This window comes from Amblyomma maculatum, chromosome 1, assembly GCF_055883805.1.
Source record: "Amblyomma maculatum isolate TAMU_Amacu chromosome 1, ASM5588380v1, whole genome shotgun sequence".
Classification (NCBI taxonomy): domain Eukaryota; kingdom Metazoa; phylum Arthropoda; class Arachnida; order Ixodida; family Ixodidae; genus Amblyomma; species Amblyomma maculatum.
In genome coordinates, this window is record NC_139344.1 from 110,550,800 (window position 1) to 110,694,978 (window position 144,179).

General features: G+C 45.2%; 4 protein-coding genes across 12 annotated transcripts in view; 2 read left to right on the top strand and 2 right to left on the bottom strand.

The window, feature by feature from the left end:
- Positions 1-1,745, top strand: part of LOC146203495 (cytochrome P450 4c3-like) — a 13,706-nt gene extending 11,961 nt beyond the window's left edge. For all 4 annotated transcript variants that reach the window (XM_084588791.1, XM_084588793.1, XM_084588794.1 and 1 more), the window contains 4 exons: positions 363-536; positions 606-672; positions 783-962; positions 1,419-1,745. In XM_084588791.1, coding sequence (XP_084444917.1) covers positions 363-536; positions 606-672; positions 783-962; positions 1,419-1,576 — 579 coding nt within the window. In that variant the 3' untranslated portion in view covers positions 1,577-1,745. The remainder of the gene's footprint in view (positions 1-362; positions 537-605; positions 673-782; positions 963-1,418) is intronic.
- A 15,011-nt stretch (positions 1,746-16,756) lies between these two features.
- LOC146203496 (cytochrome P450 4c3-like) lies at positions 16,757-40,997 on the top strand. The gene is made up of 8 exons (XM_084603049.1): positions 16,757-16,830; positions 28,876-29,069; positions 31,213-31,282; positions 36,545-36,671; positions 39,410-39,583; positions 39,656-39,722; positions 39,828-40,007; positions 40,409-40,997. The coding sequence occupies exons 1-8, from the start codon at positions 16,757-16,759 to the stop codon at positions 40,564-40,566; spliced, it is 1,044 nt and encodes a 347-aa protein (XP_084459175.1). The 3' UTR covers positions 40,567-40,997.
- On the bottom strand, positions 37,039-85,393 carry LOC146203497 (cytochrome P450 4C1-like). 4 transcript variants are annotated; one of them, XR_014703887.1, is made up of 13 exons: positions 85,126-85,393; positions 81,517-81,629; positions 75,893-75,978; positions 73,962-74,152; positions 73,818-73,887; positions 73,317-73,443; positions 72,988-73,182; positions 72,234-72,407; positions 71,797-71,863; positions 69,608-69,787; positions 64,614-64,675; positions 62,767-62,860; positions 37,039-37,129 (listed from the first exon to the last, which is right to left on the bottom strand). XR_014703887.1 is itself a non-coding variant. In XM_084588800.1 (12 exons), exons 1-12 carry the CDS (start codon positions 85,349-85,351, stop codon positions 62,849-62,851), a joined length of 1,503 nt encoding a protein of 500 aa, XP_084444926.1. In that variant the 5' UTR covers positions 85,352-85,393; the 3' UTR covers positions 62,731-62,848. The 4 variants fall into 4 exon arrangements, 2 of the variants coding, with proteins under 2 accessions (XP_084444926.1, XP_084444925.1); XR_014703886.1 differs by having other exon boundaries at positions 62,767-64,675; XM_084588800.1 differs by lacking the exon at positions 37,039-37,129 and having other exon boundaries at positions 62,731-62,860.
- Positions 85,394-101,305: 15,912 nt separating this feature from the next.
- LOC146203498 (cytochrome P450 4c3-like) overlaps positions 101,306-144,179 on the bottom strand; it is a 156,938-nt gene continuing 114,064 nt past the window's right edge. For all 3 annotated transcript variants that reach the window (XM_084588797.1, XM_084588798.1, XM_084588796.1), the window contains exons 2-11: positions 113,101-113,213; positions 112,932-113,017; positions 111,674-111,864; positions 110,969-111,038; positions 109,136-109,262; positions 107,557-107,742; positions 106,172-106,345; positions 105,327-105,393; positions 104,112-104,291; positions 101,306-103,487 (exon numbers count right to left, since the gene is read on the bottom strand). In XM_084588797.1, coding sequence (XP_084444923.1) covers positions 103,330-103,487; positions 104,112-104,291; positions 105,327-105,393; positions 106,172-106,345; positions 107,557-107,742; positions 109,136-109,262; positions 110,969-111,038; positions 111,674-111,864; positions 112,932-113,017; positions 113,101-113,213 — 1,352 coding nt within the window. In that variant the 3' untranslated portion in view covers positions 101,306-103,329. The remainder of the gene's footprint in view (positions 103,488-104,111; positions 104,292-105,326; positions 105,394-106,171; positions 106,346-107,556; positions 107,743-109,135; positions 109,263-110,968; positions 111,039-111,673; positions 111,865-112,931; positions 113,018-113,100; positions 113,214-144,179) is intronic.

Below are 144,179 nucleotides of genomic sequence, written 5' to 3' on the forward strand. Positions count from 1 at the left end.
CGTTCTTTGCCTGCCTCCAAAACTCAATTTTGTGCCTCTTTCAAAGCTGATGAAACGCGCCGCTGCTCTTTTGCGATAAATTATCGCATTCCATCGCGCAACAGCTAGATGGCATTGAGAAAAAGTAGCACAAACTGCCGCCAGCACACTATAGACCGAACTCACTACATCGAGCCGTTAACGCGCCCGTCGCAAGTGGATGGAAGAGGCAGGCGAGGTACCTCCTGGGTTATGTTATCAAAAACTGGCTTCCAGAAATATAGGGGCCGTCATTTCTTCTTAATTTGTTAATACCTAAAACATTCGCGCAGCCTCTGTTCTTTGCTTTTGCGTAAAGAGACGTTTTTCCCTCTGTAACGCAGGGTCACGACACAACAGCCATGGGGATCAGCTGGGCTCTGTTCTTGATCGGTCACCACCCAAGTGAGCAAAAGCGGATACACGATGAGCTGGATGCAATATTCGGAGATGACAAACAACGACCAGTGACGTCCGAAGATTTGAGGGAAATGAAGTACCTCGAATGCTGCCTGAAGGTTTGCATAAATATTCTTCATGATATACGCTCACAAAAAATGTTTTAATTATTTTATCCCTATTTTCAGGAAGCTCAAAGGCTATACCCGTCAGTTAGTTTTATAACCAGAGCATGCGAAGAGCCTTTTGAAATCGGTATGACGTTTTAAGCTTTTTACTTCCTTCGTTTATTTCTGCATGCTTCAACGTAAAATAAAAAGAAAGCTCGAAACCTCTAATAAATGGTGACGTCTACCTTTCATAAGGAGGCACGACTTTTCCAAAGGGCACCATTGTGAGACTATCTACATATTGTCTCCACCGAGATGAAGACGTGTTTCCGAAACCGGAAGAGTTCCACCCTGAAAGGTTTTTCCCTGAGAACGTGAAGGGTAGACATCCATACGCCTACGTTCCCTTCTCCGCTGGTCCTCGAAACTGTATTGGTGAGATTGAACCTATGTTTTAAACGCACCAATTTCTAACATAATTTCTTTTCAACATCGCGGTTCCCATCATCACATGCATTTATTGTTACTGACCTCGAATTTTTCTGAAATGTACATTCGCAAATTTGTCAAAGCACTTTAGTACTTTTTTTTTTCAACAAATATTCATCACTAACCATGCGTACTTGCTCAAAGCACTAACAGAGACTAGGAATCTATGAGGAGACGACCAAGATGAAACGTCCAACTTCGGTGTTTGCTACACTTGCACTCTTCTTAACATACAAAGGAACTGTTTTGCGCCTGCAGCCATAACTTCAGTCCTCGCGAAACGTTACTTCGTTGCTGTGTACAACTTAGAGCCACGCACATTGCTCCAATACCTGGAATGGCTTTCGGTGCGTGATCGAGTTATGTCAAAAACTTACTTTGTTCTTTCTATTCTCGCCACAGGTCAGAAGTTCGCCTTATCAGAAGAGAAGATTGTAGTCGCAAACATACTTCGCCGTTTCACGGTCAAGTCACTCGATCAGCGGGACCAAGTTTACCTGGTGTCAGAGCTGGTGCTCAGACCAAAGAACGGCTTGAGGGCACAATTTACAGCGAGATGAGTACACTCGCGTGTCTTCAAACCTACAATATCTCATTTTACATGTTTGCTCGGAGGAGCCAATAATCAATGATTCAAGGGCTGCATCACCACACTGTAGTGTCAGTGTAAATATTGCATTTAGAAGAACTCATAGCGGTATTTTTTGCACGGAGTGTTTTTAACAAAAATCACTTGCTCAGGGAGAACAATAAAGACTCGCTGAGCAAACATATCTTGCGGTCAGTCTCAGAAATAGTTCAGATGTTCATCTACGAATGCACTTCAGGTACAGATAACTCAAGTACACACAACCTACAACAATAGTGAACAGGCCGATTATTAGCCTCGGCATGCTGTAATGGACGGCACACAGATGAGCTAATTCTAGGTAGCACTGATCCACCAAAACCTTTTCGCATGTGCTGAAGAATTTTGTGCTGGGTAGTTCAGGTCACCTACGTACTATTATACTTATTGTTCGAATGCACATGTTATCGTTCTCTATCTACATGTTTCACAAGTTATTGTTCTGCTATCTATATGTTTCATAAGTTTTTGTTCTACTATCTATATGTTTTTCGCTGCTACTAGACACTTTACATTTCAAACTGACAGAGTTGTCTTGGGCATCGCAGTATGTTATCAAGCATACTCAGCGTTAGCTGTTGATCTTTTTTTCTTTCTGACTGCTCGGCCTGTGCAACGAACACACACAACTTGGAGTAGAGAAGCGAGCGAGAAAGGACGGCAGATAGGTTAACTAGAATGACTTTCAAGTTGATTACACCAGAATATATAGGGGAAGAAAAGAAGGGCTGAAGACGGAAACAGTAACAGAGAAACAAGAATTAAAGTCAGGCTGCAAAGTTGCAATACGCCACAGAAGCACGACATCCTCCTGAATCGAAAGTGCACCAGCATGCCTCGAGGCCCGCCGATCTCCGCAGCCACCGTACTACACAACGCCTATCCTTTGTTGACAGGCGAAAGGAATCCGCAGTTGACGGTCGACGGTAAAGCTAAGCTAATCGAGGCCATGTAGGAAGAGCTGGACGAAAACTAGAAATTATTGTGGCTTCTGGCAACGATCGGATTTTACATGCGCTCCCGCAGTCGCTGCGATTAAGTTGGCCCTAAGATTTGACCTATAGGCCACACCTTGATAGACTGTTATGACAGTGATCGTCCGCAAAAGTATGCTACTATTTAGCACCAAGGTTACACGTTTTGGACGGTGGTTCCTTTTTCATTTAGGGAAATAGAATGGCAAGCCGAAGTGTACCGAGGCGGTAGCTCATGGGTCAGAGAGCTCTACTGCTGAGTCCCAGGATGCGGGCTGGCCGTTGCTGCGTTATTTCAACGTAGACAAATAGCAAGCATGTTACAAAAAACAAAACCTATATTACTGAAAAACTGGGGGTGTTAAATTTCATGTGCAGTGCCATACCCCTTCCCCCCCCTCCCCATACCATACCATACCCCATACCATACCACACCATACCATACCATACCATACCATACCATACCATACCATACCATACCATACCATACCATACCATACCATACCATACCATACCACACAATTTTGTTTATTCAATTTTACTATTCGCACATTCTTGGTGAGCGCATGGTATGAACACCATTTATTTGAGCTGCGCGTGAGCTCGAGCTTCCCGCTCGGGTATAAGATCGCTGGTAGTGGCTTGTGCGCTTGCGTGGGATATTTTAAGATGGGTAGAAAGAGTTCGCAGTCAACAACAGGGGAATGAGGGCTGACGCTCGCGCCATTCTAGTATGGATGCGGCGACGATCTATATGGCAAACCGAGGCAATCATCGGTCCACCCGAATGCGCAGTATTTCGTCAATAGTGTTACTAGGTTGGTAATGCACCAACCAGCATGCGTTGACAATTTTTTCCGCAATAAACTGTCGCTGTACTCACCTAGCGACCCCTTAAAAAATTCGGAGGTACAGTTATTCAGGTACAGTACAGGTACAGTCCCGTGCTTTAAAACAACTCCCCAACTTATAATAGGGTTCACTTGGTCTTTACTTCTTTTAAAATATATACCGCTCCAGGAACCCTAAAACCATATTTTCTTTTGAAGTTACTTCTTCGATGCTACTTTAGAGCTATTTAGAAGTTACTTAAATAGTTTAGTTGTTTGAGCATCGTTGAAAACGTTCGGCCAATGTCTCTTTCAGCCTGTACGAACCGGTATATATTCTTCAGTTCAATTTAGAACAACTTGCCTCTTGTAGGTATCATGCTAGGCTCCAGCTGTATCACAATGAATGACTGTTTTAAGTCAAATATGCTGCTAATTGAGGCATCGTCGAGTTTTTTTTCCGTCCGTTAAATTCTCTTCGGCAATTTTTGATCGCAGGGGGTTCACGGGGTGTGGGGGACTTGTGTCAGTATACAGTAACGTTCATCATGCCGTAAAAGTGTTGCCCGCCCCAGATTTCATCTTGTACCAGGAACAATGCAGATCAACTTTTGTTCTTCGAGTCTGCACTGATTCTTTTTTTTTCGCATTCATCGGCACTAATTACAACACAATAACCCATAAATGCCGCTCAATTGGCTCGTAAAGATGGAGAGCACGTGTTAAGGCTTAAGAGATTACAAGGTGCGGCTACTCTTCTCCACGCTCTGACATTGCAGGTCACAACACCTTATGCCTGTCATTTTTTAACTGAACGATTGCATCGACTTAATTGCTTCCAGTGCCATCAAAGCGCGCTCTTCAGAAGCATGATTCGCTGCCGATCTTGGTGTTATCCGCCTCGGAGAAGAAATAAAAGACAAATAAACCTATGGAATGCTTGTCGGGCGCTGTTGTAAACCGGCAAGTATAGAAACACGACGTCAGGTCTTCGAAACAGTGCATTATACTGGGTGTTCCGGGGAAGGTGATCTCCAATTTTTTTGAAATAAGGTTTTTGAGTAAAAGGGAAGCTATTTGCGGCGTTGTAGTTGCGGGGCTGGTCTACGTTAAAAAAAAAACTGGCGAATCATGTTAACTAGTAAAGTTTTTAATTATATTCTGATACTGAACTTTTTAACTATTGCTGATAGGCGCAAGCTTGCAATTTGTGATTCGTAGCTACTATATCCGTTTTTAGAATTTCGAAAATGCGAATCTGCTTATCGCTACGCGGCAAGATATTCTGGGTCTTCGCAGCGCGTGAAATCGAAGCCTCGAAGCCGGTGCGGTCTTACAGCTCGCACCATTAAAGGTGGCAGTCACGTGGCGTACTGTGTCCCGCCGAGCTCTGTCCGGCCTTTTCCTGCTGCCTTGCTTCCTAAGCGAAGCTGAGACACTGGCTGACGCATTGGGAAACGAGTTTCTTGGCCTGAGTGAACGACTTGGACTGGTTACAGTGATGAACTGTTTGCATCTTGCAATTTTCGTTTATCTGTGACGTTAGTGACATTTAGGCGTATAGTAATGACGTTTAAGCGGACTAAATTTAAATTAATCTTGAGCCTTTCAAAGCGGTGTCCGACATATTCGACAGTGCAACCATGAGGAATAAAAATCTATGAATAAAAATATATTTCGTAGACAGCAGAAAATTTCTGCATGAGGAAGAAGAAAAGAAACCACAGAAGTAAAAGCGCGATGAGAAGAAATACGATTAATGAAGCGCCTAGGCTCTGCTTTGTTCGCATTTCTTTGCATCACCCTTGCACAATACAAGAACATTACATCACGTGCTCGAAAAGCTGTCCTTCCATGGAGTGATGTTAAGCGGTTCGTTCTTTTCCTTTGTGCACCCGTGGTGCGCCGTCAGAGACGGTGACGTGGTTCAGCGGAGGTTCCTTGCGCCAGAGGCACCCTGTCGGAGACAGTATGAAGTGAATACTTGCAGACAAGAGTTGACGAGAATATTAACTGAATATTTATATACACAGTATTTACAACATTTACAACAGAGATGCAAGGTGGAACTGGCTAACTGGGAAATATTCCCACCTCGGCATAGCCGACGATGCAGAACATCTAAACCTAGCCCAGAACCTCGGACTGGGCCCTCGGGCTCGGTATTAGCCCCCTGAGGTCCAGCCCTAATTTACACAACGTCCAATCACAACAAACATCAACCTGATTGGTTCGCTGTGACGTACAGCTTACCCTTCAACTTTAAGAGGACTAAACCCTCTCTCTCTCTGAAAAAAAAAAAAAAAAAAAAAAAACAGAAAAAAAAAACGCCAAACTCCTAGGGTCACGTCCTCCCTACATTCCGCGGTACACGTGGCCGTTCACCTAGCCGGTGCAACGTTCAAGTCAATGGGTACCGTAGCTAAAAAAAAATAGAAGAGTGGTCCGTGGTTCTATCACAGCTGGGCTGTCCTTACGAGTGAACCGCTTTTATTAGTGCTCGCCACCACATTCAATCGGGCGATCGCATGAATGAGCGTCTCACCTGCAACCGCGAAGTCGAGACAGCGCGCTCAACCCGGTGTACAAAAAAAGGGGGGGAAAAGAAAAGAGCGGTCAGCGGTCCTGCCACGGCTCGCCTGTAGTCACGAGTGCAGTGCGTTTGTTAGGCGCTCTCCACCGCATTCCATTGGGTGCCCGCTTGAATGTGTGTATCGCATGCAACTGCGGGGTTAGGACGGCGCGTGCAAGCTGGTGATCACCACGTCACTGACTGTCACTCAGCTTGCAACGCTCGTCGTCCTAAATGGCTTTGCGTGCTTCGCCAGGTGCCTCGCGGCGCCCTCCTGCCTGCAAACCACCTGCGGACACTCCTGCTACGCGAACAGGGCTGGGCTGGTAGCCGCATACCTTCCCCGACTTCCCGCGCTAATCTGTTGTGCCCGGCGGTCCCTTACACATGGCAATGCACAAAAAAAAAAAAGAACGATATTTCATCTCGTGGATAGAGCGCTCAATCATATCCTACGGAAAGCTTGTCAAGGCCGCAGTAATTCTATGCTTCAGGTTATCAAGGGAGGAGGGTTGCGTCTTATAAACCTTATTCTTCACTTATCCCCAGAAAAAAAAAAAAGAAGTCTAAGGGAGATAAGTCTGGTGAGCTCGGTAGCCAAGCACTCAGTTCACTACGCCCAATTCGCTGCCTGGGAAAGTTCGTGTCCCAAACGTCCGCAGCACTAGAGAATGAGTGTGAGCGCCCCGTCATACTGAAACCACACCAACTTCAACACATTAAGCGGAAGTTCTGAGGCGAAGTTCACGAAGATACCATTTAGGATGCGCTGTGTGTGGTTCCTGCCGGTGAGGTTCCCGTCAATAAAGTAGAGGACTACAATGCGTCCTTAAAATATCCCGCACCATACATTTGCGGACCACCGAACCTGATGTCTTTGTCCCCGTACCCAATGTGGGTTGGAGGCCGACCAATAATGTGCGTTGTTCAGATTTACCGTAGAATCTCTAAAGAAGTGCGCTTCATCGGCCCACATCACGTTGTCTAAAAATTCAGGGCTCTCCTCGCATTTGATTAGGCACCAGTTAAGAGGGTGCGTCGACCTCTGTCAAGCCTTTTTCTGGTTTTTTGTCGGCGCACCTAACATCTTCACGGTGTTGAATAAAATTGAATTGAATTGAGATCGAGCCAGCGCTGAAAATCCCCCCCACTGCTTGGTGCAGGCATACTGTGTACGGATACATGTTGTACTATTTAAGAACACCCCAGACAGACGAAAAACGGCATCCCAATCCATCGGCGATTTCTCTCACGCTGGCCGGTGGGTTGACGTTCACATAGACCTAGACGCCAGTCTCAAACTCTTCGTTCAAAACTGAGCTACATCTCTGACGTTGAGGTTGCCCCGGCCCTGTCCTCGCAAAACGACTGAAGACTTGCGAAAGTGCAGCGAGAGGGCACACGGTAACCAGGATGCGCATCTTCGTACAACCATGTCGCATCCTTCTGCGCGCGCACGTACTCGGTAACAGTGTCAACCATTTCAGTGGCCGAAAATAGTCTCCAACAGTGGCGGTTATGTCAGCGCTCAACTGAAGAGACGACAGCCTGCTTATAAGGTGACCACTCCAATACATTTTCTAAGCTGTCTCCGCTGCTTTCATTCTTGTTTCATTTCTGAATACTTTGCGCCGTTTTATGGCGTGTTGCATCATGTGCTGTCGGCGTTTCTATAAGTTATCACTCTCTCCATGCACCAGCAAGTCATATGCTTGCCGACGGTGCCATCGGAACACCTTATCACTTTTCATCGACGCAGTGCCAGCAGACGCGCACATTGCCACGGTGTTCCAGCCTGGGCGGGACAGTGCAGACCACGTGACAAAGTGATGGGATTTAATTGACGGCGCTTTTCGCCCTGCCCCCGGCGCACAGCTTTCGAATGGGGCCAGAAATGGCCCGAAATATTTGGGCCACACCGGCGAGGGTAATCGCGTTCTCGAAATTATAAAAGCTGATATGGTTATTACTAACGGCCGGCTAAAAATCACTAATTGCAAGCGGGCGCCTATCGGCAATAAATAGTTAACTGTCAAAATTTCATTGAAAACTTTACTAGTTAACATGGTTCGCCTGTTTTTTGACGCCCGCCAACACTGATATTACTATGCCGCAAAAAGCTCACTTTACCTCGAAAAACCCTATTTTTAAGAATTAGTGATCACCTTCCATGAAAGACCTGATATATTGCGACAAATGAAATACGATTCTAGTGGGTAAATGTTTTTTCGATGAAGCTACTTGAGTCATTATAGTCTTTCAAAAGTGCAGTAAATGAATATTGCACTCACTCAATGCTCTTAGATCGTGTATTACGGGGAAGTACATCTGAATGTTGACATGGCAAGAACATCGTCTCAGTTCGGTGTGATATATTTTATCTGCAGTACCGATGCTTCATCGTAACTAAATTTTATCTGCTTGAAAGCGTACACGTGATTTTCTGTGCACAGACACCACAATTCGCAAGCGTCCCATGGCGAAAAATAAAGAAAACTCAAGCCAACACTTTCAGCTTGAATGCTACGCGTAGCGACGTGTTTTCTGCAATGCTGGGACAGCCCGGCTCTTAGCCAAGTTGGAAAGCAGGTTCCGTTTATAAGCCAGTCTCTATAAACTGCTGTTATTCAGAACAATAAAACTTAGATGAAAACACTATGCGTGAAAGAAAAAAAGAACGCTTACAATGCGCCGACCAGCACATCCGCGCCCCGGCGACTCGCCTGCTCTGTCCTACTCTGCGCTTGCTCATTTTAAAACCACATATTGCTGGTGTCCGATTTTAGGCGCGCCCTCTGTGCTGTGCAGGTTGTATGTGATAATAGAAGGTGTGCGCATTAAAATCTTAAATGTAATTCGTTTTATTTTTTGTACCGAGTATTTTCGAAGATTTAGATCCAACGGACCTAAAACATAACGCGAAGAAATCACTGGCCAGGCGGCCGAAGGTTACTTTTATTTTATTGGTTGAATGTTCACCTTTTTTCATTCTTCTGTTACGTTCGTGGTCCTACAACATCGCGCACGTAAAAGGTGCCAGTTTTTTCCAACCCAAAGTCTACACTCTCCTGCAGCAGCTCTCCAAGTACTTCATCCTCGCCTGCCTTTTCCGTTCTGCAGGCTTATACGACCTTGCACCATTAACATGACAGCGCTAAAGGCATCGTTATCCAAAAAATCTGCCGTCGGCTTTGGTGTTGGCTTCGGCGTTGTCGGCGTCATGAGCGAAAGCGGAAAAGCCCGAGCATGCGTCTGACAGGTGGTAGTTGGCAAGCAGCAATGCCGAGCAGGGATTGATTGGCGTGTATTCGCACGTCAAGAGACAGCGCGAGATGGACGAGTTGGAAGAGACCGCCAACTCGGGTAGCTCCTTTGGGAAAAGAATCAAACCCTAGTTTATTTTATTATATTTTATTTTGTTTTATGCGCCAATTCGGAGATTAATGATTAACCATGCAGAGAAGCCGCCGATGTAAATTTTACACTTCTCACGTCCAACCCATAAAAGGACACTGATACAGCTCTATCGTACCTATCGCGCTTTTTATGTTAGCATAACATATGCATTTCCCGTTTCGCTTTTTATGTTAGCATAACGGCATTCCGGCACTTCTTTGCCGCTTGCCTGGCCGCAAAAGACGCATTTATTGGTAAAGTATTTCCATTCGAAGTTGAAGAGTCTGTTTTTCCAGCCGCTGGGATTCAAACTCAGTTTTCTCCTATTACGTAATAGAGGGAAATGACGCAAGCCAAGACATAAACGTGGACTACATGATTTCTGGACTCCATGGCGCGTTGCGGGCAGGTATCCTAGCAGCAGCCGAAATAAAATCTATCGCTTGCCGGAGCCGTCGCTTCTTTTTCACCAGCCATGCATTCTACTCCCGAGCTCTACGACTCAAGTCCTCGCGGCAGACGCTGGCCTGCACTTCAGCAACCGCGTGCCGCATAGAACATTCGATGCTTATTAGAGCTGAAGCGGCTCGACTAGAAAGAGATCAAGAATGTTCGAGTTACGATAAGGTGGCAGTGCAGACAGAAAGCGAAGCTGCGGTGTGTCGTGATAATGCTTAGCCACTGTCACTGCTAGCTGCCTGATGAGTAAAGACTGCTTCATACGGGCGTTTTTAAATAGCATCAAGGAGTGAACGATGCATTGTGACGGAAAGAGCACAGGACCTCTTTTGCAAGCGTTCTTTCTCTTCTTTTGCTAATATCCAACTGAGTTGCCCTTCGTTCAACGCTTCCTTGTATGTTTGCGCCTTAGGTGGTTTACTCGAAAGTGGTTGCTGTCTCTGATCCTCCGGCCGCATGAGGAGCGGACGCACGTTTTATGGCACAAACTGCTGCGCCAGATACATTTGTACCTACGAGCTGAGACGTCGACAGCGAGCGAAGACTGAGAAATTAAAACATTCTCAGATACGTCTCTAGGATATCTGATGCTTATTAAAAACACAGGAAAACGGTGACGCCACCCCAAACTCAACCAAAAGACTCAGCACCGTTAAAGAAACATCGTTTAACGGCAATGCCAATTTGAACGCAAGGGATGGGAGTCTAAGATCCGCGCTCTAAAAAGTCTAAGGGGTTTGGCAACACTGAAACTGCTTATTCGAGTTAGACGGTTCGTTACCCTTAGACTTGTTTAGCTAGCCATTAGTAACCATAACCATCAATTTTCGTTTTTTTTTTTTACAGTTTTAGAATTAGATTAGACTCAGCTTCGTAAGCCGACCGATTCTGCCGATTTTGCACGCGATATTCGCAAATCATGCACCTGTGCCGCACACAAAGCGATGCCCATGCACCTGTTCCCGTCACTTCTTGCTGCAACTGTCACGCAATTTTCACTGCCATCTCTCGCTTGGAAATAAAGTGATTTATAACCGATGATTCCAACCTTCTGGTGTTGTTAAAAGCTTATACACATAGAAAGAACGGTGTATGCGCTTGGTTCGAAACGTGTCTTGAGTGCTGCATGAGGCTTTCCGCATACACCGACATAATAGAAGATCTATCTCCAAGGTATGGGCTAGCTTATATCTTTTTTTTTTTTGTCTTTGCTGGGGAATTATGTCCCCTTCCGGGAACAGCTTGAGAACAAATTATAAATTAAAACAAGAACAAGAATGATCCGTACGACATGCCTTGTCCGTAAACATCCCGGCGTTGAATAAATGTCCACACCCAGTTTTTAGATATACGGACACGTTGCTGAGAGGTGCGTAAACTGAATTTCATGGGACAACCAAAAGGTAGGTATTTCGTGCCACTTTATATCATTCCAAGTCAAAATCTTTACAGAAACCACGCTGCCGAGCGCTGGCAGCGAACTCTTTCAAGTTACTCTTTTTTGACTAAAGCGAATGGCTTCGTTGCGGCAAGTGTAAGAGTTTGTATCCCGAAACTTCACCTAAGAATGTCACACCCTAACCAAAAATCCTGCGCCTTGCGTCTGGGTGTGCGTCACACTAAGAGGCAGGTAAGTATTGCCACCGAAGTCCACACCGACGCCAGCAACGTCGGTCTTGGCGCTGTACTCGTTCAACACCAAGCTGGCGTGGAAAGGGTCATTGCGTTCGCCAGCCGCACGCTCTCCCGCGCTGAAACAAATTATTCCACTACGGAAAAGGAATGCCTCGCGGTTGTGTGGGCAACTATGAAATTTAGGCCTTACCTCTATGGCCGTGCGTTTAAAGTCGTTACTGACCACCATTCTTTGTGCTGGCTGGCCAATCTCCGTGACCCATGGGGGCACCTAGCACGATGGAGCCTTCGCCTCCAAGAATTTGATTACTCCATTTTGTACAAATCTGGTTAGAAGCACGAAGATGCTGACGCGCTCTCCCGGGCACCCGTCGGATTTGTCGATAACGTCACGGATGACAGAGGTTTTCTTGGACTAGTGGATGCCTCAGACATAATGACCCGACAGCGAGCTGACCCAGACCTTCGACCTGTCATTGACCACCTGGAGGGTCGCGCTGCTGACGTCCCCCGCCAGTTTGGAAGGCACCTGTCTGCATTCTGTCTTCGGAATGGCGTTTTATTCAAGAAAAACTCCAGCACTGTTGATCGAGCGCACCTCCTTGTCGTGCCGGCCGACCTTCGCGACGATATCCTTTTTGCTTGCCACGATGAGCCCACCTCCGGCCACTTGGGCTTTGCACGCACACTCGCTCGAGTTTGTCAAGCCTATTATTGGCCTAAACTTTCTGACGCCGTCCATCGCTACGTCAGAGGCTGCCGCGAGTGTCAACGTCGAAAGGTGCCTCCTCTCAAGCCCGCGGGTTTGCTCCAACCTATTATTCCACCTCGGACGCCGTTTGACCAAGTCGGCATCGACCTACTGGGCCCATTTCCGCTGTCATCGATGGGTAACAAATGGATTATAGTCGCGACCGACTATCTCACACTTTATGCGGAAACCAAGGCAGTGCAGCGGGGCACATCAATTGAGATCGCTCAATTCTTTATGCAGCAAATCGTGTTGCGTCATGGCGCGCCGTCCCTAGTCGTAACCGATCGAGGCACCGCGTTTACGGCAACTCTCCTGCACGACGTGCTCAAGCTTAGTCATACCAGCCACCGAAAAACTACTGCATATCACCCGCAGACGAATGGGCTCACGGAGAGGCTCAACAAAACCATCGCCGACATGATCGCCATGTACAGACTCGCAGCACAAAAACTGGGATGAAATTCTCCCCTACATCACTTATGCCTACAACACGGCTACCCAAGAGACGACGCGTTTTACACCATTTCGCCTAGTCTACGGACGTGACGTTCAGACGATGTTGGATGCCATGCTTCCGAGCTGCCCAGATGATCATCCACTCACGCCAGACGCCGAGCAGTTTGCTCAGCGCGCTGAGGAAGCACGTCAACTTGCCCGCATTCACATTCAACAACAGCAGGGCACGGATGCACGCCGCTACAACCTCCGTCATCGACACGTCGCATACCATCCTGGAGAGAAAGTTTGGGTGTGGACCCCGGTGCGTCGGTCCGGCTTGTGTGATAAACTGATTTCCCGTTACTTCGGACCTTACGAAGTTCTGCGCCGAGTCACGGAAGTGACATACGAAGTTCTTCCAGTGGGTACTGTGCAGCCCTCGCGTCGGCAACCACGCTCCGATGTCGTGCACGTTGTCCGCATGAAGCCCTATTTCACGCGGTAGTGCGCTATGCGCTTGTTTCGTTGTCGCGTAGGACACCTTATCCCGCCTCCGTTATCTATGCTATCCATGTGCTGATCTTTCTTTTCGCTTACATTGGCCATCGCTCGCGCTCCGTCCCTTATTTCTTTTTTTAAGAAGGGGAGTAATGCCACCTGGTGTCCCCATGTTCTAGCTGCGCCTGGAAGAAGAGGACACTGAAGTTGACTCTCGTGCTGTGCGCCGAAAGTTTTGCCTGCTGGTACAGCTTCGTCCCGTCGTTTTAGTCAAGTCTAGCCCTGTTGTCCGTGACAGTATATTCTTTGTGTAAGACATTTTTCTAATCGCATGAGCACTAGGGCCGGCATTTGTGCTATTGTTACCAGAAATGAATGTCCTGTAAAACATGAAGCCCCGTCACTTTGAAAGAGACACAACGGTATACCCCCTCCTATTACAGAACATGAAAGAGTGCGCAGTATTTGCGCACTGTATTCTATTATTATCATTCATTACCACTTAATGACCCCTTCAGGGTATTAGAAAAAGGCAGGGTGGAGTGAATGAGAAATGTATACACAAGAAGGGGAAATATAAAAGGAACAATGTAGTCAAAAACGCAAATCATCATTATCATCATCATCAGCCTGACTATACCCACTGCAGGGCGAAAGCCTCTCCCATATTTCTCCGCTTAACCCGGTTCTGTGCTAGCTGCATCCACTTGACCCCTGCGAACGTTTTACCTCATCCGCCCACCTAACTTTCTGCTGCCCTATGCTACGCTTTCCTTCCCTTGGAATCCATTTTGTTACCCTAAGCGACCATCGGTTATGCTCTCTTCGCACTACATGTCTTCCCCATGCCCTTTTCTTCTTCTTAATTTCCACTAGAATGTCGGTAACTTCAGTTATTTCTCTGACTCACTCTGCACGCTTACTATCTCTTAATGTTACCCCTACCATTTTTCGTTCCATAGCCTGCTGGGATGTACTCAACTTAAGTAGAACTCTATTGGTTAGCCTCCACGTTTCAGCCCCATAGGTGAGTACAGGTAAGATGCAACTGTTATATACTTTCCTCTTTAGCGATACCGGTAAGCTGCTAGTCATAATCTGTGAGTGCTTGCCAAATGCGCTCCATCCCAATCTTATTCTTCTCGTTATTTCCTTTTCATGGTCCGGATCTGCGGTTACTACCGGTCTTAAGTCATATTCGCCTACTACTTCCAGTACTTCGCTACCTAATGTAAACTGCTGTTGCTTTCCGAGGCTGTTGAACATTACCTTAGTCTTCTGCATATTGATTTTCAAGCTATACCTTTCTATTTTTTCCTGTCTAGGTCACCAATCATTATTTGCAGTTCATCCCCCGAGTTGCTTAGCAAGGCAATGTCATCAGCAAATCGCAGATTACTGAGGTATTCTCCATCTACCCTTATCCCTAACTGCTCCCATTCCAAGTCTCTGAATACTTCCTCTAAGCAAGCTGTGAATAGTACTGGGGAGATTGTGTCTCCTTGCCTAACACCTTTCTTTATGGGAATTTTGTTGCTTTCTTTATGCAGAACTATGGTTGCTGTGCATCGACTATATAATAAAACGCAAATAGGGGCAGAGAAACATAGTCTTCAGAAGGGTTTCTCAAGATTGGCTGCTATTTAACATCAAGCATATTAAAAGCACATTATTGAGCATTCGAGCAGCATAGTAAATACAAATTGTGTGAACAACAAAAGTTCATTACAAATGAACGAAATTAGCATAAACATGAAACGATGCAAACAACGTGTCAGTCACGAAAGCGACCCAGTAGCTTTGCGTAAATCTACCGAAGTGCTGATCACGGACAGGGTCACGGCATTTATGGCGGAAGTGACACAAGCCGTGCACCTTCAGCTGCGGGGAGAATAACAAGTGCCGCACAATTACCACCCACAGACGCGCGGGCCTACGAAGCGTCCCAGCGTGTCAATATCGCATGCATGCTTTCCTATAGATCAACGTCGAGCATAAGACGTGTGACAACAGCCTAATCTGCGTGGTGTTATCACCTATATATAACACCACCGCCCTGGATACAACTACGTCAAATCCATTCCGGCATATGTACGACAGGGACAACTCTTGACGCTATGCTACCGCAAGCCACAGCAATGACAACGTTGAAGTTGCCACCTACTTTCAATGCGCAGATGCCCGACGACTCTATACGGCTGCGCATCTAATATCAGCAACACACCGACTCCGAACGCGACAACGTATGATGGCTACGCGACACGGAATACAAACCCCGAGATCGAGTCTGGAATTGGATGCCGATTCGCTGACCTGGACTGATGGACCGAGTGAGAAGCTTTGGTGCCGCTATTTCGGCCCGTACAAAATAATTCGCCATCTGGGTGCAGTTAACTGAGGTTTGCAATGGGAGTAGTAGACCTTACGCTCTATAGCATGCTACGCCTCTTCCAATAATTCACATCGAATTTTATTCTTTAATATTTTGTAGGATGGTTTTTTTTAGGTACTGAGGCTCTATCCAGAAGCACAGCAGGAACAGTCAGCGTACAGGGAGGTACAGCGCCCATACCGATGGCGATACCACTAAAGACAGCGCGCAGAATCTTCTTCGTCTTTTAATGTACGTCTTCTTTACAAGGGCCCCCGGGGAGAAGAAGAGCCACCCTGGCGACCTATGGCATAGGCAAGATGGCAGGGTCGTAGTAGTCGCCTTAGTATGACGTAGTCGCCTTAAGGCGCTGGACGTGGACAGCCTCCCGGCCGCGTCGGCGGTGATCAGGTGAGAGTGTCAGGGGTTCAACCCGGAGAGATGCGCTCCAGGGCATCATAGGGGCCATGATACTTGAAAATAAATTTAGAGGATAGTCCGGGAGTACCTGATGAAATCCAGAGCTGTACAAGACTGCCAGAAGAGAATTGCGGTGTCCTATGATGGTTGTCGTGACGGGATTTATGGTGGGACTGGGTTTCAATCGTGAGAGACCGGGAAATTTGGCGACGCTTCTCTGCGTTTTGAGCAGCTTCAGAAGCAGCAGTATACACAGATGCGTGAGGTTGGTATGAAAAAATTGTATCTAGTGGAGCAGAAGGGTGATGGCCGTAAAGAAGATAGAACGGAAAGTAGCCGGTAGTTGACTGAGTAGCAGTATTGCATGCGTACATCACATATGGAAGGTGGAGATCCCAGTCACAGTGGCTGGAGGAGACGTACTTAGAAAGCATGTCGCCAAGAGTACGGATAAAGCGTTTAGTGAATCCGTTAGTCTGCGAATGATAGGCGGTAGTGGTTCGATGACTTATATGGCACTTGTTCGATAGAGCTTTAACAACTCCGCTAAAATGGCATGTCCTCTGTCACTGAATAGTTCGCGAGGTGCGCCATGGCGAAGGACGAATCGCTGCAAAATGAATGAAGCTACGTCGGACATTGTGGAAGATGGAAGGGCAGCGGTTTCAGGATATCTCGTCAGGTGGTCAACCGCAACAATGGCCCAACGGTTTGCAGCGGCATTGTACAGGAGCGAGCCATATAAATCAATACCGACGCGATCAAATGGGCGTGGTGGGCAAGGTAACGGCTGCAGCTCACCAGCAGAACGATAAGGAGGAGACTTGTGACGTTGACAGGTGAGGCATAAGAACGAACATATTTGAGGACGAAGTTGTACATGTCCCCCCAGTAGTATCGTAAGCGTAGCCGATGGTATGTCCTGAACACTCCCGCATGGCTGCATTGTGGGTCAGCATGGAAGCACTCGCAGACTTGCCAGCATAGGTGGCGGGGAATGACTAGCAACCATTTGCGGCCATCAGCACTGCAGTTGCGGTGATAAAGAAGGTTGTCGAGAATTGCAAATTTTGATGCTTGTCGGCGGTTTTAAAGCGGTCGGCCACTTCCATCGGGACCTGCCAGTATCCGAACGTAAATCTAGGGAGAAAAAGAATTCAGCGCCTTGCGAACAATCCAGAGCGTCGTCTATGCGCGGGATAGACGTCTTTCTTCGTAATCTTAGTAAGTCGGCGGTATAATCTACAAAGAAGTGAATGGCACCATAGTTCTTTTTACCGAGCACAACAGGCGGAGCCAGAGGGCTGTTTGAGGGCTGAATGACGCCGTTTTGAAGCATCTGGCCTACTTGCTCTTCAATAATATGGAGTTCTGTTCCTGAGACACGGTAGGGCCGCTTTCTCAGTGGTGCGTGGTCTTCAGTGTCGATCCGATGAGTAACAGTTGAACTTTGGCCCAGGGAAGTTGGATGGGAGGCGAAGCAGGAGCTGAACTGTTGAAGGAGGGCAAAAAGTTGCGCTCGCTGAAGCGGAGGAATACTGGCGTCGATGGAGTGGCGGAACAGGTCTGTGGAAGAGGAGGCTGGTACAGAAAGTAGAGGGCTGAGCGCAGTCATGGCGAGGCGCAGTGCGTCGTCAGTCTCTTCACGGAGAAGAGATGGGATGGGTTGTATAGCTCCCGGGACATTCATCGTGGTGCAAAGGAGTGAGGTAGTTAAATGGGTTATAGACCCCGAGCGCAGAGGAGCCAGCGGAAATAGTGAGTACTGCATAGGGCAACGGAAGGAACGTTCGGTGCAGAAATGTATGTTCTGGCGTGAAGATGACAGTTTGGTTGCACACAGAGTCACAAGTGATATTTACAAGGACAGAGGAAGAGGGAGGAATGTCGACGTCTTCAGCTACGACAGCTTTAGCGCATAGACTAGACGTAGCGTTGTCTGACACGGGCTCGGGCAGCGCAGAAAATCTGACTTTAGCGCGAGCAGAATCAATTATAGCGGCATGAGGCGGCAGGCGCTCCAAGCCTGAAATTACGGCGTGTGAGTAACTTGGCAGCACGATGAACTCAACTGTGTAAAGGCAGTTATGGATCACTACTCGAGCGGTGCAAGCTTCTAAAGGCTTGATTTGCTCAGCGCTGGCCGTTCGCAACGAAAGTCCTGCAATTGGCCTCTTCACTTTCTTTTCACTTTCTTTAAAGAGGTACAAAGTATTGCGTCCAATACCGAAATCGCAGCACCAGTGTCAATTAGAGCCATGACAGCAACAACCTCGACGAAAACTTCAATAATGTTGGCTGGCGATAGATGAGGACTTGGGAAGTCCGACGGGGTCGCAGTTCTCGCCTCAAGAACTGCGGCCTCTAATTTTCCTCACGTGAGGCGTTATGTCGACGTCGCATTGGAGAGATAGGGCGGCGTCGCGGCGACGATGAACGGCGGTCGGACATGGCTGAGCTATATGGGGAGAAATGACGGGTTGCTGGAGACTCAGTAGCCGCGAATACTGAGGCGTCGAAGACCAGTACCTAGAATCTTGAGTAGGTGGTGCTGACACCGGGAGACGGATTCGGCAATAACGGGAGATATGTCCAGCCAGCCCACAAGTGTTACAGATTGCCAGTTATTTGTCGTGTGTCAGGGATTGCGTGGTCTTGGAGCCGGTCGAAAATAGGCAGCTGGCACCTATTTTCAACAAAGATTAACGTTCTTTATATTGCCTCAGTGAATGTCTCTCTTTTTTTTTCTGACATGCTTATTGAATTGGAGAGCAACCCTTGTCAAAAGCGTAGAGCCCAGGGGCTCTGTTTCTGAGCCGTGCAGTGGTGCTAATTTAGCATTAGGGGAGGCACTTCCCATGAAGAGGGTAGGTTAAAACATTTTCTTATCATGAATAGATATGGAACATTGGAAATTGATTGCAAGCGGCACGAAGTGGCTCAGATACAGACTCCCTGGGCTATACAATTATGACAAAGACTGTGCGTACAGAACGCAAGCACATGAGAGGTTAAAGAGTAGCACTGGAAACCTGGCATGTCAACAAACCTGGTCAGTGCTTGTCACTAGCATTGCTCTGGCGACAAACGAATGAATGAAAACCAATGCGCGTCGGTCTCATTTATCTAAGCGATAAATGTTTTTCACATGTTTTTCACAAAAGCTAGGGAAATCATATTCACGGGTTACGCATATCCCAACCCAACACACAGGAAGAAAATCAGCAGTGTGAACGAGTAAATATGGTGGATGTTGTAGCGTTTAGCCGCATGTTTTAAGATTGCCCTACGACAGTTTCAAAGTTGCATGAACTAAAATCTATATACGCTGAATGGAAATTTATTTAACGTAATACACATCTCGGTAGTTCGTCAATACACTTGACGTCGAATATATTAGGCAGTAACGCGGACGTCGCCAGCCAAAGCACGAGGAGAGACGCTGGTGTGGGCCGGGTGTGTTTCTCTTCCCTATGAAATTTTTATACCACACGAATACTACCTGCCTGGAGAGTTACGTGCTTATGTTCTCACCAGAGAGACGAGGAGTGCACCATAGCACATATTCGATTGTGGGTGTGTTAACAGCCATATGTTAAAAGTTGGGCTCGCGTGTTTCGTAATGCACGCGCTGCCCTAACGAAACCGAGACACCCGCCTTACTCCTTTACTGATTCCCAAGCGGCAAGCACCGTCCTACTGTCAGAAAAACACGGCTGCAATTTTGAATGCCCATGATTGCCCACTGCTGACATTTTACAACACATGAGATGAATTTCTAGCTCATCCATTGCGACCTAAATTGTGCACGACCACGAGCTCTGAACCTAACAATCACCACACAATGGCCACAGAATCAAAGCAATATAGTTTAACATACGCCAAACGAAAAATTAGCGCGTAAGATGCATAAATCCTACCTAAGAGAGCATGAGAATGACCCTGAATCTTCATGAATGATTGTGAAGCCCGATATGAAATTGCTATAACGAGGAGCCATGCATGTTTTCTAACACACGAAACTATTTCACCGCCTTTATCACTGCGTGCATCAGTCTGACACCATCTTTGTAGTCACACAAGCAATTAAAGTCCTCCATAGCCCAACATAGCCGTCACCGTCCAATAGATTACCCATAGTCTCATGCAGATTTATGGGATTTGCTGAATTATTAAAGGCATAAATGTAAATTAGCCGCCATGGTTTCTTGTAGAAAACCTCAGCGTATCGACCAACCCTCGATGCCGTTACTATTTGTATGTAGAGAACAAGGGAGGATCTTTCGTTGCAACAGTAGAAAAAAACAATGAACCCGCATTTAATGCGCCAGAATGTCATTAAAATCTGCCAGAAAAGTCTGTAGTGCCCTCTTAGTCTCCCCCTCTCTCTCAACATTCGTCTCTTAGATGGGCATAACATCCAAACATCCACTGTGCCGACGTAGGCGGAGTTGCATCTGCATAAGGCCAAAACTAAGGCCTCGAAACCTGAGCGTTGCAAATACCATTCGCAACGCTCAAGAACTAGACTAGCACTTCGGAGGCCGTAATGGCTACTGCACAGTTGCATTCTGCGTACAGTTGCATGTGCAAGTCGGTAGACGACGAAGCCGCTTTTGAACCTCCGCCAGGACTCCTGGTCTGCCAACGCTGGCACTTCCCCTTGTGCCTCGGCGCTTGACGACGAAGACGATTCTCGTTGCTTTACTGGACATCCCCATTGCTCCGTCCAGAGGCACACGACGCACGCTCCTTCTGGAGTGGCACGCCAGTGGCAGAGAAAGTATACCCTACTGTAACCGGGCACTGCCTCGGAAGCTGCTGCACAAGGATGGCCGCACATGATCAAGTGTTCGCAGAGGCACCTGCAGGGTCATCAGGGCCAGCAGGTTGCTCCACGTCAGCAGCTGACCTCGACAATTCGCCGAAGGCATGCAACGATGTGTCTTCCAATTTTTACTCGAGTCGTCCGAGGAATAGGCGACGAGAACTCGATTGTTCTAGCTTTAAAAGGGTGCACCTAGAGAACGCGCCGTGGTATTTTTTTGATTTGGTAAGTTGTATGGGACACAGCTACTGATTCGTACATTAGAAACTATATGATCATGAAAAATAGGAACGGGATAATTAGCCGAAATTAAAGACATATTTATCACAGTGCAAGGGACGGTATCAGCGCAAGGGAAGAAAAGCGCAGCCTGCCGCATGTCCGCCGATACAGGTTATAAATAAAATGGAAATGACGAAAGGTAATGTGTAAAAACAGTCTTACTTCTCGGTGAACACCTGGAATATTTCGTGCAGGAAAAGACAAAGGTAGAACTGAAAAAAAGAAAAAAAAAGAAAAACGTGCTGTACCGGCCAGCTGGAAACTCAATTATCATTCCGCGCCTGCCAGCCCAGACTTGAGAGGAAGGGCAGAAGAAAATTCCGCACTAAAGGACAGAAAAAGCCCGATTCTGGAGGCTCTTGACGCTACAGTCGACGAAAGGATAGAAAAAATGTGGTGCAGATGTCCAATACAACTCTTTTAATTAGCGTCGGAACTTCTCAGCTGACTTTTATGCTTAAAAGAGATGTGATCAAGTTTACTTGAAACTAGCGAATAGCGTCGTCATTGCTGAACCCAAACAGGGATTTCCTTGTCAGATCGGCGTGTGCGCGTGCGCGGCATACACGGTCACTCGGGATTGCAGAGAAGGCAAACCGAGGAATGACAAACCATCGTTGTGATAGTGCCGTGTACCAAGGGGGCTTGCGTCTATGAAGGTACCTGACAGCTGTTAGTTGATAGGTGACATGGCCGGGCACTGGTTGTTTGACGGATTTTGTGACATCATGAGTCCAGGTGGCATGATAGGTAAAATGAGCTGCCAGCTCGGGCAGCTCCTTCTTTGTGGAAGGATAAAGTGAGAACCGAACGATGTGGAAAATCGGGTACCGTCGCTCTATTTGCTAAGCTGTTTCGTGATGGGGCGACCAAGTGGTGTCATGAGGACAATTTAAAGTCGCACCGCTCTAATTGAGCCAATGACTGACCAATGACTGACCAATGAGTGACCGTTACCTGAGATATGACCGTGACCTCAGTTATGACCTTGACTTGACTTTGATTTAACTTTGATCTTGACTGAGCCCATGAGCCACACCAGTATTTCTCCGCCCATTGTCATTGGTGTAACCGGGTTAGGACTCCTAACCTTTCATGAATATACGCTTTACTGTTATCGCCGGATGCGCCTCATGAGTTTTAGAGCGCAACGTTTCTTATTTCAGCAGTGTCACCGTCACTGTCGGCGTCGTCGTAACCGGTGGGCAGCTATATTGTAGCCCAGAAGACCACTCTATCACAGTTGGCAATTGCCAACACGAGGCATAAGATTCTGCCTGCCTGCCTGCCTGCCTGCCTGCCTGCCTGCCTGCCTGCCTGCCTGCCTGCCTGCCTGCCTGCCTGCCTGCCTGCCTGCCTGCCTGCCTGCCTGCCTGCCTGCCTGCCTGCCTGCCTGCCTGCCTGCCTGCCTGCCTGCCTGCCTGCCTGCCTGCCTGCCTGCCTGCCTGCCTGCCTGCCTGCCTGCCTGCCTGCCTGCCTGCCTGCCTGCCTGCCTGCCTGCCTGCCTGCCTGCCTGCCTGCCTGCCTGCCTGCCTGCCTGCCTGCCTGCCTGCCTGCCTGCCTGCCTGCCTGCCTGCCTGCCTGCCTGCCTGCCTGCCTGCCTGCCTGCCTGCCTGCCTGCCTGCCTGCCTGCCTGCCTGCCTGCCTGCCTGCCTGCCTGCCTGCCTGCCTGCCTGCCTGCCTGCCTGCCTGCCTGCCTGCCTGCCTGCCTGCCTGCCTGCCTGCCTGCCTGCCTGCCTGCCTGCCTGCCTGCCTGCCTGCCTGCCTGCCTGCCTGCCTGCCTGCCTGCCTGCCTGCCTGCCTGCCTGCCTGCCTGCCTGCCTGCCTGCCTGCCTGCCTGCCTGCCTGCCTGCCTGCCTGCCTGCCTGCCTGCCTGCCTGCCTGCCTGCCTGCCTGCCTGCCTGCCTGCCTGCCTGCCTGCCTGCCTGCCTGCCTGCCTGCCTGCCTGCCTGCCTGCCTGCCTGCCTGCCTGCCTGCCTGCCTGCCTGCCTGCCTGCCTGCCTGCCTGCCTGCCTGCCTGCCTGCCTGCCTGCCTGCCTGCCTGCCTGCCTGCCTGCCTGCCTGCCTGCCTGCCTGCCTGCCTGCCTGCCTGCCTGCCTGCCTGCCTGCCTGCCTGCCTGCCTGCCTGCCTGCCTGCCTGCCTGCCTGCCTGCCTGCCTGCCTGCCTGCCTGCCTGCCTGCCTGCCTGCCTGCCTGCCTGCCTGCCTGCCTGCCTGCCTGCCTGCCTGCCTGCCTGCCTGCCTGCCTGCCTGCCTGCCTGCCTGCCTGCCTGCCTGCCTGCCTGCCTGCCTGCCTGCCTGCCTGCCTGCCTGCCTGCCTGCCTGCCTGCCTGCCTGCCTGCCTGCCTGCCTGCCTGCCTGCCTGCCTGCCTGCCTGCCTGCCTGCCTGCCTGCCTGCCTGCCTGCCTGCCTGCCTGCCTGCCTGCCTGCCTGCCTGCCTGCCTGCCTGCCTGCCTGCCTGCCTGCCTGCCTGCCTGCCTGCCTGCCTGCCTGCCTGCCTGCCTGCCTGCCTGCCTGCCTGCCTGCCTGCCTGCCTGCCTGCCTGCCTGCCTGCCTGCCTGCCTGCCTGCCTGCCTGCCTGCCTGCCTGCCTGCCTGCCTGCCTGCCTGCCTGCCTGCCTGCCTGCCTGCCTGCCTGCCTGCCTGCCTGCCTGCCTGCCTGCCTGCCTGCCTGCCTGCCTGCCTGCCTGCCTGCCTGCCTGCCTGCCTGCCTGCCTGCCTGCCTGCCTGCCTGCCTGCCTGCCTGCCTGCCTGCCTGCCTGCCTGCCTGCCTGCCTGCCTGCCTGCCTGCCTGCCTGCCTGCCTGCCTGCCTGCCTGCCTGCCTGCCTGCCTGCCTGCCTGCCTGCCTGCCTGCCTGCCTGCCTGCCTGCCTGCCTGCCTGCCTGCCTGCCTGCCTGCCTGCCTGCCTGCCTGCCTGCCTGCCTGCCTGCCTGCCTGCCTGCCTGCCTGCCTGCCTGCCTGCCTGCCTGCCTGCCTGCCTGCCTGCCTGCCTGCCTGCCTGCCTGCCTGCCTGCCTGCCTGCCTGCCTGCCTGCCTGCCTGCCTGCCTGCCTGCCTGCCTGCCTGCCTGCCTGCCTGCCTGCCTGCCTGCCTGCCTGCCTGCCTGCCTGCCTGCCTGCCTGCCTGCCTGCCTGCCTGCCTGCCTGCCTGCCTGCCTGCCTGCCTGCCTGCCTGCCTGCCTGCCTGCCTGCCTGCCTGCCTGCCTGCCTGCCTGCCTGCCTGCCTGCCTGCCTGCCTGCCTGCCTGCCTGCCTGCCTGCCTGCCTGCCTGCCTGCCTGCCTGCCTGCCTGCCTGCCTGCCTGCCTGCCTGCCTGCCTGCCTGCCTGCCTGCCTGCCTGCCTGCCTGCCTGCCTGCCTGCCTGCCTGCCTGCCTGCCTGCCTGCCTGCCTGCCTGCCTGCCTGCCTGCCTGCCTGCCTGCCTGCCTGCCTGCCTGCCTGCCTGCCTGCCTGCCTGCCTGCCTGCCTGCCTGCCTGCCTGCCTGCCTGCCTGCCTGCCTGCCTGCCTGCCTGCCTGCCTGCCTGCCTGCCTGCCTGCCTGCCTGCCTGCCTGCCTGCCTGCCTGCCTGCCTGCCTGCCTGCCTGCCTGCCTGCCTGCCTGCCTGCCTGCCTGCCTGCCTGCCTGCCTGCCTGCCTGCCTGCCTGCCTGCCTGCCTGCCTGCCTGCCTGCCTGCCTGCCTGCCTGCCTGCCTGCCTGCCTGCCTGCCTGCCTGCCTGCCTGCCTGCCTGCCTGCCTGCCTGCCTGCCTGCCTGCCTGCCTGCCTGCCTGCCTGCCTGCCTGCCTGCCTGCCTGCCTGCCTGCCTGCCTGCCTGCCTGCCTGCCTGCCTGCCTGCCTGCCTGCCTGCCTGCCTGCCTGCCTGCCTGCCTGCCTGCCTGCCTGCCTGCCTGCCTGCCTGCCTGCCTGCCTGCCTGCCTGCCTGCCTGCCTGCCTGCCTGCCTGCCTGCCTGCCTGCCTGCCTGCCTGCCTGCCTGCCTGCCTGCCTGCCTGCCTGCCTGCCTGCCTGCCTGCCTGCCTGCCTGCCTGCCTGCCTGCCTGCCTGCCTGCCTGCCTGCCTGCCTGCCTGCCTGCCTGCCTGCCTGCCTGCCTGCCTGCCTGCCTGCCTGCCTGCCTGCCTGCCTGCCTGCCTGCCTGCCTGCCTGCCTGCCTGCCTGCCTGCCTGCCTGCCTGCCTGCCTGCCTGCCTGCCTGCCTGCCTGCCTGCCTGCCTGCCTGCCTGCCTGCCTGCCTGCCTGCCTGCCTGCCTGCCTGCCTGCTAATCGAATCTTATAGCGTCCATACCTTTGTCGATGTAGGCGCAATCACTCTGCCTGACGCCCTGGGTTTATAGAGACACCACTGGTCTGGTGAATGCATCTGCGGTACAAGTTAACGAAAAGCCACTGGAAGATTGATGGCTAAAAAGCAGGAAAGTGGCATGAAGCTAGAAGGGTAGATATAAAATTTTAGTAACTGAAATAGTTTACTTATTTATAATGACCTTAGCTAGCAACATTAGCTAATAGGCTATAAAAGAAAAAAAAATCCGAGATCACTGCTTAATCTGCACTGGAGAAATGCATAAACCTGAACGTTATTGTGGTGTCCGCGAGATGTGTCAGCGGGATTCCGCGAGTGACAGATACCGCGCCTTTCCTTTCCTGTAAACGAATTATAGAACGCCGGGGAACTTTGAGGCGTTCTGGTTGTGTTCAAGAAGGGGCACGATGTACCGTGTGGAGCAGCAACACTCAGGATTCCGCATTTCTGCACTGCAGATTCAGCAGTGCTCTCAGAAGCATTATTATTCGGACGTCGACATAACACTTTTACTCTTTCACGTGCATCAAGACACGTGACCTGAAGTTGAGAATCGAAATCTGAAGTTGGCTTGCGGCCATATTGGGTCTCCTTTGCAACCTAATTAGCTATAATTACTTAGCTAATTAACCTACATTACCGTTCTTAATACTAGCACACCTTTTTTGATATTCTAGGCGATGACATCATTCGTTTTTGGATATACCATCTAGGTCTCTTTCTAGTATGCGAATCAATACTGGACACGCCAAAACTGCCGACATACCTCCTTAATACCTACGCATAAAAAAGCCAAGCATGGAGTAAACTGCCACCGCCCCGTTTCAAAGAAACGCTCTTATGATCAATTCACCCATCCACACAGCCCTTTGTGACTATACCGCTGCAAAATGGATCCATGCTTCTCGCGCACCCTGCTGATGACTATGCATGAAGCAGGTTTTTTGGATGGTATGTTGAAATTTCACATTAGAATACGTTTCTTGTCGCCGTCATTTTCTTCCTCCATTCCCGCTCCTATGAAGGAAAAAGAAAGCCAGGATGGCACATTCAGCAATATATTAAAGACGTGACCTAGAAAGTAAATATGAATGATCTGTCTCTCAGCTGATGGCATCACATGATATCATGCAGAGATATCGTCGCTAAAAGACAAAGCGGTTGACTCATTAATGCAGACGACCGCGCCACTGGTCGCGCAGATTTGCGTGCAATAATTCATACTGCCATCACACATTATTTGCGGAGATAATTGGGCAGCAATAAAATGAGGGCGAGGGGGCGGGGTGACCGATTTCAGAACTTGACTTGCGAGGGGGGGGGGGGCCGCGCGATGTTATGTTGTCACGTAACCTTTTTTTTATTTATTTTTCCTTCATGCTAGCCCCTGCGGTCGAGGGTAATTCCAGAGAAGTCCCGAATGGCAGATTATTCAAATCATTCGAAGTCTTCGCCAAGTAGTCACCGGTGGCAAATCTTATCCAACGCAAAACGTTTTGAGCCGTGTTTCAATGCTATTTTGCGAATGCACATAGAGAAAGAAGTTTTCCTCGCTTGTGAATCGTGAGGGTCTTTACCATGCTTTGTATGCTGCTGCCTTGTACGGGCCCCAGGTACCCTCAAGCTGTTTCTCAACAGCTTTTTTGTCTGGGTTCCCCCGCCGACATGTTGGAAATAAACGACCATAATGATGATAATGAATATTCTTCAGCAGCCAGAATGACACAAAATACGTATAAAATGGGTGATAGCATCAAGTTTTAAGTCTGTTTTCTACCTTGACCACATACATCTCCGTAACCTTTGGACGATCCCTCAAGGGAGGCGCGGTGGACGAAGGATGCTAAAGGAGCCCACCACCCAGCCATTCCAGCCATCTCTCGAGTGGAGGAGCACCTATTTCTGCCGCACGGCAAGGCAAGACAGGCAAGACAAGGCAAGGCAAAGCAAGGCAGGCAAGGCAGGCAAGGCAGGCAAGGCAGGCAAGGCAAGGCAAGGAAAGGCAGGCAGGCAGGCGGGCAGGTAAAGAGTAGGAGCAAAGGCAGGGATCTTAACCAAAACAGTGTTCTGGATGACTACGCGGCACCAGGAAAGAGGAATGGATTAAAAAGACGACTCCGACGACCTTCGGCGCTGCAAGGTTATACACAAACACAATGCACACACAAGAGAATTAAACCAAGACGTTATCAGAGATGATGCGCTCGCTACCAACTGCCTGTTTTTGTGGTACGAGAGAAGAATGCATCACAAAAACGTGGGGTCACAATATGAAGAAGAAGTAAACAAAAGATTCATAAAAAATGCGAAGAAATTCAGAATGAAAAAAAAATGAAAATAAAACGAAAATAATGACAAATTAGGTCTAACTTCTTGTCACATTGTCCAAACGTCTTGTCACATTGTCCAAACGGAGAAGTATCACCTCCTTGCTGTTGAGCGCCACCGACGGAACACTCACGCATTCCCCTTCTTCCCCCCAAATCATCTTGAATGCTTCAATAATCTCTCTTTTGAAACTGTCTTTTGCGCCTGCCAGCACCTTGATTTCGGTGAACCTTGGTACACAATGGGTGCCCCTCAAGTCCTGTTGATCGTCATCCGTTTTACAACGAGAGCAATGGGTCGCCAGGTTTCCTGGAGCAGACAATGCGGCACACTAATTCCTCTGTTCCCTTAGCCTTTCATTGATAAATCGGCCTGTTCGCCCCACATAGGCCTTCCCACATGTAAGGGGGATCTTGTACACGACACCCGTGCGGCATTTGACAAAGTGTTCCCTGTGCAGTACTCCGCATCCTTCCTTAATCTCGCTCGTTTTATTCACCTTCCTGCACATACTTTTTAACTTGTTCGGTGTGGACAGCACGACCCTAATTTCGAATCGGCTGGCTATCTTCTGAAGGCTGTGTGATATGCCATGTACGTAGGGCAGGACAACAACCTGTCTTCTCTTTTCACTCTCTTTACGTTCTCTTGTTCGGGGTCGCATATTCTTCAAACAACTTTCAGCCGTAGATATCAGCATGCTCCTCGGATATCCGCTTCATTTCAACCTCTCAATCTGTATGTCGACACTGTCGCCCATCAAGTGCGGGCTTTGCCTCTACCGCGAATGCGGCATCTATAATTAAGACACGCTTCGTTTAGGCGAATATTTAATCTTCCTGCGCTCAGAAACTAATATCTGCCCGTTGTGAAAAACTGGGAGAATTAGTTGTAGTCGCCTCTCATGGGCAATTTAGAGATTACAACATGTGCCTCAAGTGGAATGTCAAAGAATATACCGACTCTTTAAGTCGTTTCTTGCATATCGGAACTACAAGACAAACCTTTGAGGCAGAGCAGAGATTAGTTTGCTGAACGAAAAGCCAGAATACGTTCTAATTTCTGCGTGCTTGAAAGGGTCGACTTCATTAATAAATTCCGAAACATGTGGTGCCTGCTGATGACAATATCCGTTTAATATTTATTTCTATCAGTACAGGCAATAAATGGAGAACAAGAAGACGACTCCTTACCCCAGCATTCCACTTCCGCATTCTCGAGGACTTCCTAGGTGCCATAAACATCCAGTCAACAGTACTTGCCGATAAGCTTGGAAAGATGTGTCAGCCTGGGAACCGCACTGACATTGTTCCTCTGGTCACGTTGTGCACCCTGGATATTATTTGCGGTACGACGGCTATTTGCTTTCTCCTTCAAGGGAAAATCAAACAGACGCAGTGCTTGCGAGAGGATGAAGATTTTGCACGCGATAAGCCTTTAAAAACGAACACTTCAACGCGACCTTTTTAAAGCGATAGTTTTAAGGGCCCCATCAAGCAAAAAAGTCAGTATTGCTCCGCCGGCGTCCGCCGTAGGGCGGCGAAAATTCTGATTAGTTGAGCGGGTTATGCTCAAAGCCAAATGACCTTGAGCGAGAATTTCAAGTGCCTTGCAAATATCGCGTTAACCGTGTCGTCACGCGTGGTACAAACCTACGTAATGTGACGTAAAAGTCGCCTCATGCCTCCAAAGGTGCAACTTTATAAAAACATTCACCTTACTTTAGGAAAAATGTCAAGAATTTCAGGTTTCTAGCAAGATTGGAACCCACTACCTTTGGGTTGCGAGCAAGACGCCCTTTGGGCGTCTGGCTTGTACTTGAATGGCTTGTACTTGTTTAGAGCAAGAGGGGTTTTATATGTATGTCATGTGGTCTTTCATGTAAAGTGTTACGAGTGTATACGAATGAGTATGTGTGTAGTTAGCGAGGACCACAGGTTGCTATCGCGTCATACCTATAAAGCGGAGCTTAAGAGTCTCTAGTTTTTGTTGTAAACTGTCTGTAAATCAGAAAATTTCTTTAACATATCCAGGAAGTTTCCAAGCGGACTATTCCTTAACGGCTTTTTACATTCAAAATAACATATTACCTTGACTTTAGTCATATCATGACAAAAACATATTAAAGCATCAGTAAGTAAGCACTGATAGACAGGCAGATACTTTTTCTTTACTTGTACGTAAGAGTCACTTCTTGCTTGTGTTTCACTTTTCATGTTGAATGAGCGACCACAAGCTTTTCGTTTTGTCTTGTGGTGCGCATCCTTAAACACGCACCTCTTAGGTATTGTCGTGACGCTGGGACTAAGTCGACCCGGCCTTCACTTGGTAGCGTGCAGAGACTCCGGGTTGATGAAGGATTGAATCTTCGAAGTTGGTAAAATATATACAAGCAGGTTTAATGGCACTTTGAGAAAACTTATTTACATGAACAGAAAAGGGCATATCAGCAAAATGGCAAGCGTTAAGAGTTCATAGCGAGAAGCGTCTGGATGAGCCGTTTACCCAGGGCTCAGAGCGTCATTTCGTGCTCTGCAACGTCCTTAAATCCCCCTATGTCCAGCCCCTCTCTGAAGATGCTGACCAATCAGTTCCAGGATACACCCCTCAGATATCGGCAACCAATCGATCACATCACTGCACTGATGGTCTGATGCACTGACTGGTCCAGTATTGTTTCGTCGGGCGTGGTCACTTGTTGGCGGGTAGAGCTTGGGAACGGCGAGGAGGTAAATTTCGATTCTTCTGCAAAGATTCGCTATGTTGGTTCCGGCAAGTGGATTTCCTTCTCAGAAACACAAGTGTACGTGCGCGCCACGCATACTGCTCCCAGCATTGTCCCTTTCCGGCAATTACAACTCTTTCCTGCATTCACGGGAAATCCCCTAATGGCCGTAATCCTCATGCTCCTTTCTTCTCCTGTACGTCAGCGGACGTGTCACTCCGATCGTCTCCTTTGAACAATAGGCATTCCTCACTTGACAATAGCGCCTCTCGACGGGAAGGGTGAACAGTTGAACAAAAGCACTTCTGGCTATTTCTCACAGGGCGCCGTTTCTTTGTATTTTTCTTGACGTTCCCTTGACAGGGCCAACTTGGCAGTTGCAGGGTCACGACAAAGCAAAGCATGCTCACACAAAACGATTCATGGGAACAGGCTCACTTAGAGCCCTTGCACCAACAGCACATATCAATACCATGCCCACAGGCGCAATAGTGCACGCAAGCGCGGACCATGCACGGTCACAACAGTATCATAGAAAACCGAAGAAGCGTTGATAGGGAGCATAAGTCTCCAGGCCAATGTTTCGACCAGCGGACATGTCTTCGTCGAAGACACTCCTCAGACTTAAATTTTGTCTTCGGCACTGAGGCTTCCCCTCAGCACTAGTTCAGTTTTCTATGATATTCTGCCGTCTTGTTTACCTTGTTCAGCTCTGCTTTTCTTAGGTAGCAAGATCAATGGCAAATAAGAAAACATTTGCTTCCAGAAACTGTTATGGGAATATCAATTTGGGCGCAGTATGACGAAAATTCTCCATATGTGACGGCTGTGAAAAGGTAAGCTCTATCACTGGGCGGTTGGTGGGATATTTTTTATTCCGAACAATATACCGGGTATCCTCGCTAAATTTAAAATATTTGAGGTAGGCCAAGAAACCCAGTTTCATGAAGCGGCCAGCCGGGTTGAGCACTAAAAGCATTTTTTTTTGTTTCGCTATTATTTATTTAGTAAATTAGGCTACATTAAATTGCTAAACATTGACTTTAGAATATAAACGTGATTTTCAAAGTTGTGGTGCACATTCAGGAATACTCACTCCATTATTTGCGTTAAAGAAAACCTCGCGTGCATCTTTTGTTATGAACTCCAACGAAAGCCTGCGAAATGCAATAAACAAAGAAAGGCATGGTTTAACGCATTCTAGCGCGACGATTAGGCTGATCTCAATGTGGTTTAAGCGAGTGAACTCAGCTGCAGACGTAACTCGACGGCCCCGTTGAAGCGGCAGGCTATATTGGCCATGGCTACAGCTCACTGTACGTTGCACCATCACGTGCGCCGGCTGGCTGACGTTGACTGGCGCTGCAGAGGGACCGTGGTGCCGTAGTCACAGTTGATTTGATTCATCCAAACCACGATTGAGAGCAACACTATCGCAGTGCGAATGGGCTACTCACGTGATTTTTTCCTCTCTTTCAAGGGCTTTATTTCGCGCTCGGAAAAAAAAATATACATGTGTGTTTTCTCTTATCGCGAATGAAGGGAGAGGATTTCTCAAAGTGCTCTCTAGCTTTGTAAATCTCATTTACAATTTAACTCAAATATTTATTAATCTATGAAAACTATCTTAATGAACTAAACAATCACAAAACAAAACATCGCCTGTGGGGCGCAACGAAGCTGGCAGCTGATACAAATTTCCACAAAGGCGTGAAGGGCGCTGCCATATTCGGCACTGGGTCACACTTGTACCATAGGTAAGGAAAACGTTTGCGATTGTCAACCTGAACAGCAAATTCAGATCGGTTTCTCCGAGGGTCGTGAAAAGGTCTGTATATGGGACTGGTTTCTCTGGCCTACCTCAAATATTTTGTATTTTAACCTCTGACACAAGTTAGCTGGGACACCCAGTATATTCATTGGCATTCTGCGTGTGGTTTGAGAGGGGTGGGCTAATACGGACGCAATACGTAAAAGTACACTTTATTTATACGACTGTAATTGATTCCATACATATCAGAGGAGGTCACAATCAATCATCATCCTTGTCGGGCCATAAATGTAAGGCATTCGAATTCATAGTGGGGAGCTATCATCTGGAACAACAGCCATAAACATTCAGAAACTAATCGGACAGGCGGCATCTTCTTGGAAGCCTCATTTTCTCCTCTTCTAAGAAGCATTAACTCTGCTAAATAATATGAATGGTGTTTTATTTCGATCGCTAAAGCGGATAATTCTTAAAGTTAACCTGAAGGTATTGTTAGTTGACCAATTCGTATTCAATACAGTTCTTGAATCTTGAATAGCCTACGTTCCTATATGCGCTTTCTACCTACTATACGTTATGTGGAAAACAAAAACTAGCAAATAACCCTTTACGATCGATGTAAAAGCCTGTTCAAAAGCAATCTTCGCATACATAAATTTGACGCTTTCCAAGCACATCCTAAAAGAGCACTAAAGCCGCCTCTTAAGCATGTTTCAAATTATAGGTTTCTAAAATGAATTTGCTATTTCTTGAAGCTATGGGCCAGTTTTTAGCGGTTGCCATTTTACGCCATAATGATAGAGGATAATGAATATATCATTAGGGCAGGTTTCTAGAGAAAAAAAAACGTACAAACGTATGCGACAGCTACCACCATCTGTCGCATACGCGTATGATGAATATGGACTGCGCATTGTCCCCGCGACCGGCTCCGGTTGCGCCGATCATGGAGGAGGCCAAGGATTGCGCATGAGCAGCTGGGTTTTCCAACAAAGCGAGGCTTGTGAGTGCGTAGAGTGGCACTATGAAAAGGGCGGATTGTCCTACACTTGTGATATTATTCCCGAGTTTAATGCTGCAAACCATCTGAATTTATGTGTCAAATAAATATATTTGCAATGATCTGTACTGACTCAAATATTCGGGCGTTTATTGTTTTTCTAAGACGGATAGTTGACATTTGAAATACCAGCGAGAAGCGCAAAAGGAGACAATGAGAAAGGAAACGAAACTGGCTAAGCTCGAGCTCGCTATTAGGAACGGTGGCCTTCGCAGCAGCAACGTGTCAGTAACGGTATTGCTCTGCGAATTGCCTGATCCGCCTCATTACACTTGGTGGAGGTGCGGGGTGGAGGACAAACGTCCTTCCTACTAACTTTGTTGAGCCGGCGGTAGTCGACAAAGAATCGGATGGAGCCGTCCTTTCTTTATTTACGAGCACCACTGGGGAAGCTAACGGTTGTGAGGGCTGGATTACGCCGCGCTCTAGCATATCACTCACTTGGTCATCGATGATGCGGAATTCTGCGGCTGAGTATTGGTAGGGGTGCTCGAGCAAGTGTCCGTGGCAGCCGCTGTCGATATTTCGGCGAATCGCTGTTGTATGCACCACAACGAAGTTTGGTGAAAGCCAAAAGCGCTGAATCGTTGAAGCAAGACGACAAGCTGGTAGCGCTGGGGAGGCCACAGAGAGGCGTCAACAGAATGGTTGAAAACGTCAGATGTAATCGAGTCGGTTACTCCAGTTTAGTTTACTGGGTTTAACGTTCCAAACGGATTCAGGCTATGAAAGACGCCGTAGTGGAAGACTCCAGAAATTTCAACTACCTGGAGCTCTTCAACGTGCACTGACATCGCACAGCACACCGGCGCCTAGCTTTTCGCCTCCAACCGAAAAGCGGCCGGCGCAGCCGGGATTCTGTCCCACATCCTTGGGCGCAATAGTCAAGCGCCGTAACTATTGCACCACCACGGTGGGGCGAGTCGATGACTCCCATGGGACGTGTGAAGGAGATAGTATGATGCGCTCTAGAGTCATCAATAACACCAGAGGCGTCGGCGGGACCGATGGCATCAGTGTCAGGTGATCCTCCTCAATTTAAAGTCACGGGAAAATGCAACAGGTTGACGATGTACAGAGTGCTACAACCACCAGAAACCGTGAGCTCACCATGCGGGAGCAACACAGATTTTCCGTGATCCCAGTGGATAGAGGGTGGATACAGGACAGTGGCGTCAGAGAGGGCGGCCCACATCACAGACACAAGGAGGAGAAAAAGCAGGGACATCAGTGTTGTCAGCGGCAAGGATGAGCGCGATGGGAGCAGGGGTGCATCTACGAGAGTGTCACAAAGCGGCAAGTAATCAATGTGAGCACACGTGCAGTCGATGATGGTGAGATGCTTAGACAAAATTCCCGTCCGAGGATTACTTCATAAGAGTAGCGAGCGAGAAGGATGAATAGGAAATGCCTGATATGATGAACCTGCCAGGGCTCGCAGCAGGCAGTCGAATCTGTTCAGCGCTGGCGGTTCGCAATGAAATATCGGGAGGCAGTGTCGGCACTTTCTTAAGTTTGTGGCGCGGGTTACGACTAATCACCGACACCGCAGCTCCTTTGTTAACAACCACATCAACAGCAAAACCTTCGACGAAAACCTCAATAATGTTTAATAATGTTCAATAAAACCTCAATAACATAGTTGCTGAGGGCGCAGTTCTTGCCTAGTTTTCCGCATGAAGTGTAGTGATCAGCGGGTCATAGGAGAGCAGGACCCGCGGCGGGGAGACGGCGACCGGTGTGTGCTTGAGTTGGAATGAGTCGGAGAGCGATGCGAAGGCGGACGACCCGACTGATGACTCGTGCATTGGAGCGCGCCTGTATTTATTTATCTATTTATTTATTTTGTGCAGCCGGAAGCGTTAGAGAGGGGAGAGGGCTACAAAGAGCTACAGAAACTTAAAATACAGCAAAATAATTAATGTTACAAAAAACGGCTTCTAGTCACACATTATTATCTAATTACCTTTTGAATTGCTGATTAATAATAGATGAACCAAGGCATACCATGAGATAATTACAGCATTGCAAATGGCAGTACAAAATGAATGTTCCTACATATATAATGTTATCTGAAGTGGTTTTAAAACGTTGGTTATCAGAATAGTAACGACTGAAGCGGGAGGGCGATTCCAATCAACAGATGTGCGTGGCAGGAACGACTGAAATACGGCATTAGTTTTACATAATTGAGTGACAACTTTATTAGTGTAGTCTAACCTCGATAATATGAACGGCGGCATGGAGATCAGCGCATCATGAAGTGAAGTATAGTGGAATATCTTCTGAAAAAGTGAAAGTCTAAAGATTTTACGGCGAGATGCTAAAGGTGGTAGATTGGGACTTGATTGCATCGCAGATATGCTGGTAGTTTGGTCATAATTAGAAAGAATAAAAGGCGCAGAGTTGTTTTGTAGTATTTCTAATTTCTAGTCTTAACGACCGCATTCGCGTGCACGGCGCCCTGCATAGGGCCACATGGCCAGCTATACCGCAAGCACAGCAGACCGGGCGGTTATTTTGAGTTTATATATTTGAGAGAACTATGAAATAAAAAAGGCTATTCACATTACCCAAATATACACCAACGCATAAACTTTAGTATACATTGGAGAAGTGGCTTCAAATTTGCTTATTTGATCCCCCCTCCCGCATCAACACCAGGCTTCACATGGGCATGGTCGAAATAACAGCAGATGGAGCTAGCTGACAGTCGCACAGTGCATGTCATTTATGTATTTTGTTTCCTTAGAAACGCGGCTTCCACGGCTGGAAATGTATTCTGCGACCTTTGCTCAGTAGTAAAAGGCAATGGTCACCATTCCAAAGCAGTGGGTAATATGGATCTTTCAGGCATCTCCTCAGAAAATGAGTAAGACATGATCTATCAGTTTTCCATTCAATCAATGCGTTAAAATTAATTCCTTGCTAGTTCCACTGTCTAGTGTTGCCTGTGTCATATTATTTTTATAACTATTTCGAACGTTTTGCTATACCTTGGCTTATTTCCTGCGAAATTTTTTACCCATGTTTTACGGTGGTGTTAATATGTTCTGAAAGTGCCAAGCTTCAGCGACGAGGTAATATTTTTTTTTTTCACACAAATTTTATTTTCACTAAGGGACGGATACACGTCGAAAAAGGGGGATGGGAGAAAAGGCTGCACAATAGCAGCTTTTACCTATTAGGGAATAATATGTACCTATTAGGGCATAAACATTCACGCTTTCCGGGTCATGGTTTTAATGTTTCGTTTTATATTTTCAGTCTCGGAGAGCTCTTCAATAGGCGAATGCTCAACCCACTTTTTGTGTCTGAATTTATTTTCAAAAGAAGCTGCATTGGCAGAGAGCTCTACAAGTGCCTAAACGCGGTCCATTCCTTCACAAGAAAGGTAATGGTATAAAAATAGTTGTTTTGTTCATTCCGCACTTCCGCATACTGAAGAAACCGACATGTACTCTTCCTTTATACCGAAGAACATCTTATGAAGGTATTTGAAGAACTTATTCAGAGAATTGAATAAGCAAATACGGCGACATTTTTTTAATAATGGTTTCCTTTTTTTTTATAATAATGGTTTCGACATTACAGAAGAGTGTTTATGTGTTCAGCGGCATGCAAACTGAGATGTGAAATACGATAGCCCTTGAAATGTAGCCATTATTATGCATAGAATTAAAGTCACTCATCCTGAGTGGTCGCTGTAATTTGCACGTATCATGGAAATGTGTGCCTTGATAGAAGGCGCTGGGTACTGACGATCAAATAGTAACATGTTCATGCGAAATTTAGCGCACTCCCTTAGCGATGCATCCCCAAAACCGTCTAGTAGTCGCGGCTGCCTTAAATCTGCAGAGAAAAAGGTAATAAAAATAAAGTAAACTTTTCGCTTTCTACTGTACAACGAAAACGCTAAAAAAAAAAACGAAATGGTGTTTGCATCGTGCCTTACATAAGTGCTCAATATGTACAGTTTTCCGTCATTGCCAATGAGGCAGGTCGCCATTTTTGCTCGCCGAATAAGCCAACCCCTTTGGCCTCTAGCATGTCAGCATATCTGGTACTTTTCTAGGCGTTAATTGGTCACTATAGTACGCATTCGTTGAATAATGTTTAAAAATCTAGAAATACTACAATGAACCTTCTTAAATGTAAGTAACCGTTAAAGTCACAAAAACAAAATGACTATAATGGAGTAATTTGACTTTAACTTTACCCGTACGATGCAAAAACATTACAGATGCACAGCGTGTCAAATGTCAAACGGTCGTTTTCTCGTCACAGATATCGAAGCACTGGCTCATTGACCTGTCATTACTTGCACCTATTGATAATGCCAAATGGCTGTTTTCTCGTCGCAGATAATCATGCACTGGCTCATTGCCCTTTCATTACTCGCAACTGTTGGTTGTCAAACGGTTCTTTTCTCGTCGCAGATATATCGAAGCACCGGCTTATAGACCATTCATGACTTGCGCCTATTGGCATGCACATAAAATTAAAAAAAAAATGGTTCTATAATCTGTCATCAGCTTGAGAAAGTATTAGAAGCCGCTTTTTCCACATTTTATCCCGCCGAGGTGGCGCAGTGTTTAGGGGCTGAACTGTTGTGTCCAAGGGAATTGAACCCCGCCGCGGCAGCCGCTTTTTCGATGGAGATGAAAAGCAAGGAGCCCGAGTGCTGTGCGATCTCATTGCACGTTAAAGGACCCCAGGTTGTCCTAATTTCTTGTGCCTTCCACTACAGCGTCTCTCATAACCTGAGTCGCTTTACGGCAGTAAACCCCATAAACCAAACCCCGCCTTTTCCATGCGTTGTTCATCAGCATTTGAGATTTATGCGAGACAAATAAAAAAAAAAGTTATGGTCACTGATGGCGAAACACAAATCCCTGTATATGTTGCAAGTGTATTATGAAGCTAAGTGGCATAAGTAAGAACTTTTATGAGCCGCCGTAGTGCTTCAGCTGCTCTGGCGTCCTGCTGCTGGTCTCAGTGTGGCATATTCGGCCCCAGCCTCGGTAATAATATTTCTATGGAGGTAAATTACAATAACACCGGTGTTCTGGGAGGCTTCAATAAACGACATAAGATGAGTGAAACTAATCCGAAGCCCTCGACTACGGAGTCCCCAAAGCCCATATATGCGTCCTTTCGGAGTAATAATCCCAACATGTACAATTATTTATAGCGCTTTTATGGCTTCAAATTATATGGAACCGCCCCATAAAATGTTTATTCGACAAATAAGCATTCTTGCTTTTTTTTTTTTTTCCTTAAAGGAACCGACTTACACGGTCGAAGTTTTACTCGCGATCACGGACCGCCCCTGCACGTGCCTTGCGCTACAATTGCCTTCTTCGGGTAGTTTCGCCACTCATCACCAGACCGCGGGTGGCACTGTATACATTACAGTCAGGAGGCCGTCCCGTGCACACAACTGGTGCCCCACACAATGTGCAGCCTTGCGCGTTGCCGTGGTTAGGACGTCCGGTTGTGTAGCCGCCACACCCTTTGTAACGCCTCTCGGCCGCTCTGTGCGCGACTTTGCGGGTGTTATTAGTAGTTGTAAAGAAAGACGAGTTACAAGTTTTATTGCGAGGGGATGATACCTGGCAAAGGGGTGAGTGGGGGTACTTAGGAAACTGTCAAAGTTAACCGAGAACGAAATGGCTGCAACATTCACGCTTTTTGTCGCCGAGTTTTGCGACTTACTCAGCACAGCATATAGTAAATTTTTACCTTGCTCTACCACAACAAAAGTAGTTCATATTTTTCAAGAACGGAAGTGCTTGCTAGTGGAGATCAGCACGTGAACACAACAAAAAACAAATGTATTGAACGGCACACAGTTTCTCTTCACTAAGCATTCAAAATTTAACAGCCTCCGCTTCACTATTTGCGAACTATCATATTCATCAGCGTGGGTTAGAGTTTTCAGTCTCAAAAGACTTCTAGGGTTATTGGGAAGCGAGTTTTTGTTTTCTTTATTCTCATGTTGTAAGGCTTTAGATGCCTGAGATATAGTGAATGTCATTTATACTCGATGCAATGTTGCGAAAAACATTGGCACAACCTGTATCATTTTTGTTTCTGCGGTAAACAGACATCTTCCCTTGAATAACGCAGGGTCACGACACAACAGCTATGGGAATTAGCTGGGCTCTGTTCTTGATCGGCCACCATTCAAGCGAGCAAAAGTATATACACGACGAGCTAGACGCAATCTTCGGAGACGATAAACAACGACCAGTGACGTCTGAAGATTTGAAAGAAATGAAATACCTCGAATGCTGCCTGAAGGTTTGCATAAGTGTTCTGGATGTTTTACGTGTGCATGAAAACGCTTTTAGTAATTTTATCTCTATTTTATAGGAAGCACAAAGATTATATCCATCAGTCGGCTTTATAACGAGAACATGCGAAGAGCCGTTTCAAATAGGTATGACCTTTAATTTTCTGCATTTTATATGCGCATACTTCGACAAAATAAAAAGTAATAAAAAATTCTTAGCATTTACAGCAGCTATTTTTTCCCTGTCGCTAGGGGACACAACTTTGCCGAAGGGCACCGTTGTGAGATTTTCTACGTATTGCCTTCATCGCGATGAAGATGTGTTTCCAAAACCAGAAGAATTTCACCCCGAAAGATTTTTCCCTGAAAACGTCAAGTGTAGACATCCCTACGCCTATGTTCCTTTCTCAGCTGGTCCTCGAAACTGCATAGGTGAGATTGAAGTCATTCTTTAAATGCCTGCATACGTGTCTTAAATTGTTTCTATTTTTCCCCTCCGCATAATCGTGTGCATTTAGTGACTATTCTCGAAACCCAATGAAACGTTGTTTTGCAAATTTAGCAAAGCATTTTAGTAGTTTTTCATTTTGGAAAGTTTCCATAACTAACTTTGCTTACACTCATTGCAAGCCCTAACTGAGACAAGGGACGCACTCAAAAAGGGGCAAAAGAGTAGCTTCTCGGTCATTTCCCTTGTCTCACTTTGAAGGCAACCATCATGCTGGCGGCCTTAACTGCGCAATACTCGCTACCTATCGAATTTTTCGATTCGTTGTCAGTGCGTGCTTAGGTTTTAGCGGAAGCTTACCTTGCTCTTCCTATTCTCGCCGCAGGTCAAAAGTTCGCCTTAGCAGAAGAGAAGATTGTAGTAGCAAACATACTTCGCCGTTTCAAGCTCAAGTCACTCGATCAGCGGGACCAAATTGCCCTGGTGTCAGAGCTGGTGCTCAGGCCAAAGAACGGCCTGAGGGTACAGTTTACAGCAAGATGAGTACACCTACTCGTCCCGATGCCTACTATGTCATTTTTACTTGTGTCCTAGAAAGAGACACCAATCACCAATTCAGGCTCTGAATCACCCCAACCGTAATGGCACTGTAAACGTCACATTTAGAGCTCCTCGCGGTCTTTTTCGGGTAGCGCATTTACTCCATGGCGTATAGGGCTCGTTTGGCCGAAAAGGCGTCGCCGAACCATAGTTTGTAAGGAAAGTTTAAAGGATGAGTCGGGATGTGTGGGAAAAATTCTGTGACGCCGGCATGCGGCGGCCACCGGTACTCCAACACTATCTGATACGTCGTTTCCAAGGCCACGTCCTGTGTTTGAAAGCAGCTTTCCCGGTTCAAACTGAACGCATACGTATATTTTCAATGCGGATGCGCCCCTGATGGCCACAGGCGGCTATCACGTCGTACTTCAAAGTGGAGCATAAATGTCCCCCCCTCCCCCAAGTTTCGCAAGGAAAAAGACTAACTCAAGATTAACAATAAAAGCTTCTCGCTGAACAAAAAGTTGTTGCAATCATTCTTTCACAACAAAAAAACAAATTAGAGATTTGTCTACCAACGCACTGCCATGGACAACATCTCCAGGACAAGAAGCCTGCAATCAAAGCGAACAGTTTGGTTATTAGGCAGTAGCTCCAGACCGCACTTTTTGGGGTTAAATTAGGGTTGTGTATTGTAGCGCGTGCTACTCAAATGAGACAATAGTTGAATGTAACAGCAATACACTTAGAACATTTTTCTTGCGACTTGGTGATTTGTTTCCTCCATAGAGCGTGCTACCTACTTATTCATAACCGATGTGCTTTTTTTGTTTTTTTCGACACTACTGGTCCACTTTACGCTTCAGACTCGACAGAGCTGACTTACGCATCCTGAAGTGCTAGGATAGAATATTTTTGCATTCGAGTTGGTTCATTGCAGATAAAAATGTAAACTGAGCGAAAAAACGGAACTATAGACGAAGGAACACAAACATGACAACACGGGCGCAGACTTCCAACTGTTTATTGGCGAACGAAAGCACATGCTATATATACATGAGGGAACTGAGACGCGCAACCGCTCCTATCTTTCACACAAGACGCGATAAACGGTATGCAGGTAAATTTTATCGTAATTTTCTTTGACACTATGAGTAAACATATTGCAGAAGGCCAGATAAAAAGTCGAACACTCAAACATCATGTCGCGAAAAGGCATCACATGAACAACCACGATCAGACTGAGTAAAAAAATGCTAAAGCAGAAGAAGCAAAAAAGGTTTTGGTAAGGCTATGAAACAATGTGTAGGTGTATGAAAAAAACAACGTTGGCGTGAAAGAATTGACAGAGATGAAAAGAAAAGGTGAATATTAAAGAAGGTAAAAGCTTTTGCGATAAAAGAGCAGGGGTAAATGGAAAAGAGGGAACAATTATGGAGGTAAGCATTAAAACCAGCTAAAAGAATCGTGTGAAAAAATGACTGGATGGAAATAACAAGCAAGAGTTGTAAAGGTTAAAACCATTACAATCAGCTAAAAAAATCATGTGAGAAGAAAAAAATTAACAAGGAACAGTTGTAAAGGTGGACCTAAAACCAATAAAACCAGGTAAAAGAATCAAGTGCGACAATGACAAATTGGAAAAAAAAAAAAAAAAACATGACATGATGGGACATGACGTTTGGGTGCTCGACGTTTTATCTGGCATTCTCCGATATGTTTAATCATAGTGTGAAAGAAAATTACGGTAAATTTTACCTGCTTACAGTTTATCACGTCGCATGTGAAAGATAGCAGTGGTTGCGCGCCTCAGTTCCCTCATGTATATAGCATGTGCTTTGTTCACCAATAAACAGTTGGAAGTCTGCGCCCGTGTTGTCTTGTTTGTGTTCCTTCGTCTATTGTCCCGTTTTTTCGCGCAGTTGACATTTTTATCTGAAATGCTAGGCTATGCGTTGAGCCTTCCCTCCTTCCTTCATAAAAATCTTGTACTTACTGCTCGCCCGGTGCAACGCACACCTACGGCCTGCATTTTTAAGTAATATATGAGATAGGCTAGACCCTCAGGTGTAATTATCACGATAAAAGTGTACAGAAATGCACCACTATTTTTCAGCAAAATAAGGTGCTTTTTATGGTTGTTCCTCCTTTGACTACTGACGTAACTAGAAGAGGTCACTTTCTAAAAACCATTATGCTTAGCTGGGCAAGGACGAGGCCACTCGTTGCAGCCCTCTTTTCGTCTTTGCATTCGTTGGTCAGCTGTCGTACCTTCGTCTTCCACTGTACTTTTTATTCGTGCCAGTAGTACGCTAGCCTTCCGCGATGCTCTCTGAGCATTTTCTGCTAGACCGCCGTTCTCTGGTAGCATGACGCATGTGCGGGGCCAGGTTTTACATACCTCTCAGCGTCGAATAAGAATATACTTATAAAGCCTAAAAGTAATCGGTCTGCAAATTGTATCTGAAGGTTCCACTCTCGACAGAAATTGAGGGATGGAGGGGAGTGTGTGCTTTGTAATCTTTGGCTTTTTCGTTTCCAAAAACCGGTACTTTGGGTAATACTGTCGTATGCATTCCTGCAGCCTCGATTTGTAGACGCAGTAGCAGGAATCCATAAACATAGCCAGAAAACGCTCTACTGCTGACGCTATGTCACATTTTAACAAATGCTGTGTATCTCTTAAGAAAAGAATTATTTTATGCGACTCTGCCTCGTTGGTACAGGCGCTTTGGAGGGGCTGAGCTGTAAATTGTAGTACGGAAGTTTCGAAGCAAGGGCAGCTGTATAATAAAATTGTGGTGCCAGTGCAAATATTGATCATTTACAGAGAAGCGTCGCAAAATTAAATGCTTGTGTTATTCCACATGAATTGTGCGTCGTAAGCATTGCGATATCGATTCCACGGCGAGAACTCCATGTTCAGAACGAGAAACGTTTTGTCGTTCTTCAAGGTGCGTTTACAAATCACAATAAAATTTCGAACTCGAATAGTGCCGTTATTACCTCCCATATACGTTTCACTTAGCTCTTACAGCAGCACGACGGCTAGCGATGCCTCATAGATTATATTTAGTTTAATTTTATTTCACAAACATCCGGGAATATAGGCACAGATATGTTGGCCTGCTTTAGGTTACTGGTTGAACATAGTATGCACCGAAAGTGCAATCAGTTTTAGGGTGCTGTTACGGGCAGGACACTCCTGCTCCGGAATTAAGTCGGGCAAGTGCGTGCCGTACTGACACCGCAGAAACGTAGGTGGCTGAAAAGGCAACGGCTCCTTGACGAAGTGAGCAAATGTCCCTACCAGCAGATGGTGCTGATAAAATACGGTCAATACATGGTTTGACCTGCGGATTATGGCTGCTTTCAATACAATAAACAGAGGTGCGACCAGTGGTGTTTATCGCAATCCAAAGCATAGCGAAAGGCGGCCGTCGTGAGCAATGACCTCAGAGACCGATTCTACAGCTCGAGTAATTAAAGTAGAAGATATTTAGGGCAAACAAGTTCCCAACATAAAAATGCGTTCTTTAATAAAGTACACGATAAAGATGCTTCTAAGATTTTTTTTTTCTGCAAACATGGCGAGACTGTGCATATCAGGCGCACTAAAAACGAAACACACGTAACACTAGCGCATGTCATACGTGATACCGGCGAACAGTACGCTGAAGCAACTCAGAAAACTCGGCTTCATATAATGCTTTCGCGCATATTATAAACGGTTTCTGCGTGAGCGGCCGCTGTGCGATGTCAAATTAAAGACTAATGTTTAATTTTGCAGCCATTCCTTTTTTAGAACGTAATTTTTTCATGATGACATTTTTTATGTGCGTAAACCAAAGCCTAACTCTATGTATATGCTGATATGGCACATGGTCCGATTTTTTATGTCCGTACAAATAAGGTTGACCAAATACTTCTAGTACCCAATGAAAACATTTGCGAATATGCGTGAATATTCTTTAATATAATGACAAGCACAACTTTTTTTGCACTGTCTTTTTTTTTTATCTTTCCATTCGTATGTTGAAAATGCAGAAGACGGGAGCAATTATAACAGCGGTTAAGGGTGGTATTGTACATAGAGAAAGAACCGAGTACTCGACTTCACCAAAATATAACCGATCGGAGGCAATTTTACAAGAACCGATTCAGCAGATGTAAAGTAGTGATAAAAAGATAAAGAAAACGACTAATGAGTTTTCCGGGGCCGCGTGTTAAAGGAAGCAGCCGAAGATTAGCAATAAATATTTTTATTTTTTCAAAAACCAACCCGTGCAGCTGGCGCAAAGCAAGCTCAGCTTTCCTCGACATCACTTTCAATTGTGATGTTAGTGTGGAATGATCTGAGATACTCTTCTGAACCAAATGATTGGAATGGTATAACCTTCCTACTCTTAGCAAAATCTTGCTTTTAAAACTTGTCCTGCGTTCACATCGAGATTTAGACTGCCATAGAAGACCAACTGGGTACATTTTGACAACCAGTAGAAGAAGCCTCGAAGCGTCCTGAGGGAAGATTTTGGGATTCGACTATATAGATTTTCATGCTGGAATTCCCTTCTATGGGCAAAAACTCGCGCACATAAAAACTTCCCATGAGAAACAGCACCCTTGGCCAGAATTCCTGGAAAGGTAGTACTGGAACATGCACAAGAAGTATACATGCGCGTAGAGAGAGGAAAGTTACCTTCCAGTGTGATATAGGTGCAACATATGCTCATCCATTCGTTCTCTAGACGCCTCATTCGTTTATTAAACATTAAGAAAGTATATGGAGATGTGGTGTAGTAACAAAGAGTACACATCGTTTTCAATGTTAGCTTGAGTATGTCATTTTAACGAGCGGTTTATATAACAAGCACACGCGTCCTAAGATAAGACATTCCCAGAAGTCACTAGTCAGGATTCCTGTAGGGGTAACGTGCATGGAAGGCACTGACGAAGCAACAGGAGACGATCAAAAGAAATATATGGTTTCTCTAAATACACCTTTATCACAACAGTAAAATAAATGTCGTTAGCATACAGTATAAACTCTTAAAGCTCTTTTCGTAAACCAAATTAAGGATTTCAGAATTATCTTCAATAATTGTCGAGAGACTTTGACTACGTGAAGCCCCAAGCCCTGGTGACTATATGAGCGCGGAAAACGCAAGCGTAATAATCCCGAAGTTGTGCCGAAGGCATTCCGCAGGTGTAGAAAAGAGCCCACGTGCCCCTCTTTCAAGTGTCCCCGGAGGGTTGCAAGGTTTATTATTAGACAGCAGCAGGAAGTGTATAAATCGCCCACATGAAACGAATACACGCAAAAGCAATATGTTCCAACATGCGCGTATGCGAGAAAACTAGAAATGCGCAATCTTTGTTCAAAATTACGAAATGGACTTTCAACACGCGCCGCTTGCAACGAGAGAGCGGAATGTCCGCCTTCTCGCATTCACGCATTCGCTGTCGTTGCCTTCCCGTTAACTGCCTGCTCATACGTAGTTGTTTTTACTTTGCCGCTTTCGCTCTCCCATGTACGTATGTTGGCCACGGCAACAGTTGGAAGGGTGGCGACAACTACGACGTGGCGCATGTGCCCGAACTTTCGTGAGCTAGCAACAGGTGGCTTCCGCCATTGGTGGGTGGTATACCATGTCCTTTTTGGGAAAGAAGGCCGCGGGGAGAGAATCACTGAAGAACGGGTCTCCAAAAATACCTCTGTTGCGAGATGGCCGGTTTTGCCTCCCCCCCCCCCCTCTCTCTCTCTCTCTTTCACAGCGCTGACTACCAGAGTTCCTGTCTCCGTGCTGGTATTGCGCCGTGTCGGGAAGTTTTCGCGCCCCTACTACGTCTACGTCGCCGTTTTTGTTGTAGGTCATATCGGACTCTATAGTGCAAGGGTTTATCTCTTACCTTTCACCCATTTTACCATTGCACTGCGGAAGAAGGGGCCGAGTAAAAGGGGAAAACATGGTTCGTGAAATCATTTTCCCAAAATATAGAAAAAGAGCAACTGGTGACCGATGAGCAAGTTAAACATCATCAGGAAACCTCGAGATGTCCGATGTAGCAGTGTCTTGTGTTTCTAACACTAAGCGATATTAGGCATGCTTTCGGCCTTCACTGCAGGCGTTCTCCTTTCAAATTTGCGTAAAACTTACTCCCGACGCGGATTTGGTGCTCGTGTGCGCAAAAGCCAAATCGTCCAAACATTTTTAAGCCATGAATGCATATTGTACCGCGCGAAGAGCAAGGTACCAAGATCGAAGAAACAAACAGGAATGAGCGCAGAACTTAGGTTTTACTTCACTGATGCGTCGTATTTATGCGTTCGTTGTAATCGCACCTTAAAACTAACAAAGCATTACAAAACACTTGCATAGTGACGCGCGTTCGAAAGCTTTACATCTAGATATGCATGAGAATTCTTCTTTGGTTAGCGAGACTAAGTTTTGCTGACGCACGATTTCAAGTATTTCTTTATATAGTAAGCTTCCAAAATTCTCTGCTAAGTTGGGACGAGAAAATCTTAAAGTCAGCCTCATATTTCCTTAGACGTCAACGTGTCCCAGGTAGCGGTCAAGTGGAATCAACGGGTTCTTTGTGTTTTATTAGTCTAAGCGTAAGCATTGAAAGCTGTGACAAAATCAATAAATTGCTGTGTAAGCTTTAGTAACTTTTTTTTTTTTTTTTTTTGGGGGGGGGGGTGTTTAGGGGCCCTCTTAGCTTTTTTGAACCGGGCCCCATAACTGTTAATCCGCCCCTGCACAGTGGCCCGCCTTTCACTGTTATATATGCTTTTTTATCAGACCCACCCTTTAAAAATGTCAGGGAAGCTTCCACGTAAAGCCGGCACCAGCCGCCGGTGAATTCCGCCGTTTTTGGTCGCACAAGCAGGAAACCATCTCCGCCAAGTGCTACGACATGACTGAGCAGCCGTACATCAACTCAGTCTCTAGGCTTAAAGTTCGGCCTCTTGCAGTGCCCGCGAAGGACGTACACGACGACCATATCATAGGCATACCCCTATCCTTTTTCTTTCAGAAACATAAATGCAGCCGAGACACCCCATCGTTATCCTAGATTGCCTGTACTGCTTCGGTGCGTGCAGATACCGTTATAAAGCAGTGGGAGTGACCAATGCATACAAGCTTGTGAGAGTATCTCTGCGGCGTCCATCGGATACTTTGACGCAGCTCAGATCGGCGAAGTCGGCTCCGCAGAACTGAATCAAAACTAGCTCCTTGCTACTCTCTACATCGCTCATGCAGCAGTCAGCAATGATAACGACTTTCTCAACATTCCATTAACCGGACGTCAGACCGCAGCAGTGAGAACAGTATGGGGCTTTGATGCATGCATCAAGAAGACAAGACACTTATACAACTCCTGCGCGAAAACGTCCTAATCCTCTTCAGAGTAACACCTACCACTGCTGTAGTAACCTCCCTAAACATGCATAGACCGTGTGTTTCATAGTAACATATCATCCAAAACCTTATTCCTACCTTTGATTCCTTCCACGATCACGAAGCGTGCTTCAACGTGCGAAAGACTCGGATAAAACTACTGTCATCATATTTTTGTTTACGCTATTTCAGATATTTATGTACCGCTAGTAAAAATGTCAGTATACTTACGAAAATGCGTTGTTTGATTGACAGCGTGTCTGAGTTATTTGTTTTTTTTCGATCCACCTGTAGAAGTTTAAGTCCCCTGTGCTGTTGCTGTATGCATATTTTCAGACATATCATTCACTATAATTCCCCAACGTTCAAGGCACGCAATGTTTCTATGATTACCGACACTTAATATGAATCCATTGATGTCTAATAATCATGACAATGATAAATTACACCTAAGCAGAGGTGGGCAACCTCATGAGGTTTCGACCTCATGAGGTCGACCTCAACCTCAAAATGACCTCAACCTCACGGAGTGAGGTGAGGTTGAGGTGAGGTCGGCGATAGCTCAAAATATTTTGAGTGAGGTCACGAAATTGGACCTCAACCTCACGCATGAGTTTGAGGTTGAGTGAGGTCGTAATTGTGTGAGGTCGAAATTGGGAGGTCCAGGCTTTTTGCTGTTGCCGCGGCTTACTTCGAAGAGCGCCCCTTTTGACGCGGAGTTCGAGCGTACTGCCGCGGTGTGCCCGTCGACTCTTGGTGTTCGGTTACCCCCCGTTCGGACGACCGGATGCCGTAGCCCCTGCCCAGGCTTCCATCTGGTCTTGTTGGAAGATTTTTTTTTTTACGACACGAACTCCTCGTGCCCCCCGCCGCCACCCCCGTTTTCTCGGACTTGTTTGTGCCGGTGCTTGCCGCCTGCTCAAACCCCCAGGAGCACGCAAAGCACATAACTCACTCGGACCCACGCTGCTTTTGTCGGATGCCGCAAACAAACAAGCAAACTAAAAAGCGAAGCAAATTGTCTTTTGCGCAGACAGCGCAAAGCAGAACTGTTTGTCGTGTGCATGCCCGTTCCCAGGCGCTGACGTCACGGCTGCTGCTTTACATTCGATGAAGGATCCCGCTGTACATTAAACGGAACCTTAACAGAAAATGGTGCAGCGAAATTGCATGGGATGAAGGTGCTAGCGTTTCTTACAATATAGCGGTAAGACATGCAAGAGGATGAGACGGACGGCACAGCTTATAAGACGCAACTGGTATACAGGAAAAAAGCCTGCGCATGTTAACCATTTGCCTAGGTAGAAGAGGCAAAAAAATTATATGGGGCTTGCATACAGTAGCGCCCAATGAAAACAAAAATCTTTTTGCTCCGCTAAGGCCCTTTGTTTCTCTCTCAAATTCTCGTGAAACCAGGCAATGCAGGAGGAAGGATGATGGTAAGAGATTCGTAACTCCATAATATCAGGTCTATCTCGAAATCTCTTTAGGCGCAGGAAAAAAAAAGAGAAAAGCGTTCTCCTACATGTTTTTATAAGTTAAAAACTATTGAGATGTTTTCTGGCTCAACATTTTGGTGTCTAGACAGACGAATTAGTGTGGCAAACTGAGCGTGTCTCTTTTGTGCTGCCGTCTGCTCGAGACGGACAAATAAATCGGATGAAAATTTGTGTGGTCAGATATCGGAGTAATATATTCAGACATTCGTTTTTTCTTTAAAAATCCATTGAAATATATGTGAATGAAACCAATTACATGCTAGCACTGAGGAATGCAGTACTAAGTCGATGTCTCAAGCCTTCTATACCCTCTGGGAAGCGCAGTTCTCTTCTTTTTTTAGTGTGCGAAATTTCGTATACTTTCGTCAACATAGTATTTCTTTATATATATTTTATTGTATGACATTTACGTTCGTGTACTGGCGAACAGAGAACAGGCTTCTTCCCTAACATTTGGCTCTCTCTTTGGCATCTTTCCAGAGGCCCATAGTACAACCCTCCTTTCCACTTACCGGAGCGGTCATTTAGTTTCTCTTTTTATTTTTTTTTATTTTTTGCAAGTATTGCAAAGCGCGATGTAGTCTCTGAAAACGAATCTGACACATTCGCTGCTGCCTTTGGTGTGCATTGGTGACAGTTCGGCATTCACTGCATGAGCAAAACCTAGAGCCTAGAGACGGACGGCGAAGGGAGGAACGCGTGCACAGCAGCGAGCGCGGTCCCTCCAGGCTGCTTGATCGCCTCCTTTCTGTTGTTCTTGTCTTTATTTTACGTTTACGTGCTGTAACTACACGACACTAACGGGGAAACGGTTTCTCTGGATGCACGTGTAGTGCATGCGACGAAGCAGCTTCGAAGACACCACCGTGTAATCTATTAGTTCAGTCTTTAAAGGAAAACAAGTGAATAACACAAAGAAGCTCGTCTCAGACTTGTTGGAGAAATGGTATCCAGTATTCTTTTCGGATGTACAAGTATTTGTATCATTTTTTCGTTTTTTTTTTGTTTTTTTTTTTTTGGGGGGGGGGGGGGTTGACTGCAAAGTGGTTCACGTTTAACCCTCTTTCCTAGCAGTTCCGAACCCTGTAATTTTTTAATGTAAGCATGGTGTTCGAAGAAGCAATTTCGCCAATTCTTGCAATACGCCACGGGATCACAGAATTATAGACAAACACCTAGGAGTGACCGGTTGGGACCTCGTAACATCCACAGCGTTCCTCTGAAATTTTCTGAAGGTACATTTGTTTACTCGGCGTTGGCCGAATTTTGTGATTATTTGGTGTGTTGCTGTCTTTCCTCTTTTGTTTGTTTTGTTGGGGATTTAGTCATCACGACAGATCGTTCCATGAGTAGCTTTTATGGAAAATTCGTGCCCCGTTAATATGGACGACCCGAATTATGAACAGTTTTTCTGGGGACGAAATGTTTTCAATGTATTTATGCCTCGTTAATGTAAAAACTCGCTGTTTGAACAATGGACAGGGGAAGAATGCATAGAGCCCACTTGGGCCCATGTATTTTTGTCTCGTTAATATGGACATCGTTTGAAAAACGCAGGGGAGTCCGAACGCAAGTTAAAGAAGGGCGCGTAGGGCGGGAACCTATGCGACAGCCGATGCGACCGGATGCCTGAACGAGTCCTGTGGAGTTGGAAAGAACCAAAGCGGGCGTGTGGTCGTTTTAGGAAGGGGAGGGACGCAAGAGTGGAAAGTAACGTACACAGAAAACCGAGGGTCATCTAAGAAAGACCCTGAATTAAGGGAACCGGGGGATTTCTGGGTGCAGCGGCAGCGCCGCAACGAGAGGCCGCAGTCGGGAAAACAGCAACATGTGGTCGCAATAAATTCTGCTGAACGTGAACAGAGAGGCCGGTAAAAGCGTAGGAAGGAAATAATAGGAAGAAAGGCAAGCGCCAAAAAGTGGGGGTGGGAACTGAAGTTTTTCTTTCCCAAAACACAAAGTGTGTTCCATGAAGCCGTTAAAGATTTTCGGTCAGAGTTAAAACACACTCACGAAGTAGAGCGACAAAAGAAAGGCGGAGATCACGCAACCAGGACCGGGCGTCCCATCCTGGACGCCCTTCCTTCTCATGCTCCTGATTTTCGTCACTGTTGGGGTGCCGAACTGCCACATTTCACGCCCCAGGCGGTCCGCATGTCAGCTTCGCCTTGAGTCAACGATGCGGCCTTGACAAGGTCTGAGCTCTTCGTAGTCGGCTCGCCGTCGTTATAAACTGTACTTCAGCTTGCAGTGTTTGTTTCATAGGAACACATACAAACGGCACAGGAAAGGGCTGTTCGATAGCCCTCAGCAGCCTGCCAACTTGACTCCCTCGCTTCCTCACATAAACAGTACAAGGCAGAAAAAAGAGAATCAGAAGAACGGAAAGGCGGGGAGGTTAACTAGGCAAAAAGAGTGCAAAGAATCAGGAGCCTGTAACCCTCAACTTTAGTCTGACTTTTGGCATGGCGGGAGTTGAAAGCAAAAAAAAAAACGACAACAAAAAAAAAAAAAACGTAACTGAACGTAGGCGCGAAGCGGGACATCTGTGAATACAAGCGGCAAGAACCATCTCAGTTAATCCAAGCCGTAAGGGACTGGACCCAAGTTCAACTAGGTCTCAGCCTCGCCAGGTCGACGGTAGCATCGATACTACAGGGCTCTGATAAATGGCTCAACGTCGGCATCGCTCATCGCAGCGTCAGCTACAGTCCGACAGCGCCCAGCACAGTTCGAAGAAATGGAGTCAGCCTTGTTAATGTGGTTCGGAAATGTGTGCGCGAATGGTGCTGTCGTGAGCGACGAAATGCTTCAACAGAAGGCTCGCTGCCTCGGTAGCATTATGGGTGCGCACCCTTCCTTCTCCTCCGTCTTGATAGGTTTTACCTGTGATGACTTACGGAATTTTTGTTCAGTAAAACAGGTATGTTTACTGAGAAAAATTATTCTACGCTATGTATAGGCATTACTAACTTCAGCTACTCATGAGGATAGCTGACAAGATTTAAGAACAGACATGACATTTTTGGGTCGACGGATTCATGGAGAAGGGGGTATCATCGACAGCTTGGCTGTTTTTAATTAGAAATTTAATTTAAAAAGCTGTCATTAATTATAAAGTTTTTCTCAAAAAATACTTTTCACTTTTATCATGACTCGTTATTATGGATGATTCGCGTTATAACCAGTTTTGGTCGGAAACCAAGTGTCCATACTAACGAGGCACGACTGTATTCCTATTTTTTCCCCAATTTGATGTGTACGGTCGCAAGACAATGCACAGCGTATTAAAAAACAATTCTTGGCAATCATCAATTTGTTTTTTGTTTTTTTTCGAATTAAGAAAAAGAGCATATCGTCATTGTTGCCATCGTCACTAGGGTCAACAGCATTTGTCTTTTCAGTATATAGTAAGAACTGGCTTGTTTTATTTCTAATACGGATTTTATTCATGTTGGTCGGATGGGATAAAGTCTTTGTACTGCAATATGGGCCTATGCGTAGTAATGTGGTACCCATGTAGGCCTTAGAATAAAACGGACCAAACAATGGTAGGCGAAGAGGGGGAGAGGATTGCTACTTTAGTGCAGGATTGGACATGGAGTCTCCGGAGTTTTTCTTTTATCCGGGATATTAATTGTTGTATAAAATTAAGAGTAAAATACAGCCTTCATACGACAAAATTCTGGCTTGCCTATATATGCTAGGACTACCGAGAAATGTATATTTTCGTTAAGTTACGGTTTAATTTGATTATTCTTTTTTTTTTGTTTTGAGGTCGAGCGCCCGACCTCAACCTCACATTTTGAGTTTGAGGTGAGGTTGAGTGAGGTCGCCAATGGTCACCTGAAAAGTGAGGTGAGGTCGCCGGGGGGACCTCAACCTCAATTTATGAGGTTGAGGTTGAGTGAGGTCGCCAAATATTTTTTGAGTTTGAGGTGAGGTCGAAGTTTTCGAGGTCAAATGCCCACCTTTGCACCTAAGTCATAAAAAAGACAAAAAAGACGCTACACAAATTGATACAAAGCGAACAAAGCGTTTTGAGTCCTCAATTTACAGTGAAGAAAGACCCTACAAAGCCTTCACTAATACACCTGAGTAGTATACGAGAGCCACTGCTTCCTTGGAGCAATGATTTGTAGAAACCTGTTGCGGAGCGTCCGATGATACGAAATAATAACACACAACAAAATGGCATGCGTAAAACCTCACACAAAGTGCAGCGCTATGACAAAATAGCACAGGGAGAAATCAGTTGTTTTGTCACTGTGGCATTTTATTAAGTTTGCTGTTTTTACGCCTGCTGTTTTTACCTGAGCTGCTTTGACACCATGTGGTTTCTTCCCTGTACTGTTTTGTCGCTGCGCTGTTTGTGTGCTATTTTTTTCTCGTGTGCTATTCTTTCATAGCGCTCCTTTTTACTCTTAGCGCACACAAAAATGATTTACATACAGTCGAGCAAGCGTGATGTATCATCTTGTGGCATCGTTTCGATCCTCCGAACAATTCGATCAGGATAAAAAAACGTTAATCCTGTCCACTTGTATGTATGTATGTATGTATGTATGTATGTATGTATGTATGTATGTATGTATGTATGTATGTATGTATGTATGTATGTATGTATGTATGTATGTATGTATGTATGTATGTATGTATGTATGTATGTATGTATGTATGTATGTATGTATGTATGTATGTATGTATGTATGTATGTATGTATGTATGTATGTATGTATGTATGTATGTATGTATGTATGTATGTATCAGTTAAGTTCAGTCGTTCAGTGGTGTCCGACTCTTCGTGACCCTATGGACCATATCACGCCACGCTTTCCGGTCTCTCACTATCTTCCTAACATCACATAACTTCATCTGCAGCGCCTCGAGGATGCCATCTAACCGTCGCGTTCGCTGCCTACCCCTTCTCCGGTGACCCTCAACCTTTCCCAACATCAAATCTTTCTCCAGCGACTCCTCTCTTCTCATCGGATAACCAAAGTAGCTGAGCTTTAACTTCAGAATTTGACCCTCCAATGAGCAGTCAGGGTTTATAGCCGACAATATCGACTGATTTGATCTTCTGGCCGTCCAAGGAACTCTCAAGAGTCTCCGCCAGCACCACAATTCAAACGCATCAATTCTTCGGCGGTCAGCCTTCTTCACAGTCCAACTTGCACGTCCGGAAGCTCCCGATCAACATACTGCTGCAGGACGCGGCCGTTCTTTCGAACGCCCAGCTTTATTCTATCTTCATCGTCGTCTTCTCCTGTTTCGCTCCTGCACACTTCACTTCGTCGTCGGCTAAGCACATTACACTCGGCCACGACCGCGGTCCTTAAATGCATCACCTCACACCGCTGCTGTCGCATCTGTTGCACATGACGGTTTTTTTTTTTTCGGGCTGTCCTTTTGCGGAACCATGAAGATGTTCGCATCGATAATATTTGCACATGTCTGGTCCAGTAAGGGCAAGTTGCTCTCTGGTAGAGATTCTTTGGGTCGTTGCCACTTGGGCGTTCCTCCGAGGCCTTGTTGAGAGTCAAGTACCTCAAAGTTTCTCCTGTGCCAGCTACTTGGTGCTGGCTTGCTCTCCTTTTGTGGCATTCGATGATTTTTCCTGATCTGTAACTGCACTCGTGATGCATCCATAGTGCTGACGGAAATGGTGAAAGCTGCACCGAAATGCTTGCTCCTGCTGCCACCGCTGCCACCGGAGGCACCGTGCCGTGTACAACTTTGCTGCGTACACCGGTAGGCGCGGTCTCGCTCTTTTCCAATGAACTGGCGACGTTTCTGCTCAGACTTTACGTCTAGCACACTGACATTGGCAGCAGTAAGGCTTTTTTTCTCCTGGAATCACCTCACATTGAACCTCCTGCCCTTTCCGGATGCGGCGAAGTTTACGCGAGTGTTGGAACGCGGTGCGGTGGACAAAAATGTCCTCGCCAGTGTCAGCGCGATTGATGAAGCCGTAGCCGCCGATCACATCAAACCACTTCACTGTCCCACTCATCCTCCATCGGGAAACAGAGGCTTCCTTCTCGTGCTGCACCTTTTCCTGTTGTTGCATGCGATTAGCCTCACCTACAGGATGCTTGTCCACAGATGGGCTAGAGGTGGTCCGGCATGAGCGCAGCTGCACTACGTCGTTTTGGATGGATAGAGCCATGCATGGACGGACAGCATGCTGAAGTGCTGCTGATGTCCCGGCAGCAGCAAGGACCCCGCGACAACTGGCGGTGTCATGCAAGGCGGCCGCCAGGTGGACAAACATGGAGAGGCTGTCCGTGTCCAGTGTGGACATAATCAATGCGTGCGTGTCATCGTGAAGCCCGTCGACGATGTACTGTTTGGCTGCGGACGTGGGCCACTCGATGTTGCAGGCCTGAAGAAGACGGACCTTATCATAAATGTAAAGGGCAACGTCTTCACCTGGAGCCTGGCGCCGCGCTCTCATCGTCGTGAGTTTGGCGTCGTGCGCACTGGCCAGAGGCGTAACCGCAGCTAGGAGGGCAGGGGTCCAGGCCGACCAAGTGGTGTAGCGGCGGCCTTCGTAATGGTGCCAGGCGCGGGCGGCACCACGGAGATGGTCTTCCGCGACGGCGAGCGTGGTGGCTGGGGACCAAGCGGAACGCCGGGCAGCAGCGGCGACAAGTTCAACCCATGCTTCGGCGTCATCAGAGAAGCCGCGGGACTCCGGAAGCGGTACCGGTGGTACTGGGCACCCAGAGGACATCGAGACGCGGCCAAGCGCTGCGGCGAAAGTGGCGGTTACCTCCCGGAGTGTTGACAGCACTTCGGGAAGGAGGGCCGCCAGAGCCGAATCCGCCGAGGAGGCATGGACGCCGTTCTCTGGTGGAATAGGGGTCCCAGGCGCCGAATGAGCCGGCCGTGTGACTGCCCGGCCGCTTCGAAGGAGGACCGGCGGGTCGTGGAGGTACGGGTCGGGCCCGACGTTCGTCGGCTGCGCCATTGTGAAGGCGAACAAGCAGATACGCGGCCGTTCTTTCGAACGCCCAGCTTTATTCTATCTTCATCGTCGTCTTCTCCTGTTTCGCTCCTACACACTTCACTTCGTCGTCAGCTAAGCACATCACAATATATATATATATATATATATATATATATATATATATATATATATATATATATATATATATATATATATAGAGAGAGAGAGAGAGAGAGAGAGAGAGAGGAAATTTGGGTGCTCGTTATAATACATGAAGGAAAGAAGCCAACAATCGGCGAGGCCAAGGAAAGCGTTGGGGATGGTACTTTGTTTTTTTGTTTTTGTTTTTTTTAATGTTTACCTAGATAATCACAGAAATTAGTAATGTAATCTGTTTAGGGGAAAGATAATTAAACACAAATTAGAAGAAAAAACAACTAGCCGATGGTGGGAACCGAACCCACGTCCTCCGAATATCGCGTCCGGTGCGTCTTCCAACTGAGCTACGTCGGCCGCTGTCCCCCCTGCTACTTGCTTGGGTATATATGTTATCTGTATACGAACCTTGAGAGTGTTCACCAGCACCACCCTCAACCATAGCGGCGGACGTGGAAAGTCCTTTGTTACCGCCAGCGTCACGTCGAACGTGATCAAGAGCGAGGGCGAAAGCTGTGCTAGAACCCTCTTACGCTACCTATGGCTTCAAGACTGCCAGAACCGAGACCCCCGTAAGCTACAAGCAGATCAATTAAGGGGAAATGAGGGTGCTCGTTATAATACATGAAGGAAAGAAGCCAACAGTCGGCGAGGCCAAGGAAAGCGTTGGAGATGGTACTTTTTTTTTTTAATCTTTACTTGGACAATCACAGAAATTAGTAATGTAATCTGTTTAGGGGAAAGATAATTAAACACAAATTAGAAGAAAAAACAACGTGCCGATGGTGGGAACCGAACCCACCGTACAGATTACATTACTAATTTCTGTGATTATCCAAGTAAACATTAAAAAAAAAAAACAAAGTATTCATAGTATTCATAGTATTCATAGGAGGTTGCGCAATTACTTCACCAAGGTACACAGACTGAATATAATACAAACCAGATTTCGGCATGAACTTGACAGTTTCCTTGTATTGGCAACTAAAAGAAGTAGATCGCTCACAGAAGTGAGAATAATTCAATCTTTATCAACCAGTATTTTATTCTCTCATGCTATACCTAATAATTCCTCGAAGATGTACCTAGGGTGCCCACCAGGGAGCGTGTCGAGTTGCCACTACGCAAATACATAAGTGCACAAATCTCGGCGTCGGCTATGCTGATTAATAAGGTTTGGCGTGTTTTTCTGTTGTTTTTTTTTCTGACTTCTGCTCATACGTTCTACCCTATAAGGAGCATGCAGAGTTACTAACGAAGGCCTACATATGTTCCACATATAAAATCCGGGTTGTATGACCCACAGTCAAGGCCGCCCGAATAACGCTTTATTCAGTCTCTTTACGCTCTTATTGGACCGCGAATGTTGACCCCATAAATTCCGATACACTCAAAAAAAAAAAGAGAATTAGTCGCCATGCTAGACATTAGGCTCCGCTTGATTGCAAAGGTAAATAAGCGGTTTCTGAGTCAGTCACGATCCAATATTAGCATTAGCGTCATTTTACCTGAGGGAGCAATCCCGCTCTACAGCACTCAGCCTAAGATACAAAACTAACGTGCCGCCGATAACCAGAAATCGATAACTATCTTACCTTCACACTACCATTGTACTAAGGACACCGCCAACCCGCCGCCACCTGACCTCGGCAGAAAAATTGGGATGGGCCATGTCTCAGTGGCCAAAAAAAAAAAAGGGATATAATGGAAAAAAATTAAGAGGACGCTGAAGCTTCGCCATAGAAGTAGACGTATGTGATATCGTCTTTATCATCTCATGTTCATTCCCCGAACTTTAGGCATTAATAATCTTACACAAATTTTTACGTGGTTTTAAGCGTATTTGGATGCTTGGTTTTGGGGCTATAGGGAAGGCGCACTTCTCACTTGTTGGTTGACACATATAGTACACTTATGTTTCAACGGCGTACCAGTTGATGTACTACATTTGTCATTGTTTCTAATCGCTGCCGTAAACAAGTTTACAACTTTACTAGCAGGATGCTAAATGGGAGCGAAATTATGCGTCACACAGCCCTAAACGATGCGCAAATGAAGGTTGCCTAAGTGTTTCGATACAAAATAACACGCTTATTTTCTCCGAAACCGATTTTCTGAACTCGGGGTTACAGAAAGGGCGACGCCTTTTCGAGCAACGTTTTGCTGTTCGATGGTCTAGATTGTATTTTTCGCGAATTACGAGGCTCGCGGTACGCGTTTTCTAGGTGTGGCCAGGGGCCCAATTCAGGACACTCACGGCCGTCCTTCGGCGCCATATTGTTTATCTGATTGGTTCACGCAATGGTTACGGGTTTTAATTCCGTGGCGCGAAATTGTGAGCGGTCAAAAGAACACGTAAAAATGACATGACCTTGAGAACGGATTTTTACGGAGCTATTCATGTTGCCTGGATGGTATGAGTAATTGGGAGGGAAAAGGAAAGCGTAGATAGTAGAGGAAGAAAGCACTTGTGCTTGTATTAAGAATGGGGTGAAATTCACTGCTTACTATCAAAGGTCGCTTCCTGAAGTCTGATTGGCTGACATTTTGTAGCGGGAAACACGTCATGCGTTCACATCAGACGGGGATGTCAAAACGACTTTTCATGACGTAAAGTTTGCGCTGTCATTACTGTACACGGCAGAATTTGGGTTCCACGTTTGGGATCACATTGTGGGTAGCGCATAAAAACATAGCGTATTTGATTTGGCGCGTAGGCGGCTGTTATCTCACCGCAGTTTGTTAGACAATCACTCTGGGAGGCGAAGTTATCTCAGACTTCATGTCAGTGCAAAAAGCATTGAAACGAGTTCATAAGGATACTTTTCAGCTTCACAACCATTCATAGGATTAGTAACGAAGATGCAAATTTACATTCGCACGAGGGCACTAGCTATCCCCAAGCTACAAAACTTCGCCCTCACACAGAAATGATCGATACGCACAGTTGTTGCTAAGCACAGCCATGACGTTCAGCTAGCTCCGCCTTGGCTAGCTCAAGCGGTTGAGCTGCGCCAGACGGGGCATTTCAGAGAACACCGCAATGCTTTCAACTGTCTGTCTGTACGGTTCGTGAGTGCGAAAACCGGAGGAGTCATATGTGGTGTGGTGGCTGTACAAGGAACTTCGCAGCGAAAGGCAGCGAGGGATCACCAAGGCATGCCCTAAACGTCAGACTTTATGTTCTGCCGTTGCTCCAATCAGCGTTGTTTCAAGGCGTGACCGCTGTGGTGAAGGTTTGGGTGCCGTTTGTTTAAGTGTTAGCCTCTCAATATACTCACTCTCTGAACTGATCCTCAATTGCGTGAGTAATGAGAGTGTAGTACTAGAGATTTCTGCCAGCCAAGACTTCCGTCCCAGTAGTGCCTTTGCCAGGTTACTATTGCTGTCTTCATCCTGCTTCCCAAATATTGTGCTGTGGATCACATTAACCTTGAATTTAGTGCCTTTTTTTCTATTTCTTATTATTTTCTTGTATTTGCTAGTGTTTTTCCCATCACGTTCCTGCCTAGATCGCTGCAGTCTGACTACAATAAATTTAAAGTAGGGTTTGCCGAGTTTATCTCTTCCCCCACTTCTCTTCATAAAATTATTCCAGGCCCTGAAAAAATTAAATAGAATAACCTTTTTATTACTTGTAGTGTAGACGTTTTAGGGGCCACTTAATAGTATCTGAAACCACTATGTTCACGACCATCTGAGATGCTGGGCTTCAAGACACATGCTCAAAGCATTGTGTTACATGTGTTAGTTCATGAGTAGGTGTACATTAACAAAGAAATTACTTGCGCTAGCGAAGTACTGGAAGTAGTAGGCGAATATGTCTACTTAGGACAGGTAGTAACCGCAGATCCGGACCATGAAAAGGAAATAACAAGAAGAATAAGATTGGGATGGAGCGCATTTGGCAAGCACTCGCAGATTATGACTAGCAGCTTACCGGTATCGCTCAGTACAGGTATCGCATCTTACCTGTACTCACCTATTGGGCTGAAAAGTGGAGCCTAACCAAGAGGGTTCTACTTAAGTTGAGGACAACTCAGAGGGCTATGGAACAAAAAATGGTAGGGGTAACATTAGGAGATAGGAAGCGTGCAGAGTGGGTCAGAGAAATAACTGAAGTTACTGACATTCTAGTGGAAATTAAGAAGAACAAATGGGCATAGGCAGGACATGTAGTACGAAGAGAAGATAACCGATGGTCGCTTAGGGTAACAAGCTGGATTCCAAGGGAAGGAAAGCGTAGCAGGGGGAGGCAGAAAGTTAGTTGGGCGGATGAGGTTAAGAAGTTCGCAGGAGTCAAGTGGATGCAGCTAGCACAGAACCGGCTGAAGTGGAGAAATATGGCAGAGGCCTACGCCCCACCGTGGGTATAGTCAGGCTGATTATGATGATGATGATGACTTGCACTATGCAAATAAAGCAATTGCCTCGCTGCAGTATGGCAGCGCAACCCGTCATCATTCTACCTCCATCTTCACTCATTTCCCTGGAGTAGAATAGGAGGTGGAGGCATCTTTGTGCTGCAGACGTCACCTTTCCTGACATCCTGGCAATAAACCTTGCTTTATCACGAAGAACCATTACTGCACTTGATCACGCATTGAAAGGAGCTGTCTGATTATGTGGTAGGTGCCGAAGTGTTTTCACACAACAACTGCCGGCCTGTGCCTTCTTGATTCATGATTCTTATGTGGAGGGCAGGGCAGGCAGGCTGTCTCTGAGTAGTAGTAGTAAGCAGTTTTAAGGTGAAATCCTTTAACGGCTCATATTGTTGTTTGCAGAAGGTGTCACACACACTGCGCGTCACCATAGGTCACGTGATACCACTCAACCCAGGCCTCACCTTTCATATGGGAGGATGATATCAGAATCAGCCTGCTAAAACATTTGCATTCACGTTATCCCCAGGCCACACAGGCCTGTTCATACGGCATGGTTAAAGTGGGGCTTTATATTGTCACGATATACTCTATAATGCCACCTGGGGTTTGAGGTAGCGTTTGAAAGACGAAGAAGTTGTGTACTCTCATGCGCTTCTTCTAGCTAGGACTGTGGACTCTTGACTCTGTGTCTCTGTGTTACTGTTTCCCCTGAACCCCTGTCTTGATTGTGTGTCTCTGCCCTGATACCGTTTCCCACAAATCCCTGTCTTCGTGACAATATGTTGTCTGGTAGCTTACGCTATCGCGTCATAGTGATCCAAAGTGCCCCACAAATTTTTATTCAAGTAAAACGACAGTGAGAGCAAAAATGGCTGAGGCTTAGCTTGGTTAAGCCTGGTCAGATGCGAAGCATATTGATTGCTAAACTCGGCTTTCCATGGTTACACTTGGCTAAACTTTTCTTTCCTTGGTTACACGTGCTTTTACACGGCTTAAACTTGGAATGCACAATGTTTTCCCATCGCATAAAACTAGGTAATAGCATCACTCGTTCATCTCTAATCTAACTGTGTTACCGACACGCACAACGAACATGTCGTCCCCCAGGCCAGCGATACTCGATTTGCCCCTACGCGAATATGTACGCAAAGCAAAAGCTCTTAGAACACCGACGTGCTAAAGGAATCAACGATTTTGATTTCTTCGGCAACAACATGGTCGTATGGGAAAGCCTCCCGTAAACTACCCGTGTCCAGCCGGCTTGACGTGCACCAACGGTCGTTACTTCACCAAGCATGGCTGTGAGGTCACCTCATGTATACCCTTCGAGCCATATCACCGCCATGGTGGTCCTTCAATTACACCGCCAAAGCGTACAATTACACCGCACGGCGGACAACCGCAGCCGACGGCGCGAGCCGGTCCCTTGTCTCTCCTCTGTCGTGACGTCAGCGTATCACGTGGTGTGACGTCACCATACCACGTGGTCCGCACGGCGTGCAACCGCAGCCGACGGCGCGAGCTGGACCCCCGTCTCTCCTCTGTCGTGACGTCAGCGTATCACGTGGTGTGACGTAGCATTCCGCATTCTTTGCACGGCGTGTAACCGTCACGAAGGGCTGTGGTTTACCTCTAGCAATATGCTTCGCATAAAATGTTTGCCAGCCCCGGTATCTGCTATCTAATATTCAAGCCCCTGAACTGGGGCGGCGGAAGAAAAGGATAGTAAGGAAGAAGAAATCAAACAGGTGAGCGACAGAAAGAAAAAACAGGCAGAAAACAAATTTTTTTTTGCATCTCACATTGGTCTGCACTTGTGTCACAAGTGAAGGGTCGCAGCTTGGTTTTGGCAAGCACTATGCATCCACTTTAATGTTCATGAGATTAAGGGCCTTCCTGCGATGAAAAAAGAAAGAAAAATTACTCACAGCTTTTATTTAAAAAATAATGTATGTGTCATATACATGGCACATGCTTGCTTGCCACGTGCGATGTGTTTCATGCATATTTTTGCTCAGGTATGCATGCGCGCTCACCATTTGCTTATTTTTTCCAAAACGAAAATAAGTACTCCACAACACGTTTTGAGAATACGCTCTAATCACGTGATGTTTTTTAACATATTTGTGATTTTTTTTAACACAGCCAGAAAGTAATCTCCCATGATTGCTTTGCATTTTATCGCTCTGCAATAACGGATACACGTTTTGGTTCCTGCATTCAAAAGTTGCTGATAAGCGAATGTGAGATGTCATCGGAACTTATGAGGAGCAGTGCCACATTCCGCTCCCACCAAGGCACTTTGAATATCCCGGTTCCGTTATGCTCTTCAGCTTTAACGCTATTCGCGCTCGTAAACTTGCTCGGTCTCTCCGTTGATAACTGGCGCAGAATGTCCGGTCGTACGTATGTCATGATACACCGAGACACGCCTAAACAAAGTTTACTCGCTTTCAATGCAGCGTCCGCATCGCGGAATGCACCGCAGCGGCTTTTTTTATGGAGCATCGTCGTGTCATACTTCGAGCCAATATACAGCAGCAGACAGACACTTTTTTTGTCGTTTTCTTTATTTCTCGCCAGACTGCGTAACTAGATTTTGTGCTTACGCAACCTGACACCACCCTGCTGCACACGTCACGCCGACATTACGATTTCAACAAAATGGCCAAATATCGAGAATAGGGTACCAGGATTTGGTGGTATTGACATAACCAATATGTTACCGAAATTTGGGGGTGGGCTAATTAATACTCGAGGATGGGCGATGGCTCGGAATATTACGGTAAGCTTCCCAGCACAAGACATCGAATATAGCTTACGAAGCTCCTTTGCAGATTTAGTGTTCTTCGCATCACGTAGGAAAGTATACTACACGACCGCGTTACTTTCCTGACATGATAGAGTTAATGCGCAAGCACGGCATGACTGTCTTTTAAACCTGAACATTCCTAATCTCAATGCGCTTCATGAAACAAAAAAATTAAAACTATGTTTGCGATCACTTTGCCGTCGAAAGCCATGCGCCCCCAAACTAATGACAGAAGCGTTGCCAGAAAAATATTCTCAGCAGTAACTTTCGACAATATAACCTCGTCTAGAGCGCAGCGAAACCCTCATAGCGCTCTCATAAGAAACGGCAATTTGTCACTAAGGGAACGTATTCTCAACACGAATATTGTTTACCCTGTACTGTTTTATATTCTATTTAGCGCCCTTTCTGCGTTGTTCTTCAAAGGCAATAATACTAAAATGCTCGTTTGAATACAGATGCACTTGTTTCCTGGCGTGCCATTCGTATAGATATGATTTGGCGACTTAGCTACGCATATTTATAATGCTATCATACAATTTCCTCATACTGTGCGCGGGAGCAATTCACCGTGTTTCTCTGTTTATAATTTAATGCTCTCTCCGTCATGCAATGGGGACAATCGCTTCTCGGGCTTTTTATGCTAAACATATTTTGCAGCTGGTCCTTCTTGCCTAAAAAACCGCAAAGAAATAACCGAGTGCAATTTGTGGTAATGAAAGCCATCTATCCGCTTGAATGCAGTCTCGGGGAGAAAGAAAGCCTGATGCCATCAGCTGCTCTCAACACTAGATCACTAGAAAGGCGAATCTTGTCTCGATGATCAAGTGACATCACATTGAAGTTCCGCAGGACTGTGGCGATGATAATCTTCAACTCCATTGCCGCAAACCTTTGACCTGCATTCGAAGACAGGGAGGTGTCCATTAGAACATGAGTAAATGTAAGCCAAAAACAGATTCCTCGAAAAAGCAAAATTATTTCGAATGTCTAATTGAATAATTAAGAGGATACTGCTCAATTGATAACAACATTTTAATTTTCACGGGTTGGAAAATATACTTCGCTAAAAAGTTAGTAAGTCTCGACGTTTGCAACAAGGCATGGATCAATAAGACCACAGGTTGAAACGTATCCTTTGATTACAAAAACATCATCATTATCATTTTAAATATCAATAGCCCCGATGGAATCATACAGAAATGCTTAAAAAAACGCCAGAACATAGGAAATGGAAACTCCTCATAAGCGCTGTGCTGTTACAGTGGTGAAGAAAATATTCCTAGTCGAATCATTGTGTTCATTATAACACAAAATCTTTACTTTCGAAGAAAAGAATGCTCTAATTAAAACATTCTCTGGCGTTAAAAGAAAACAGTCATGCATACTTCCGTGAGCAGAGCAAAGGCGGGTACCTGCATTTTGCTTTGTGGTTGTGGGTGCAACAAGCGATGTTTTCTCCCCGCCAAAAAATTAAAACAAGATCTTGTGTATGTACTCCAGAACATTCGTTGCCCCGACCATTCGTGTTCCTTGGAATACTCTAAATACACAGGTGCAAGTTTTTGAATTGAGTGGGCATGTTCAGTTTGCAATATTCCTTGCTTACTCGGAAACTGCTGTTCAAACGTTAACTCTAAATTCCCGTTCGCGCACAGCATTCTAGCAACCCTGCACCTTCCGCGCTTTGGCGATATACTTTATCCAGCGAACACTTCTGCCTCTTTCCTGTCGGATTTTACAGTCATAATAACCCCAGCCTGGCGGCATCCAAACATTACAAAAATGTGTGCCGTCTGCTGCAGCCCCCAAGCAAACTTCGGGCTCATTTTCTAGACGCCACTTATATATTTGTGACATCTCCCGGACTCCCTCTCATGATTTGGCCATTCTTCCTATTATCTGGCCGCGTACACCATTTACAGAGGCCGTTGATGCACATCGCGCTATTCTGCCGTCCCAGTTTACACCCGCCTCTAGACTGTCCTCTCCACTATATGAAGCCTGCATGAACCCCATGTGCTTCTTTCAATACCCGGAATCAGGAAGAAGCTCGAGCTATCGCCGAAAGAACTAAAACAAGTTACTCTCGAATACTTTCATGAGCATCATGCACACCGTTTGCACGTCTACACTGACGGCTCAGTGAATGCCGCGAGTTCTTCAGGCTCCATGGTCATGCCCGGAAGAACTACAGAAATAAAAGTTAGGACAATTCACCGGACTTCTTCGACAGCTACAAAGCTAATCGCTCTTCGTGTCGCAATTAGGCATATCAGACAGCAGAGCCCCCGCAGTGGTTTATTTTCATAGATTCCAAAGCAGCCCCGCAAGCCTACAATGCGGCTCTTCGCCGTGGAGCCCATGAGCAACTCGTCGCGGAAATACGAGAACTTCATCACTATGCCATCAATAAAGAACCGACATCATCTTCCAATGGCTTCCAGGACAGAGCGGCATATCGGGCAATATCCGTCCGGACGAGGTCGCGCGAACTGCCTCCTAAGACGGCGATTGTGTGTTTATCCCTTTTTCCAGAGCAGATGCATGTGGGCAGGCTTCGCGCACTTGTGCGGGAGCTCATGCTCGCCTTGCGGAATTCTGATCAGTTTGTGAACTCCCGCTTAAAATCCTTGGACCTTGACCTGAAGCTCCGGCTTCCACCCGGCCTACCCCAACGTGAAGCAACTTTCCTGTGCCGCCTGTATGCTGTGGGTTGATGTAGCGTTAAAAAACTCTTATTCGTTTGTGATAGTTATGGAATAGACCTGCATGTGCAACCTGCAGGTGCGGTGAAACTATAGGCCACATTCATTGTTAGTGCCCCATATATACGGAAAGACAATGTCTCAGCCGTGCAATGGAGCGTCTGGATGGACGCCCACTGACTGAAATCAAGATTCTAGGTCACTGGCCGCGGCGACCGTCGGCGGTGAAGGCCTTCCAGGCACTGCTCGGCTTGATGAAAGTCACGGGCCGGACGATAGGCTGTGATTTTGCTGTCATGTGACGTGATATGGCTGTAATGTGACTATACTGACTTCACCCATTCCTCTCTTACCCATCACTTTTATATCCCATCACCCACTTCCTCCAGTGCAGGACAGCAAACCGCTTTCTTGTACCGGTTAACCTCCCTGCCTTTCCTCCTCCTTCTCCTGTTCCTCCTTTTTCTCCAGCATTCCATGGCGTCAGCAAAAATCTAGAAGGCGTTAGTAGCGAACTCCACGGAACACCAAGAGGATATTTATAAATTTTGAATTTTTAGTGATGTAGAAAGCCCCAGGAGACACCGTGCGCATATAGAGATTGCAATGCCCGACGTCTCCACCTTGCTGTAAAATTACACCTGTAAAGCACATCAACTGCTCCCGACGGCTATCCAATGGCATGTGCTGATCATTCGAAATGTCCACGGTTATAGTGAGTGCCCAGCCTCACGCGGCTCATGGCGGCAGCCTCCCAAGCTGCAAACGTTTGCACAGATTTTCTGGGCTTGAGTCCGGTTCACTTCCTTCCTGGCTTCCTGGTCAAACTGGCCAGACAGAAAGGACAAAAAGATAGCACACAAATGCTATGAACTCCCCTACATATCATACATGTTAGAAACAGTTTTTTCTTGGGAAAACTGATTTAGTAAAAATGTGAGCAAATTTGAGTTCCAAATCGTTTTAGACGATAAAACTGCGTTCATATAGTCAAAGACATGCAATAAATCTATTTTAGTGTACATTATATTTCAGAGTTACTCCATATTGCAAAAATGTAATTTCAAGACAGCACAACAAACCCATACTGTCCTCGTTCGCCTTCAATCTCATTTTGGAACAATGACTTGCCCAGCATCGTGTTGCACTGATGTCACCGTGAATACACTTAAAGTTTGAGCTGATTTTTCTGCATAGTTAGTTTATGCATTCAGAGAACTTGGTATTTTGAATTTCTGGTACCTAACGCTTCTTTGCTTTCTTATTATGTTGAGAAATTCACTCCGGCGATATTACGAGGGTACGATAACTCGCTGCTAACCAAAATGAATACACTGCCACATATCACTTTTCAAATGAACACCTATCACGTGTACAGTGCGTGATATGCACGACATTACTGCTATAAGGCGTCACTACCGAAATCTTGACAAGGCCACCCCAGCAGCGTACTTTGAGACTACGGACGAAAGATAAAGTGCCAGTAAATGAAGCTGCAAGCACGGACCTGAGTTAGTGCACATTACTAGACTGGACCGACTGGCTGGTCGGAACACCTACACTGGCTCCTTCACGCGGCTCAGCGCCCTGTGCGGCTTCCTCTTCGCTACATTTCTCTTTTTATTGTCTTTCTTCCCAATTTGGATTGCAAAGAAAATCCCAATTTAGACAAAACTTCTACCATGCTGTTGTAGATATATTTGGACGATCGTGATTTTGACCATAACCATGCTGACCTCCACAATGCTTTGATTAAAAAACGATACCAAGAGAAATTTACCGATGATGCAATAGAGCGTGGAGGTCTTCATGGCCCCATGCAAGATGTTTCTCCAGATTAGCCCACAATGCTCTTTCGCAAATTATATTATCATTTTTTTTGCTGATTCAAATGGTTCTGAATATTTATTTCCACGTAATAACCCCCCCCCCCCCCCCGCAGATATTAAGCAGTTTCTGAGAGAAAAAGATACTGCTTCTATTGTGCGAGTAAATACGGAAGCTTTTACTAAGACAACTTTATGAACTTCTCAAGTAAATGTGAGGTATGAGAGCTGCCTTAGTGGAGGTTTCCCAGTTAATTTCGATAGCCTGATGTTCTGTTACGCACGCTGACATCGTACAGCACATATATGCCACGTGGTTTAGCACTTCGCCTCTGTCGAAGTGTAGGCTTCGCGGCTGGGGTCAGATGCCGTGCCCTCGGCCATACGGCACCCGAAAGTCGTAGCGTAGGCACGAAGCAGTGAGTTAGAAAGTACAACGCAAACAGCTCTTTGACAACTGCAGTATCGCGCAAAGGAAGCCGACATCGGGCTCAGAAAGCGGTTATTGACCGACAACGAACTGACAAGAAGCGAGAGCAGTGACAACGCGTTGGAAGCACGCGCCTGGTGCACACCAAGTAAAGTTATAGACGTGGTAGTGTTCCTCAAGGGTCATCCCATGTTTAAAACTTGCCCTAGATTTATACGTGGATTACTCTAAATTGTTGCCGGAAAACATGAATGATTATATTCGATGTTTTCAAAATTACAGTTCGCTGTTGCTGCTCGGGGTAACGTTCGTACTTGCACAGAGAGGAGCACGTATACACACAAAAACAGTAGGTGTGAGCTGTGTTTTAATGACCGAAAGCTTCGTGTCCGTGGTCAATTACACTCGCAGTTTGGCATCAGCATTCATCCACGACTGTGAAGCTAAAAGGAACCATAAAAAATAACGACGAAGGCAGAGAACTCGAAACCTTTTTTGACAGCTCGATGGCCCGTAGCACGAGGGGTCGCTATGAGAATGACAGCTGGAAGCTAACGGACGTGAAGAAAAACCCACCCTTCCATTGTCGAACCAGTCAGGTACCCATCACGTCCTTAGTACAATGAAGGGTATGAGTATTCCGGATTGATTTTTTTTTCTTCTTTTGAAAGCCACATCAGACATTTTTCTCAAACCCGGAAAGATCTTAATGCCCACTGTTGTACCAGTGCCTGGCGGGAAATGTTAAAAAGTATAGCGAGGAGCGGTGTTCCATTTTTTTAGGCTTTTGACGGAGTTAAAATGGTGAATTGCAATTAGGCTCACACACTGCTTTCCGCGTACACAGTTGCTGCTTTTGTTGTTTACCGATGCAATTCCTTGAGCCCGCCGAGAAAGGAATGAAGGCATATGGATGACGAGTGTAGCAGTTTTCTGAGAAGAAACGGCTCGGGTCGAATCTCTCTGGGTCTGGGTACACGTCTGGATCCCGATGAAGGGCATATATGAAGACGTCTATGGTAGAGCCTTTAGGAATTGTGCTGTCACCTGCAGCAGAAAAGACACACTAGCAACGTTAGGAGTTGAAAAAGACTTCTCGAGGCGCAACACAGGCACCTAATATATCGATGTCCGCTGGATGACCAGACGGAGTACTTTCTCATCCTCAGCACAAGGCCAGTGAGGCATGTTCCAAAAGTATGAGAGAAAAGCGGTGGGAAAGAAACTGAACTCGCAATGCAACCAGCTGGAGAATAGGCAGTAGGAAAGGTTGGCACAGGGGCGGGGCCGTTGGGACTTGAGGGACAGCGGCGAAATTTGTTAAAAATGTAGCCGTGTATCTGTTTTGAGAGTATTCAGCTCTATCTCAAAGGATGGGGGCCTCCATCAAAGAACAACTATATGATTAGGGTCGAGGTATTGTTTACGGTCAACGCGGATAATAGTGTAGTATTTTATAAAGGTGCGCAAACAAGCAGACTCTACCCGCCCTCTAAGGGCATGAGTCAGGTGATCAACAGGGATCGGTAAAGAGTTTTACAGGCGATCTGCTTAGCCAACATACTGCCGCGAGTCCCCGAATACCCAGGAATCCAGAGGAGGAAGACGAGGCAAGACTGTAGCGAAGCAAGCGCTTTCTCGAGTTCTGTGTATGAGGGTGCACTGTTTTTAGGCAAAATTATCATGAACGCCAGCCTAAGAGTCACCGTAAAGAAGTGCTTGGGATTGAGCTAGTAGTAATATGTTCTTGGGAAATGCGTGCGCTGCTTGTATTTAGGATGACAGGGTTGAAAAGACGACGCAAACGGTTAAGCATCATCTACGAACTGTGGTTCATTCCATTCCACTAGAAATAACGGGAGGAGACAAGGCACGTGACATAAGCTTCATAAAAAAATACAAGTGGGAGAGGAGACAACACCTGTCATCTGTCTGGCTGTCTGTCCGTCTGTCTGTCCTGCCTGCTCCTCACAAATCTAAATGCATATGTAAAAGCATAGCATAGAACCCGTAGTTGAGGAAAGAGGGTGTGGGGAGTTCGCAATGTCTCACCTTTCGTAACATGCTCAATAGGGGTTGTATATAAAATTCCATTCTCTTGTGGCTCGTCCTACGTCAGACAGACTGGAAGCTGCCGTAAAGAACGGCTCTTAGAGCACAGAAGAAATTGTGGCTCTCTGCAGTTTCCAGGATATGATGATGGACTGATTTTTTATGGCGCAAGGGCATCTTTGGCCAAAGAGCGCCAAACAGTTTCCAGGATATATGGCCAACCACTCTCTACACGGATGCACCCCTTCTCTTGAAAAGACTAATCCTAGCAAACGCAAAAGAAAGGGGAAAAACGGGAGGTCATTGGGGCATTCCGAGTAATATCGGGCATTGAAGGCAACTACGCAAGTTCCCCGTCGTTCGCTTACTCAAAGCGGGAGACTGACATGCTCCAGAATGATGAAAGGCTTTTATGAGTATTTACAACGCTCATGTATCAGATCTGGCATGCATGGCAGATGCTGTTACGCAGCAAAGTTTCCAGACGAGCTTCAATAATATCTGTTAGTATTCATGTCTTCTTATTCTCCAATTTGCTACCTGTATCGTGCACTCTCGTTTTAGCTGTCTCCTCTCACACTTTTATTTTTATCAAGCAAATGCCACGTGCTTTGTTTTCTTCCTTTTTTTCCGATGTAAAGAAATAAATCTCACCTGATAAATTACGCTTAACCGCTTGTGTCGTCTTCTTACCACTCTCCTCGTAAGTGCAAGCAGCGCACTTATTTCTTAAGAGTCAGTATAGATGATTTAATAAGGCAAATCCGGGAGAGAATGGATATGCTGAGTGACATGAATGGAGGCACCTCGAACAAGAGAATAACGGGGGGTGGAGAGAAAGGTCGCTAGTTTCAGGGGCGGGGGCAGAGAGAAGAAAGGACACATTAGCCTATTGTCCTCATCATTTGTAGATTTATAGTATACTAGGTAGGGTTTTACACCCTATGCATTTAAGGCGTAGTGCCTTAACCAACACAATAATGCAGTCATAAAAATATAATTACCTAGCTTGAAGTCTTCCACGCTCTCACGGCCAGTGATAGGAACAGATGGGTACAACCGCTGACATTCCTAAGCAAAGAGGAGGGATTAAAACTCTAATCATTATGAGGCCTTTAACATCAGCAGAAACGCTATAGCCCTCGTACTATGAACAAAGTCGAAAACTTTCGTATAACTGGAAAATGTGCTCTCATCCGCTTACAATACATTCGACCCAAACATTCACACTGCTATATAGAGAGAGAATGGTGACAAATTTCCACACGGAAAAATATCACTGCTGTTAAAATTCACCGATGAATGTAGGAGATAAGTTTTGAGCACTTGTTCTGAGAGTGAAATACTTTTGGTACAGAAGTACAGTCGCAAATATTTGCTTAATAAAGTTGGGGCAGCGTTTAAGTCTAACGGTTTGGGAAAAAAATTGCTTTCCTCTCACCTTTATAACACAATCCAGGTACTTCAGCTCCTTCAGGTTTTCAGCAGTAATGTCATTTCCTGAAGAGTTTTCTAAAACCAAGTCTAATTCTTCCTGAACTCTTTTCTGGTGATCAAGATGCAATCCAATCATGTACAGCGACCAACATATCGCTACTGACGTCGTATCATGGCCCTGGCGGAAAATAAACCAGCAGTAAAAAAAAAAAATCTCATTGTGGAAATTGTTTCTTATAAATCAAATCCGACTGTGACTGATATACATATATATTCTAAGAGGGCAACAGACGCCACAGAAGGAGGCATTGACAGCTTTATATTGAGACTTCACTTTCGCTGTTGAGTGGAGTATTCAGTGTCCGTATTCAGTATATATATATATATATATATATATATATATATATATATATATATTTACCTAGCAATAACAAACTTTTCCTAGAAATAATACAATTTTAAGTGATTACTTTCTTTTCCATAATGAAACTACTTTCGCATGATTAAAAAGCTCACTGCCTGAAAGTAATCTGACCCAAATAAAGACCAAACAATTCGTAGAAGTGATTTGCTTTCCATGAATTTGTCACACAGGGAGCGCCGTGTAATTTGAGGTGCCTGTCTCGTTTTTTTTTTTTCTGTTTTTTTTTTTTTTTTTTTTTTTTTTTGCGAACACCCGGCCAGAGAACTGCAAGGTATGTAACGCTTAAAAATATTCCACATGCTGGCTCGTTTTCTATCCGAAATACGTCGAGTACCTCGAACATGAACGTGTCCACTTCTTCTCTTATGTCGTCATCGGTGAAGGAAGTGTCATTTTCAATACTGTAGCGAAGGAGAGTATCCAAAAACGTCGACAACCGCTTTCTATTGTACACGCTTGCTTCTTTCTCCTCTGAGGCGATGTCCTGACCTGCACTTTTCTCAAGCTCCTCCCTGCGCTTTTTAATTACCTGCAACATTCGTGCACCATATAAGCACGAAATATCAGCACCATGAGATGTAAGCAAAGATAGTTCACGGCATAAAACGAGCGTCTATAAACAGCAAAACAAGCGGCGGCTGCGAAGTTTGTATAACTTCTCACCTTCGCAGTGAAGTTGTGAACGATGTCTGCACTCTTCTTATACTCTTTGCCTGGTGAAGTGCGGAAATAAATGGCGTCGACTAACAACCAAGGTGTCTGAATTCGAGCGCAGATCTGACTGGACAAGCTGCAAAGGCGAAAGAGCCACACATCGAGTAGTTAAAAGATTGCGTGGCCTTGTAGTATCGTAACAGCGCGAATGTTTGTGAATAGTTCGTTTACGCAAGTGAATAATCGTGAACACATAGTGCGGGGTTTGGAAATAAAAATTGATATCATAAACTTCCTTAAGCAAACATCAAGACGCCATTACGTCCACATATCGCAGCTACAATTCTATTCTGTCTCGTTTTCTTCTTTTTTTTTTTTTTTTTTTAGAGCCGTTCTCATAAATCATCTAATTATATTAAACAAAACTACGCCATGTTTTTAGCGCGCCTACAGACGGTAAACCAGTCCCGTGTTGCCACAGCAGACAGAAACAGCAGACCGAGAACTTACTAATGAACAGCACGAACATAAGACCGACAGTACTCCTCCTCTTCCTCAGGAAAAATCCCCATGATGGTCTCTAGGGGCACGAAGAAGAGCAGGTGAGTTTCGTTCTCTCTGTTCTGAGCGTGCGAGCATACGCTCCAAGCTTACCCAGTAGAATGCTAAGCGTGCACTGAGCTACGAGGGGCACGACGTTGATCCAAGGGTCCGTTAAGCGCTGCTGTATCTTCTCCACCAAGCCTCGAGCTCTTGCGTTCATTGGCTGAACGAAGGAATCGAGAATGCGGAAGTGAAACGCAGGAGTCAGCAGGCGCCTTCGTGTCTTCCATTTTTCGCCAGAACTAGAATCGCAGAGGAGTGCAACTCAGAGAGAGAAAAATCTTAAACATTTTTTCGATTCAGTCGCAATTCAGCTTTATTCATTCGTTCATTCAGCGTACTTTCTGCATTTATTCTCAAATACGTCCATGCTTGAATTTGGCGCGGTAGTTTAAAGGAAAGATAAAAATGAAAATGCACAGCCTTAGCATTGTATAGTAAGTTTAATATGACAAAACAGTTTTTACACCATATAATAGTAAATATAGTGCTCGCTTCCGATGGCTTCCTGATGGCAGTAATACACAGCTTAAACGTAGCTATTCAAAAAAGTTGGAAGCAAGGCTCGCTAACGCGGGAGAAGCAGAAGCCACCGTGTTTAGGTCTCAGGGCAAGCTATTGCGAGTACCATTCGCAACGGCACCTAAAAGCATTTCATGCCCGAATACTAATGTTTCTGAGACAGTCGCTTTTGAAATGCATTTTTAAAAGAAAGAGTGAGAACAAACACAAGTGGTCATGCGTCGACAAGTACATGCTTCACAAACGACCGCTTTTACATACAGCAGAGCTCTTATAAAAGAGAGAACGAAATTTTATCTGCAGATCTCAACATCGCCTGGATTTTTTTTAAAATAGTTGCATGCGTCGAAACAAACTTTGGCCCACGGATCCCAGGACAAATCTATACCACCATTCACTTCAAGCTAGTACGCCAGAAGTTTGAACAGGCTGGAAGGAAAGGTTTTGAATCTAATTTTCTTGGCGATAAATCTGTCATCGGCTGTATGAGAAATGTAAACAGAATCAAAGCAAAAATGTTTATTGAGAACAGAAATTGGACTGAGTTGTCTTCAGTGCCCCCTTAGCTAACTGTTTAGAGAGCACTGAAAAAAATTTTCTGCAGATGCATTTTTTTCCTCAACTTCTTTCCTAAAAAATGCGTTAGAGTTTTTATATACTGTCAGGTATAGGCTCAATATCGATACGACATGCAGGAGAAGGCCTAGATGGCTCGAAAATGGATACAAATTCCATAAGGAAGAAAACGATAGAAAACGACCTTGAAACAAAAGGTATGATCAAGAAAAAATATTCATTGGCAAATGAGAATGCTTCACAAACCAACGACGGACAGTTAAGACAAATTCAAAGCTAAACATTTTTTGGCAATTTACAAGATGGTGGTTTACTTTTCGAGGCTAGGACTGGGTGCTTGAGGAAGACCGGCAAAACTTTTGCAGCACAGATGACATTTCCTGCTGCTGTATGCAAACCGGGGAAACAAGTGAACCTTTTATTTTATATGTAAGGCACTTCAACCAACAGTACACGACGCCAACGCAGGGATTCGAGAAGCGCTGGAATTTCGACAGTCATGATATGATAAATTATGAAACAGCGAAAGCAAGTAACAGGCGACTTGGGGATTGGGGTAGTTTTTCAGCGCACACTCTCTCATTGAAACCACGCCTACTAGATAGGAGCAAAAATATTTCCAACCACACATAATCGCTTGCTTCGCAGAACAACGTGAAAATGAGCGCATATAGTTAACGTCCCTTGTTTTACGACATAAAACCCTGTAGCTTGAATTTAAAAGTTTATTTTTATGTGAAATTGTAGGGTGGTCACTATTACGCTATACAACTGTTTTTGTCTTGTTCATACAGAATAACAGTTTATTGGGCCTGAGTGCGAGCCTAAACCACGAACAGAAAATGGAAGTTACAATGATTTTTATTTTATCGGCAAAGCCTTACCTCGTGAGAAGACCTGTGCCTAGCCAGGAATGCAAGACCTCATAGTCAATAGATTTTTCCATTGTGCTTTTACTGTTGAGGACTACCTAAATAGAAAAAGGCAAAAATGAAGATGGAGAAAAATGCAACGCATTCAAACCCGTGCCTATGCAGAATACAGTCTGTAATTTCCTCATATTCTTGGCAACGTCGCTGATGACGTCGCCTACACGTATCTTATTATTACTATTATAAGCAACCCTTTCATTCCCTTCCGCCAGATTGTCAACCGGAATGTCAATGCCGCTGAAGCTGGTGCTTATGTGAATTTTTTTAGGACGATCGATGCTTGTTACAACAGCTCTACCAAGCTGATTCATTGGCCCTCCATGAGTGCTTGGATGTATGTACTTTTAGACGAAGCTTCACACACGCAACAGAAAATTTCTGAAGGATTTAGGTAAGCTAAAGTGGGTTCACACTGCCTGTGGGCGGTTACTTGTCGGGTAGGTCAGAGGTATGGATGAAATGCTCGTGTATTTGAGAGCAGTTGACTTTCTCAATGTATTTTTTTTTTAATTCGATCTAGGAAGCACTTTTTTCACTTCGCTGCTGCGTGGGCTTCTAGTGAATATAGGTGGGTTGGTGGTGGCTGACGCTTCTGGAGGACATGGTGAATGTTTGAACGAGAAATGGCGCCTTTATAGGCTGAGAGAGGCGGGAGATAGGTGGATAAAGGGCTGCGGTGTGTGAGTGGACAGCCTCCTAGCTTGAGAAGGAAGGGGGTGAAGCCACTGATGATGATATTTGCGAGGTTGACAGGGCCTGCTTTTGCTAAAGGCTTAACTTCGATAGACGTCGGACTCTCCTGGAGGCTTCTCAAGGGGTGCGCACGCACGCACGCACGCACGCACACACACACACACACACACACACACACACACACACACACACACACACACACACACACACACACACACACACACACACACACACACACACACACACACACACACACACACACACACACACACACACACACACACACACACACACACACACACACACACACACACACACACACACACACACACACACACACACACACACACACACACACACACACACACACACACACACACACACACACACACACACACACACACACACACACACACACACACACACACACACACACACACACACACACACACACACACACACACACACATTACTGACTTCAGTCGCCGCCCGGTGGCCTCGTAATATTAACTGATGATGTAGCATGTCGTTCACGCGCATTTTCAGATACTTTGGTTTGCTGGCTGTGTGCCTGCTTCCAATATTTTCTTCCTCAGATCTGCATCCCATGCACTTTTTGCTATCGGTAGCACGCTCAATATTTGTAACTCATGGTAGTTTATGGCGCGTCCTAAACTCTGCGCGTCATTTCATCCACTCTCTCTGCAAGCTGCCGAAAACTTCCGTCGATCCTTTAAAAACGTGAAGAGACGGAATTTTGAACGCTCAATGTCTCGCACCCCTAAAAACATAAGCTGTCTATAAAAATGCAATGCTCCCAAGAAGCAGCTAAAGACTGAAATCGAAAAAGAGAAGTAGAAGTTCGAATTCTTTGAATTAATCTTAGCATATGACATCTTGGAATATGATGACCAGAGGTAGTAGACACACGGTTAAGCTTCAGCTTAAATCTTGTACCCATGCATGGTCTGTCTTAGGAGAGTCAGATGCGGCCGCTTTTCAGTGAGGCGAAAAGCAAGGCGCCCGTGTGCTGTGCGATTTCGTTGCACGTTAAAGAACCCCAGGTGGTCGAAATTTCCGGAGTCCCACACTACGGCGTCTCTCGTAGCCTGAGTCGCTTTGGGACGTTAAACCCCACAAACCAAACCCGATACTGAGTAACTATTAACATCTCTTATACCCTCTTTACACGGGCAGAGTTGACCATGGTTAGCGTAACTGCGGTTACGCGAAACCATGGTTAGCCCATTTACACGGCAGACCAAACAATGGTTACACCCCTAACCACGGTTATCACAAACCGAGTTTGGCGACCTCGGTTTGCGTTGTTAACCGAAGTTAGGACGGCGTCTGTTGACGGAGGCTGCTCGTCAGCAGCCGAGCGCGCGAGGCGTACGAGCGTGTCTGCATCAACAGTGTGTACTCCTTTGCCCGTATAGAATAGGCGGTGTCTACTGTGCCACCCGGCGTATTCGGTTACGGCCTACAGCCAAGCGTCTGCGTACTGAAACCCCGTCCTGCGTTTGCAGTATCGTTTGTGCGGCTTGGTGCTGAGCGCGGAACGTAAAAAAATGCGCGGTGTTAGCTTTTCATGAAAGTGCACAAGTTCGCAACGCTTGCAGCTCGGATGCTGCGAGCAGGCTGAGGTACGTTACACTTACCGCGGCGGTGAAGCGTGTGAGCGCGGCGAACGACGGCGGGGTGAGTAACCCCCTAGTCGTCGATAGGCCTAAATTATTTCTCTTCGAAGCCGCGGCGGTCGGCGCTTTGGAACTGATCAACGCTGTCGAAATGGTGTACTCATGAAATTTCCTTATTGTGAATCCTATTTTGCCACCATAAAAAAACGATATGATTATCTTTGGCGACGCATTAATCGCAGAGCTAGTGTAAACAGAGCGGTGAGTCGCAATGCACCGGCGGCAGCTGTCTTGAGCAGAAACTTGATAGTGTCGCGGTTATCGGTCTTGCCAGCAATTTGCCGCTGGTCAGTGATCCTCAAGAGTGATTCATTCCTGATATTCGGCTCAGTATTCCAGATGCCAATAAATTTAGCAAGCTTTATTTCTGACGTCAGCGTTAGCGAGCCGCGCTGTCGTTCGCGTACAGTCTGCGGGAGGAGGGGCCAACGTAGCAGTGTTTACGGTGGTCGAATAGGTGCTGCCATCGTGCGGGGCTTGACCGCGCTGACGCCGTGTCAGACGGCACTCCGGAAACTTCGTTATAAATAGGATATTTGTAAATGCTGCTTCGTTCCACAAATCACCGCATCTCTTCGGTTGTACTTTATGGGCAATGGCGGCCGTAACCGAGAACGGCGGCGAGCTCTGTAAGCACAGCTAACCGCGATTGACGGTTAACCGTGGTTAAGTTCGGTAACCTCGGTTAAGCGTAACAGTGGTTAAGCCGGCCGTGTAAAGAGGGTATTAGTCGAGAAAGGTCCCACTCGGTACTTTTGGTACTTTTCGGACACGGTACTTTTGGGACAAATGACTAAGACCCATGGCTCCAAACGGCTGGGTAGTTAAAGTAAACAAATTTCAATTTAGGCAGCCGTCGAGGAATACCACAGATGACGTTCTTGACAACTTATTGCCAACAAATGCACTATCCTTCGTCAATCCTATCAAGCGCTGAGCTCTGAGCAAAACATCTCTGCCGCATCATTGAAATGGTTTCTAGCCAGTGAAACGCAGCGGAAGCAGCCACAAGACGATCACGGTGTGTAAACAATATACAGAGTGTTTCTGTGACTACTTTCAAAATTCCTGGAAATAGTGACCTCGGAATAAGCTAAAATATCTTGAGGAACGAACTCTCAGGAGCCATGGACGCAATCTGTAGAAATTACTTTTCCAATTATGCAACTAATTACCTGGAAAATAATAGCTAACTTTTCAGTTATCCCTCTTGGGAGGCTAGCCTCATCAGGGAGCTTGAACTCGTCAGCATGACGATGCTATATAAACTTTTGAAACAAAAAAAAACCTCATTTACTGAAACCTAGCGGCGATGAAATCCGAAACTTTTCTTTTTTTTTTTCATTCAAAACCGAGATGAAGAGCATGATACGCGCAGGAAGCTCGTCCGCGACGTCCGCAGATGACGTGGGCAGTGACAGCGTCGCCGAATTCCATCCCTCTGCTCTACTGTGTCGTGCAATGCACATAACTTCGCACCGCCGCTCTGAACAATGACGACTATGCAGTGCGCAATGACTTTCATTTGCCTTACACCAAGTCTCGCTGCGAAAAAAAATTAGATAACGTGGTGTAATAGCGCTTGCAGCCGAAACTGAGTGTCATGGCCACTGGAAACATTCGATTTAAAGTCCTGGACGGTCCTGGACTACTTGCTGATTCGAGTCGCCCATTCGATTTTTCTTGGGCCGCCTAGAAACTTCGCCCATCATGCCCCCGGTAAGACTGCAATGCACGTTCTCAGTACTATTCGTGTTCTTGCAGACGATATATCGTGTTTTAAACCGAGACATGAGCTCCAGCTGGCCTCTAAGCAATAGTAAGAGATTTGACTTTTTCATCTTAGCCTCCTTATTTCGAAATCACTACAAACGGATGCGTTCATACTCCAGAAGACGAACTCTGAACTGAAAGCTTGAAAGCGTCCCAAGTGAACAGCTGTGTGGGGGAGTACCTAACGTTTGTTGTAAATGTTTGCCCAAACGCTTTCGGTTGCATTCAAGCGGAGCGAGTTTGGGCTACTTTGGCCTTGGGAGAACTTCGCGAACTGCAACGGCAAACATACACTGAAAAGCTGAGTTCTGTATTGTGTCAAATGCTTTGAATTCAGGCATATCGGACTCCGTTCGCGAAAACCATCGATTTGATTCGCGCCATTGCTGTCTCTCTTTAGAGTCGCACTCATGCCAGGAGGTAACTGTGCGTACGGTGTCACTGCGAAAAACTGTTTCGGGGAGACCTATGGTTTCCATCGTCTGGTATAGCAGGTGACGGCGTGAGCCTGCAAGCAGCCTCTATCAATCAGGTCATGTGAATACGACGCTCTTTTCTGTCAAAATGGAAGCCGAGACCTGACAGCGCTGTCCCTCATCAATCCGGAACTGGAAAATCGAATATACCCACAGCACCACGCCATCACAGTACGTGGAATCTGTAACGAGCTTCTGACGAGTCTACTGCGGTAAGTTTCGGTTTCGTACGGAGAGAAAGACGGATTTTGTCGCCCTTTAAGTTTTTTGAAAATTAGTTTTATTTTTCGTTTCAAAGGCTGCGATAGCATCACCTTGATCACGGCTTCGAACTTCAAATTATAGACTAGCCCCCAAGCTGTTATAGCTAACAAGTTAACTGCTGGGTTTTAGTTAATCAGCGTTATAATATTAAGAGTTTTGCAGCAAACTGTATCTGCCGTAGCTAAAGGTTTGGTCCTTCAAATCTTTTGTTTCTATTTTAAGCTATTTTATGGCATTTTCGCAAGTGTTCGCTGAAACACGCCATGTTTCCCCAGCGGGTAAGGAACAAGCTAGGAGTGTAAAAACTCGACGGATGTAGTATAGCAAGTCATCGATACTTACCCTTCGCAATACTACACAGGTTTGATTTATTTGTTTGCCCTTATAGGTCGCCTAATATTGCCGAGATTTAGTTGGACCTAATGTCACTGGGGAAAAAAAAAATAGACATGTTTATTGGCCCAAGCTTTTCTAACGGACATTATCCGGCTGTGACTCCCGTACTTTTAGTTTTTGTTTGAATGCATGCGTTGATACACGTATGTTTTCAAATATATTTTACAACATACTTTGTGAGAAATAAGCAACCTACACCACAATATGTGCGGACTCTTATAATTTCAGAAGGAAGGCTGGTATAGAAGTGCGGTGAACAAAAATTGCCACATACCTCGAGGTAGTCTGCTCTGAAGACTGCCACTGTAGGATGTGATCCAATATAAAACCGAAAGAAGCCATGTTTGCGGAACATATGGTAGTACGCCATCCGTACCTCCAGCATGGCTGAAAGTTGCATGAGAACAAAGAATATACGGTATTTTTTTACAGCAAGTTTCGCTTTCTGGACTCTCAAAGGCGAAATTCAATTCCAATCGCTCTTGCTAACGGATGTACACATCAGCGACAAACAGATCACGACAATTGCAGGTAGTTATTCGGAAGTGTGGTGAGGTTATACATCTTTGAAAAGCTAATGTTAAGCTTGGAATAGAGGACCTGTTGCCTTAGAAGTTCATAGGACTGGTACTTTGTCCTGACACGTATTATGACCGGGATCCGGCAAAAACGTCCCCGGAAAGACGTCCCCGGAACAAATGTCCCCGAACGGGGCTGAAGTCTTGCGCTATGGGACGTAGACTGCGTTCCCTCGTGGCGAGCTGCAATGATGAATGATGTATGTTAACTTTATTACAGCGGTTTCACCTGTCGGCTTGGAATTGACCGCGAACATCGAACTGATATGCGGGCATTCATGACCAAAACAAAAATTATGGCAGCGGTAATACCAGTGAAAGCGCCTCGTCTTCACTTTGTTTGTGGGGAAAAGAAGAGCTGCCCGCCGGCTTTATCGGAGAAGCTTGGAGCTATGCTTTAATATTTCCGCGATGCACGACCTGCATATACCATCATCACCCTTATCACAATTCTACACCAGGATCAGAAGAACGGTTGAACCTTGTCGCCGGAAGGTCTGGAAAGTAATTCTAGTGACGTCTTCTGCTTTAGCGGTTCCCCGAGACTACCATACGCCGATCCGCTTGTACCTTTCTAAGTGGACAGTGTTACCAAACTTATTAGTCCTGCCATATATGATTTCTTAACGAGCTGCGGAACTCAGAACCTAGCAACGTATAGAGAGCCAGATGGCTCTTTCACCATTCTTTTACGTAGTTCTTGTAAACATTTCGGGCCCCAGAGGACGCTGATTCCAAATGATGATTACATTTAACTCAAAGCCACGAAAAAATGGCATAAAATGTTTGTTTTTTTTTTCATGCGAGTTCCGGAAGAAATCCTTTTCAGGGCCAGTTTTGGACTTGGGGATGTTTTTTCCTAGTTGCCGCTTCTTCAGGGGACGTATCTTCCGGGGACATTTTTACCTACACTCATTATGACCAGCGCTCAAAGCCAAATAAATATATGAAGGCACTGACTTCAGCTTCGCGAAATTCCATAACGAAGCCAAGAATCCATGAGCATGGCTTTGGGATGGCACCTCGCTAATACATAATCTCCCTTTTTGTTTTCCAAAAATTTTGAAGAGTGTTGAGTTTACGCTTGAAACCCTTTAAATGTTACCGACTAAAGTAAACATTGTCATCACTGAGGTAAGTGTTGTGATCTCTTTAGAGACCGGCACAAGCTATGGCATTTCGCTCATAATCTTTTTGAAAATATACGCCGCTTTATTGGGCATCAAACATAGCATGTGACCCATTATAATTTACCAGAAGTAGTGAGAGAAAATGCTGTTTAAAAATTCCATCCAAGAACAAGCCGCTAGTTTCTCATAGCCAAACTGTCACAATTTGACAATGCTACCTCTTCCCAAGTTCATTGAGCCGTTTTTGCTTCATTTTTCAAAGCTACATGAACACTCGCGTTGCAATATAACGGAGAAAGCTAAGCCGCTTGTTCAATTTTCATGACCTGAAAATGTTTAAGAATAGTAGCTTTAGCTCATCGAGCGAAAAGTCGGCAATACATGCTAGTCATGTTACAATAAATTATGAGAGAATCAAGCTTACTGAACTTTCAAAAATTCTTATCTTTTCCAAAGAAAGACGGTGAAGAAACCCTGCTTACCGACAAGTGGAATAAATCACTTAAACCAAAGCTGCAGCAACCTCAAATCTTTATTCGATTCGTACCATTTGTACAAAAGGTCAATACTGTTCGGAGTAGATTAAAAAATAATAAACAACCATGTCAGAAAGTCAAGTGTAGTAACACGTTTCCGCTGTCCAGTCACTTCTGGAACGCCAGGTGCATATACCCTTTTACCCACCCACATACACACCCATACACGCGCGCCGGTACACGATTAGACTCTCCCCAAAAACCCCTCTGCTATCAGTGACGGACGTCAAATGGTGAAGCTTTCAAGGTACTCTTGAACTTTTCTTTCCATTTACCACTAATGTGCAAGAAACGTTTTGACAGCGTTATATATACCAGCTTTGGTGTATGAATCCACTGTTTCCATCACATTAGGACGAATATCAGCACATTGTTAGAGTGCTGAGTTCGAGCCACGCCGCAAGAGCGTGCGCTCAAGTCCGTCGCCACGTTTTAGAGCGGCGACAATCGCGGTGTGTTTCCGAGTTTTCAGGAGATACTGGTCTGTTGTTACTGGGAGCGAGCATTGCCTTCGCATGCTCCTTCTTACCCTCACTTTTTTTTTATATATAGCGATATCAGTAGCGAGAATGATAGCAGCAGCTGTGGCTCGACGCCCAAACGTTGCGTTTGGGCTAGTCTTGCTTCTTTAAATCAGTAGTACCTGTCCCGGCTCATTTCGCTGAATCTATTCAATAATTAGGGAATGAAGAACTGAACCGCCACACCCGGTACCAATTCGTGCTTTTCGAGTTTTTATTCGTCTTCAATAACGATCGAAGGAAGCAGTAAAAAAATGACGAAACCACCAGCAAATAAACGGGAGCTTGGTAAGGGCAAGCGAGTAGGGCGATGTGTAGCAACAGAACGGCTCATCCTTTCTCGATCGCTGAGAAACATGACACGGTCGGCGTCACTGCACAACCCAGAAATGTAGTGCACTCTGGCACGTTCTGGTGCTGTGTAGGTAAACCTGAGCGCAGTAGCACCTTACCGCAGGCGTACATGGATCAAAGATAGTCAAACGTTTTCTTCCCCTCCCCTACACCCAAAACAGAGGCAATTACTCCCATTGTGGAGCTTACGGCCATGACCGGATCCTCTGCCAGGGGCCAAAAGTTCTGTCATACAGTAATGGCCTAGTTGGCGTGGATGAGATTTTGTCTCACGATGTAACAGACTGCTTCACTCCGCAGTGCACGTATTTTCCATTTTGTCCCAAGCAACGACACCACATGTCAAGTGCGAGTAGAGAACGTTAAGACCTCACGTGCTCCCTACTGAAGGAGGGCGTTATATGGAGGCAAAGAAGGAGGTAGACTAGGAATGTGAAACTTCGCAGCAGTTTACTGCAACTGTGTAGCGCTCAGTCTTGTAGTTTTACGTAACCTGCACAAGGATTGGTTCCACACACTGCTCTGAGCAGTGTGAAAGCTTTTTCTGACAAAATGTGCAAATTGCCGAAAGTGCTGAACGCCACGCTACAGTTTTGCGAACACGAAGCGCAGCATAACCACAGGCTTATGATTACCAGCCGTGACTTGGATGCGCCCAATTTCACTGTACACTTGATTGTTAGCGTAAGTCGCCTGCATCGCCTCTACCGGCGACACACAAAGCCCCGCGAAAAGTGGAGCGAAGCAGTCTCGGAAGCACTCACACACATTGTACGGCGTTCGGTGTTTCACGGAACTGGCGTGCCTGTGCTGCTGCACGACCCAACGGAGCGGTATATCCTCGTTGGGGCCGGGAAAGCAGCGGAGCCACTTCCAGGTAGCGCGCCTTGCAGCGTGAACTGCGCCGAGAACCGCGACAGCCAGACAGGCAAGCGCTAACGAGGAGCCGAGCGCGAGCCAAAGGACCACATTCGCTAGCAAGGCGAACATTGCACACTCTCAAGGCCGACTGCCTCCTCGGCCTCCCGGCTCCTCAACGCTCTCACGACAATGCGAGCGACACCCCTCGCGCATGCGCGGCGCTGACCACCTTCCTTTGGTTATCGCTGGAGAGGAGGCAGTGAGCGCCGCTGCCTGTTTGCGTGCATGTGTCAGCGTGTCTTTTGAATGCCGTGGAACAGCTGCCAGAGCACCGAGAGATGTCTTCTGCCGACTGCATCTATTGCTGCGATAATATCGCGGAGCGCGATAAAGAAAACGCTGTGCTTAACCTTTCGTTTCATCTGCTCCGTGCTGAGCACAACTTTTAGCCGGATAACCCATTACCTTTTAAATGCTAGAATGTATCGTTTCCGCCATTGACAGAGCGTTCTGTAGTATGCTTTTCAGGAATTAAGTGACCAAACCAGCTTTTGGGACCTCTGATGAAAGCAACTTTGTTTTAACAAACTCTGAGCGGGGAAAGACAGACAAATTTAAACAAGGGAAGACTAAAAACGAAGCTTAGCAGTCCTCTCTTCATTGTAGATTATCATTAAACACTTTACTGAAACCGTGTTTGTAAAACATTTAGGGCACTTCTTTTTATTTTTTGTTTTTACCGAAGCGTTTGCTTGCGCTTTTTTACTCTCCTTCCCCTAGTTGCGATGACAGTGAAGCAAGAAATTTTAAGGTTGTATTTAATTATTTATAATCTATCCCGCTGTTCGCAATCTATTGCCATATAATCATTGTTTAATTGAAACAAGACAATACCGGCCAAAAGAAAATTGCAGGAGTGAAATTAAATGAGAGTCACACTGAGCATTACGGAAGGTAATATACTTTTATATATATATATATATATATATATATATATATATATATATATATATATATATATATATATATATATATATATATATATATATATATATATATATGTATGTATATATATATATATATATATATATATATATATATATATATATATATATATATATATATATATATATATATATATATATATATATACTTGAATTTTTTGGTGTTTCATTGGCATGAAAAAAAAAAGATTAAAAGCAGCTTTGCAGTGTGCTTTGTGCACTGTGTCTCCTATAAGTGGTTCAATACGCCCCACGCTCGAAGATACCATATATCTCTCTTGTCTATTAAGGGAGTAATTACTCACTGACATCCACCCAAGTGCATCCATACGGCTACAAAGGAAAGCTATACAGCTTTCTCAGAAGCTTTGTAATTAAACAAAAATTCGTTTTGGTCTGAGGATCGAAGCCGGGACCACGGCCTTTCGAGGCAGTCGCCCTATACCAACTGAGCTAACCAGGGCGGTCAACAAATCATATCGTATGGCGAGAGCGCATTGATCAATAACTCGAAGTGGTAATGATGTTGATCTTTAAGTGAATCCGCCAAGAATGAGTAGATTTGTAATAAGGAGTAATTACGCATTCACATCCACCAAAGCGCAGTCATACAACTAAAAATTTACTCTAGCATAGGGGATTCCCTTAAATATTCGATCAACATCTCTCTTCTCTGCCGCAAAATCACTTTGTACTTGTATTGTGAGCTAGAATAATGCATGCGAACGATAAGAGTGGTGCACTCGAAGGGACTGCCCATTAACCACAAAAGGCAAATAGCTGGATTTTATAACACTTTTGCCTTACAATTAAAGTTTTGCTGCCTCAATGAGCCCTCCGTACTTCGTGACTCAAGGGATTATTAAGGGAGGCACTAAATTGAGTAGCTTGTTCAGCCGATCTTTGTGTAAAAGGTCCTGAGAGTGACCAGCAGCCACTTTAATGTGTGCCGTGTCAATATTACGTGTCTAATGAGAGATAATTGCAATTTGTTGCAGTTTGTTCGATGTTGCTCTTAGAAGTTAACGGCGCAGAAAAACACGGGCGATATTAACATATCTCGAGCGCTGAATCGGCAACTGTACGTTTAACTTAATATGTCTATGACATCCAAGAAATTAATTTACTCTCTGCACATGCCCGGGTGAAACAAAAATATCAGCAACCTGAGAAACATGAGGCTAGTACAACCCTTAGAAGACATGCCTCTAAGATATGCAAGCTCCCTCTCATGCATGCGCAACGGAAGGCTTACAACGCATTGGTATCCCAAGTTTAAAATGTCGAACACTTGCACTTTCGAGTTCTGCATTCACGTGCCCGAACTGTTACATTTTCATGATCATTTTATTCGAAGAGCTGCAGCTAAAGACTGGAACGTCCTTCCCCAGCATATAGTCCACATCAACTGTCCTTAACGTTCGCTTCAGATTTGTATAACCTGCTATACACCTTTGGCACATGTGACACGCCTACCTTTATTATATTATTTAGCTGATTTCAAACCTTTTGTAAGGAAAACGTAGATGAAATGAAGATGTAGAGTTTGGACAAAGCGCGCATGTCTTGTAATTTGTGGAGCAACCGCGCTTCCCGTCGCTTCGCTACAGTACTAAATCCGCTGTACAACCGGAGCCAGTTTTCGTTCACCGCTCTGACAAATTCGTAAGAGCACCTTCAGCAAACGACCAGTCTGGCCCAAATACAGTCGGTTGCAAGACCGCGGCAACTATTCACGCTTCGAACCTCAGTCTTGGCATTGCTCAACAAATGCAAACTGAACCTATATCTTTCATGCACCACTCTTGTTCTCTAGTGCGTCGCTAAGCCTTTCGTCGCGCTACATAAGATGGAGTTTGCACATCTTTCAAGCATTGTCGTTTTAAGGTTCTGCTAACCTTATGTTTCTTATTTTATTTTGACTGTTTGTCGTGCCATGGAATGTAGAGATATAGGTTTCGTTCCTCTGATGCATTGTTCTTATAAATGTTCAGTTACAAGTGTGTGCTTGTCGCGTGCTGTCTTTCCCTGTCTCCCCGTGTGCCCGATTTCAAGGAGCGATCTAAACGTTTGTGTATATTTGGCGTAACATCAAAGTATACTTTCGTTTGCTCTTGCATTTTACGCAGTTTGATTTCTCCCTTTGTTCCCCTCCCCACGTGTAGGGTAGCCTACTGGACAAAACCTACTTAACCTCCCTGCCTTTCTTTTCTATTTTCTCTCTCTCACTCTCTTGTTTCAAAATTACAGATGGCTTAGAAAGAAAACACAGTCTGTCTGGCAAACTTCACCTGTCAAAGTGCGGTCAGTACTGTGACAGCAGTGACAGTTCCCTGTGTGGTTCGTCTTTCTATCCTTGATAATCGTGCTTGAAAGCTGGTGTCATGAAAGATGAAAAAGCCGTGATAGCGAGATTGCCTGAAAACACCAAATTCGCGTTGGTATATAAGCACACAGAAGCGGTTTTATTTAGGAGACGGCAGACGGAAGCTTTTCAATGAAAGAGGCTGGTATACGCGCACACATCACCATACACAAACTGAACCGCATAGGAAAAATACCTGGCAAAGTCTTCGCTCATGGAGGGTGAGGATAAAACGCGAGTGTAGTCAAAGCTACAGCATTTTGAACGCGGTAACATCGCAGTTGTCGCAACCGCCCTACTGTGCATGCGTGCCGATAAATTGGTTGTTTTATGAAGCATACGTTCAAGGCAAAGAACGCGGTAACGATGCACAGAGGTAGCTTTGTGTAAAGAAAGCCTCATCAAGTTATTGTTAGTAAGATGTGTTTAAAAATTGACCGAAGGAATGAGAGCCGCTCTTGAAGCATCTTCATCAAACTTGAACCTGAGAGCACAATAAAGATGCTAATAAACTGTGTCTTCAGTTCAATTTATGCGTGTCTATGTATATATATATATATATATATATATATATATATATATATATATATATATATATATATATATATATATATATATATATATATGCACAGCAGGAAATTGAAGGGGAAATGAGGGGCTTCGTTATGATACAATTAAAGGAGCCAGCAGTATATGAGTCCAAGGTAAACGTATGGGGATATAATTTTTTTTCTTTCATGTTTTGTTGTTTTAGGGAGAACGATACTTTTAGGGAGAACGATATATTCTTTCTCCCTAAAAATCATCACAGGACTAAGTCTGGTCAAGATAAACTACAAATCATAAAATACTATTAACAATAAATATCCCCTACGTTTACCTTGGACTCATAGACTGCAGGCTCCTTTATTATTTATATTGTTACGACAATTACGCTGCGCCGCGCGGTGTTGCGCATGTGAAAGAGAAGGACGAATCGGACGGTTGCGCGTGTGAAAGAGGAGGACGAAGTGGTTGCACGTAGACTCGTTCGGGGACAAGCTTTACTAGGGCTGTGCTTGAAACTTTCTGTGCTTAGCATTCCCCGTATGTTTTGTAAATATTAAATCCATTTCTCCGTAACAATATATATATATATATATATATATATATATATATATATATATATATATATATATATATGTGTGTGTGTGTGTGTGTGTGTGTGTGTGTGTGTGTATGTGTGCGTGCGTGCGCGCGCGCGCGCGCGCGCGTGTGTGTGTGTGTGTGTGTGTGTGTGTGTGTGTGTGTGTGTGTGTGTGTGTGTGTGTGTGTGTGTGTGTGTGTGTGTGTGTGTGTGTGTGTGTGTGTGTGTGTGTGTGTGTGTGTGTGTGTGTGTGTGTGTGTGTGTGTGTGTGTGTGTGTGTGTGTGTGTGTGTGTGTGTGCGTGCGTGCGTGCGCATTCGGAATTTCAAGAAGTAAATTCTGAATGCCGCTGCCGAAGCATTTATATAACATTTCTCTCACTTTTTGTGCGTTTTTACTCAGTGCATTTTGCTGTCATGAAGACAAAGATAGGAAATGACAGAGAGGACAAACTTTTGACTTGTAAGTAATTTTATTTTTTGTAAACCAACTAACCTATTTTATATCTTCGAGGGCTTGCGTGCTGCCGCAAGTATTTAGCGTTACCATTTTTTTTTCATGAAAAATTCAAATTTTGACGTATATTTCTATTCTCAGCCAGGTTTCAGACCTTGAAAAGATGGCCGACATTTACTCACGTTTCGAAATTAGCAATTATACAGAGTCAACCAAAAATATTCACTGAAATAAATAATATTAGACATTAGCATGTACGAGTCAAGGAGCCAGCTACAAAAATTACAGCCAAAAATATTTAATGAGTACATGAAGCGGGAAAATTCACCCATAATGTAGGCACAAACAACTGGGTCAACTACTTGAAACTGATATCGTCCCTCGATGTCGCGAAACGAGCAGTTGCACAGCGCGGCTTGTACTAGCTAGTGCTCAGAATACGTGTCATTTTATCATGCATTGAGGTTTTGTTCTTCATTTGTCGTTATTGTTTTTGGTTTTAATTCCACTTCTCCTTTTTATCAATATCTGTCCAGCTTTTCAGGACTCAAAACGCGCCTTTCAAAATGGTTGCCTTGACAAGTAAACAGAGAAATAATGCCAGGATGATAGTTTGGCTTGGTTTGCGGGGTTTAACGTCCCAATAGGCTCAGGCTATGAGAGACGCCATAGTGGAGGACTCCGGAAATTTCCACCACCTGGGGTTCTTCAACGTGCACTGACATCGCACAGCACACGGACGCCTCGCTTTTCGCCTCCATCGAAAAGCGGTCGCCGAGGCCGGGATTCGGTCCCGCATCCTTGGGAACAGTAGCCGAGCGCAGTAACCACTGCGCCACCCCGGCGGGGCAATGCTAGGATGAATTTTTATGGTCTAGGGTAGTTCCTTGGAGCTAGGGAAAAGTATTTCCTTGGTCGCAAAGCACATTCAAGGGCATAAATTAAACAGTAGCCAGCAAGGCAGGGCGTGACGGAAATCAAACCAATTGGAAACGCGGCGAAGCTAATCAAACAAGTGTCCACAGTTGGCCGCCACAGCACGTGCTGTAAAGTAATGCTTGAACATGACTGTAACGAAATAGGCAATAAAAGAGCTCAGCTGCGGCAGCTAAATGTGACGCGAGAAGAGTATCCCGCGCAACATTGCACTCTAGTTAATTTTAGTCTGAGCATCAGTGCTAAGGCTGGGTTTATTAGAAAGGTCTGATACTTGGTTAAATTTAAAGATGCGCTAGTTCGCCAACGCTCGCGGGTTGGCCGGGAAAGGGGATTGCCAGGGGTATGGTTCCCTGGGTGTAGATAAAAACGCCCCCTGAAAAAATGTTCCCGGAAGATAAGGCCCAGGAAAAAACGTCCCCAAACCAAACATCTGCCGTTGGAATTAATCGTTTTGGGATGCACTTCGAAAGAAAAAAAAAAAAGAAAAGAAAATGTCTGGTGCCTAGTTTTTCAGCTTTTTAAGTACTCAATAAAACAGGTCTCATCAGCTGGGTAATATTACTTATAGGAACGGACAAGAGGCTAGTCAAATTGCTTGTTTTAGATAATCACCCACGGCAGAAGGGGTCGCTGGAAGAATCTCGCAGATGTTCTCGTTATGGGCGTCAACCCTTTCGATTGCGACAGTGCAGAATTCTTTCCACATTTACGGTGGTGATTGCGATGCTGTATTAGGGATGGCAGGTCTAGCCCTAAAAGCTCGTTCATTGTGGCCACCTGAAGCACCGTTCGCAGCGTCCGGGCGACCAAAGGCTTGGTCAGCGCACCTTATTTCGTAAAAAAAAAAAAAAAAAAAAAAAAAAAAAAAAAAAAAAGAAAGCAAAAAGAAGCGAAAACGAGGGCGCTGTCCACGGAGCCGTTGTTGGTATACCAGATCCACCACAAAAGTACAGCACAAGTCGTGTTATGAAACATCCAGTAAAATGCGTTGCAGGGCTAGTTGGTTCATGCTCGTAAACTTATGTAAAGCGCAACAGAGACACCACAATCAGACAAGAGAGACAAGCGGACAAGCTCCTTGTCCTGTCTCTCTTGTCTGATTGTGGTGTCTCTGGTGCGCTTTACATAAATGAAATATCCCACTACAAAACACTTCGACCAGTGATGTCGTTGAAGCACAAAAATCCAAAGCGGCACTTGCCCTCGCTAATAATCTTCTGCTGAACGCCCTGCACCAATTTTTTATTTTTAGTTTAGCCACTTTAAATATGACGGATGAAGCGCTGTACCATACAATATTGCAGTATGCTGCGGGGAAACGCAATCTGCACCCTAATTATAGCACTTGAAAATAAAAAACGAACGGTGGAACAAAATACATGCTAGTTTCAATCTGAAAGCGTAGAAGATCTAAAGGAAAATCAGTAACAGCCGGTGATTGTAAAATCAATTCATCACCGATAATCCCGGCACCAGGGGATTATCGCTAGTGTGGGGATTATGATGCTATATTGTATTTTATGGCACCCATTTGGGGACATTCTTTCTTACTTCGCAAATGGGGACCTTTCATCCGGATACGTTTTTTCCAGGGCAATTGTTTCCGGGGACGTTTTTAGCGGAACTCATGGTTCCCTACCTTCATCTACGTGGTACAAGAGGTGCTATATTATTGTCTACCTTACTGCAGACTAGCACGAAGGCCTCGGAATCAATGGCAATGTTACTAAAGCTGACGGTGCCGCTATAATTAACGTTTATCCATGATCTCCACGCAGGTCATTTTACGTATTGGTCGTTGGTACTAGGTAGGTGCCTGAGCGATTGCGTCATCACGTGCGCGCACGGGTGCTATCATCATCATCATCAGCCTGACTATACCCACTGTATGGTGAAGGCTTCTCCCATATTTCTCCATCCACTTGACCCCTGCGAACTTCTTAACCTCATCCGCCCACCAGACTTTCTGCCGCCCCCTGCTACGCTTTCCTTCCCTTGGAATCCAGTTTGTTACCCTAAGCGACCATCGGTTATCCTCTCTTCGCACTACATGCCCTGCCCATCAAGTGCTATTACGTGGATAAAATTGCTTTACTATTTGCCACGCAGCCAAAGCGACGACACGTAAAGTAAAAACCTCATCGCAAGAACGCGCCTTCGTTACCGGGACATTAGAGCAGATGGCGACGGCAACGACGTTAAAATCTGGAGCTACACGCAGTCATGATAATGCCGCATGACTAGAGCAGTGACAAGATCCTGCACATTCCATTCGGAGCTGCAGATCATTCGCACGGATCTGAGCGGATGAGCGCAAAAACAAATCACAGAGAAGAGTAGCAGCGGCCTCCTCTCGAATTTACGCGCAGGCATTGGTGGTTCACCTTTACTGCGCGGAAACCAATGCAGTTACATCTGGAAACGCGGCAGCATATCATACATTAACTTCGGATATCCCTGGTATCTGTACAGGTATTTTATTTTTTTTTTTACCGCTTGAAGACCTGTACTTTGAAAACAACGAGAGATAAGTCTGTGCATTACATGTTGGTCGATTTTTTTGGCAAGGCGGACATCATGCACGGGGTAGATCTTGGGGATGAGACAATAAATAAACGAAAACTAAGTAATGAACCTTTGCCTTAGGGGCAATATTATATTATAAACCTCAACCTCAAATGTAAATACCGCCTTTTTTAATTTTTTTTTTAATCGGCAGTGTCGTTCGATTTACTGAACGTTAAAAATATATACACCTGAGAGCTCTTTTAGTTGGCCTTCCCGCACCAAAGATGGTATAATGACGTCATTACGCTAGGTAATATCGCCAACCTCGTGTAACCTTCATGAGAATTACCAAACACACACACTGCGCCAGTATTTGACGCTAAGAATTGCCGTAGGAACCACTTTATGAAAGGGAAATGGCAAAGAGCCAACTGAGTTTTTCAAATTCATGATTTTGCCATTCGATTGATCGAACTGTACTGTCGATCCAGAAAATTTAAAAACGGGACTCACCTTTGGTACTGGCGGTCTCAACGTCTTATACGATATTGCTGCATAAATTGAAGAAAAAGTGAATTAGCTAATAATAATTTGTCTCATCACCAACCTTTATCATGCCCATAACGTCCGGTCTGCTGTAAAACCCACCAGCACAGTCCGCACAGATGTCTCCCTCGTGTTTTTTTTTTTTTTTTTTTAGGATTTAAAGGAGCCAACAGTCTACAAGTACAAGGCAAACGTTGGGGATATTTTTTTATGTTTTGCTGTTGTCAATGACAGTAATTAGTCTTGTGATGATTTTTTATTGATAAAGAATATTAAATATATAAGTATAAATACATAAATATTAAATATTCTTTATCCTTAAAAAAATCATCACAAGACTACTTCTTGTCATTGACAATAAAACAAAAAAAAATATCCCCAACGTTTGCCTTGCACTCGATGACTGCTGGCTCCTTTAAATTCTATAACGAGCCCCTAATTTCCCCTTCAATTCTCTCGTAGTTTCTTTTTTTAAATACAGGTTTGTAAAATATTAAAAATATCACCCTTTTGATGGCCTTTTGCCACCCGATAAGCATTATCGCCGCCCTCACTGCGCCTGAAGCGCTCCCCGCTTCTGTTAATCATGATCATAGATTCTACTGCAACTCTTTATCTACTCAGAAAGATCCCTTTCTTATTACAAAGGGAACTTTGTGGAGTAGTAGTGGAAAGAAGGAAACCCTTTCTTTTCGCTGCAATTCTGCAGAACAGTTTTTGGGAGTGAGTTTTCGAAAAGTAATTTGAATATACTCTCCTGTTGGACTTACCTATACTCAGTGAAGTTGGAAACACCAAGGAAGTGTTTACCCTCAAAATATTTGAATTAATTCTGATGTCGCCCTAATGGAAGTAACTAATCATTTTTGTCTTAATTCTGGCTGTTGACGCCGCGTCAAAGTGTTCGCGGACAATCGCAGATAAACGGCTTGAGCCCTAAGGCCGCATTATATGCTGCCACAATTGGTACATGCACGTACGAACGTGAAGTGCGCAGCGGTAAATTCCAGTCAGGAGAAAAGTACTACCTGTACACTTATCTTATCTCTTCTGATTTCGTACTATCAGTTTACTCATGGCCATAATCGTCACTGGGGTGTTATTGTTCGAGGCACGTGAGTTCGCATTGTAGTTTTATCTGCTTTCGGCATGCTCTGCCAATTTTAGTTGTTGTACACGCCCTCTTACATTAAGAACATTTGAATCCTTTGGTCAGACTTCATTCGATTCCTTCAGGTTAATTGACATTTATATGACAGGGCCATGACACGTGAGAGACTAATGGCAGAAGGGAAGGTATAAAAAAAATTTTCATCTCTCGCCGCCAAAACGTAGGGGTCATCATAAGTGTTTAGGACTGGCGTAACATAATCACAGGACGCACCATAAAATACTGTCGCTGTGGTCTATAAATCTGGGTGAGCCAGCTGCATGGGGTGGCCTTCGACTGGATTTAAGCGATAGCGTAATGGATTTATTCAGCCGAAACGCCGTCGGCGTAACCCAGACAAGTGTCGGGAAAAATACGCTGTTAAATAAAATAAATTCCTCAGCACTGGGGTTTTAACCAAGGACCTCTGAAATACTGGTGGGCACGCAACGTATAAGCCGCGAAGGGTCGTTGGTACCAAGTGCGTTAGAGAGGCACCTAGTAAACGTATGGAGAGTGTGTTTCTGGGCTAGTTGGTGCTTGTCGAACATCATGGAATCGCAGCGCTGGCAGATGAGGACAAAGGAAGGATACACACACACACAACTTCGCTGAACTTTCAACTTTATTTTGGACGTCGGCTTGCACGTTGCTGCCATTGAGTTAATTATTAAGCGCGGATCAAAACATGTTGGAAGTAAAGTTGAAAGTTCAGCGCAGTTGTGGGTGTGTATCCTCCCATTGTTTTCATCTGCCAGCGCTTTGATTGCGTGATGTTCGACCTAGTGAACGCGCTTTGCTGCGTATACTTACTAACGTGCGTTCGGGCTGTGTACTGATGTTACAATGCTAATAACTTTAATAATTTGAATTTATTTAAACAAGGCAATAATTAAAAATCTGCGTAATGAAAACACTGTGCTGAAGGTACTATCTCGTCTACGTTTAAGGTGAAGCGCCCCGCCGTGGTGGTGCAGTGGTAAGAGTGCTTGACTACTGTGCTCAAGGATGCAGGATAGAATCCCGACCACAGCGGCCGCTTTTCGATGGAGGCGAAAAGCAAGGCGGCCATGTGGTGTGCGATGTCAGTGCACTTTAAAGGACCCCATGTGGGCGAAATTTCCGGAGCCCTCCACTATTGTCTCTCATAGACTGAGCCGCTTTGGGAGGTTAAACCCTACAAACTAAGCATCAAGGCAAGGCGAAGCTTAAGCGTCTTCCTTATTGTTTTCCCCTATGTTCCTTCATTCCGTTTGCATTTGGTGTGCTGCCGACCTGATTTGTTGTTGCTGATCGTACCATGTTTGTGCGCCGATATCAAATTCGCGTGACATTTGGGATTATCACTTGCGCATTATCGGATCGTCCTTCAGCATATCATCATACGCCTCTGGCGATACTGCCTGGGACTACTGGCTTACTACCAACACAACGGTCATGGAATGCGTAGAATATGGAACAAGATTAAGATGGCTCAGGACAATGATAACCGATCCCCATCCACCCTGCATCAGTGCGGTAGGCACCGCCACCTATTCTGTTTCCCATTAACTGCCATGTCGTGAAAACAGGTGCCAGCTGTTATTGTTGCAGCGGCTAATTACCTGCACATTGTAATTAGAGTCTATAAATGCAAGTTAAAAGTATTATGCATACGTTGACATCATGATGGAGCTGCTCTGTAAGTAAAGGGCAAACAAAAAAAAAGAATATTGTCGATGAGGAATCTCAAATGTCTGCTTTTAAGCTACCAGATACACCGGCGAAGGTTCACCTTCATCTCAGAACGTATAAAACATTTTGCGCGGTTAAAACACAATGGACTACAATTCACGTTTCTTGCAATGTCAGGTTCACCGTGAACATCATATCGGTTTCTAGAAGATGGTCTACTTGTATTCGCGAGAACAGGCGCTAAAAGCCCATCATGCTTTAAAACTCGGTCGCTTCTGATTTTTGCCCTCTTGCATCCAATAACGTCCGCGATTAACAGCATTCCCACCCGCACTCTACCCTCGCTTTTTTATTATAGGTTGGTACTGTAATTATTCCCGATAACCAATGTCAGTTCTACTAAAACTACTATTACGGCTCCTTCCGTCTGTCATCGTCAACTTTGTAACCTTGCGCCACACTACGTTTTTTTTTTTTTTTTTTTTTTTTTTTTTTTTTTTTATGCAGATATCACTAGTAGTCCAGTGTCGCTCAGCAGCTTGTTCATGAAAACTGTATGCACTATGGCATCATTAGTCGAATTTCCATTCGCATGCTCTTCCACGATTTACAAGCAGCGTACTAAGTACCTAAACACCCACTTTCCAAATATTTATTTCAGATTGTATGTGATCACTGAGCTGCTCTTACCTTATTCGATTTGATGGGAAAATTTTATAACTCTTTTTGCGTGAAGAATTAGTGGACGGGCACTGATACCAAAACTGGCATCAGCTATAGCGTGCCTGACGTTTAACCTGACCTCTGCAGTGACCAAGTTGATACGCTTAGCGAAGCTCCCTTCTATTAAACTAACTGCTTCCCCAATACAGTGGGGATATAGCCCCCCTCCCCCCAAAAAATCCTAATTTCTACATGAACTTAAGTCTTAATTCCCAGGACCGTAATCAGCATGGCTCATCTGTACTTCTTTTGGGGTTGTTCATACCTGGAAATTTAGGTCATTTTCTGAGGAAAGTTCATGAGCGTGATTTTTCTATCACAAATTTTTAATTTCATGATAACAGTCAATATCTCCGCACATCTTTACTGTGTAGGTTTCTAGGTTCTTGTCATTAACCTTTAAAAACGCACCATTGATTTTCTGTGGGAGTCTTAATTACTCTTAATTACAGGACTAATTTCAGAAGTGAAATTTTGCAGCTTATCGTAAGCTTTTATCGTTTCTATCAACACGTTAATAAAATGTATTTTACAATACTCCACATTTGCCTCGCAATTACTTTCAGAAATCTAGCTCACTGGCTTTTTATGGCAGTTTAACCTACTCGGTGCGAGCGCGGAAAAGAAAACTATAAAAGCGAATTTTCGCTATGTATCGCAAGCTTAGACTTGTGCCCTAAATATGTGCATAGTAGCAGCCTCATTCTCCGTGTCCCGGAATCCTGAACTTGTGTTTCGGCCTTTAACGTAGTTTTTAACCAGACAAATAAAATGAAAACTTCGCGAACATTTTCAGACGACTCTTCTTGCCCCTTCATCAATCCCCTCTTCTCCTGTTTCCTACCGGAAAAAAAATATATATTTGAAACTTCAACTAATATTTTGTTGTGATCATACGAGTGCAGCTCTCTACACCAATTTCCCGACCGAGGCAAAGTTTCAATAGTCAAATGTACACGTGGCACTGTACATCACAAAAGCTGGAATCGCTAGGTTGCCTACATATTTTAAGCTGAATACTCCTGTTCAATCTGTATTATTCTCATTTCTTACATGTATAAGCAACACACTACTATTAATGCTCCGTTAGGGAGCACGAATGTAAGCATTTTGACATTTGGTTCTGGTGCCAGCTCATTAAGCGGCAATCCGGCCGTCACATTGACGGTTACTTTGTAATTGTGACTATGGCAACAAACTCTTCTAGAGCTAATGCGTACTTTTGAAAGTTTAATGAATTCAGATACGCGATAAGCACTCATTAGGTCAGGCTGCACACGTGGTACCAAGGCCGGGCTATATGGCGCACACCCACAAACAAGGAAAACTCTAGAACGAATCATGAACGTTGCGGTTCTTGTTTCGATCTAAAGGTTCACAATAGAAAATATTTTAAAAGACAGAAACCTTGCATAAGATCAGAGCCTTTGAGGATGGTTCGACGTCAGCGTCTTTTGTTAAATGGTGGAAACGTCGCGACGTATATATGCTGTGAAAAAGTTTGTCATTTTGTTTGTCATTTGCACAAGCAGTTTTATCCCTTATTATTACACTTAAGAAACTAAAAGAAAAATAGGCAGATACTTCCAGGGCACGGATCCACCTCTCTTACCTTTATGCAGAGAATCCCATGCAGTCGTTTACGCTTCTTCATCTCTTCTGGCGTCTATGAGCTTAGCGACCATTCAAAATTGCGACTAAGTGCTCGTTACTGCAGATAAAAAAGAAGCTTTGTTTGTAGTTACATAAATATTCACGCCACAATTTATTAAACGGAACTTATATTACACATCAGGGCACGCCCAATCATGAGTGACAATTTTCGAACACAGCACCATGGCTCAGGTCGGATTATGCTGTGTTAAGGCGCCCCTCAGGAAAGCGCACATATATTATTATATATACACCAGCGATCTAAATGTTTTCACTTGTTGAATGCGAAACTCTCTCACCCATTGCGTCACTGAGGTTACTTTGTTTTTCCTAAGCTTACCGGTTTTGTGTTCATTGAGTCAGGAACGAAGCGTCTAGGAGCCTTTTCTATGTACAGCAGACTAGTAGTCATTATGAGCACCGCCGATCCCAATCGACAGCCGCTATAAGCTGTAGATGGGACAGCGCTCCTTAGGATTATGCGTGTTCACTGAACAATGTCTTGTGATGAATACCAGAAGCATGTGCTCGTATACCACGTCACTGAAGTTAGATAGCCGTCTCTGTTACGAAAATAATTAGTGGTGATAACTTGTTCTTTAGAAGCGTGTCCAGGTTGTATTGACGAATGCTGTGTAAATATGTGCCAGCCAAGTTGCTGTTCCTAGGCTCAAAAGGGGGACGACTCATACCCGCTTTGAGGAATTGATCAGGAGTCGGGCGTTCACAACAATATTCAACAAGAGCTACTGAACCGGCTTATCCTATATTCATGGCTTCTTTGTTTAGACGTCGTTTAAAAGAGATTCCTTTTTTGTTATGGTCAGGGTAGAAAGGCCTTTGGAGGTGCGAGTCAAAAGAATGCACGCTATCCTGAGTACACAACGTCCTTTAACGGAACCACTTACATATGACAGCAAACGCTAACCGATAAAGTAGCTCTGGCATAGCGAAAGCTTTTTTTTTATATATTTGTTTCAATAGACATTTTAAATTTTATTTTAGTCCTGCTCCGCTTTTCTTGTCCGCTCAGGCCACTGGCAGTACTCTGCCTCTAGGCTATTGATTGAAACACCACATTTTTGTTGGCACTGCACAGCGCATATCTGATATCTGTTCTGTAATCGATATTGGTCTTAAAACGGCATACTCTTGCATATTTGTTTTCGTAACCGCGAGTCAGCTGGTTCTATAAAAGCCATGGTTTTAACTTTTTTTTGTTCATTTTTGGATACAGAAATAATTTTTTTAGATAATTTTTTTATGCGCCATGTGCGGGTAGCAACAGTGTTGCACAAAGTGTCCGTTTTGTTTGTGCGCGCGCGACTGTACAGAAAGTGAACCCTCGAGATTCCTTGTAGGCTATAAGCCATACCTATGGGAATGAACTGTTTTTGACTCAGCGTAAATGCCCTGCCTTTGCCACACGCAGAAAAAACAACAGTAGAAAATATACACCCTGCACGCAGGTTTTTTAGTACTGCAGCTGTGTGCGCGAAGGAAACAATAGCGGCTCTACTAGTGATTCTAGTATTACATGAGATGTATCAGGCGAGTCGAAATGCGCCGCCGCTGCGCAGAACCATCACTATCTCATCATTATACAGCTGTTACGCAGGTCGGCCCTCAATTCATCCGCACCTCTATGGGAGACGAGCTATCTTCGAAGCTAGGTCGCAGTGCTAGCGTTTCCTCTGTAGGAGCGGTTTCCTGGACATTCAACATCATTCGCGCGTTTACGACACCTGGTCATAAATTTACGAAGTCTGCTCTTCTTTTTTCCCCAGAAAAAAAAAAAAAATGTTTGAAGCAGGCATACTTCCAATCCTGGAGCAATCAGCCATTTCTCGCCGCTGAGGTGCAGCATCGTTTTTTTTTTTTTTTTTATAAACTTTTCCCTGTAATGCAGTTCTTCGATGGAAGAGTTTGTTATAAAAAGAAATAAAAGAAACATTTAGGTCCTAAACCCTGGCTAGGAAAGAACACCTTCATGCACTCCCGGAGCATTAGCTAGACCTGTCACCCTGCCCTCGTGCCTGTACTCGATGTGTTTTATCCGACGCACCACGCTTGCCACCGACCTCTGTTTCATATCATCCTTCTCCGTTCGCGGTGACTTCTGTTGCTTTCATAAGCTTCGCCATGTCGCTCTGGTATCCGCGTATTAGATAGTGCGCGCTGACGGTATAATGATTGTTCTCTTTTTTTATTATTTTCGTTCACAACAGCAGCGGAGCACTTTCTTGTCTTCATTCAGCCAAGGAGAGGGGCGTTTTACGCACCACCATGTAACAAAATAAATAGACAGACAAGCACACCTTTGACTGGAACATTGTCTAGGAAGAAGGTAACAAGAAAACAAGTGGTCTGTTAAATAGGCGCCAAGATTACTATTTTCAAATGCGTAGCGGATTAGTCCGTTCTCAGGGGGTAAATATGCAGCACATGCATCGGCTGACGTGCACTTCTAGAAGCAGGAAAAAAAAAAAACTAAAGGAAAGTAGACTTCTGGGTCAGTGAGCGTGGAAGCGTCGTGGTCATGTTGTGTCACCGCGAAAGCTGCAAGGTTGCGTCCCCCGAAACATGAAGAGAATCCACGGCGAGAGAGTTTCATTTCGTGCTTACTGCTGAGAGCTTCCAGGCCTGCTCCGGTTATCTTTGGTAGTCAAAGTATTGTCTGTGCAAAGAGCAAAATGTCTGCGCGGGCCTCTCTGGACGTCGCTTGTCTGGTGCTGAGCAGGCGGGGCGCGGCCGCTTTCCACGCCGCCGCTGCAGCGACGTTGGGGAGCGCGGCCCGCACCATGCGCGTTGCTGTCTCGTTGATTTCTATGCTTCGTTCGTTGATTTTAATTTTCGCCGCAATTTTAAGAACCACACCGCGCAGAAAAAAATCAACAAAAAGAAAATATTTCATTAACAAAAGTGGACTAGTATATAGACAAAGGTGCAACGCGTAAGTCGTTTCTCTTCAAACGTTGAAGTGTGGTTATTGGTGTTAAGCAGGTAAGGTGTGCACATTTCTCTCTCTCTCTTTTTGTTTTTCGTGAAGTTGCTTTGAGGGTGGGAGGTGCTGATCCTCAAAAGAGCCGAGTCGATGCGTTGGCACACTGTGGAGAGAGAACTCATTTGACGAGAAATCTTGGCTGATCAAATGCTGCCTTTGTGTCCCAGTTGGAAGACGTGCGATGTCACTTAGCACTATACACACCGGAAATAGAGGTCTTTTCGTTTTCGTTTAGATACATAAGGAATCCAGGAGACGCTGCCAGAATCGCCAGCCACCCACAAAGAAATCGAAGGCACTCCCCACCAGAGACGTTGGTTCTTGAGGTCTCGCGGTACAAGTATCCACACACATTCGCGCGCCCATGCACTCCCTACTTCGCATACACACGGGGACTGATCCTAGTTTCAAGGGTTAGTTTACGTACACTCGCACAGACTGTGTAAAATAACTTTCCCGCTTCAAGGAGTGAGAAAGCGGCTTCATGCCGATGGCGGGTTGGCGAGGCAATCAGTCCAAAAAAGGGCGGGTGAACATATTTACAAGGGGAACGGGGGAGAGTTCCAGGCAAGAGACGGAGGCACATCTTGGTTGAGGTTTTCTACGTCACTCCCCACACAGTCGCGATCACTTGATGGCCAACATAACGCGTGTCAGCCGCCTCGAAAAAAAAAATATAAAGAAAACAGACACAACGGATGTGCTTGTTTCCTCCGGAGCTCCGATGCGACTGGGGAAGAGCTGTCCAGGACTTTGGGCCGGTGCTGTCTTTACCGTGGCTATCACACGTTCCCCGGTGATCCGAAAGCTCTGCATTGCTGGCTGCCTTGCTTCGGGGCGCATCAAAAAAAGCACGGACACTGCCTTCGCCATTTCGTGACTCGATGCGATGGAGGTCTGCTTTTCCCGTGTTCCGCCCTGGAGGTTGTTGTGTTGCACAGCGAGGAAGAACATGCACTTTTAACGCGGCCTTAACCGGATTTTGAGCCCGTGTTTTGACCGCGTCACCAGTTCCGCCACGAGATGAATTTTATCCCTGAAGTCAACGGACTGGATGCAAAAGTTCCGCAGCACCGAGCACAAGACCACCTTTTCCTCCATTAGGGCGAACTTCTGACCTGTAAGTACAGAAACAGGTGAGCTCGCGTAGCGTTCGCTTGTTCGTAGAAATCGCATCTAGCTGTAACTGACACCAAGAGGGCCAGAAAAGTTATATTTTAGTCAAATGACTTACCTGTAGTTTCATGGCATGAAAAAGCAAACTTTCACCAACTGCGGAATCAGAAATCTTAACAGGTATTCATGGCAAAAAGCTTCACGAGGAAATAATCGGTTGCAGACCTATTTCTTTAAAACTGGCCTATGAGATATTAAAAATATGCAGCAAGGTATTGACATATGCCGAAAAAACTCGGGAACACATCAGCCCTTATGCACTTATACTTTCTGCTGTCTTTCAGAAAGGCAAACTGTAGTGTCACTGAAGCATTGAGCACGCAATGTCAACACCCCCCAACTCGGCCGTACACACACAGATAATTTCCAATAAATAAATGAAGCGTCAACCTTGATCGAAGTCTTTGGTTACCAACGAAAGCTACTTTTCTTACAAATTTGAAACATAAAACTGAAGCGTGATCTGCGGTTTTTTGAAGAAAGGGCCTACATGTTTAGAGGATCTCTGTGCTTCATCATATATATATATATATATATATATATATATATATTACACAATCACTTACCTATGCAGTTGCGCGGTCCGGCCGAGAACGGTACATAGGCGAACGGGTGCCTTCCAACACAGTTCTCAGGCCGGAACCTGTCTGGGTCGAACACTTCTGGATTGGGAAATATCTCCTTATCTCGATGGAGCATGAATGTGAAGAGGAAACACGTCGTGCCCCGTGGGACCGTGTAGCCATCTGGTGAAGAACGGTAGAGGTGCATGAGAATTGGAATACTGACGTCCAAAAGGACTGCCGACTACTTGGCTAGTTTTACAGATGTCGCCACGTTCTGTGTAGCAAGCATAAACGTTAGAAATCGAAACTAATAAAAAAGTGGCATGCAACATAAAGAATTTTATCATTATACTTATAATTTCGCCTATGAAATGTAGATTATATTCAGGAAACTACTCGTACAGCCCATCAGTGTCCAGTGTCTGCGTTCTTCATTTCCTCCGACAAGTGCTTGTTAGATAAGTTGGATACTTTGTTTCACTTTGAGACTGATCCCAGCCACATTTGCAGTCACTTACGCATTTGCGTATAATTTTTCTTGATGTCGTTGTTGTGCTTAGTCTGGATTGGTCTAAATACTTGGCATTAGGACAGAACGCAGGGTGACATTAGCTATTGACTACAAATGCGAAACTGATTGGTGAAATTGAATTCCACTTTACCTCACCAAGGGCCTTTCAAACTGCTTGACCACTCATTACTGCACTGAAAAAAGTACTTCTGACACAACACAGAGAAAATCCACTTAATAGCGGCAAAGCTCGAAAGTGCTCTCTGCTTTATTTTTCAGTCCAATAAATTTCATGTTAATAATGAGAACACACGAAAATAACCTCAAGAGGGCAAGTTCCCGAGGAGCTGTTTTTACGGGGTAGTTTGGACGAGGATACACTAATCCCTGCTTTTTCTGCGCAGAAGAATGCGCAGTGAAGCCAATCATTGGCATGGTTTCAGACTGCACATTTACTCAAGATGACTGTGTGATGTGTTTCTTTTAACCGCGCGACCGACTCAGGCGGGTTTCTTGATGAGATAGCTGCTTTATTATTGCAATCAGGTCTCGCTGTTCTGAAATGAAGCTTCTAGGACAAACCATTTACATTGACCATTACAACCATACAGAACTGTGCTTTTTTATGTTGTGAAATAAAGTATTGACTTATTAGAAAATTCGGGTCATAATTTGACGAGTAAACAAACAAAAATTGTACTCACTCACTACCACGTCTTCCATTAGCTCTCTTCCGATGAATGGCACTGACGGAAATAGTCGTTGTGACTCCTAACGTATAAAAAATATGTAAACAGTGGTGAATAAACCAGTAAAATTCGTTAGCAACCGAAAGATAACAAGCGAATCAATCAAGAAATGGTTTTATGCAGAGTGAACCCATCCCTGTTAAACATCTTGCATCTCGTTCTCCACCTTACATGTATAAGTTACATGTATCGATCCACATCTCAATCCGAACATGCTATAGGCACGATATGCTGGAATAAGATAATGAAGAACGCACTAGGATTAAATAGAATTAAAATAAACTGAACAGTCTTTGTCACCATGCCTGTACCCGCATACTGTATGTGGCCCCTCGGCCAAAATGAACTTTATCGGAGGGAAGGTCTTGCATTCTAAATTGACTGAAACGCTGCAATGCACGCGGGTAATAGAAGAAATATTCAGGTGCAATCTGCATTACCCAAGCGCCCTCCAACATGGATTCATGGTCATTTCTCCCCTCCATGCTAATAATCTTGGCCGCATTTCCCTAGTTTCCATACTAGTGGGACGGATGGGGAGGAGTTATGAAGGTGAATCTGCAATGGCGCCCGCTTTAAAGAGTAAGCAGATGAAGAGCACTGCTAGTTGCATCTTATGTGCACTTAAAAAGATTCCACTTAATGTTCCTAAATATCTGAACTAGCTATTCTTGACACAAAGAGCAAAATCACCATAATACGTCATGCAATAATGCGCTGAGAACACTCCCCGGAAGGGTTTCTCAGAAATCCCCAAAATTATAAAGAAGTCTGAATGCGAGAAAGAAGCGGAGAGGCACCTTCAGAGCGCACTCGAGGTATTTCATTTCCTTCAGGTCGTCAGGTGTGATGGCACGCTCTCTGTCCTCTCCAAAGATTCCATCCAGCTCTTCGTGAATCTTCTGCTGAACATCGGTGTAGAGTCCGATAAGGTACATAGCCCATGATATACCCATGGCCGTGGTGTCATGACCCTGGCAAAAAGAGACCACGGAAAAGCGGGAACTCTCTACTGTGGTGCTTATTCTGGAGGGCAAACAACGTTGGAACACAAACGATTTTATCAGAGGTGACATTTCCGCGCTCTAAAGCAGAGGTTGTAATCTGCAGGTTCGGTAGGCTCTTTTCCGCTGTAACAATTTCATTCTAGTTATATTATCAGGTATTGGGCACTGTTGCAGTAATTGAACATTCTTGATGGCACTTCTAATAGTGCTTCACCGGAGCTGTGGGATGTAAAACACTTGCTGTGGACTTGCTAAAGCTACGGCTTCTGTGAGACAACGCTTTCTAAGGAAAGTAGGCCTGCTATGGAACCTTGAATGGGACTATCGAAAGTGGACATCGGATAATCGGCTTATCGGGAGCTTTTTAGGATATTCAAGCCAGACCAGTCTACACGTCTTCTTCTAGCTTCCTCCCATGTACCCTCTCTCTCTCTCTCTCTCTCTCTCTCTCTCTCTCTCTCTCTCTCTCTCTCTCTCTCTCTCTCTCTCTCTAACTATGCCTAGTGACAATCACTTCCGAGTAAAAAAAGCTGTAACGAATCGAGCAAAGAGGACAGTGCATTTCTATGTGAATTCTCAGGTCAATTAAGTATATGTTAGAAGTCAGAATGACATGCTTATGCAGAAAGTGCGATATTTCTCTGGAAACTGCTTGTTCAGTTCCTTTAAACTGCATTATTAGAAAGAGAGGCCAGATAATTGCTCAATCTAAACGGAACGCGCAGTTGAACGAAATTTTTTTACGGTGGTAATTTTTTTCATTTGCAGGTGGAAAGTATTTCAAAGCCCCTATCCTAGGCACCTGTCAATGCTGCCAGAAATTATTTTAGCAATTTTGGTATAACTGGTTGAGAGAGTACACAAAAAGGCTTCTCAAACGCATTGTTTCTCCCAGGTCAGACATCTGGGGTTTATGCATTGAGTAGAGGCTTCCTGTGTTGGGCCTGAAAATGGAAAGAGAGAGAGAGAAAGAGCTATATGACTAATTAGTATAACTGTACAAGCCGTACCAAACAGGGTATTTTCCCTACTATTGTCCACGAAGAAGGCTTATGGCGGCCTCACATTCTTGTCTGAAAGATAACTGCACTAAAATCTCTTCAAGGGGTCACATTCGACGCTACGGTTATGCACGCTTGATCGAGTAGCATAATCAATGTTTTGACGACCATCTTTACCTCGAACATGAAGGTGTCCACTTCTTCCCTGATGTCTTCCTCGGTGAGGCTGCTATCCTGAATGTGATGACTGAGCAGGAGGTCCAAAAAGGCCTGCCGCCTCTTCTGTCCAATCACCTGTTCTCCGATGGTGAGCCCGTCGATCACCTTCTGCTCTAAAAGCTCAGCCTTTCTTTCACGTATTACCTGCAACGTGCGTGTTGTGCAATGAGAGTGTTATGTTCAATGAGTACCCTGCTCACATAGAAATACTATTTGAAATATACTTGCTCATCATTGTTTGGGAGCAGCTCGTCGTGCCATGAGGAACTGACACGCCATGCCCACTAGTAAACATCGATCAAAGTCGCTATCCTTGCGTTTGGTAAAACCACACGATTTTTACACAAAACATGACCACATCTTCATGCAATACCTTTTTGCACAACAAGAAATATGTATTTCTTGAGTACCAACGAGCTACACTAGAAGAAAGTGGCCTGAAACTACATCAACTGCATTTAGAGTTCTGACCCGTGGATCCGCGACCAAGTGACTGGTTAAATAATGCGCATAGGCGGTTCCAGACATCTGTCTGAACTATTGGAAACCTAAGAAGAAGGCTTCTCCTAATTCTTAGGAAAGCAGCGCAGGCCGACAAGAGAGAAGGCCACAGAGGAAGCCAAACTGTGCTGAATACACCTCATCCGCGCCCGCTGTCTGCCAGAGCTGCGCCTCACAGTATGACTTTTACCATTCAACGTACCCTGGAACATACCTTTTCGTCTGATCACACGCTCGGCACTAGGTATAAATTGGAAGCGCATGATACAGGTGTCACTTAATTCAATCTAAAATAATGCGAGCTGGGTCAGCTAAGCGCAGCGAACACGCAAGTCAATAATATTTTAAGTAGGAGCTTTTTCTCCTCGGAGCGCCTTGCTTGTATTTTATGACTGCTGCGTCTCTACGTCTGAGAAGATACATGTTAAAAAATAGAAATAAAATAGCTTAAAAATTATTTGTCAGGGGTACCTATATTATTTCAGCATGTTCGGCCCTTCACAAATAGTATTCCGTCAAAGGCTCATACAGTACTGACGTAGCAGCAACAGGAGCATGAAAACGTCATTCAGCTAGCCATATACCACTGCTTACTGCACGCCATATTTAAAACCGCGTTCCGGATGGAAGCACAAGTGCTCTCGTCAACGAGTGCAAAGCGTTAATTACTGGCATGAGTGCACTTTGTTCGGATCACAGCCTGCACTCTTTCTGATCCTCAAATTAAAAAGACACTTTAAATGTGAACAGAATCTGCAGCAAAACGGAATACTCAAAAGCCTTTGTTCCAAGGCGACCGTTCAGTACACAATTTAAAGATCATTAGCGCTAATATTGTTTTCGGGGCAGTGAAAAGGAGCAAAATGTATATCATGAGCTGCGACCGCCAAGTACATGCGTTTCCTATAAGGTATGCGCGTTGACCATTGAACCGTGCATGCATAAGTAGACAGAAACTTGCAGCCTGATCTATCATTGTGACGGTTCAACTGGAGACGGGTGGCAATGTTGGGCTTTGATCGCGCTCTGTGCCCACCTTTCTGGTGAAGTTGTGCAGTTGGGCAAGGTTGTCCTTGAACTTCCTCCCAAACGAGGACATGTAGAAAACGTAGTTCGGCCACAGCCATGGCCGCATCACTCTCGCCATGAAGGTCTCGCCCACTCTTAATAAAAAGAAGCGAAATGGGAACAGAAAAATCTGTGGTCACACCTCAACCGTACCAGCTGTACATTTCACCCGCTCAGGCCGGTGCATTTTCATGACAATGGGTGCTAGAAGAAATTTCAAAGGCACATTCTTCATTGTTTTCTCAGAATATCCTCGTACGCTTAACCGGGACTCTTTGTTATGCATTCAAAGTAGCAATTTATATCGCAATAACCGGAGAGATAAACACCTTTCTCGAATGATTTAAATCTGTGCGACAAGCACGAAATACCACCAATATTCAGTACCGCTTTCAAGGAAAGGTATATGTGCTTCAGCAACATCTTTTACGCTTACGGCTGTGTGTAAACGTGCAATATACATACAATATGCAATATACTGTGTGTAAACGTACAAACGTACATCAGTGCCTGCATGAATGCTAAAGAATAAATTGTCCTTACTTCACACGAGCTGCGCACTGCGCATGAATGAGCATAACGACCTTCCGGTCTTTTTGTCAGTGATTGCATTTTTCATAGACAAGAATCAAATCATCAGTGATAAAGAGTGCTCTGTCACAGCTCACATTTAAGGTGTCTTTATGGGCTTCGCATTTCGTCCAGATGAATATCCTTTTAAATACTAACGAGCGTAGTAAGACACCCATCAATCACAAAAAAAAAAAAAAAATGCAACTCTGCCCGCAAACCCAAACCGGAACCTGTTGTCAAGAGCTCGCGCAAGACTACTTGTCATTCTTCATATGTCCCGCAGCTGAATGGAATTAGCATTATTAACTTGCACCCTCTGTCTTGAAAACACTACACATGCCGCGGCCACATGGCTCGTGCTTGCTGATATTTAGTTCTTCGTGCGATGAATGTAAAAAAAAAAAAAAAAGAAGGAACCTGTTGCAAACAACACCACATTTTCTACTCCACAATCTATACCGCTTACAAGCGAGGAAACGAGGTCAATTTTCCTTGCTTACAAGCAGAAAGCTGCTCGCTTCATACTGAAATTATTTGTCGGCCTTCTCGTGGATGAAAGTTTTAATATTTCACAGTTATGGAAGAGCTTGCACTGGGGCTAACTTCAGATTATGGCTAGTAAACTTTTCCCAAGCCGACGTCCTAATGCTACGGGTGAACAAAGTTGTTATATGTAATTATGACAGATATATGGACGTGACAGCATAATTCCTAGCTAGACTATACCTAAAGAGACCTGCCGTTATGAGCTTCAATCATCCAGAATTCTGTTCACGAACTTGGAGCTCCGGCTGACTAGTCTTAATAGCATTTTTTCTAAAACACACGCCATTAAGCAAAAGTGTCATGACAACTCAGTGGCATTACCGGTCTAGCATACGTCAGCTCTTCATATTAGCTATGAAGGTTTGTAAACGTCAAGCTGCGATGACGCATTTTGCACAAGTGCGAAAGTTTACTATTCCGCACTTTTCTGAATAAAAAATATGCGCCTGTTTTTACAAGCAGCAAATGCTGCAATCGTTTTGGAATTGTGCGGCCTAATATAACCGAAACATATTATTTTATATAAAAGATTCCTTCGCAGCATATCTAATGCAAAAGTGCCATTGTTTTGGGGCTCTAACATTTTATAACATGTTTGTCCTCGGCCAATTGTACTTCTTCAAACTATAAATTCAAAAAAAGTTTTCTGGAGTATTTTTTTTTCATATAAAGAAATACTTACTCGTACAAGGAGCGAACGTAGTGGGAATTACTGTTTAATTGAGCATCAACCTTCACCCCCATTGCTGTCTCTGGAAAGGAAGATTATAAATATATTTAAACATTATTACCGATGGGCTAAAAGCTACAAAGCGTCATGACTACAGGTTAAAATAGCTCTTAGTCTTCATTTTGCTACTCCGCATGTACTCATGCTTTCTGTAAACAAGTAATATACAAAAAATTTGAACTCACAGCTATGAAGCATGAAAGTGATCCATATTTGTCCTTGCTTTACCTATTTCTTTTCTTATTCTGGTAAATATTTCGCATTATGACCCCCACTCGATAAGCAGTCAAACTCTTCGTAGCATAACTGACACGTGAAAGCCTAGAGGAATTCGCATCTGCACTGCTACACTTGACTATTAAGATTAGGCTGTTTGAAAAATTAATATGTTATTGAAACTATCAGAGCGCACATTCTCTTTACTCGTTTTTGGCCCACAGCAGTTGTCTGGTGTTTTGTTTGACGCAAATTTAGGGCGATGCTGTTTTTCCTCATGTTCAAAACATTTCTGCTCATTACAAGAAGAAGAGTGCGCGTCCTGTCGGCTTAAGCGTGAGTGCCTATGAAGAGAATTAAATTGGACAATAGGCCGCCATTGTCAATTTAGTGAGCAGCAGGTAAGCATCTTTTATAGCACTGGTATAAGATGTGACTTACCGCAGATGATGTCGAGAGTGCAGAGTGTGACCAGAGGAACAATGTCGATGTACTTTTTGTTCTGCTGCTCCTTGAGGTTTTTCACAAATATCACGGCCTGCTCATTGAATACTGGAATGAAATCCTCCAGTATCCGAAAGTGGAAGGCCGGTGTCAGCATCTTTCTTCTCCGCCGCCATTTGTTGCCTGAACTGGGAGATTAACGGAACACAACGGCCGACATCCTCAAATTAGGAACACCGGTAGGCCAGTCAGTCTTTAACTTTGGCTGTAGCGGCGAGGTTTTCTTGAGTAATGGGGTTTGGAATTCATCTCAAATTTGAAATATGTGGCATTCCCTGAGAAACTGAAGCTTCCACCCATATATTTAACGGACACATAATATGCTTGCTTGTCGACAGTCGACATAAAGAGCTTATTCTGTGACACTAAGTCGGTATCCGAGAAAATACCGGCGATCCTGATTTTATTAGGCATTCTGAACTTTACAAAAGAGTATTTTTCCTAAACACCACCCTGTAGCTCGACATGAAATATTGCAAATAATGCGATTGGTGATAAAAAAAACAATTGGTAAAGAGAGTCAACAAAAGGTGCTTATGTTTCTGACGTAGAATCTACTGTATTCAAGATACAGCGGTTGTAAGCTAGACTAATCATATTTCTCGGCGAAAAGGCGTCAGTGCTTGACACCTGCACATCATAATAGTTTTTCTTTCTACTTTTGAATCAGTGATTCTACCGCCACAAATTGATTAATTGGTTATTTTCACATTGATGAACGCCACAAATTAGAAATGAAACATTCCCCTAAGCTGTCCCTGGTTTCAATGACTTGGATTCCTTCGTATATTTGTCAAACTTGTATCTCGGTATACCTATTTGGTCGAACATTTATTACCTGATTAGGAATGCAAAACAGGCCAATTCTCAACAAGAAACTATCATACCAGGCAGATTAGACTAGCCTGGGCTTTTTTCGTACTTTGGCATTAAATCAGTTCACATAATGCCTGCTACCGGTGGCATTTGGACCGACTTGTACAGATGCACAAGGCAGGTAGATTTTGGCCGCAGGTATATGCACGGCTAGCATCAGCCACAGCAGGCGTACACAACTAGCAATGCTCTTGATAAAAACGAAGAGACCGATATATTTATAGAAGGTCCAGTCTTATCCATAACTAACAGCCTACTTCAAGCTAATTTTGCCAGCCTGATATTTCACTTCAAAGCAACAGAAAAAAGGATATCTCACCTTGTTAATAAACCTGTGCCCAACCAGGGGTGTAATAATGTGTAGTCAAAAGATTTATCTAAAACTGTATTACTACTTAAAATGACCTGGAAGGTGAAAGGAAAAAGGGACGTCAGTAAATTGCGGAACAGAGTGGTAACTGCAGTGAGAACTGTCACAAGCAACTTACCTCTACTGTTTCTGCTTTGAAGAAAGATACCACAGGCCTGAACCCCAGCCAGAACCTGAAGATTCTGTCTTTGTCGTGTATTTGCGCTAACCCGCACATGGTCTGCAGCAGCACTGGAACAAGATAAAAAACAAGAGAGAGAGAAAGGCTGGTGAGTGAATCTTGTCATACGAGGTGCATTTAGCATTGGCGTTGCCATGCGGCAAGTAAAAGAGTATACTGTCTTTTAAGCATGCGAAAGTGGTGGTAGTGCGCGCTTCGAACCAGGGTGTCAGTTCACGACGAGAACTCTCGCGGAGTGGCTCAATTCTGTATATATAATAAACTTCCCAGCAGACTCCTATAGTAATGTTAATTACTAAAATGTTAACACTTACGTTACCAGCTGTGGAATACCGGGCCATGATACCAGCCGGGAGAATGACACCGTAGTAATTCTTCTTAGACTATATCAAACTTTAGTACAGCAGGCAGCCTCTAGCGGTTACTTCAAAACTGCTGCAACGCTTACTTCAGCCCTTCAACCATTACTTCCTTGATTGCTGTGCGCAGATATTCCCTTGTCAGAACTCTAACCGAACTCAGAGTTCTCCCTTTAAATATCCGACTAAAAGTAGACTCAGGAAGGCTCAGGGGTCGCTACTGCCACTATTTCATTAGGACCCGTCATGAGTATGCGTAATCAATAATCCTTGACACAACAAATGTTGCTTGCACAGGATGTGCGCGAAGCCTTGTGTCAGTACGGCCAGCTGAAAACCGCAAGCTGTTATGTCAGTATTTTTGTGCCAAGGCTAAGTAGAGCCTTAAGTGTGTTGACAAAAAGACTGGAATTCATTGCAGCTTATAGCACCTACCGGCTAGGTCACGCGCCTGAGTTAGTCTGAAGTGAGCGATGGGAGCCAAGAGCGCGTTCTTTTCAGTGGTATTGCTTGAAAATTAAAACATTGAAAGCGCGCTCTAGATTGTCATTTTTTTGCGAGAATTTTAGCACAACCCGCCAAAGGTACACTGAGGCAGCGGTTCTCGCGTTTACACTTCAGCAGGCAAAAACATGTGCAGTGAGTGTATAATCCTTCTTATTATTAGCATGGGGCATTTTGCAGCGAAAGCTGTAACAGCATTGATGTATCCATAGAGTCCAGCGTTTTGCCATGAAATCTACATTGTCAGGCGTAGGACTTCTGCTAAGCGATGGAAGAAGAGTCAAGAAGAGGGAAGAAGGGGAAAACGAGTTGGGTCAATTCGGTCGCGGAGAGCGCGGCGTCGCCGGGATAGCCGATGCCGGTGCAGCGCAGGATTCTACCACTTGCGAGCTCCTGCCAAGTCCATCGGCACCTAGCACACAGCACCGCCCTCCGGAAGCTCCCCCACCACTTCCTACTAGAAAAAGCTCGATAATGCACTAGCCTATTAAAGTTTTCATCCTAAAATGCCTGCAAATATGCGATTTCATGTTTTGTATCATATTTTATGGTAATTTGACATTCGTGCGACCAATACCTGTGCGAGGTTAGTTCATCAAGATTTTTTTTTTTTTTTTTTTCAGCACCGACCTACTCTTTCGCCTCCAGATGCATCCATCTACAGAAAACAGACAGAACAATGTCAAAGACGTTCTGAGAAGGCAATCAACGTAATTCCGAAATGCAAAATCAATGCAGCTAACGCAGGTTTACCTCATCACATCATGTGATCGCTTGTGTCTTTTTTTCTCTCTCCGTAAATGCTCAAGAACGAGTATCTGCGTTAGAACTGAAGAAGCAGCACTAATAATGACACAGTGGCTTACGCATGTGAACAGGTTACTGCAGTTGGGTTAAAGCAGTTAAAGTGCCTGATCAATGCTTGTAGACCACCTCAGATTTGGACCTTGCGAGACAAGACAATCTGATGCCCACGGATGGTTTTCATTGAGCAGGCGATTGAAGTCCTTTGTAACCAAATGATCCTCGAAACGTTCGAGGTCCCAACTGTAATAATACTTCACAAAAAGATCCAACTATTTCTCATAACTTCTAGCGTGGCTCCGCGATCGCAGCGACAGAGAGAACGTAAGCGCGTGACAGCTCCAGTTGCCACGATTTTGAAACTTGCGTGACATGCACTGCTAGACGCCGAGCAGAAGGGACGAAGTTGGCCGTCTGCAGGCTATTGCATTCCATTTGTTTCTAGAAACAGCTGATAACTAATCCTTTAAGGCGCCCCTCGCCATTTCAGAACTGAAAAAGAAAATATCCCGGCAACTAGTATATAAAGGTCTTAAGAAACCAATTTAACTAGCTTCACAATAGTCGTGTCCGACTCTTCGTGACCCTATGGACCATGTCACGCCACGCTTTCCGGTCTCTCACTGTCTTCCTAACATCACATAGCTTCATCTGCAGCGCCTCGAGGATGCCATCTGACCATCGCGTTCGCTGCCTACCCCTCCTCCGGCGACCCTCAACCTTTCCCAACATCAAATCTTTCTCCAGCGACTCCTCTCTTCTCATCAGATGACCAAAGCAGCTGAGTTTTAACTTTAGAACATGAACTAAACATGACAGTACATACAAAATTTGTAACGGTGAAAAGTTACTGTCTGCTGGTAATCTCTAATATTTGTAAAAGGGACTGTGAGGATTTCGCAGTAAAGCAGGCTCTTTTCCAAAGCTGCGCCTAACCTCATAATGACAAACCTATCATTCATAAAGCTTTGGAAGCATGTGTGGATAAGTTCGTGCTCTTGTGAAATACCCTTGACAGAGCTAGCTACATTACATGACATAGGCCTCAGATAAATTATGAATGTTTTTGTACTTATATGCAGGAGAAGAGTCGGCCTTAGAATGAACACATATTCATAAACAGGTGTGACTTTTATATGAGCAAAACTGTGTATAAAGGCTCCTTAAATGGTTGCATTTGCCCTTCTTTTATAAGCAAAGTCTAAAACTAGAGATGTTAGAAACTTGTTTTGCATTTATGTAAAAAATGGTGAAAAATGCTGTGCAGAATATCTGCTTTCTTCAGCCTTCCAAGCACAGATGCGTAACTTTGCAGAAATCTTAAACTGGTCCGCAGACAATTTTCCTCCATGTATATTACATGACTCAGCGTTGTCTCCTTAGGAGCTTTTTTGTGATAGCCAATACATGCCCAAGAAGGGTTTACTGGCGGGCTAGTTGGTGCTTGTCGTTCATGATAGGCAGCAAAGATGCACCTCAAATCGCAGCCTTGAGTACACTGAATGTGCCAGAGAAGTTATTTATCAGGTGCCATTATCCTGTGGCAAGACGTGCATCGGTCAAACCGGGCGATGTTTCAATGAGAGGGCGGCTGAAATGTTCGCAACCTTTCTACCAACTCAGGAAAAAATTTAGCTGTACATTATAAGAAGTGCGAAAAAACTGATTGTAACCCGTTTCTTGAAAGCACAAAGTTCTTAGCGACGGCTAGAACTAAAACGGAAAGGGAGATAACTGAGGCATTCCTAATCGCAAAGAATTCGAAGAATTATGTGAGCACACCGTCCATTATGCTTTCTGATAAAGAAATCTCGTATTTAGTAAGGAATACTTTAAACCGCCCTTTTCAAACCCGCACATGTACTCTTGTTGTTGTTGTTTGTTTTTTTTTCATCCATCGTAGATTTTAGCCTTTTTTTTTTTCGCGTCGCCTTTACCTTTGTTTTTTGTTGCCTCCATCTTTCCCTCTCAGTTTCAGAGCTTAAACCTCGGCGGTTTTCTTAGTTCTTAATTCTTTTCAGCTTACGTCTTTTAGTGGCTTTCCACCTACATCGTTTTCTGCTATTACTGTCGGTTGCGCGTTTCATCCCATTTGGCTGAGTAAGTTTCGCTAGCAATACAGCGTTTTGTTTATGCCCTCGTCGGTGGTATTGGTATTATTTTCACTTTCAGGATTTTTATTCTTCCCGTTCTCTGTTATTTTTTTTCAAGGTTCAATGGTGCGTAAGCTTGCATGCACTGGTGTAGTTTAGATTGGCGCTCTGGTGGGTCCGCGCATCACGTACACGTATCTGTCAATAATTATCTGTTTTTGATCCCGGCTGTGTCATGTGGTGGTTGTTCTGAGCGTATAAAAGGCATGTTCGAGCGTTTTTCGAATAAAAGTTGGGAGTTCTGTGATCTATGTGTGTACGTGTTTTCAATCTCTGTCCGCGTTTTTTCGCGCAGTTTAATCATGAACAATACATGCCAACAAGCTATAAAAGCGACCCTTAGCACTGATTATTTGGAATGGTCAGCACGAACCTAACAATTGTATGCGGTATGTATGTAAATAAAAAGATATATATCCGGAGACATAAGCACCTTGCGTCAAGACCTGTCAATTCATATTGCTGACTGCGCTGTGCAGCCACCTGGTCGCTACTGTATCGAAACAGGCACAACTGCACTATTGGAGGAGAAGATTTATATATACTCATGCTTTCGATCACCAGCTTCTCGCCAAAAATCGCTACGTGGCAGTTTTAAAGCTAAAGTCGGTGACCGATTGTGTCCCAGGTACGGTAACAAGAACTCCAAAGCACAGCGTGCAGCTTGGATTGGTGTATCCAAAGAAACGTTCAGGGTGCATCGCATATTCATCAGCTAGTGTCTAAAAGATAAGTCACGTGCGCAGAGGGCACGTGACGTGAGAGGGCACAGAAGTAGAAATGTGCTTGCCCTAAGGAGGTGTGCATACCGCAAAATGAAGACATGATCACATAAATAAATATTCTCGCTTTAAAGCTACCGCTTGGTGATTTCGGACGAGGAGTTAACTAATAGAGAGGATATATAAATATTTTCGCTCCAAACTTGCAGCTGTGCCTGTCTAGCTACAACTGTGGCTGAGTGAGTGCACTTATCAATGTGAAGCGATAGGCTTTGACACAAGGTACTATTAACGACGGCTGTTTTTATTCTATTTATTTACGTATATACTGCAGGCAGCGGTTAGGTTTAAGCTAAAGGGTACAGATACGAAATAACCAAGGCCTAGTGTTGCTTTATGGCTTCTGGGGTAAATGGCTCAAAAGAGAGGAAGTAATTTGTTGAAAGGAAAGGTTGAAGCGCGACCTCAAAAGTTACACTGATGTGATGATATGCGGTTGCTTCCACCTCTTTCTTTACAATACGCTTTGTAATGCTTTAGGGCAACATGAAAGTCTGTGATGAAGAGCATTGGAAAAATTTTAAATTTTTTTGTGGTGACAGCAGCTTGGCTTTCGTACGAAGAACGGAACTCCTTACGTACCAAGGTCGAGAGTGCGGCCATAACAAAAGCATGTTGTATTGTAATGACTTTTAATTGGCTCCGACCTACCTGAGTTTGTTCACCCTGCATGAGAGCTGAGTGCGCAAGCAAGTTTTTATTTTTTCATCTCCCACGAAATGTGGACCCGTCCGTGGGTTCAAGCTGATGACTACGCGCTCGAACCCACAACAGCATCCCAAGTCAACCAGTACGGGAGTGCTTGTTCTGCTTCTAAATGGACCCTAAGAGGGAAAACGGGGCCTATTTAGATTGAGACTTTCGTTCCTGGGAAATCAATGATATCATACTTATTGAAAAGAGAGCTTGGATGTGCTAGAAAGTTACGCAAAAATTAGATTTGTCACAGCGCCATTCGTAAACTGCACCTGGAGACGGTCGGTTCGCAGCTTTCTTATGTGTCGGCGGCCAAGCGCCGTCAATATATAAAGAACGGAGTGAAAACAGTACTGCTGCGGCGACAGAATGTGCATCACCATGCACTCGCTCGGGATGCAGCCCAGTTGGCCTGCGCGAAGCCGTCCTGCGCTGCAACGTTAGGAGTTTAAGCGAAACACTAAGTCAAAGTCACTCGCGGCATTCGCACTGTTTCCGAAGAATGAGACCATAACGGCTTGAGGGAGCGTATTTGCAGCGCTAAGGTTGGCAACATTACCTTGGTTTCAGTGCTGAACACATTAGCCAGGGATTCGGTCTAGGCTAGTTGGTGAATTGCAGTGGGTTCGTCAATAGCAACATATCGCAGTCTGGGCGGGTCAAGACCGTCCTCATCAGGGCTTAAAAACAGAGGTATGAGACCCCCCACCCCCCTCCCTCGACAAATTTTATAAAGGAATATTTTTAATCATCGTCATCATCATCGGCCGGACTATACGCACTGCACGGCGACGGCCTCTCCCATTTTCCTCCATTTAACCCGGTCCTGTGCTAGCTGCTTTCAAATGGCGGCCTGTCCTCGGAGCCAGAAATTCTTAGCACCCCATGCTGCGTCATAAGTGTGACCGCCGCAGTGGTGAGTTGCTCCGCAACCGCTGGTGACTGAGGGCCGGGGTTTTGTAGGACTAATCATGGGAGGTTGCGGCCAATTACTGCACCAGGGTGGCCAACTTCTGTTCGGGTGAGGGAGTGCGTTGCCGGAGGTGTTCACCGGCATCAGGCCGCATCCCAAACCTGTTTTGATGTAATTCGATCGCCACGCGGTTGTTGCTGTTGTTGTTGTTTAAATCCAGTGGAGAATAAACATGTGGAATGCTTCACGATTTTGCATGTCATAAACATACCTCTAGATTCGTGGCACCTGCACTCGAACTACATGAATCGGAAGCCGGCAACCATTTTTTATTCTTCTCAGTGGTAAACACAAATTTTTTTTTCTCTCTATGGTTTCGAAATTTTCGTCTTGAATTTTATCAAGAAGCAGTAACAGTTTTCAAAAACCTGGGATCGTAAAAGAAGATAAAGCGTCGGCTACTCTACACAAAGGCTGTAACGAATGCATTTTTCGCACAAGCTACGTCCCACCTATTTCAGCTGTTCGCTCAAGCTGAGCAAGTTGTCGGAGTTGTTTTTTTTTTTTCGCCTTTATTTTCTTTCTTTGTGCTAAAAAACAGTACACGAACAGTTGGTTGGACCCATAGCCTTTACGGCTAGTAATGGGTCCAAATGAAAAACAAGTACAATGTTACTGCAGACCTTGTACAAAAAAACTTCAAAATTAACACAGACAGTCAATTCATTCCGACAGTTCCGTGAAAATTAGATAGTGTTTTAAAGATGCCGAAAAGTTGTTTTTTTCCTTAACTTCATTTGGGACTTCATTCCACACATGGAAGCTTGCACTTATTGTTAAACATTAGGACGCTTACTTGTGACTTGTGAAGCAGACCAACGCTGGTCTTGGAACATTTTTATTCATTTTCGTTTCGTTCACCTGCGCAGCAATTTTATTTAACACAATAGCTAGGCGGGCGAGTTGATGATACACTTTCTAAAAAATAACAGCGCGAATAACGGGGACGAAGGGTAGAAAAACAGCGCTTGTCCTGTGTTTTTCTATCCTTCATCCCCGCTGTTCGCGCTGTTACATTTTGGGCAATTTTATTATTTATTATTTTCCCGCGCTTCTGTAACTTTCTGCTTAATGTGTTATTAGAGCTCACGCTTTTTATATTAAGTGCATTTAATGCGCATTACGTAGCGAATTTTATTTGCCTTTATGCACTTTTATAAAGTCTCCGTCGCACCAGCTCGTCAGGTCGGTTAATAAACGCTTCCTTTGTCCTCGACGTCAAGAGTACTATAAGATAGTGGTTTCGCGAATATTATTACATGCGTTAAATGGCTTCGATGCTTCAATTCGGTGTCATCTATTTCAAGCCAGATAATCCCGAGAACACAGGTAGAACGGTGAAACTGCTTTGTTTCGTGTTTGTGCCATAAAATAAAAAAGAAACCTTTAAAAACGATTTCTCACATTTGTATAAAACGATGTTTAAACAGGCCGACAGCCGCTTTCTCAATATCTGGCTCTTAAATTCCCACTCCATGAGTGTTCCAATCCCTAGATGACCCGATTCGATTGAACAGGCTTCAAGGACTGGCTCTCCTACTTCCCTTTCTTACGATCTGTCTACTTTACGTAGTGAGAAAAACGGCGTACACTATTAGCGATATACCACCAGAAATGCTCGAAGAAATCTCTCTTCCCTTTTACGTTCGCGAGGTGGTGCTTGCCGAGCCGATTCGCTAGTCATTCCGGAGTCAGAAGCTATGGTTCAAGCCACCGTTGGCTCTTAGTGGCGGCACTTCAAAAGTGAGCCAGCAGAGGCGTCCTAAGGCAACGTCGCTCGAAACTATACACGGCTTTTTTTAGGCCTAAAATGTTCAGAAACATTAAACCCTGGGGCTCTGTTGCGGGCTACGACGGACGCCACGGTCCGTATTCCGAGTATTCCGAGTTTGCTTCATTTTCAGAAGTGGCGTTATCTCCCTGGCCTCGAGTCATCTGATTACCGAAAACGCCGAACCCGGAAGTGGAACTGATATCCTGTTCCGGCGTTTCCGAGGATAAGATGGCTCGAGGTTAGGGAGATAATTTCACATATGAAAACGACACTAACTCTGAATGCGGACCCTGGTAAGAGACAGACTTCTTTAATTAGTTCTCGGATTAAATAAATACGTTAATGACCTTTTTAAAATTTTATTTTAAGGGGTATGTTGTATTTTCAAGCTTGGAGCACGTCTTCCAACTAGTATAGGTGAGAAAAATACAGTGGGCGTTTCAAAGTTCACAGATGTTACCTTGATAGGCGCATTCCCACCGTAACAAAGCGGCTGCCCGCCTACAGACATACTATTCACTTTGCCGGCTGAGAGCCAGGTGAGCGCACGAGGGTTCCCCTCCGACTTTGGCCCCGCTGATAGCCGCCGTGTCACCAATGCGCACCCGTCATTTCGCTTGCAAACTGTACTCACATCTCCGGGGCACAGTGATCTACGCTGGACGCGCTGGCTTGCGCTGTGTTATAGTGTGAAGCCGCCTATCAGGCTGACATCTGTGGGCCTTGTAACGAGCGCTACAATTATTTTAAAGAAATTTCTTTTTCTTCGCTATGTTATTGCAGGACGAGCTCCAATTCTGCAAGTACAACTTACCCCCTAAAATCTGAATTAAGAGGTTAATTCGCGTGTTTAGTTGACCACCAAATTAATTCTGTGCCCGTATCTTCCATGACCCGCATACGGCTCGAGAACTAAAATAAATCTAGAACAAGTTTCCATTTAACAAACATTTTGGATCTTTTAAAAGAACACCCATTATATACAGCAACCCGACTGACATTGAAATAAAGATTGCGCTGGTAGTGTGCAGTATGGTAACGTAATCCGTTCTAGCTATTGTAACGAGGGGCATGTCAGTGGACCAGGTAGCTTTATTTTCGTTTGTTTTCTCTGGTTTGTTTAGAGTTAGGTTAGTTGCAGGTCGTAATACAGTCCTAAGACCCCCAAGTTTTGAGAAGCAGTAGACAGACGTGAAAATCATTAGGTTCATTCTGGTCATTCTGGAAAACGCTGCCATCTTCCGCTGACAAAGCGCTGGTAGCGTTATCGACTGGTCATCTTTCAACACAGCGTAGCTTCATGCTTTGTTTATTATTTCCATTTGGTCTCCCTTGAAAGCGGCGTTTTGAATCGATATTTTGTAAAATACGTAGGAGCTATGCAATCATCGATGGACTTCTTTTGTGTCACGCAGCAAAGTATCTAAAGGCTTTATTTGCAGTCTACTGACGTAATTACAGGTTTTGAATTACGTGTGCAGCACGATTAAAAGGTAATACCTAGATAATAAGACAGCCGCTTCTGCATGCCTGAACCGTACGATCAGCACCAGTTTAAGGAGAAAATTCTGGCCCACGGCGGTGGCTCAGTGGCTACGGCGCTCGGCTGCGATAGCCAGGAATGCGAGATTGAATCCCGTCCGCTGCAGCCGATTTTCGATGGAGGCGAAAAAGGCGTCCGTGTTTCTGTGCGATGTATGCACGTTAAAGAACCCTTGGTGGTCGAAATTTTCGGAGCACTCCACTACAGCGTCTCTAATAGCCTGAGTCGCTTCCGTACGTTAAACTATAAACCAAACCAAACCAAACCAAAGAGAAAATTCTTTTAAGGTTACAGCCGCATCATGCCATGGCATTTATGTGAAAACTTTAGCGAAGCAGGGGATGTGATATTCAACGCATGTCTATCGAAGCATGGATATGGTTATGAAAGGAAGAAGGTGGAATTTTTCCTTAAAACCTCATCACTTCGAGTGAGAGCCAAGAATGTACAGGAAGCATGCTTCAGCCTCGCCGCTGCGTTAGAAGACTCTTTTGATGAAAATATGGCTTTATAGAAATTTTATATGTTTTTCACCACACGCAAACACGTTCTACCCGAGAGATTAAACATGAAATTATCTTAAATATATGCAAGAACGATTTGTATATTCTTTTTCGATAACAAAACGACGTCGTCAGCTCCACTGGAATTGATTGTGCAGATAACCAACTTGCTCAGTTCACTATTTGACAAAACAAGAAACAAAGCGCCGACAAAATCAACAACATTCCTCTCGCTACTATGTGCGGCAACCATATCATGAATTTTGCTGAGTCGGTCCTCAGCACAGATTGGAATTGCATTCCATACACCCAGAGTTTTTTTTTTTTTTTATAAGCAAAAGTGGGCACTCCTAATATGTTTGTTCAAGTGACAATCCTTACGACACGAACGTATGACGAACGAATGAACGAGGGTGGTCTTCCATTGCAGCACGCCGCCATATCAAATTTTTCTCTGTATCGAAATTGCGGTCTTCATCTAAGTGAAGGCGTTACTCGGAATGATCCAAACAATATGTGCGCTTCTTTATAGTCCTCTTTGCAGCGTTGATTACAGCCTAGTGATTAAAAGGCATCCTGCCGTTCGTCGCTGTATGCACGCGTGGCGAAGGCTGGTTCTCAAGTGCGCGTTGTAAAGAAGATATGGTTTACTTGACTTTTTTCTGATCCCCGTTCTACTTTTGACGCTAACGTAACGAATGCACTAGTTTATGCAAATACCGATGTTTATGCGGACGGTTGAAGCTTCCGGTGGGCGGCAAAAATTTGCGCTTAAAGTTTATCGTGCGCGCGCAGCCATCGAGTAGCTGAAATTGCCACAAGGTACCAATGGGTTCCCTTTTTTAGAAGCAGTTGTGAAGCACTGTGGAGCATCGTAAGAAACTGATATAAAGTGTCTAAGCTTCCGATCAATTCCAAAGTTTTCCCTACGCCCACAACGGGTAAATAAGAATGTCCATAGAAAACCGAACAGGTGCATTATTAATTAAAGGCGAGGCAGCCGAGAAAAATTGTAAATTTTTTTTAAATATTGATAGAAAACGGTCGAAGCTTCCGGTGCGTACAAAAACGCTGCTTCCGAAGTTTTTTCTATTCCCACAAAAAGAAACTATAAGACTGCCGCATAAAACGAATGGGGCGCGCTTTCGAAGATTAATAGCAAGAGCAAGAAGCCTGCTGAGGGAAGATCTGCGAATACATTGATTGTTACCATGATATTGAACGATATTTGTAAAAACCAACGTTCAAGAACTGCATCCAAGCAAAATGACCAAGTTTTCCAGGTATGAATTATCAAACTAATGTCTCTGGGAAGCGATACTCTTCATGTGCAGTTAAGGGTAATTACTAAGCCTCCTTTTTGCAGAATAAATGCAGTTCGAAACTTAAGGCTACGTAAAACCTGCTCGTTTTATAAATGTTCGTCTGCTGTTGCACTGGTGGCAGTCGAATAAATCGTTACAAAAAACAGATTCCAGTAACAAAAAGTTTTTCCGTGACACATATGCAGTAAAATAATGTCCACTGGGGAGAGCATGCGCAGGCTTCCCACTACTTTTCGCATCGGATGCAAATGCAGACACATATGGATGCGAGAGTTGGACTGTGAAAAAGGCTGACCGCCGAAGAATTGACGCGTTTGAATTGTGGTGCTGGCGAAGACTCTTGAGAGTTCCTTGGACTGCCAGAAGATCAAATCAGTCAATATTGTTGACCATAAACCCTGACTGCTCATTGGAGGGTCAAATTCTAAAGTTAAAGCTCAGCTACTTTGGTCATCTGATGAGAAGAGAGGAGTCGCTGGAGAAAGATTTGATGTTGGGAAAGGTTGAGGGTCGCCGGAGAAGGGGTAGGCAGCGAACGCGATGGTTAGATGGCATCCTCGAGGCACTACAGATGAAATTATGTGATGTTAGGAAGATAGTGAGAGACCGGAAAGCGTGGCGTGACATGGTCAATAGGGTCACGAAGAGTCGGACACGACTGAACGACTGAACTGATCTGATTATCCGGGAAAAGCGGGCCCCTCGCCCTCAAGTCCCCCCTCCCCTTTTAGCCCAGACGACAACGAGAAGACTTCGAGGCAAATTCTGCTAAATTTTATGTGTCATCGGAAGGAAGCACTACGCTAGCCTACAAGCAGTTTCAGAAAATGCGCCATTGCTTACATTTTCCTTCCTTTTAGGAAGGAAAGAATTATTTCATTTTAGAACCATTTGGGGGGGGGGGGGGGGGGGTGCTTCCTTTTAATCACAGTAATGTGAAGACTTCGCTGCATCTCGTAATTGAGATATAGAACTGCGGATTTGCATACCGAGCTGAAATTACGGTCACTTATTATTACAAATGCGCTGTCGCTGCAGGCCGCAGCTTACATCAGAGCCTTGTGAACATAACAGCCATAAATGGCACCGTTTATTTGTGATTAGAAAAAGCGAAAGAGCAGAGCTCTGTAAGAGGTTACTTTGAGTAACGCTCGAATTAAGCAGCGCTCGGATGCTGAGTCCTCAGCCCCTTTGAGAAAATGCGCGGCGAACAAATGCTGCGTTTGCGGTTAGTGAGCAACCAGGAATGAAGCCATGAGAAAACACTGGCATGCTGTTGCTGCCTGATCGTTGTCTGATCAGGTTGCCATCAGAAGATGGCGCATAGAGAGCTCCATTGCAGGTGAGGCGAAGAAGATCCCTCCTGATGCGACACGAACCCACGAATACGAAACATTTGCGTTAAGTCTTCAAAATGAGGTTGGTTAAACTGTGTTAAGCACCGAGTAGTCAATACTAACGGCCCACTCAAGAAAACGTTCGTAAGTTTTCCCTTGAAGTTCTAGCGAAAGATCTCTGTTTACAGTGCCTTTGACAATATGCGAGCACTCGCAAATGCACAAGACAGTATAGCTAGTGCAGTACTTGTCGTCTAAAGCGCAGCTGCGGCGTATTCTAAATTACTTCTGTGTGAAATAAGAGATGTCGCTTTTTTTCCTATCAAATGACTCGCTGTTCTTTGCTCAATGTGTTTTTTCTTAATCGATACATGTAAGGATTCTCAATGTACAAACGTTAAATACGTGTCTAAATTGCTTAACCCGGTCGAAAAGCTGCTCCTGCATAAGCTTCAATAAACTCAACCTAGAAAGGAACCTTTGCAAAATATTGTTTTCTAGGGTGAGGTGAGAATAAAAATTAAAGCGCATAAAGCAGTCGTAAATTCTTACATTAGAAACAAATGAAAACAAAAACAACGCCCTTTATTTGATACTCGGATGCTCTCAATAGCTATATGAACTCCTATGGAGATCGCCTCTTCCTGTGCAGATATTCGCATATTCCAGGACTAGTCAAGCGCGGCCACTTAATGGTGTTGTTGCCAAAAATTCGAACTTTTCTCGGCCCTGAAACTGCCAGTTTTCAGATTCTAAAGACACTTGCTCACTACTGAATCGGCCGCCCATTAACGAGTAGTTGCACTGCTGCCACCGAACACCTGGCAGCTTTGACCAGACCAGTCGGCCAACCCCCCAAAGAAGCCATGTAGCGAGAACGTCTCAGATTATCAGACTGTCTTCACGACAAAGAGGGCTTTAAAATAAATCATGTCGAAATCCCAAACGCCAGGACGGTTGATAAGCGCAACATTTATTTATTAATACCTGTCAACAAAATCGCTCAAGCAGAGCCGGTAACAAAGCTTCGATCAGCCCAAAGATATATTCAGAATTACAGAAACGAGCCAAATTGCTCGCGTTTCTGAAGTTAATCTCGACGAATGGCGACGGGCTTTGTTTGCTGCCCTTATGTGGCGCTTCTACCTGCCAATCTATACATTCTGCGGTAAAATAACACAATCGGCTCGAACTAAAGGCTTTAATTAGAGCGAAACGTTACCACTACGTGTTGCATTTTCCATTGAACTTCTTGCGTACTTCATCCACACTGTTTCAGTTTGGTGTCAAAAAAAAAAAAAACATAATAAGAAGCAACTAACTGATTTAAAGAAATACCTGTGCAGTAAGCATTTCCTTTAATGCTACTGGCGCCCGCCACGCCAACAGCTCATTCCTGAAAGAAATGCGTTTTGTTTTCGAGCACCCAATTTCACAAAACATTTATTATTTTCTCGAGCACCCGACGTATAGAAGCCTTTAAAATCACGACCTTTGTTTGCTAAGGCACTGGACAGAAAGGATTTCCGGGCACAGTTGAGAAAGCAAAACGCCCTGCTGACATAGGAATTTGCAATCAATAACATGCATTACTTTCCGAATTTCTTAGACATTCGCGACTTGATTGTAGAACACTATTCCTCTGAATGCACATAAAGTGTACTTGAAGAATGTTTTTACTACGCGCCTGGTGGTTCCAGCCGCTATTCAGTCGGAAAACGAGAATGCTCATAAGTACGTTTAATTCGTACAAATGTTCGGGTAATTGCTAAGAGATTATTGAGCACTAGTATATACAAATCCATGATAAAAAAAATATGCTTGGCAGTAATCAACGTTAGTTGGTTGATTGCCTTATTTTGAGCAGCAGTCTTTCCCTAAAAGGGTATCCATGGAGAAAACAAATTATGTTGAAATGCATTCGTCTGCTTATGCAAACCTCAAATACATTCTTCAGCTGAATACAACAACGACAGTTTTTACGTTCATATAATCATGGTCATAATCTGCAATGCAGTCAATGATGCTATATAAATGAGATAATTAAAGTTAAAGCAATAATGCCAGGCGAATGAGATCTCTCCATCAACACTGATCCCTAACTGCTCTCATTCGATGTCTCTGGATGCTTCTTCTAAGCAAGCTGGGAATAAAACTGTGGAAATCATGCCTCTTTATCTAACGCCTTTGTTTTTATTACTCTCTTGGTGCAGAACTATGGCTGCCGTGCAGCCGCTACGGATATATTTCAGTATACTTTTACATACCGCTCACCTACAGTCTGATTTAGCAATGACTGTATGACTTACGAGGTTTCGACAGAGCCAAATGCTTTATTGTAGTCAATAAAATCTATGTATAGGGGATGCTTACATTCCGAACACTTTTCTATCATCAAGTTGATAGTATGGACAAGAACGATGGTAGAAAACCTACTTGAGCCTTTGGTTGATTGGTGTATAAGGTTGCCCTAATTCTATTAGCGATCATCTTAGCAAATACTATGTACGTAACGCGTAATAGGCTGATTGTTCTGTAGTTTTTCAAGTCCTTAGCGTCCCCTTTCTTATGGATTAATATAATGTTAGCGTTCTTCCAAGCTTCCGATAACATCGATGTCACGAGGCATTGCGTATACAGTGCAAGAACACATGTGATGTATAAAAAATGCAGTATGGCCGCTGTTTTGTTTATTTTAATTCGCACCAATTCTTACGCAAGCCTGCAGAAACGTTACGTCTCAAGTGAATAAGCAGCCGTTATATCGCACTTTTTTAAACATCCTCGTGGCTAAACTGCGTTTCTGAGATCACAGCCATCTTTTGGCGGTTGCAACGCAAATAGAAACCGCATGAAGAAAAGAAAATGTTCAAGTAAAATTATTTATTTGGCTTAGGTGAGTGCTGCGTCACGGCTCAAGGACACTACTGCGCTCCGCACAACTCCCAAAGAAAAAAAAATAAACAAGAAGCAATGGTTTGGGGCCTCTTCTGCATAATAAAATCGTATAACTAAACCGAAACAGACCTTAATTTCTTTCTCTGTTACCTCACACACACATTCACATATAGTTGTATACTACCAGATAATATGAAATACCACCTGATATAAATATAAATTCTTTAACCAAGATGTAAGGTCATGTCTGCCTGGCCGAGGAATAGCGTGTCCGTCTCGAACACAAGAGTTCTTGTGGGTTGGATTTTCATGCCACCCTCCCATGTGAAAGGAACTGCTCGGGTCAGCTCTTGTCAACTCGGCCTTGTAGCTGAAATATTGGCCACTAGGCTGCTATCGCATCACCGGAAAAGTTGCCATTGCCCACCTCAACTGCTCAGTTAAATCGGTTTCTCCGAGTGTCGTGAAAAGGTCTGTCCGGTAAACCGGTATACGTCTACTGTAGCACGTCTCCGCTATGCTAAATCTCTCTAATGGCTCCAGTCTATGCATGGTTCCCCTTGCCTATCCTATTTCGCGCCCACGCGCTTAGCTACCAGTAAATGACCATTTAATTAATTTGGGTCTCTACGATTTCATACATGTTCATTAGCATAGTACTCGGCCACCATATGATGTACATTATGGGCGATATCAGCAGAAATGAAAAGCCTCGCTTTAACTTAGTCCTACGAACATGTCTGCGTGGTCTAGAGGAAACGTGCTTGAATTGGATATCCGATAGTCCCGGGCTCTGTCCCCCTCCAACCGGAGCTACCCGAGTTGTCCAAATTGGTCATGTCATGTGGCCACCCAGCTAGATTCTCTTGAGCTGACCGCTTGTGGTGTGTGCATACCGCCGCTGTAGTTAGCTCTTGAGGCAATACCTGTCATTAATCATTTTTGTTCGAGTATTTCGCTCTGCGTATCGACGATGCCACCCTTTCCATTCCCGAAATATTTGTTTTTCAGCCGCCTTTATTTTTTCTTCCTTTCTTTCTGTACCTAAGTCAACGAAAAACTGATTATTCCAATGAATCCGCTTACGTCAATAAGATGAGCCGAATGGTTAACAAGTAAACTGCAGGGGCCTGGGCACTTTTTGTTCGTGTACGTATAATAATACTGCGTCCCTCATATGCACTAATGGAGCCAGTTTTAGTGCACACTGAACGTCGTAAGTTTTTCATTTCGGGAAAATAAAACATTATTGTGCATAAACTTGCGGCGTACTCCCCATGAGGAATTTCATATTTCTGCGTGTGTTACAAATGGCTCGCACAGTCCGGACAAACTACACGGACTAATAAGGAAAAATTGACATTTACATGGACTCCACATGGTTCCATGCACATATGCTTGCCACAGAGAATCCATACGGAAAGAGCACGGAATAACTCATAAAACATAAGCAATGTCATATCGATTTTCGTATATTGTTTCACGCTATATTAACACATATCCTGATAATTCTACGTGCTCTTATCATCTGGAAGACTTCATGGGACAGGATATCAAAATAGTTAACGCAGCAGACGCAACTGACGGCTGGTCAATGCAGTTCTTCGAGAACTTTCTAAGAATGCTCATATTTCTAAAAACATTCGCTCTTGTTCATAAAACTCGCAAAGAAAGCTAATCTTCTTATCTAAAAACTGCTGTTTCTTTCTATCTGAGGTTTTCCCTCTCATGCCTAGATCACCATCGTTTGCAAAAGTACAGAATCAGATCGAGCGCGTCCCATGAAACGTTTTCAGTTGTTCGCCATTCTAAAAAGGCGCTCTTGTATGCGCCCGCTTCGAAATGCCTCCTTTTCTATCGCGAAAGTAAGCTTACTTTAATGGTTATTAAAGCAGCAGAAGTCCGTCTGAGGCAACAGAACCAGTCACGGTACCCGACTATCCGACGGATGGAAATAACCAACAATAGATGTGACAGCCCGACCAAATGTGTCCATGAACTGACAAAACGCCATCATTGAACCACTGCAAGCAGGTTTTGCTGACCTGTCGACGAAATCAACGAAATCGCATAAAACGAACGCCTAGCTACTACATCTGCAAAAATTCTTGCCGCATTGCCGCGTGGATAAATTAACAAATGGCCCCTTCCTGCAATGTCCTCTTTATGGGCAATTCTCAGAGACGAAGCGCCTTCCCTAGTTTAAGCGCTTTGATATGCGACGTGAATAGTAAAGTTAGAGGCTGGTCAGTCAGCAGAGGGAGGGATAAGTAGTGGCAGTCATATGAATTGTTCCCGCCCATTGATAAAGGGCATTTTAGAACAACATATTCATCGGCGTCCTTTCTTTCAAATCATGTTTTCTCTGGGGTGTTACGTCCATCGGCCACGTGTTGTCTATTCAAACAAATAAATATTTCAGAAAAGGAATTCAGTAAAAAGTGTGTGTGTGTGTGTGTGTGTGTGTGTGTGTGTGTGTGTGTGTGTGTGTGTGTGTGTGTGTGTGTGTGTGTGTGTGTGTGTGTGTGTGTGTGTGTGTGTGTGTGTGTGTGTGTGTGTGTGTGTGTGTGTGTGTGTGTGTGTGTGTGTGTGTGTGTGTGTGTGTGTGTGTGTGTGTGTGTGTGTGTGTGTGTGTGTGTGTGTGTGTGTGTGTGTGTGTGTGTGTGTGTGTGTGTGTGTGTGTGTGTGTGTGTGTGTGTGTTTGCGTGCGTGCGTGTGTGTGTGTGTGTGTGTTTGCGTGCGTGCGTGTGTGTGTGTGTGTGTGTGTGTGTGTGTGTGTGTGTGTGTGTGTGTGTGTGTGTGTGTGTGTGTGTGTGTGTGTGTGTGTGTGTGTGTGTGTGTGTGTGTGTGTGTGTGTGTGTGTGTGTGTGCGCATTGGAAATGCGCGGCGTGATACATTTATCTATATTTGCATGATAGAACACATCAAAGACATTTCCTTACATGCAGACCTATTGCATGCTTAGTTTTTGTATTCTTCATTTGCATGTTCCTGCTTGTTTTTCCCCACTAGACCAGAATATCCCTTTCGAAAGTTATTTTCGGCTCGCCGCACACCTTCGACACTCTGTAGGCCCATCTTTCCATAACACCCACTCATAAGCACTGCACAGCGTCCTTAAACAACCAACGGAAGCTCACGCATAACAACTTCAAAAGACGATTGTCATCCAGCACACGCGCGCCGCTCTCATATCTTCGTTCCTTTTCGCAGATCCCTTCTCTTCCTACTGTCGACGGTAGTCGCCCTTCTGTTTCTTCTCGTAGCGCCACACTCAGGTTGCGCATTCCGATGCTCGCAGCAAACCTCCTCTGTCCGCGATAGCCATTCCTGATTTCTTCACGGCAGCCACCTTCCGGCTACCGCACCACCCCTCCAAGTGGAGAGGAATTTCCCTCTTTTTGCTTTGCCACCTGATAATCACGGCCGGAAGCAGGGAGTTCTGGGAGCCTTGAAAGAACATGGACAATTTTTCCCGACATTGTGGCACTCAATGCTGAAAACTATTTGTCGTTAATATTCTAATGCAAGAAATCCATAGAAGTAGTCTTCTTGAGTAGTCGAGTCAAATTAAAAAAAAACATTACATGGAGCTTACAATTTACAAATCATTTTTTAAATATGATCTTACCGACCGCTTGCAGCAGATTAGGGCGATGCCTCCTCGCGTGCTCCATTCCCGGTGACGTCATTGGGCCTTGCTGGGTATACCCACTTAATGGACGATTCCAAGTGACGCGGGAGAGACGGGGTGCGATGGAGCGCAGTGACGACTTGCTTTCTTCCGTTTTTTTATTGCGAAAGCAATACTGCTCGCAGTCTGAGCCGACAGCGTGGCCCGGCTGTGAAAACCATTGACCTTTGACCTTTAGACGACCCCCGTAATCAGAATCAGCCTGCCAGGACCCTGGCATTCACGTTACTCCTAGAGACCAGTAAGGCACGTTCATACGGCTTGGTCAAAGTGGGGCTTTATATGTGGGCTGGCAGGAGCGGCCAAATTGGGTCTCTCGTTTCACATGGGACGCTTATGTTAGAATCAGCCTGCCATGACCTTGGAATTTTGTTACCCCTCTAGGCCACTAAGGCACGACGAAGAAGAAGAAGAAGAACAAGAATGCTCGGTCACCCGCAGCTATTGCTTTCGCTCAATATTCGGTTCAGCAGTATTGAACTCTTCTAATTTTCTTCCTCTACCGCGAGCGCAGATTTGAGGGGAAGAGGAGCCGCATCATTTTCGATCCGCCGATGGGTTCGGTGCTAACGAAGCCAGCTTAAAAATTTTTGCGTCACGGAGAACACTTATGGAATACCTATTGCTCATGCTCGTTTTCTAGTTTAAACCAATATATTTTCATAGGCCCTCTAACCTCCACTTCATGCGACCTGGACATGTGCTAGTCACAGAATTCGCTAATAGGTCAAGAGGGCAATGACGTGACAATGTTACATGTCATGGCCAAGAGCTGACTGGTCGGCGGAGTGTGTGACGTCACGAGACCACGTAGCATAGCCTAATCTGCAAATGCGATGGCATTTGGCAGGTTCACTGGTTCTGTGACATGGCCTTACGTGGTACTGGGCTAGGAGTAAGTACGGACTCTCTCCAAGGTACTTCTACAGCAACGGAAACTCCGCCCGCCCAAGCGACTGGGAAGACTAAGGAATTATGTCGCCAACGAAAGGGCACTGGCAGCAGCACAGCGATGGACAGCACGTCGGGCTGCAATGTCAGAAGAACGTAGCAGCAATAGTACTACGATACTTTTGAAATGAGACCGGCCCGCGCGTACTCTCAAACCTAGGCATCTTGAGCCGTCTTTTCCCTGTCTAAGCGCTATGAACCACCTTCGCACGATACACTACAAGCGGATGTTGTAACCGCTATGAGCGCTTAAACAGTCATTTATATGCCCTTGCAAGTTCAATAGGTGCGTTATCCACAGTGCAGATGCGGGTGAAAAAAAGAAAAACAGCTTGTTGAGCACCGTGGCATGCAACGTGCATGACACATGTCCAAAGCTGTACCGCAGAATGTTTAGCATGCATAGTTTCCCAGTAAGGGTTAAAATGCCACAAGAGATGGATTGCTGCGATGCGCTTACGGAATAACGAGCGAAGTTGAAACGCACAAGTAAGGAGCGCATTTAAAATGGTCGGCGTAATGGCATGTTCTTCAGTACGTACGTTTAGCATTCGGTAGCCACGTATTCGGGTACCGCAGATATAGTATATGCTCAGAGCATTTTCTCTACCAAACGCCGGCTGATGGTAACCCTTCCCTTCTTCTCGATTGCAGAACAAAGACAAAGGCAACGCGAAACTTTGGCGGTGGTTTGCATTGTTTACGCGTTAGCACCAACAATACATTTAGTCGCAATAAATAGGACTGTGACTGCAGAGTATGACCAACAAAGGCAATAAATTTGATCGAGTCCGGTGGTCCATAATGAGCCCGTAATAATCGGTGGGCCCGCCTTGTTTTCCTTTCTAGCTCGAGGTTAAAATGTTATGTAAACTGGCAACGCTTCGTCAGGGTTACCTGAATTATCGCATCCCCAAAATTTCGTAACCTGACGGCTGCGCGCATTAGTAATTTGTGGCTTGCCACAAGTGTTAGCCGCAAATGGTTTGAAGCAGTAGATGGACTGAACCACACCAGGCTTGCTTTCTTGCAGGCATTCCCGCAGTATGGCAAAGGGGGCAGAGATGCAATGAACTGGTTTTTGGCAGTGGCCGCTGCATAACTCTAGCAACTTTAACATAAACGTCCCACAGATGAACGAAGGGCCTGCAAAAAATATTCGCTAGTGAACACATTTGCCTCGGTGAAAATCGCGGAATAAGTAAACTGAATCAATGCAAATTATGTCGATAATTATGGCATCGTGCAGCGTTTCAAATATCCCCACTAGCCGCCGCTCCTGCACGCGCTCGTGACGTTAAGCCTCGCATGACAGCCAGGAAGTTGTGCTTTTCACCACGTTCAACAGATGGCGCTAAAGAGCTCAAAATGTCGGCATCCGTCGTTATCTCGGTGTTCTCGTTCTAATGATTCCGCATTCCACTCTAATGGTGATTTAAGAGCCCTTACAGGTTTTGTTCTCACCTTGCCTCAAAACAGCAACAGTGCCGGTAAGATGTGCGCAGGAAGTTTCTAAAGTTCTATAGATCTAGTTTTGGTAACTTGGTAATATTTTGCGATCCCTGAAAAGGTTTTATGAGCCTGCTGCATCTTCAGGCCTGACGCTCCACAAAATGAACACAGGCAGCTGAAACTGCACAGTACATTTCTTTTCGTTGTATATGGTCGTGCAATGGTCGTGAAATGGTCCAACGCAGGTGGGCCTTTCATACGTCTCTAATTGAAATGAGAAACCTAGAGAGAGAGAGAACCGACAGGTGCGCAGATTCGCCATTTGTGGAAACGTGCTCGTGGCGAGAATCCAACCGCGCCGCCTCACGCCTTCGCCCCGTGTGCGCAGGGCGCAGGTTAAGCAGCTTGTCTCCGCCTCGGGCTACTCGAGCAGGGCGTTGTCTTGAGGGCGCGTGCCACGCCGCAGAGCCGCAGCAGCGGCGCATATGTGTGCCGCCCTTCGGCGAGCGCGTTCCGGCTGCCGCGGCGGCCAGAACGCTCGCGCCGGCCGCAGAGACCGTGCGCTTCCTAGTGCGCGCAGGGGGCCCCATTTCCAGCGGACTCGCTTCCCGGCTTCTATTTCGGGATCGCCAGGCAGGAAGGACAGTTACGTGGCCCCGTGGCAGCGGGGAGCCTCCAGCACAGGAGGAAAAAACGCGCGCACGTAACACTGACCTCGGGGAAAGAAAGGGAAAGCGGGTCCAAGGAAAACGGGCCATCGCGCGCCAGACAAGCGCCAGATTCCATCGCCTAGTCCCCCGCTGAGGGAGCCGCAGTAGGCACGGCTTCCGGGCGCCCCGCTGTCCACCGGTGTTGAGCGCGCCCGGTAGCGCGACGCTCCCGCTTCCTCTGACCTTTTGCGCGACCGCAACCTGCACACGTGCCGGACGCGCTCGGCCGAGCACACCACCGCTGCCTCCTTCGCAACCTCCTCGGCGGCCCCGAGCGCGCGCTCACGTGCACCCGAGGAAAGAGAGCCGGGTATTCGCGCCCCGAACGACTCCCTCGCATGTCTTCAGCGATAACACTTGGACAGCATCACCCGGAGAGTGGCCGCAGTCTTGCGTAGGACGCGGCGATAGTCGGAGCAAGGGGCGTCTGTTGACACGGGCCCAAGAAGCAAGCAAGCAGACACATTAACCTTTTGAGCAAAGTTAAGGATCAGAGCTGTCCGCTTTCAGCGACCGTGCACATTTTACTACATGGTTTTGTTTTTCAGCGTAAGCTCCATCTCTTAAGATATAGCAGGCTCAATGGGAAACCAATGCGGCATTGGGACAATGAAGCCCGCAATAACATTCGCGGTGCGCGATGTTGTGTTCTGCGCTTGCGCGACGGTATAAGTGCATTAACTTTCGCATCTCACCTCTAAGCCCATTTTCTAAAATTGTGGCGCGAAATAACCACTGTGTGAAACATAAAACAGAACAACCAAAACAACGAGTTTTAGCGTGCTCTCATTCGTTGGCACAAATGTTCTCGTATACGCAGAACGAAAGATCGCGAAAGAGGCACCGAAGCCACTCTGTCGTCGTCACAATGAGGCGTCAAACGCCCCGTCATCGGCGCATATCAAATAAAGTACCCAACATAAAAACAGCATATTTAGCCATGAACATGGTTTAAATAAACGGCTAAGACCCCGCCGCAGTAGTGCAGTGGTTAGGGCGCTCGATTTATGTTCCCAAGGATGCGGCACCGAATCCCGGCTGCGGCGGCCGCTTTTCGATGCAGGCGAAAAGCCAGGCGCCCGCGTAAACTGCGATGTCAGTGCACGAGAACCCAGGTGGTCGATATTTCCGAAGTTCTCCCCTACGACGTCTCTCATAACCTGAGTTGCTTTGGGACGTTAAACCCCACAAACCAACCAACCAACAACGGCTAAGTGCGCAGGTCAGCCTCCTCGGCTGCTGCATTAAGCAGCTAAGCAATCGGTCGCGCTTGTCAAACAGCCATTTTCTCTTCCTGTTTCTCGCTGTTTTCATCGGCTTCTACACGCTCGCAAGTCAGTTGCAAAGTAAGACCATGCAAACACTTGTACGTGTAAGACAAAAAATTTGAATGCGTGACTGGAACCGCTGGGGCAGGGGTGCCCTGCCTCAAGCGCTAACGACTTTTCACACCCCTCTATATTATTAACATGAGAAAGAGCAGAGATCGAGAGCAAAGCCTGCGACCTCCCGGACTAGGTCCCTAGCGTTCTATTACTTCACACATTTTTTTCTACCGTCGTTCTCAGCAAAGAAAGCAGAAAAAGCAATTAGGGCCATGCTTCAAAGCAGTCGCACTGGGTGATGATGACTTCCTTAGTCATGTAGCGCTGACTTGATGCGAGAGACTTCAAATAGTGGCTGTTCTACATTCATTGATGAATTCTTTCATTGTGCACATGGATCTAGAAACATTAGACGTAGTAGACGTATCTACGCACAAGTGTTACTTAAGGTAACAGCACACTAGGTAGCCTATTTTAAGCGAAACTTTTCGACGAAAAGCCAGCAATTTTCGTAACCTAGATATTAGAGGAGACATTTAGAAAAGAAAGGCTTCTTCGCTATTGTGATGCGTTAGTGATTAATTTAGGATTGAGGCGAATATAATCGGCGCGTCTCTAACATTTACCGATGGAGGTAATGAGAGACGGCCACAGAACCTGGAGCAATCACAAACTGTCCTGCTTTTGTATATCAAATTGCAAACAGTATTTCCTGCTTGTGTAATTAAGAATGACATGTTAAGAACTGCCCTAAGCTCAGATCTACTGCATATACGAGCAAAAAATATCTTACAGCCCAAAGAGGGGGAGAAGGTGGGGGCGTGGGGGGGGGGGGGCATCTTTTGTGAAGTTTTGTTTCAATGCTTTGAAATATTGGGGGGGGGGGGGGGCAATTTTTCACATCCTATTAGGGATTGGTTGGGCGCACAGGGGTTCCGGACCAGGGGTAAAAGCTTGATCCCAACAGTGATGTGGTCGGTAGAGTGCGGACAGCTTAACATTTCAATTTTTGCCAAAACGCTCACTTTGATTTGCCCATTTCGCGTCTGTGCATCTGTCCAAAACACCACGTGATCAAATTGCCGCAGCATTTTAGTATAAGTACTGTCATTGTAACCCCATGTTGTGAAGTCATCACGTAATTGAGGTATGTATATCACTTGACTAGGGTAGCCATGTTGAGACGTCATCACGTAATAGGCAGTCGCCATGGGTAGCTGGGTCGCGACGTCATCACGTAACTAAGTTATGTACATCACATGACTAGCTGGTCATGTTCTGACGTCACCACCTGTTCCCCTCGCACACGCGCACGCCGGGCCAACAGTTATCCCTATGCTGTCGTTCCGCTATATATATATATATATATATATATATATATATATATATATATATATATATATATGGCAGCCGGACGAGTGGTGAGATTGGGCCACTTGAAGCTGCCACTACTGTCGAAATTGTGGCCGACCCGTTTGGAGCTAAAGGTTTGGAGCAGTAGCAGACGATTCGGTACAATATGGAGCACCAAATTACTGGTCAAGTTCAGACCCAGAGAGTGTGAGGGATTAGAACTGACGTCCTATGGCCTTCGAAACTGTAATGGGCGCGACCTGTTGAGGACCATGGCGGACGAACCGCTGGTCGCAGAGGGACACCACTTCGTCGAGAGTGAAGAAGGCCTTGGAGGGGAAAATGATGTGTTGAATAAAGTGTGATTAGGTAATGAAGCCAATGTTGTGCCCATGTTAAAATAGTTTGGGATAGCATTGTAAACAGCAGGTTCGAAATGAGGGTCGTAACAAGTTTATTAACATTATTTAATAAAGTGTGTATAATGTACGAGTTGATTGAAAAGAATGAGCTAACGCTCTGCAATCGAACGCCGAATGGCGGTGCGCTGTCATTTTATCAAAACGCTCGGGATTTACGTGCGGGTTGGTGAAAAAAGTGTGCAGAAAATGAGTATGTGTAATTGCTACATTGCTGAAAATATTTTAAACATGTGTATTCCATAAATTTTAACAAACAGGATTTGTAACTTTATCAGTGTAAAGAGAGCTGAATTTAAGCAGATACCCTGAAGTTTCAGTCTCTGAATTTCTTATTCGATGCTCCGCGTTTCTCCTGGGTTCCGTTGCGAGTCTCTCATGCGCGAGAAATTGCGAATGCTGCATCTTAATTCTTAAATAATCGCAACCAGCATCTCCTTCCCTTCCGTAACTATAAAGCTAATAAATGTACTGTTGCAAGAAGGGTGACATAAATGCAACCGCCATTTCCCGGACTGCCCTGAGCGGCATACTGATAGAGGGAAGGAGGGAGGGAGGGAGTGGCATGACAACATATATGCTGCGCAACATTTTCATTTCAAGGCGTTTGACAGAGAATTACTGAACAAAATCCTCTGCGCGAAGCGAATGTTATTGTATCAAATTAAACCCGAGGCAGGTGCCACTTTGCTCCTTCTATATGAGCGTTCAAATAATCACACACCGAGAATTTATGCGCAGAGAAAACGCCAGTGCTTAGGAGCTCAGAGTGCTTTCTAACGCCTACGCTTCGCTGTGTTCACCATAAATCTTCCAAAATAATGTGATACGCAAACTGTTGGCGCACTTCATTTTTAATCATTTCATCTGCTAATAAAACACTTCGATTTTTAAGACGTCATCTCCGCCAAGCCCCTAAACATGTAAAGTTATTAGCATATAAATCTCTAGTCAGACCAAAGTTAGAATATACCTCACCCATTTGAGACCCGCACCAAGCTTACCTTATAAATGCACTCGAATCAGCACAAAACAGAGCAGCCAGATACATCCATTCATCGTATTCTTATACGATATCCGTGTGTCAGCGTTGAAAGCTGGATACGACTTATTGCCCTTATCTCTTCTTCGTCGCATTGCCAGCCTTTGCATGTTTCATAAATTTTTCCATAGTTCTCTAGGCCGCGCACCCTACATCGTCCCTCCAGCCGCATATCTCGTCGCACTCGCCATATTCAAGTTTCCCGACCATGTGCCCGTACTACCACTTTTGCCGCATCATTTTTTTTCCCGTACTGCAGCAGACTGAAACGACCCCCCTCACGACATCACAGCCATCACGTGCTCATCCAACTTTGCCAATAATGTTACCAGTCATCTTTCTTTGTAAACACTTGCTAACCGAAATTTATGTACCTATCCCTTATGTAATACCCCTCGTGGGTATTTAAGGTAATAAAATGAAAATGAAATAGTTCGCGAGCAAAAGTATGTTTGTGACAAAAAGTAAAAAGTTCCCTTGAATAAGCTGTCACGTTGCATGCTCGTCCTAACCTGGTCAAAAACAGCTACGTCTGTCATGCGAGCATAAAATGAAATATGCAAGCTCGCTGCTGTATTTCGTTGCGAAGCAGATGTGTTGCAGCTGGCTGAGCTACGAGAAGGCACAGGCCAAAAATGAACAACACTTTACTGACGCAGTGCGTAGGCTTCACCATCGGGTCAGCCAGCGATAATTATTGGCTATAATAATAATAATAATAATAATAATAATAATAATAATAATAATAATAATAATAATAATAATAATAATAATAATAATAATAATAATAATAATAATAATAATAATAATAATAATAATAATAATAATATTAATAGCGGATTATTCGTCACAAGTATAAAAAGGACCGAAGAGAAGCTTCAGGGGCTTGATGAGCCCTCAGCCCTTACATGTAAAATGCATAAAGGTAGCAATGAATGGATATTACGCAACTATATCACAATAAAATATTTGCATAATCTTTTAATGGACACATTGTAACAAAAATAATAAAATGTGTACAACAAGGCTATTCGCTAAAGCGTAGGATTACAGTTCGGAGTACTATTTACGCCAGTATTTTTATGATGTAACGTTTTCGGTGCTTCCACAGCTGAAAGACATTAGTTTGCAGTATATAATTTGTCCTTGAAGTTTTAATCAGCTACATGGAGTGATGTCTTGTCGGGTGAAGCAGTTTATTGCTCGGCGTTAGGCAAGCCATTGTCCCCGCGTAATCAGTATGATGAAGTTGTTCTTTCTTTACCGGGAAAGCAATTGAAAACTATCGATATCAAATCTTTGTAATGCATGTGTCCGCAAAGTACTGCTAGCTTTGTTTTTCCAAGATTGTTTTGAATAGTCATGGCCAAAACATGGGGAAGTAATTCAGATGGGAAGGAAAGAAAGCCACGATTTATATAAAATATCCTAAATCCTCCCTGGCAGTACTGTGTTCAGGCGAAATAGGTGGCTCAGGACTCGAGAAAGAGTTTAGGCAAGATATTACTCACACAATGATGCCATGACATTGTTTCGCGCAAGACGACTAAGTGCTTTTAATATTGGTCACCGTCTTCAATATCACCTCAATTAAGTAGTAATTTCTTCTTCATATACAGAAATTTGTTCTTTGAACGGAAGATGTAACTACCACGTTTTTTCGCATTTATTTCTTACTCCTTAGTCTACCTTGCCCACGTGACTCATAAGGTAATCTTTCCTGAGTACATCTGGGTATCGCAGCCGTTCGCGGGGGAAGAAATACATGTGTGATCGCATAAATAAAAAAAAAACTATGCTTGGTCAGTGATTTTTCTTATATTGTTAGCACATGAGTTAAAAAGCAAAGGCCCCCAATACGCTAACCTGCGACACTCCCAATTTAATATTCTTGAGCTGGACTCAAGCCCGTTAGTGCTTGTGTATTTTGTGCGATTCGAAAGGTAGTATCTTAAAATAGTGATTTATGCACTACCTGCTAGGCAGGAGACATGTGAAGAACAATACACGACACAAGCGCTGGTGGATTTTTCGTTCAGAGAGTCAACCTTTTTCCCAAAACCTATAGGAATACCAAGTACGACCTGTTTAGTTTCAAAACTGTTTAAGGTGCTTTTTTTTTTCTTTTTCTTTTTTTTTTTGCAGAGAAGCGCCAGTTCAGTTGATCTACTCTTCCGAAATCCAATCTGCCATCCTGTTCTAACATGCTTGTTTCCAATCCTACGCGCATACGTTGAAATACAGCGGCATAATAGTGGCGTGTCCAAGAAGACGTGATATGAGTTGAATCGTAGACCTCATTTCGGCTGTCGTGTCCGTCGGGACGTTACAATCAGTACACGCAGTCTAAATCTTATAGTAAACCGCATCTATCACTCATGTAGCCGCTGATATCATCCATTAATGACGCATGCCAAACAACGATATTCTGAAATGATTTCGCGCTTTTCAGGCTCTTGTTTTCGACTGATACACGGCAATCAGTGCTGACTGCAGGCCGTTCAGTACGCAGACTACTCGCGCATTTATGTGCATGAAAGTAGATACATGAACGTAAAGATTATAGTCACATCTCAGTCAGCCAGCAACATTACAAGTAAATGTTTCAGTATACGTGCTATACACAGTTTGAAACTTTCAAAAAGCAAGGTTTCGATTATTAACACGTTGCTTACAGCTGTATGGGCAGCGAAGAGGTTTGTTGCAAGCCGCAAACGCTCACTCATACTACCAAATGGTTCTACTGTGGCAGCGCGCATTCGTTGTCCACCTAAATACATGGGCTGGAAGGGCAGCTTTCCCTCTATAGCTAGTATATTGACTCGATGTGTGCATTGTTACGGCCAGAAATAAAGCACCGCCAATCGCCTGAAGCTAGAAACACGGCTCATGCCACAGGCGCGTACTTCTGTGCTTTGTACAAACCAAATTAAAAAACAAAAACCAATAAAGCTGCTCGCATAGAGTTCGGTCTATGCGATGTTTCTTGCGGCGCGTGGATGTCTTTAACTGCAACTTTCGCAGACATTTAAAAGCTTTGAAAAATTTATTTAAAAAGTTGGTAAGTTCTTTATGGTCACTTACTCAGCTAGGGAAGAAGGAAACCGTAGCAGGTGCGGCAGAAAGTTAGGGTGGAGGATGAGGTTAAGAGGTTTGCAGGGGTCAAGTGGATGCAGCTAGCACAAGACCGGGTTAATTGAAGGAATATAGGAGAGGCCTTAGCCCGGCAGTGGGTATACTCAGGCTGATGACGATGACGGTGATGATGATGACTCAGCTAGACTTATTCTAGTGTATTGCACTGCTCTTTCTTTTTGTCTTTCATTCATTGGAAACACAACTGCCTCACTTTAGCAACAGTAAGCCGCATGCGTGTTGATCTTCTTTTTCAGCCTAAAGAAGATACTGTACCTCAAGGGACGCAAGTTAAGACTTGTGTCAGCGTTGATATATGACCTACGTAACGACACTGCTTGAGTAACGTTGAAAGTCTCAGCACAAAATTGCTTGTAAGCATAATGCAATATTAAACTCTGCATCCATTCCACTCAACTTTTTTTTTGTGTGTGTGTTTGTGTGCTCAGCTCAAGATACTGTTTACGGTGATTGCGAGATCTTAAAGGTAAGTACGTTCGACTATTTTAAGCCGTACAAAAGATTACAGTAATATACGGCTTACAGTCAATTTTTGCACGGACAAACGACATTAACAAAAACTCGCAGTACAAAGCTTATACAGAAATCAAGACTGACAAACACATGAATTGTAAGAAAACAGACCTGCCATTTAAACAAATCTACTTATACAACGATAAGAAAACTCGAAGCAATAACTTGGTCTACCTAAACTAATATTTAAAGGGCAACTCCGGCAATTATTTGATGTTAACAGACTGAAAAGTTTATTCTTCATGGTACTCCGAACTCGCATGTATAATTTGACATTTGAACGGGCAACGTTTCTCCGTAATTCAATTTTAACAACAAGTGCGAATCGGCATGAGCCCTGCTCCATAATCGAGCGATTTCTACCGGTCATCGAGTGCTGCTGTCGTCACGGGTTAGCCAAGGGCTCACGCAGTCGCGAGTTCCCAAGCGATCTCGCGGCATCTGAGCGTGCTCAGTTGAGCTTACCGCTTTCAGCTTGATGTGGCGTACATGAAAGAGTGGTGAACAGTCACGCAAACCGGTACTTTGCGGTGTGATGTAAACATTTTCGTAATGGCATTAAGGCGCGTGGCCTACCGTAAATTTCGAAGCGGCGAGAATCTTCGCGATAGGCAGGTAAAAGCTGCGCACCACATCGACTGGCCTCCAAGCAAAAATGTTAACCAGACTGCGCGTATCTTAAGAAGCCTTTGGGCTCACCAAGGCTGGGGTTAAAGGAACCTTGAAAGCAAGCTCCGCACCAACGCTGT

Bases quoted from the DNA above. Each gene is read 5' to 3' on its own strand.
- LOC146203496 (XM_084603049.1), top strand. From the start codon at position 16,757: ATGGGCGTGGTGGGCAAGGTAACGGCTGCAGCTCACCAGCAGAACGAT. The intron at 16,831-28,875 runs GTGAGGCATAAG...TATTTCTATCAG, and splicing joins GAGACTTGTGACGTTGACAG to TACAGGCAATAAATGGAGAA. The intron at 40,008-40,408 runs GTGAGATTGAAG...TTCTCGCCGCAG, and splicing joins TGGTCCTCGAAACTGCATAG to GTCAAAAGTTCGCCTTAGCA.
- LOC146203497 (XM_084588799.1), bottom strand. From the start codon at position 85,351: ATGTTCGCCTTGCTAGCGAATGTGGTCCTTTGGCTCGCGCTCGGCTCC. The intron at 81,630-85,125 runs GTGAGTGCTTCC...TGCAACTTTCAG, and splicing joins CCGAACGCCGTACAATGTGT to CCATGCTGGAGGTACGGATG. The intron at 73,444-73,817 runs GTAAGTTCTCGG...TCGCCTTTGCAG, and splicing joins TATGTTCGTGCTGTTCATTA to CTTGTCCAGTCAGATCTGCG.